Below are 127,502 nucleotides of genomic sequence, written 5' to 3'. Positions count from 1 at the left end.
GAAGAGGAGGGGACTCAGGACTGACCCTTAAGAGTACTCCAATATTTAGAGATCAGGTAGAAGAGGATAAACCTATAAAACAGAAGTTTGAGAAGAAGCAGTCAGTGACAGAAGACAAGGAATATTGTGTTACCAAAGCCAGAAGAAACTTTCAGGAAGAAGGTAGTGAACAGCTGTTTCAAAGGCGGTTGAGAGGCTGAGAAGGTTACTAGTGACCCTGATAATATCAGTTTTAATGGCATGGTGGGTGGAGATGATTGAGTTGAAAACGGTGGTGGGGGGAGACTGTGATGAAGCTAACTCTTTACAAAGGTTTAGCTGAGGGCACCTGGGTGGCTCAATCAGTTAAGCCTCCAGCTCTCAGTTTCTGCTCAGGTCATGATCTAGGGTCGTAAGATCACACCCAGTGTCAGGGTCCACAACCAGAGTCTGCTTAAGACTCTCTCTCCCTCTTCTCCTCCCCCATTCTCTTTGTCCCTCTCTCTATCAAATAAATAAATAAATAAATCTTTTTAAAAAAAGAACATTGTTGTGGATTATATTAATAATCCTTTGCATTATCTGATTATCAGATATTGATCTGATTATCTGATTATCTGATCATCAGATCTGATTATCAGATTATTTGCAATAATCTGTTCTTGCAGAGCAATGAATTGTATTGAATGTTGAGTATATGCTATATATTTTACTTTCATGAGCATGTAGTTGGTGTTAAACAAGTCTGAGTTTAAAGACCTCCCAGCCTCTCCGCCTAATAGCTGTGACTTATTCAAATTAACCTGTCCAGAACTCATTTCCTCATCTGTAAAATAAGGATCATGAGACTTCAGGATTCTTCTAGAATTAAGCTAGGCTACTAGGCAATGGTGTATAGTGTAAAGAGCATGAACTGGGAGTATCAGAAAGACTTATAGGTGAATCCAGTTGTAGTTACTGATGTGATAATCTTAGACACGTTATTTCACTGGTCTGTGCCTCAGTTACCTCATTGGTAAAATAGGGATTATACAATTACAATATCTACCCTGAAGGCTAGGAATATGATTGTTCACCACACAGGGCTCAAAATGGTAGAAGTGGGTCAGGATACTGTATACATACATTTCCTAATATAGAGAGATTATAGCCATTGAATAAAGCATTTGGAACAAAATCTCATATACAGTAGGTGCTTAATAAATATTAGTTCTTTCCCATATTTTGACCCATTCTCCTAGTTGAGTAGCTCTTGACCCTCACTGCACATTAGAATCCTCTGAGGAACTTAAAAAACAAAAACAAAAGATGGGGTGCCTGGGTGTCTCAGTTGGTTGAACGTTGGACTTTTGTTCTTGGAGTGATGAGTTCAAGTCCCACACTGGGCTTCACTGGGAGCCTACTTAAAAAAAAAAAAAAAAAAGAAGGAAAAGGTAAAACAAAAGAAAAGTAGGTCCCAGAAGTTCTGGCTTAATTGTTTTAATGTAGCAGGCCTATAATCTCTGAAAGCTTCTCAAATGATTCTTTTTTTTTTGGTGGTGGGGGGGGTCAGAGATAGAGAGATCACAAGTAGGCAGAGAGGCAGGCAGAGAAAGGTGGGGGGTTAAGCAGGCTCCCCACCGAGCAGAGAGCCCGATGCGGGGCTTGATGCGGGGCTTGATCCCAGGACCCTGAGATCATGACCTGAGCCAAAGGCAGAGGCTTAACCCACTGAGTCACCCAGGTTCCCCTCTTCTCAAGTGATTCTAATTGCAGTCAGGGTTAAGACTCCCTGCTGGGGTGGAGGGAATGGGCACAAGGCATGAAAGGGGGTAGGAGATACAGGCTTCCAGTTATGGAATGAATAAGTCATGGGAATAAAAGGTACAGCATAGGGAATATAGTCAATGATACTGTAACAGTGCTGTATGATGACAGACGGCAGATACTCTTGTGGTGAGCACAGGGTAACACATAAATTTGTGAAATCACTATGTTTTATACCTGAAACTAACATAACATTGTGTGTCAACTATTTTCAAGAAATTTTTTTTAAATCATGAGATGTGAAGAATTTAATATATATATTTATTTATATATGTAACATATATTAAAATATCTAAAGAAATATTAATATATGTAATATAATCGAATACCTTATACATTCATAATTCAATCAAGTAGATAACATCAGGTCTCATTGTGTCTTAAAATACCAGTTCTACTTCTTTTCTCTTTATATCCCCACACTTTATTCTGAACATTTAAAGTAATTGCTATGTATTTGCCGAATTAGTGAATGTGGAGAAATAGGAATTCTCATGCACTGTGTTGAAAATATAGGAATTTGTGTTAAAAACATAAAAATGGGGGCACCTGGGTGGCTCAGTGTGTTAAGCCTCTGCCTTTGGCTCAGGTCATGATCTCACGGTCCTGGGATCGAGCCCCGCATTGGGCTCTTTCAGTGGGGAGGCTGCTTCCCCCCCTCCCCTTGCCTGCCTCTCTGCCTGCTTGTGATCTCTCTCTGTGAAATAAAATAAATAAAATCTTAAGAATAAGAACATAAAAATGATTCAGCCACTGTGAAAAAAAATTTGTTGGTTCCTCCAAACACTAAACATAGAATTACCATATGACCCAGAAATCCTACCCCTAGATACATAGCTAAAGTAACTGAAAACAGGTACTCAAACAGCTACTCAAATATTTACATGTACATGCAAGTTCATAATAGCACTGCTCAAAAAAATTAGTGAATAAATTTACATTTAACGTTTGAAAAAATAATCACTGCTAGAATTATCTTTTTGAAGCCCAAATGGGACCATGTTGTTTCCTTTTATTTTTTAAGATTTTATTTATTTATTTATTTGTTTGTTTGTTTGTTTGAGAGAGAGAGCATGAGTAGGTGGAAGGGCAGAGGGAGAGGGACAAGCAGACTCCCCGCTAAGCAGGAAGCCTGACTCAGGGCTCAATCCCAGGTTACCCTGAGATCATAACCTGAGCCACCCAGGTGCCCCAACCATGTTGTTTCTCCGCTTAAAAACCTCTCATAATTGCCCATTGTCTACTGAATGTAGTCTGTACTCCTGTAACTTGTATGCCAGGCCCTGAGCAATGCTTCTCCATACTCTCAAGAAATAGGACACACTCCCATGAATAATTTCAGCTTGGGTTCAACTCCCTCCCTTCCCCCCCTTTACTTACCAGCCATATGACCTTAGGCAAGTTATCCTCTCTAAGCTTTAACTTCATCTTCTTATTTTGGCATTGCTTCTTCTAACTCAGAACCTTTGTACGTATTTTTCTTTCCTTTTGGAATGTCCTCTCTCCTTTTCCTCCCTGGCAAACTCCTTGTTTTATATCTAAAACAAAACTCAGTTTTATATCTCCTCCCCTCTGTGAAGCTTACCCTGAATGCCTCCTCCTTGACATAGTCTATCTTCTTTCCAGAAGTTCTCATGCTACTTCGTAAATACCTCTATTTTAGCTCTTTTCTTGTTGCTTTGTAATTATGCTTCCACATCTATCCCATACTAGACTTTAAGCTTTTTGGGGGACTGGGCCTGTATCTCAGTTATTCTCATATTGTGTTTGCTTGGCATGCAGCCTGTTTCATAGTAAGTGCCCAATAAATCTTGTTGAGTTAATGAGGTGAAATAAAATAGACAAAGATCCCTGAAATTGCCAGCCTTGCGGATTTACGAGTGGACCTATGTCTTTTGCTTGGTACTTCGTAAAAAATGGGGGTTGAATAAATAAAGTCAAATGGAAATTGTCGGACTTCTATCAATTCTGATCTTGACATGTCCAGGTGACTCATTAAGGGACCATTTCCTCTTGGGAAAAAAACAAAACAAAGCAATTTAGAACCATTGTCAATAAAAGTGGCAAGGAAATTGAATCATATTTTGTATAACTGGAATTTCTCCAAAAACCAGTATGGTCTGACTGGTAGACACACATGGTTTCTCAACTGTAGCAAGTGAGAACACGAAGTCTGGACAGCACTATAGTGGGAGCTACTTGGGATATCTTGTTTTTATGAACAGCGTGATCACATTATGCCTTAAAATTATGTTTTTTAAAATATTTTTTTTTCTTCTCCACTCCCCACCTATCATACCCCAAACTTTGTAGTTGTTGTTTTCAGTGTGCTTGGCATGGACAAGGGCTTAGGGATACACCGAAGGACTGGACACAGTCCTTGTTCTCCTCCAGTAGCTTCAAGTCTGCTAAGGGTAGAGAGCTCTTTTCAGACAAAGCAAGAAGATTCTATAGGTACAGTAGTGTAAGTTATAGCAGGTAAGGGAGTAGCCTCTCTGTGGTGGCAGGATGGGACGGGCTTTCTGGAAAGTTAGGAAAGGTTTATAGAGGAGATAAAGTTGGCCTACCCTTAGACAAGACAGGTCAAGTTATTTTAAGTAAGGGGAACAGAAGCAACAAATATAAAGAGGTATGAAAAAAAAAAAAGCCTGTTGTGTTTGGGGATCTGCTAGTGGTTCAACAAAGTCAGAAGTGAATAACAACAGAGAACAAACTCGTGGTTGCCAGAGGGGAGGTGGGTTCAGGGACGGGTGAATAGGAGGACTATACTATCATAATGAGCATTGAGTAACAAATAAAGTTGTTGAATCATTATATCGTATACCTGAAACTAACATAACACCATATGTTAATTATACTGGAATAAAAAAAATAGAAGCTTAGTGCAGAGATCTAGTGGTTTGTCAAACAGAAGAAAGTGATCAGCCTCTTACTTTCTAATACTCCTCCTCCCATGAACCTCAAGTGTAGGGCTATCCTAGAAGTCATTTCATTCTTTACATTCTTCACAGAAATTTCACAGTTGGGACCAAAATAAAACAAACAACAAATCTTTTTGTTATCAATATAAAATATATTAAATTGCCCTACTTCTGGATGGAAAGACACATGACATAAGTCACTTATTGACATGAGGTTATAAATTCTAATAATGAAGACGTTCATATGAATAATTTGCATGCATTTGTATTAATTTAAGTAAAAAAGGTGGAAGCAGATAATGCAGCAAAAGATGGAGTTGGATGGTGGGTAAGGACTTGGTTCCATACCCATTATAGGATACCAAGGAGTTTTGACTTGATCTTGTAGGCACCGAGCCATTAAAGGATGTTAAGCAAGTGATATAAATGATTTTTAATTTTACAAGATCACTCTAGTAGCAGCATGGAAGGGAGGCAAGTCTGAAGTCAGAGACCAGAATATTATTGCTATAGTTAGTCTAGTGAAGGGCTAAGGCAGTAGCAAAAGGGAAAAGGTTAAAGGGGCAGAACTAAGGGACAATAAGGTGGTAACATTGATAGGAATCTCTTAGTGACTGGATGTAGGAAGATGGGTAGAGGGAGAAACCTAAGATAACTCCCATGTCTCAAACTTCTCTGACTGAGTGAAGATGGTTCTGTTTGTGGAAATGTAGAATATTGGAGGGCTAGGTTTGTGTAAGGACGATATAATCAGTTTAATTTTGAGTAGGCTGAGTTTGAGACTTTTGTGGGATACCTGAGGGGAGTTTCTAAAGTTCATGTGGAAATGGGAATTATTTCTTTGCAAAGGGAACTAGAGACTTCGAAATCACAGCTTCAGGGTCTTAATAAAAACATAAGTTGGGGTGGGGGGAGAAAAAAATAAAATAAAAGTTAGGGAGATGGTGATTGGACAAAGATAACAAATCAGCAGCCACTCACACTTAGATGAAAATCTCACTTTCCCTGGAGCTAAATTTTCAATGTCCAGTTCTCAAGATTCAACAATACTATAGCAGGTTAGAGATCCAAATTAAGGGGGTACCTGGCTGGTTCACTTGGTAGAGCCAAGTGATCTTGATCACCTCTTGATCTCAGGGTTGTGTGTTCAAGCCCCAAGCTGGGACTGAAGCCTAGTTGAAAGGAAGGGAGGAAAGAAGGAAAGAAGGAAGGGAGAAAAGAAGGGAGGGAGGGAGAGAAGGAGGGAGGAAGAGGAAGGAAGGTAGGAAATCCAAATCAAGTACTGTGAGAAATCCAAATTTTTACACTTTTTGTACTTTTTTTTGGCCATCAAGGGTTAACAGAGTGACTTTTCAGGCTTTAATGCAAGTATAATGCGATGTAAATGCAACCACTCAAATATTCTTGTAAGCAGGACAGAATTCAAGTAAATATCACCAGGACCAAAGCTGACCTCACGGTGGCACTCCAGACTTATCAGAATAAAGGCCTCTGGAATCACGTCACTAACCTGTAAATGGATGGTCTCCATTGAAGTCAAGAGTTGGCATAAACACTAGGTCCATAGACTCCACAGTCAAACTTCCTGGGGAGAATTTACAGGACAGGATATGCTTTTCTGATTTTAAGATTTTATTTATTTGAGAAAAAGAGAGTAATTAAAAGAGAGAGAGAGAGAGCAAAGGAGAAGCAGACTCCCCACTGAGCAGAGAGCCCCACCCCAGGACCATGTGCTCATGACCTGAGCCGAAGGCAGACTGCGCCACCCAGGCACCCCTGCTTTTCTGGTTTTAAATCAGCTCTGACCTGAGGTTGGATCAATAATATAGCTGTATAATGTAGCAGAAGGTAGCCGTCAAAAACAGAAATTCCATCAGGCCTTATGACAGAGCAAAATAATATCCACATTATCCTTTTTTAATAGCTACCATTGATTGGTGCCTATTGTAGGCTGCACACAGTTCTGGTACTTTTCATATTAGAAGAGCTCACTGAAGCCTCACAACAACCCTATGAGATTAATAATTATTCTTGTTTTTCCGAAGAAGAAACTGAGGCTTGAAGATGTTAAATAGCTGCATCTGAAATTTTATAGATAGTATGCAGCCATACTATATGTATCTACAGATCTGAACCCAATCTGTGTGATTCCAAAACCTGAGTTCTTTTTTTAAAATTTTTATTTTTTAATTTTTAAATAAACATATAATGTGTTTTTATCCCTAGGGGTACAGGTCTGTGACTCGCCAAAAACCTGAGCTCTTTAAGCAAGTCTGCATTCCTTCATCTTAGTGATGCCAAGATAAGAGCAATAACAAATGAAATGTGGTTTTCTTTGGGTATAGATGTTTGGCATGAAGTGATTTCAGGAATACCCTATTTAAGGGGGTCTGGTGAGGACCCCTGTTGTGAATCTGAAGCCTCTTCGTGAAATTCTTCCCCACATATGAGAAACATACAAGGATATTTAGAGTCACACGTGTGTCCCACAAGGTACTTATTAATTACAAAGAGAAAAACAATAAATTTACCGTGGAGAATCCTTGTGGACACTATGTCAACAAAACCATAAAAGTATAAATGATTCAGCAAATGTGGTAAAATACCAATATCTGTGCCATAGAGAAATTCTTTTCCTTTTATAGTGGAAAGAAAGAGAGGGGACAAGGGAGGATTTGTTGACATCAGTCAGCAGCAGAGCAGAGGACTAATTTCTATCTTTGATCTTCATCTGTGAAAGCTCAGATCCCACAAAGGTTTCCAAATGAAACATTTACCTTTTTAAGGGGTAGAGAATTATTGGGGAATCCTAGACTCTATATAAAGGAAGACTCCCAAAAGAAAGACATAAATAATAAAACTCCAGAATAGTGGTTTTATACTGACTATAGACTACAGAGGTGGGAGTTGGTTGCCCTGATTTCTACAGTGCTTAATCAAGAGTATCGAATCATATTTATAAAGCATTTTTAAAATGCCTTACAGACTTCAAAGCCGTAAAGCTTCTCTGCAGCTCTAAGCATTTATGTCCACATTTTGTATATTCTCAGTCTAAGATAATTACCAATCTGCCTACTTTTGAAAGAACTATTCTTCTAGTGAGAAGGAAATGGTGTCTGGAGAGCTTTTTGTTCGAAATGTCGGTGTTTGCATGATTTACAGTGTAATTAGCCAGCCTTGCAGCACCAGCAAACTGGCTCCCCTCACGATTCATCATGTTCCCAGTGCCTTCAGATCATCAGCTCTGCTGGGAGGAAACCCCTCCTCCTTAGTGATGTAAAAATATTATGTCACCCCCATCGACAGAATGTGATCTATCCTTATATACCTATTGTTTTTCAGATCTAAGGGATTTTTTCCTTGATTATTTTTGACACTACTCTTTGTGCTAAAAATCTAATTAAATACACACATACAAAATCTAATAATACTTAAGAAAAATGTTGTCATTCATTTGCTTATAATCACCAGAACACATTAGTTAAGATATAAATGCGCAGCATAAAAGGCATAAAAGTCTAGTAGCCCAGAATCTAACACAAGAATATCTATATGGATAAGTACATAATGAATATTATCACAAAAATGACTTTAAATCTCTACATTAAAAACTTATTAGCTATCTAAAAACTTCAAAAAAGTTTACTTTTTAAAAGTAAAAAAGTGTTTGCTTTTGTCCTAGTAATCCTACTTCTAAGAATTCACCCTAAATTTATACCTCCAGCAATATGGAAATACATGGGCACAAGGTCAATTACTGCTATATTGTTTGTATTTGCAAAATATTGGGGACCATCTAAATGCCCATGTAGAAGAGAGTGGTTGAGTCAACTTTGGTACAAGCACATAGCAGAGCACCTATGTGAGAAAGAATGAGATACATGTCTGCAAACTGATATGGAATGATTTCCAGGGATATATGTTTAATGAAAAAAAGCAAAGAACAGAAGAATATAGTATGCTACCTTTTCTGTAAGGAAAAAAAAGGTGGGGGGGAGCGGAAAGGAAGTGAGAAAGTAGGCATGAGCTTGCTTTTTGACCAAAAAGGAAAACCGGAGGGATAAACCAGAGATGAGATTGGTTATTTACAGGAGGTGGGTGGGAATGTGGCTGAAAGGGTGAAGGGAGTGGATACTGCGCAGAAGTTGGAAAGTGATGTTTTTCCTGCATATTACTTTTTGTACAGTTCTATCTCTTAGAGCCGTGTTAATGATGCATATATTTAAAAAACACATATACACGCACAACTAGGGGAAAATCCTAATAATAGAATATGAACAAATCAACCTAAGTTTTGAATGAATAATATAATCACACTGAAATGCAGGTGTAGTGGGAGGGAAGGGGAACTAACTCAAGCCAAATTACTTAAGAATATAATTTTTTAAAACTATATACTCTCAGACTAAAGAAAAAAAAGAACTATAAAACCAACAATGGTTGTTTTCTGTCTTTGTTTTTGGTAGCAATTCTAAAACTACTTTCTGTGTATTCTGGGGTTCAGTAAATAAGTAAAAATACTATATACAATGGGATTCAAACTTCTCACTGAAAGAAAAGAGGTACAAATAGGGAGAGAGAGAAGAGTGGAATATATCCTATAGTACTGGATTGGAATTGGACAAGACAGTATGAACTCATGGTTTTTTTTTTTTTTAAGATTTTATTTATTTATTTGACATGCAGATATCACAAGTAGGCAGAGAGGCAGGCATAGAGAGAGGGGGAAGCAGGCTCTCGGCTGAGCAGAAAGCCCGATGTGGGACTTGATCCTAAGACCCTGAGATCATGACCCAAGTCGAAGGCAGAGGCCCTAACCCACTGAGCCACCCAGGCGCCCTGGCTTTTTTTTTTTTTTTAAAGATTTTATTTGTTTATTTGACAGAGAGAGAGAGATCACAAGTAGGCAGAGAGGCAGGCAGAGGGACAGGGGGAGGCAGGCTCCTCGCTGAGCAGAGAGCCCAATGTGGGGCTCGATCTCAGGACCCTGGGATCATGACCTGAGCTGAAGGCAGAGGTTTTAACCCACTGAGCCACCCAGGGGCCCCTGAACTCATGGCTTTTAATATAGATAGATATGGGTGTGTGCATATATGCATATAATTTTTAGCTCTGTCTACTGAAAAAGTGCAGAAGCAATGATACCCCAGGAGCAATAAGCACACCTAGCACCCGAACATGGTTTCTAAATTCCATTTGTTCTTTGGCGAATTGACTGGTTCCAGAGCTAGAGGTTGGAAAGAATAAGTTTAATGTCATATTATGCCTCATATTAAGCTACTAAGTTAGCAAATGCTAGAAGAATGGTGGGACATCTCCAGATGATAAAGAGTCATACTGAGGGTCTCCTGGGTGGCTCAGTGGGTTAAAGCCTCTGCCTTTGGCTCAGATCATGCTCCCAGGGTCCTGTGATCAAGCTCGGCATTAGGCTCTCTGCTCAGCAGGGAGCCTGCTTCCCCCTCCCTCCCGCCTACTTGTGATTTCTGTCTATCAAATAAATAAATAAAATCTTTAAAAAAAAGAGTCATACTGAAAGTCTCTTACCAGCCAAATCTGGGACAATTAAGCATAAAAATAAAAACGATAGTAATGCATTATAATCCATGGAATAAAATAAAAATATATAAACAAATAAATAAGAAATGTGTGAGAAGGGAAAGTAAGCCTTTACAGTAGAATGTCAGCTAATATATGTGTTGCCAAAGTGAGCACTAGAATGTCAGCTAATAAATGTCTAAGGAATGATGGAATTAGAAAATCACTATTTGGCAGAGTGCCTCGGTGGCTCAGTTGTTAAGCTTGTGCCTTAAGCTAAGGTCATGATCCTAGGGGCCTCGGATTGAGCCCTGTATCATGCTCCCTGCTTGGCAGGAAGTCTGCTTCTCCCACTCCCATTCCCCTGCTTGTGTTCCCTTCCTCGCTGTGTCTCTCACTCTCTGTCAAATAAATAAAATATTTTTTAAAAAAGAAAATCATGATTTGGCAGCTATCATTGTAATAATTGAATCATTACTGGACGATTTTTAGCTTTACCAAGCTAGTGGGTGAAATTTGGATGAGAAACAGGATATATACATAGTCACAAAGTATGTTCTCACAAGATATTTATTAATTACAAAGAGAAAAGTAGTAAATTATATAGTGGTAAAATATGAATGGGAAATCTTGGTGAGAGGTGAACAAGAATACTTTTGTGCTTTTTTTTTTTACAATTTTTAGTAAGTTTGAGATTATATAAAATTTATAAAAATTAAAAATTTAAAAGAAGTGGTATTTAAGGAGTTTCCTAAGCTACAGCAAGACAAAACGTGATCGATGTATAGTGAGTTGATTCTGCCTGCCTCCTTAGCAGAATAGCTTATGAAAAGCCATCATTTCAGGGGAAGGGAGTAGCATGAGGTCAAAAACCCTATTAGGTGTTTCCTGAACAAAATTAAAATTTTTTTTTCTTTTTGTAAAAGTTTTAACTATATATTTAAAGTAGCCTCTACCTACACCTAACATGGGGCTTGAAATTACAACCCCAAGATCAAGAGTTGCATGGTCCACTGACTGAGCCAGCCAGTCGTCCTTAAAAATATTTTGTTTTTAAAAAGATGCAAGTCTGTTGGAAGAGAGTTTTTGATAGCAATTTTTAAAACTCCCTGTTATGTACCAGGCACAAATTTTTTTCTAGTTGTTAAAAAAAAAAACAAAAACCAGTTGGATGAAGATTTCAATCCCAGGAAACCTAAAAATCAAAGATATCAACAGTAAAGGAATGGAGTCATTTCTGTTCTCCTCCAAGATGGTAAATTTAAATAGAAATATATGGTTATTATGGCCGTTATAAAGTCTTCATGTGACTGATGCATAGATATACTCCAAAAATGTTTTTTTTCTATTACACATGAGTCTATTACATATTAGTAAATATAAGATCATTAAAAAGAACTGTCCTGGGACAGAGGACCCTGAGGGCCTGAGGAGCCAACTGCACTTCCAAATGGTTTGAACTTTGAGCCTCTTGTAGTCCTGAGGAACAATTTCACTTTTCTCAGGTTTATGACACTCGAAACTTCAACAGTTGGAGGTTTATGCACTTTGGGACCAGTCAACACTGTGCAGAGTTCAAAGTGCTAGGAGACAAGAGATCCAAATGGCTTCCAGAGGAAAGACAGAGACAGGCAAATTAAAGGAGAATTTAGAAAAATGGTTGGAGAGCAATTACAAGATTTGGCGGAAATGCAGAGAGGAACTTGATACAGATGACTATGAAGAAACCAAAAAGGAAACTGCAGCAACTAAGTGAATTTAATGATTTACTGAAGAAAATTATGCCTGGAAATATGACTTTGGGAGATGAGCCAAGTTGAATGCAACTGGCTAACCAGGCCTCTATCAGCCAGGCCTCTTAAACCCCAGAGGTCATCAGATTACTTGAAAGAAACAAACAGGTCAGCTTCAGACAAGATTAGCAGAGATGGATCAAGATCTCGTGGTGGGAAAGCTGGAAAGAGGCCTCTACTCTCAACAGAAAGGGGAGATACTAACAGCTCTCAGGACACGTGGAGGGAAGCTAATGACGAGGCCTTCTTGTCAGCGAATGCAGGTGCTCTACTCGGCCAGTTTGAGAAAGTCTCTCCAGACCTTGGCTCTGGAGACAAGGTTCTTGCGTTGGCAAGCTCTGAGGTTGAAAAAACAAAAAAGGGACATAGTGTGGAAACTTGGCACATGGAGCACATTTTTGCTGCAAATGGCCATTTGTCTTCTAGGGATTTCGAATCATTGCAAGGAAAACAGGAGATTCTTGAAATGCAATGATACCCTAAGAAAAGGTGACAGAAAAATATACTCGTGGCTTCTGTTCATACCCTTCATCATTGTGCTTTGTGTAGGGCTGCCTGTCTGAGTGATCCTAGACTTGTTGAGATGAGGGACCCATTAGGCCTGATTCCTTATGTCTTGGGGGTTTGAGAAAGAACAGAAAATATTTTCTCTGCTTATGTTTATTAAGCCTCCTTGTTGGTTTTTGTTTTGTTTTAAGCCTCCTTGGTTTTTGTTCTTAAGATTTTATTTATTTGAGAAAGAGAGAGTGAGAGAGCACAAGCAGGTGGAGGGGCAGAGGGAGAGGGAGAAGCAGACTCCCCACTGAGCAGAGAGTCTGATGTGGGGCTTGATCCCAGGACCCTGGGATCGTGACCTGAGCCGAAGGCAGACACTTAACCAACTGAGTCACTCAGGTGCCTCAATCCTCCTTGTTTTAAATGCTGATAATAGATGAAAAGATGTGAACTTAAAAAAAACAAAAAAAAAAAAAAGAAAGAAAGAAAGAAAGAAAAGAAAAAGAGAACCATCTTGGTAACTTGGTAATGAGGTACTAATACTACTGTGACAACTTGCTAGATATTCTTCTTTTTTCTTTTTTTAAAGATTTTATTTTATTTTATTTTGGGGGGGGGTGCCTGGGTGGCTCAGTCATTAAGCGTCTGCCTTTGGCTCAGGTCATGATCCCAGTCTCCTGGGATTGAGCCCCGCATCGAGCTCCCTGATTGGCAGGAAACCTGCTTCTCCCTCTCCCACTCCCCCTGCTTCTGTTCCCTCTTTCTCTGTGTCTCTGTCAAATAAATAAGTAAAATCTTAAAAAAAAAAAAAAAGATTTTATTTTTTTTTAAGTAATCTCTATATCCAATGTGGGGTTTGAATTGACAACCCTGAGATCAAGAGCTGCATGCTCTATCAACTACGGCAGCCTGGCATCCTCACCAGATACTATTCTAAATTCTATAGTCTATTCTATATTCTAAATTCTAGTTGTGATTTGCGTATATTAATCCATTTAATCTCACTGTGACCCTGTGTGGTACATACTGTTATTAGACTCCATTTACAGTTGAGAAAATCAAGGTTCTCAAACTTTCCTGATTCACTGTGGTCTTAGTGTCTCAGCAATTTTTTCAAGGTAATTGACACCAAAAGAAATACTTAATAATTTCATTCATACGTTGTTAGATCCGAATAACTTTTTTTTTTGAGAGAGAGAGCATGTGCTGGAGGAAGGGATAGTAAGAGAAGGAGAGAGAGAATCTCAAGCAGGCTCCACGCTCAGCGAGGAGCCCGTCACAGGGCTTGACCTCAGAACCCTGAGATCATGACCTGAGCTGAAATCAAGAGTTGGTTGTTCAACCAACTGAGTCACCCAGGTGCCCTGTTAGATCCAAATATCTTAACATATATTTATGATTTCACAATTTAGTAGCCATTAAAAATACAAACTAAAAGAGCAAATAGTATTTCATTTTTAAATCATCAAATTACTTGCTAATGGGATATGTGAGCCTGCTGCACACAGCTTCAGAACTCAGATTAGACAGTGCTGCTTTCATTTCCTGCTCTGTCCTGATATGCATGCAGTTCTTGATTTCATCAGAGCAACTGCAGGGAACCCAGCTTTGCAAAGATATGACACCAAAACCATGATCCACCTTATACTAGAAGGTGACATAATTTCTTTTTTTTTTTTAAAGATTTTGTTTTTAAGTAATCTCTATCCCCAATGTGGGGCTTGAATTTACAACCCCAAGATCAGGAGTCATATGCTCTACTGACTAAGCCATGTGGGCACCCCCTTTTTTTAACTCTTTTTTTTTGAAAGATGTTCACATAATTTTAAAAAAAGATTTATTTATTGGGGTGCCTGGGTGGCTCAGTCAATTAAGCATCTGCCTTCAGCTCTGGTCATGATCCCAGGGTCCTGGGATCGAGCCCCACATTGGGCTCCCTGCTCAGTGGGGAGCCTGCTTCTCCCTCTGCCTCTGCCTGCCACCTCCCTGCTTGTGCACGTGCTCTCTCTCTCTCTCTCTCTCTCTCTGTTTCTTTCAAATGAATAAAATCTTAAAAAGAAAGATTTATTTATTTGAGAGAGAGAGAGAGAGAGAGTGGGGGCCAGGAACAGAGGAGAGAGAGTCTTAGGCAGACTCTATGCTGGGAAAGAGCCCAACATGGGGCACAATCTCACAACCTCAAGATCAGGAACTGAGCCAAAGCCAAGAGTTGGACCTCTAACTGACTGTAAGACCCAGGCATCCCACCCCAGAAGTTCACATAATTTCTAACAGATGTTGAGTTTCACTGTGATGCCCTTAAAATTTTAAAATATTCTATGTTTCTAATAAAGGCCATCTATGAAAAACCCCAATAAATATCACACTCAATGGGGAAACACCCAAGAGCTTTCCCTCAAAGAACAGGAACAAGACAAGGATGTCCACTCTCACCACTGTTATTCAGAATATACTAGAAGTCCTAGCCACAGCAATCAGATGACAAAAAGAAATAAAAGGCATCCAAACAAGTAAGGAAGAAGTAAAACTTTCACTATTTGCAGATGACATGATACTATACATAGGAAACCCCAGAATACTCCACCAAAAAGCTACTGGAACTGATAAATGAATTCAGTAAAGTCATAGGATATAAAATCAATGTACATAGATCAATGGAACAGAATAGGGAGCCCAGAAATAGACCCTCAACTCCATGGTCAACTAGTTTTTGACAAAGTAGGAAATAATGTCCAATGGAAAAAAGACAGCCTCTTCAACAAATGTTGTTGGGAAAATTGGACAACCACATGCAGAAAAATGAAATTGGACCATTTCCTTATACCACACATGAAAATAGACTCAAAATGGATGAAGGACCTCACTGTGAGAAAGGAATCCATCAAAATCCCGGAGGAGGGGCACCTGGGTGGCTCAGTGGGTTAAGCCACTGCCTTTGGCTCAGGTCATGATCTCAGGATCCTAGGATCGAGTCTCGCATCGGGCTTTCTGCTCAGTGGCGAGCCTGCTTCCCTCTCTCTCTCTCTCTGCCTGCCTCTCTATCTACTTGTGGTCTCTCTCTGTCAAATAAATAAATAAAATCTTTAAAAAAAAAATCCTAGAGGAGAACACAGGCACCAACCTCTTCGATCCCAGCCACAGCAACTTCTTATTAGGAACATCACCAAAGGCAAGGGAAGCAAGGGCAAAAATGAACTATTAGGACTTCATCAAGAACAAAACTTTTGCTCAGCAAAGGAAACAGTTAACAAAATCAAAAGACAACTGGCAGAATGGGAGAAGATATTTGCAAACGACATACCAGATAAAGGGCTAGTATCCAAAATCTATAAAGAGCTTAGCAAACTCAACACCCAAAGAACAAATAATCCAATCAAGAAGTGGGCAGAGGACATGAACAGACATTTCTGCAAAGACATCCAGATGGCAAAGAGACACATGAAAAAGAGCTCCACATCACTCAGCATGAGGGAAATACAAATCAAAACCACAATGAGATACCACCTCACACCAATCAGAATGGCTAAAATTAACAAGTCAGGAAATGACAGATGCTGGCAAGGATGCGGAGAAAGGGGAACCCTCCTACACTGTTGGTGGGAATGCAAGCTGGTGGAACCACTATGGAAAACAGCATGGAGGTTCCTCAAAAAGTTGAAAATAGAGCTACCCTATGACCTAGCAATTGTACTACTGGGTATTTACCCTAAAGATACAAATGTAGTGATCCGAAGGGGCACCTGTGCTGAATGTTTATAGCAGCAATGTCCGCAATAGCCAAACTATGGAAAGAACCTAGATGTCCATCAACAGATGAATGGATAAAGAAGAGGTGGTATATATACACAATGGAATACTATGCAGCCATCAAAAGAAATGAAATCTTGCCATTTTTGACAACGTGGATGGAACTAGAGGGTATTATGCTTAGCGAAATAAGTCAATCAGAGAAATACAACTATCATATGATCTCCCTGATATGAGGAAGCTGAGATACAACATGGGGGGGTTTGGAGGGTAGGAAAAGAATAAATGAAACAAGATGGGATCAGGAGGGAGACAAACCATAAGAGACTCTTAATTTCACAAAACAAACTGAGGGTTGCTGGGGGGAGAGGGGGAGGGAGAGGGTGGTGGGGTTATGGACATTGGGGAGGGTATGTGCTATGGTGAGTGCTGTGAAGTGTATAAACCTGGCGATTCACAGACCTGTACCCCTGGGGCTAATAATACATTATATGTTTATTAAAAAAATTTTAAAATTATAAAAAAATAAAACCAATGTACAGAAATCTGTTGCATATTCTATACACTAATAATGAAGCAGCAGAAAGAGAAATTAAGAAAACAATCCCATTTACACTTGCACCAAAAATAATAAGATACCTAGGAATACACCTAACCGAAGAGGTGAAAGACCTGTATTCTGAAACCTATAAAACATTGGTGAAAAAAACCTGAAGATGACACAAAGAAATGGAAAGCTATTCCATGCTTATGGACTGGAAGAACACGTATTGTTAAAATGTTTATACTACCCACGGCAATCTACAGATTTAATGTAATCCCTATCAAAACACCAACACATTTTCCACAGAACTACTAACAATCTTAAAATTTGTGTGGAACCACAAAAGACCGACCCTGAATAGCCAAAGCAGTTTAAAAAAAAAAGCAAAGCCAGAGGTATCACAATTCTAGATGTCCAAGTTATATTACAAAGTTGTAGTAATCAGTACAGTATGGTAGTGGCACAAAAATGGACACATAGATCAATGGAATAGAAATCCCAGAAATAAACCTACAATTATATGATCAATTAATCTTTGACAAAGCAGGAAAGAATATCCAATGGGAAAAGATAGTCTCTTCAAAAATGGTGTTGGGAAAACTGATCAGCAGCATGCAAAAGAATGGAACTAGACCACTTTCTTACACCATGCACAAAAATAAACTCAAAATGGATTAAAGATTTACATGTGAGACCTGAAACCATAAAAATCCTAGAAGAGTGCACAGGCAGTAATGTCTCTGATATTGGTTGTAGCAACATTTTTCTAGATACGTCTCCTGAGGCAAATGACATATCCGATAAAAGATTAGTATCTAAAATATATAAAGAACTTATACAACTCAAAAACTTATACAACTGAAAAAGAATCCAAATAAGAAATGGGCAGAAGACATGAACAGACATTTCTCCAAAGAAGACATCCATATGGCCAACAGACACATGAAAAGATGTTCAATGTCACTCATCATCGGGGAAATGCAAATCAAAACCATAGTGAGATATCATCTCACACCTGTCAGAATGACTAAAATCAAAATCAAAACAAGAGTTGGTGAGGATGTGGAGAAAAAAAGAACCTTCTTGCACTGTTGGTGGGAAGGCAAACTGGCACAGTCACTCTGGAAAATAGTATGGGGGTTCCTCAAAAAATTAAAATAGAATTACCTACCCTAAAATCCTGTAATCACACTACTGAGTATTTACCCCCCAAATACAAAAACATTAATTCAAAGAGATACATACACCTCTATGATTATAGGAGCATTATTTACAACAGCCAAACAATGGGAGCAGCTCAGCTGTCCATCGATAGATGAATGGATAAAGATGCTGGGATGGTTACAAATACAATGGAATATTATGCACCTATGAAAAAGAGTGAAATCTTGACTTTTGCAACAACATGGATGGAACTACAGAATACAATGCTAAGTGAAATAAGTCTGTAAGAGAAAGTCAAATACCATATGATTTCACTCATATGTGGAATTTAAGAAACAAAACAAATGAGCAAAACGAAACAGACTCTTAACTATAGAGAACAAACTGATGATTACCAGAGGGAAAGTGGGTAGGGGAATGGGTCAAATAGGTGATGGGAATCAAGGAGTGCACTTGTCGTGATGAGCACTGGCTTATCTATGGAATTATTGAATTGCTATATTGTACATCTGAAACAAATATAACACTGTATGTTAATTATATTATTTTTAAAAAATAAAAATAAATAAAATATTCTATTTTCCTCCATAGGCTTGCTGCTATGGTACCCTGTGGTGCCTTGGGACACAGTTTGAAAACTATGGATCTAACACAGAATTATTTTCAGGGACAATTATTTTGAGGGACAAAACTCTTGAGGAAAAATAAAACCCGGTTCTCATATTTTATATTACTTAGTGTGAATGTTAACAAATTGTATCTGAAGTTAATATTTTTATTTATTCACTTATTTATATTTTTAAAAAAGATTTTATTTATTTATTTATTTAAGAGAGTGCACCTGCGCATGAGCAGGGGGAGGGGGAGAGGGAGAGGAAGAAGCAGACTCCCTGCTGAGCCTGACAGGCGGGGCTGGGGGGGGTGCACTGGGGAGGGGGGGTGGGCGGGGCACGGCTTCATTCTGGGACCCAGGATCATGACCTGAGCTGAAGGCAGACACTTAACCAACTGAGTCACCGAGGTGCCCTGACATTCCTTGGTGCATTTAAAGTCTGATGTGGTTCCCTGAACTTAAGATGTATTCTAAACTTTTTTGAACACATTATTATAGAAAATATCTTGTTTGCATTGCATTTGAGTTTCGTCTTGAGGACGATAGGAAGCAAACATTCATCTCCTAATTGTGTACAAAAAAGAGAAAATGAGACACAGAGAGGAAGAGTTTAGCATCATGCAGTAAAAATTAGAAGGCATCACCTACTCATCTGTGCTATAAAAAATCGTGTATAGCATTTTAGTCTCTAACCATCATAGTTCTTTTCACAATAAGGTGATGATATGAAACAATCAATAAAATTTTAAATGCCCATTTTTACAATGATTTTTCTATTAAACTCAGTATGTGTGGTTTCTTTGCTCAATAATTTAACTCTTGATTCCGACTATGCTGACATAGTCAAAATAACACCAGCCTTGGGTATCCCATGAACGATGTGACTGACATATGCTTAATGACAGAGGAGGGAAATGCTCACAGTCAGATCACTCCTAGAGCCATGATAATGGGTTTACTTTGATTAGTGTGACGTCAGAGTTATTAATAGCATGAAGAACCAAGGAAGTTTCGCTTCACTGGGCCATCATCATTTTGATGGCAGATTGACCCAACAAGCCTGGGGTTCCAGAGCACTGAGTAAAAGAACTCAGAAGCATCTTTGCGAAGCTATTCTGCAGCCCAGACTGAGATCTTCCTTGGGGCCTCCTTTATTCTAATTATGGAGAAACTACAGAACCTTGCCTTCGATGGCCACTTAGCTCCATGTCGCCCCTTTCTTTTCACTGTTCAGACTGAGTACCTGGGATTCTTTAGGATAGAAAGAAAGGCATTTCCCTGGGTCCTTGGGGGAAAGCAGGGAAGTCTAAGATAATCTCAATGGAAAAGTGGTCTTTTATAGATTCGAAGGCTAGACCTTTGAATCTATAAAAGACCACAATTGTTCGGGTGTCTTGAACAATTGTCTCAGGACTGAGCCATAGTTCCCCATCCAAAGTTTCATTTAAATGTCATGATGAATTGCTTGCAAAAAGAGGATGGAGAGGAATGTGAAAGGGTTAGTAAAACAAAGAACCGTAAATCATCTCTGGTGCAGTGAGCCCCTATCATTCAGCCTGTGGGCTTCTTGTCAGAGGAGCTACAGGGAGAAAGAGAAGAGGGATAGGGTCTTCCCACTGTGGGGCGGCAGCATTCCCCAAACTGGGAGAGCCACTTGCTCCCAACCAAATCCTTCCTGAGATTATTCATTTATTCACTTAGGGAATGAATGATAGGGACAAGGACATCTCCATTGTGTAGTACGTACTATAGTCCGAGCACCCATGCTAGATGCTATTGGGGTGGGAGGCGGCAGGGAGGGGGCACGTAGGACCGAGATGGATAAGATACAGGACCTGTCTTCGTATTTATTACACATGTCTATGGCAAGGACTCTGTCCAGCCCTTAGCATAAACACTGGTCCACGATGAGAGTGTGCCTCCCTTTGTATACCAGATGGATTTCTGAGCTCTACCTCATTAAAGTCAGTTTCCATCCAGCGATTCTCCTCTACATTCTCCACAAAGCCGTCCGTGTTCCTTTCAGTTGGAATTTGTTTCCTCCTCCCTCACATTCCTGTCATCCTCTCTTTGCGTACATACCGTATCTCCGTCAGCAGGCCTTTTGGAGGTCACCGTCCTAGGGCGGAAAGTAGAAAGAGCCTGGGCTTGGAGCCAAACAGGCTCAAAATAGAATCCCGGCTCCACGACTTATCAGCCGCGTGCAATCTGGGTTAGTTTCTCAACCTCTCTAAGACTCACTTACCTCCTCTGTAAAATGGGAATAAAACTAGTTCCTATGTTTAGAACTTTGTGACGATGAAACAAGATATGGTGTGTCGCTATTTAGAAAAGTGCCTGGAATATAATAAGAAGCATTTGGGAGTAGTTCGTCATTACTGTTAGGTGCTTCACAGGTGAGGAAACCAAAGCTCACGAAGCTTCGATGAACTTAGCGGCATTATAACGGGGAGGAAGTATGGCGCTGCTCTCTCACATTCCTTTCCCGCCAATACGATGTAGACAACCCTGAGGCAAATCATTTGCTTTTTCTTAGCCTTCATTTCTTTGTTTGTGCAGTGAAGACAATGGTAATTTCGAACATCCGTCCCACTGCTTATATTATGAAGATTAAAGGAGATGATGGATGTGAAGAGCTTGGCACATGGGATGCTCTCAGAAAATTGAAAGCCACTATTTTTTACCAAAAGTCACCCAGATGACAAGTGACAGGACCTGGATTTAAATGCAAGGAGTCGGGGGCACCTGGGTGGCTCAGTGGGTTAAAGCCTCTGCCTTCGGCTCAGGTCATGATCCCAGGGTCCTGGGATCGAGCCCCGCGTCGGGCTCTCTGCTTAGCTGGGAGCCTGCTTCCTCCCCTCTCTCTCTCTCTCTCTGCCTCTCTGCCTACTTGTAATCTCTATCTGTCAAATAAATAAATCTTTAGAAAAAAAAATAAATGCAAGGAGTCGGACTCCCCCAACCTTGGGCTTTTCTAATAAACTCATCACCAGCTCCCTCGCTGTCTGAGCTAGAATTCTAAAGAATTAGCAGATGCAATGAACATTTAGAAGAATTTTCTCAAGTGCAATAAAATGGGTTTATATTCCTTTTTTGATGAGTGCTTTACCTTATTTCACAAATAGGTATTCACACACCCATAATCTTGAACTAGGCTTTCCTGTCCTAATCAACTATATGTATGTCATATCTATATATACGCATATACACATAAATTTTATATATGTGTGTGTGTATATGTATATATATATACATATATATATATAATATATAGTTTTTTTCCCCCAAACTCATAGAATAGCCAGCATCTCAAAGGAACATACTGCTGACTTCCCAACTCACAGAAACCTTCAAAACACTTGCCTTTAAAAGAAACCATCATCCCAGGGAAAGCATTACAGGGATTCTCTTGTGAGGAGGACTAGGATTAAAACTCAAGCATGTGAAGGCACCTGGGTGGCTCAGTGGGTTAAACCTCTGCTTTTGGCTTGGGTCATGATCCCAGGGTCCTGGGATCGAGTCCCGTGTCGGGCTCTCTGCTCGGCAGGGGCCTGCTTCTCTGTCTCTCTCTGCCTGCTTGTGATCTCTGTCTGTCAAATAAATAAATAAATTCTTTAACAAAACAAAAAACCTCAAGCATGTGGAATGAAATCCAAACAAAAAGGAAAAGTAAGGACTTGCCTTCTTCTTCCCAGCAAGCCCTGCCTTGCAATACTGCCCCTCCCTGTCCCCAGGAGGGGCGAGAGCCCAGCCAAGGGTCAAGGAGTGGTGACCAGGTTAGCAACAAGGGCAACAGAGGGAGGAAACAAAGGACCAACTAGTGGAAACGGCTGGCTGAATGCCTGAGCATGTTTCTTTGCTGAAAGAGAATGGCCCGACAACCGTTCAAACCGGGAGAGAGGAGGGCAGAGGGGAAGAGGACAGCTAATGGATGGGGTGGCCCAGCAGGGGTCAGAGGTCATGAGGGCAGTGAGCGAACTAATTGGCCACTCTGTGCATATTCACTTTCTGCTTCTAGCCTACAGCTGGGCCTTGAGAGAAAGCCCTGGGGCTGAAGCGGGCTTTATTCATCGGCCAAGATTTGAAGCTGACTGGAGAAAAGCAATGAAACTGAAAAGTGAGATCAGGACCCTCTTTTTTTTTTCTCTCCAGGATCAGCTGACCAGGAAAAGCCTTCTGCAAAGGAAAATGCTAGATTCTACTCCATCTGCCCACTCATTCATTCATTCACACATCCCTTCCTCCTCACCTCCATATGTTAACTAGACATTAGTTAACTAGAGTGTGTCTCAGGACACGCTCCCGAAGGGAAAGAACTGTAGACACCTCCAGTTTAGAACACAGATTATCAGAGTGAGGCCTGGCTTTCAGGGTCATCTAACTCTGAAACACTCTCATGTTTCATACTGAAGGAACAGGGGAGTGCAGTTTGCTCAGGCTCACAGAGAGGTAGCAGAAGGGGGAGCAGAGCCCCAGCCTTCTCACGCTGTTCAGCGATTTTTCTATCATACTCTTTTCAGAAACACATTAACTTTGAAAACTTGTACCAACGGGTATAGCTAACAGCCCGGCCTCTGGCCAGACAGCGGGGGGCTAGAACGCTGGCAACCAGCTCTGGGGCCTTCAGAGGGTGACTTAACATTTCAAAGCATTAGTTGGCCCATCTGGAAAAAGAGGGTTGTTCTATGGGTTAAATGAGGCAAATGCATGTAAAGCAAGCACGTGCTTCAATAAATATTAACTATTACTATTACTACTGCCATGACTTGAGAGCCCAGGATAGACTGGGCTTACGATGACAAGCATGAAGCCATTGCACACCCATCTGTCTTCCCCTGTAGTCTCCACGGCAACCTGTTCCAACGTGGAACTCTTCATTCCCCTTCGGGAAGTTAAGAGACTTCATGAGGATCAGAGGGAAACTGGGGAGCCCCGTCTGAACTTTCTGCAGACAGGTCTGTCCAAATTTGGATCGAGCGGACTTGCGGTGAGTCAATACATGCAAAGGGCTGAGAAGAGCGCCAGGCACATGGAGATGACTCACTCAAGTTAGCTCGTGGTCACTACTGGTGTTATTACCGGGGAGGTGGGTAGCTCTTTGTCACTGCAGAGGTTCAAGCGTGAAGACTGGCTTACCCGTGGTCAGGAACGTTGTCAGGGAGCTTCACAGATGGGAAGGAAGTTTGGCCAAGATTTTTGCCTACCTCTTCCCAGAGCTCTGAAGCAGACCATCACTCTGATACCATTACACGTGGATTCCGGAGCAGGTTAAAAGATGAAAATACAGAAGAGATGTGGACCTTCTATAAACAATGGGCTCTCCAACCCCACCTGGGACTTTACATTAGGAACATCTGGAGTCACGGAGTGGAGACCATGAGCTTCAACTCCAAATTTACTTATTTTTTTCCTTTTTAAAAAATTTAAATTTAAATTTTTAAATTTTTATTTATTTTTTAATTTTTTTCCTTTTAAAAAAATTTAAATTGCATTAATTAACATACAATGTATTACTGATTTCAGAGATGGAGGTCAGTGATTCACCAATCCTATGTAATACCCAGTGCTCATTACATCACGTGGCCTCCTTAATGTCCATCACCCAGCTACCCCATCCCCCCAGTCCCCTCCCCTGCAACAAAACTGAGTTTTTTTCCTATGATTAAGAGTCTCTTACGGTTTGTCTCCCTCTCTGGTTTTGTCTAGTTTTATTTTCCTCTCTTCCCCGATGATCCTCTGCTTTGTTTCTAAAATTCCACATATGAGTGAGATCCTATGATAATTGTCTTTCTCTGATAGACTTATTTCGCTGAGTGTGATACCCTCTAGTTCCATTCATGTCGTTGCAAATGGAAAACTTCCATTTTTTTCTTTCTTTCTTGTTTTTTTGAAATATGGAACACTTCGCAAATTTGTATGTCATCCTTGTGCAGGGGTCATGCTGATCTTTTCTATATCGCTCCAATTTTAGTATACGTGCTGCCAAAGCGAGCACCAAGCTTTCATTTTTTGATGGCTGACTGGTATTCCATTGGTTCAACCCAAAATTTAACTTTGAAGCTCCCTTTGGTCACCCGTTTTTCCCACGTCATTCATTCATTCATCATTGAAGTACAACTTACAGACAATAATATGACAGATCTCGAGTATTCAGCTCAGTGTGTTTTGATAATTACATATACTCATGTAACTTTCACTTATAGCAAGGTATAGAATGGTCTATCACTCTCTTTGTCTTTTCCAGTCAATCCCTTAATCCTTCTCTTTTCCTTAGGCAACTCCTTCTTCTATCACCCTTGATTCATTTTGCCTGTTATTGGATTCCACACGCTTTTGTATCTGGCTCCTTTTCTTAAACATATTTTTGATATTCATTCACATTGTTCATGACTTAGCTGTTCACTCCTTTTTATTGAATAATACTCCATCGTATGAATATACCACAACTTATCTATTTTCCTGGAATGGACATTTAGTTTATTTCCAGTTTTTGGCTGCTATGATTATTCTTTTTTTTTTTTAAATATTTTTTTTATTTATTTGACAGAGATCACAAGCAGGCAGAGAGGCAGGCAGAGAGAGAAGAGGAAACAGGCTCCCTGCTGAGCAGACAGCCTGATGCGGGGTTCGATCCCAGGACCCTGAGATCATGACCTGAGCCGAAGGCAGAGGCTTTAACCCAATGAGCCACACAGGTATCCCCTTTTTTTTTTTTTTTTTTGCTATGATTATTCTTCTATATTTTCCTGAGACTCATTGCATTTATATTTTAATTATGAAACAGATACAGAACAGTTTAGAGATATTACAGCTACTCATGTTTACTTCCCATATTTAATAAAAGTTAACATTTTGCCATAGCAGTTCTTTTTTGAAGGAAGTTTATAGATTTAGTTGAAACCCACTCTGTATCCCTCCCCACTCCTCTCACCCTCTCATACTTCACCAGTATCCACTGTTCTGAAGTTGGTTTGAATTCATTGTGTGGTTTTATGTATTTAAGAATATGTATGTAGGGATCAATCTGTTTTCATCGAATGTGGTGGCCATTTGGTGGGCCCTTTTCACCAGAGGGCCAGGTCTTACTTCTGGGACATTTTTCTTGGATTATTTATCTGAGCGTTTCCTCTCTTCTGGTTTCTTGGCTCTCTCTGGAACTCCTATAATTTAGATATTGGGCCTCCTGCATTGGTCTTATTTTCTCTCCTACGTGTTTTTTTTTTTTTTTTCCTCTTTGCCTTTAATTCAACCTTCTGGGAATTTTCTCGGCTTTGTTTTCCAATCCATTTATTAAGTTTTCCATTGAAATTGTCATATATTTTTAAATTTTTTTTTAATTTTAAATTTCTAACCTTTTTTTTTAATTCCTCAAATGTTCTTTAACGTTTCCCCCATCTTGTTGTATGGATGTAGTAATATCCACTCTTACCCCTCTAAGAATAGTAATTATAGTCCTTTTATTATTTGTTTCGATTTTTTTTGTTTGTTCTTAGTTTTATTTTTCTGCTTAGAATCTGTTTTCTCCAGGTTGCTTTTTCCTGTTTCTTTTCGTCTTTATTGTCTTTGTTAGAGGTCTTTCCTTAGGAGTCTGGTGATGCTAAATGCGCACTAATATTTAAACATGGGGCACTAAAAAACTGAAAGTTCTGAGTTTGAGATTATGGTGCTCACTTACCTGGCTGGGCCATGTTCGTGGAGGAACCCTGATGTCAGAAGTACTAAGATTTTCCCCTTGGACTAGTCAGAATCCCTTAGAAGCATTTCCCAATCTCCTTCCCAGAGGGTACAGGCTCCCTTCACTTTATCAGGATTTACTATATAAACATTCACTTAATTCTCTTGTTCTGTATAATAACTTGCTCTCACATTTGTCTGCTTTTTTCTTTTCCACAGATTCTTTGTTTTAATCTCTTAAAAGCTTTGGCTGCATGAAGCAAGAAAGGAAATCTGGGAACCTATTGGCTTTTTGAAGATTTCTACCCAGTCTTATTTATCACTCCGTCTTCATCCTCATTGCCCGAGGTATCTGGTAGACCAAACTGGGTTACTTCCCAGTTCTCTCCACTTATAGATTGAGATTCAGCTTTCTTTGGTTTTCTGAGTCAGTTATCTCCCATTTGTTTGCTTTCTGGCTTCCAAAGTTTTAGTGCTATAGCCTTCTCTCCCATTCTCCTTATCCTTGTGAGTTTATGCCTTTTTTAAAAAATATTTTATTTATTTGACAGAGAGAAATCACAACTAGGCAGAGAGGCAGGCAGAGAGAGAGGAGGAAGCAGGCTCCCTGCGGAGCAGAGAGCCCAATGTGGGGCTCGATCCCAGGACGCTGGGATCATGACCTGAGCTGAAGGCAGAGGCCTTAACCCACTGAGCCACCCAGGCGCCCCAGAGTTTATGCCTTTTATAAAAAGAATCTGCTGCCATCATTGTGAGGTTTTTGGAGGAAATGGCAGAATGCTCAGTATGCCACGTCTTTACTGGAAAGTCATTCTTATTGTGATTTTAAGTTACATTTCTCAAAATACTGGTGAGGTCAAGTAACTTTGCATTTGTTTCTTGCCTATTGTGCTTCTTTTTCTGTGACCTGCTTGTTCATATTCTTTGTGTATTTTTTCTCTTAGATTGTGGGTCCTTTTTAAAAAATGGATTTGTTAGACTGTCTATGTAACCTGGAACTCGCCCTTTGTTAGTAGTATTCTTTGAAAAGATTTTCTCCCACTTTGGAGCTTGGCTTTTCACTTTGTTGTGTGGTTGTTGTTTTTTTTTTTTCTATTTCAATATAATATAGGGCACCTGGGTGGCTCAGTTGGTGAAGCATCTGCCTTCATGTCAGGTCATGATCTCAGGGTCCTGGGATTGAGCCCACCTTTGGGCTCCCTGCTCAGTGGGGAGTCTGCTTTTCCCTCTTCCTCTGTCCCTGCCCCCACTCATTTGTGCTCATGCTGTCTTTCTCAAATAAATAAAATCTTTAAAAATATATATATAATTAATATATATATTATTATAAATATATTAATATATAATTAATATATTAAGCACATTTAGTATATTAAATCTCTATTTTAATATAGTCAAGTGTATTCTTTATAGTATTGTGCTTTTAGGGTCTTACCTAAGAAATCCTGCCCTACTCCAAGGCCACAGAACTATCCTCTGATATTTTATTCTAACAGTTTAAAAATTACGCTTTTTCACATCAAAGCCTTTAAGTTACTCCTTATATACAGTGTAAGATAAGAAGGTAATTTTATTTTTATTTTTACATATTGATAATCAATTGTTCTAGCATCACTTATTGACTATCCATCATTTTCCCAGTCATCTGTGATGCCATTGCTGTTATTCTTAAATGCATCGGTCTATTTCTGAGCTCTCTATTCCATTTCATTGCAGTTACTTTTCTCTTTCTGTGTCAGAATCACACTATTTTAATTACTATAGCCTTCTTAAAAATTTTCACTTGTGGTAAAGCAAATGCCTCATCCTTCTTCAAAACTGTCTTTACTATTCTTGGCTCTTTTCTGTCATATTTTAAGATTAGCTTGAAAAGTTTCCTATACACAGATATGGCCAGGTTGAGATTGTTATTGGAACTCTATTGAATTTATGGGGGTAATTTGGGATTAAAAAATAATATTGGGTATTCCATCCATGAACATGGTATATTGCTCTATTCATTTAGACCTTCTGACCGTCAATGAGGTTTTATAATTTCTCCATTTGAATCAACACTTCTTTTATTAGATCCATTACTAGTACCTATATACCTTTAGTTTTTGTGACTATGGTGACAGGAACTCTTAAAGATTACACTTTCTAATCAGTTTTTGCAGGTATATAAGAATGCTTTTGATTTTTTGATATGCTGAGATTAAATTCAGCAATCTCTCATAATTCTTGTGATAGTTACCATAATTGGTATATAAATTTCCTTGGATTTTCTATGAAGACAATCTTACTGTTAACAAATAGCAACTTTATTTTTTCCTTTCCAATCATTATACCTTTGATTTCTTTTCTTGCCTTGTGGCATTGCCTGGGATAGCCAGTAGAATATGGATGAAAGTGGTGCAAGTTGATAGATGTTAGTTAAAGGAACATGTCACCTTTACTATGATATGTCACTAGAGCTGCTGGCTCTGGAAGTATGTTGTGCCTGGTGGGTCTGTACCAGCAAAAGGTATATGTCTTTGGTATCTGAGAATAGGCATTTTTATTCTCACTTAATAGACAAAGAAACAGAAACTCAAAGAGGTAAATAACTTGCTTAAGACCACATAGCTAATAAGTGGAAGATTCAAACCAAAATCTTCTGATTCACAGTCAAACGCTATTTCCATGATTCCAAACTTCCTTCTGGCTCCCTATCTGTGCTAATGTGTCACCTTTCTCAGACAACACACTGCATCATAAAAGACATTATTTCAGAACAAACAATGCTTTTACCCAGTTAGATGCCTCTAATAGTGGGAGTGTTAGGCAGATACTGTTTTGCCTAAACAGAAGACTTGTCCTACTTATAACTTAACAAAAAAATAAAACCTCACAGACTCTTAGAGTTGAATGGCTTCTTATCTTTTCCAACCTCCTATTTAATGTAGTTATCCCTATACCCCACTGCTGAGATCACCCTCCAGCCTTTACCTACTGCTAGGGTAGGTTTGCTTCCTTGACAAACAGTTGAATAATGATCGTGTGGATCCACACTCTCCCCCACAATATGGTCCAGAGAGCAATCCATTTTCTCTTCTACATTATACCTCTTCAAGTATTTGTTGTCCTTACATCTTCCCTGTGAGACAACCCATCTCTAGAATGTTTGCTATTGTCTACATGAGATTATTTCCAGACTTTTCACTATTCTCCTCTCAGTGCTTTCCAGTTGGTCACTGTCCCTCTTGAAACTGATGCCCAGACTTTAAAGTGGAGTCTGATTGCAAACAAGTGGGGCTCTTTTGTCACACGATCTGGACACAGTCACTTCTATTGATGCACTCTAGATTTTTGTCTTCTTAGAAACTGTGGCACATTGCTGACTTAAGTTTAGGGTTCACTCTTTGACTTTTTTCCCATTCCATCCCCTGTATCCTTTCCTGCAGCACTTCAGAGCTCTCTAGGTCAGGACAAGGTCTGTGGGAAGGCAGCTAGGACAGAAATCTACTCTGTGACAGGGACAAAAGGGGAAGGATCTGCAGCTTAGAGGCTGCCAACAGGTAACCCAGAAACACCTGATTAGTCAGGAATAGGTGAATTCATTTGGGGCTGCTGTCCTGGGACAGACTAAAAGTCAAATTTCAGAGCATCAGTACTTTGAGATTTTTGCTATAGAGTTTAAATTTCTTACTAGAAACCAGAAATCTCATGATTTTTTAAAAAACCTTCTTAAGAGGGGCACCTGAGTGGCTCAGTGGGTTAAGCCTCTGTCCTCGGCTTGGGTCATGATCTCAGGGTCCTGAGATGGAGCCTCACATTGGGCTTTCTGCTCAGCAGGGAGGCTGCTTCCCCCTCTCTCTCTGCCTGCCTCTCTGCCTACTTGTGATGTCTCTCTCTGTCAAATAAATAAATAAAATCTTTAAAAAAATGAAACCTTCTTAAGAGATGATAGAAGAACCCCAGGAGGGGAAGGGACAGCAGGAATCAGAGTTCTCTGCTCAGCTTTATTGACAGGCCAGAAGGTTTAAATAAATAGAGCAATATACCATGTTCATGGATGCAATACCCAACATTGGTTTAACACAAATGAATTTCAGAAACATGCCTTTGAGATGGAAATCCTAGCTGCCCAAATCTCCCTTGCTCCTGTCTTGTTTACAAACCCATACTTACAAATCAATAAGCCTCCCCCTACCCCAACCTATGTTCCTCGTCTCCACCAAATAGTTGTAATTTTGCCTGGACAGTATTTACAAGGACAGCATCGTGTGACTCCAGTGTTGACAATACAATAGTGAAAACTGCAAACATGAGATGGCAGGAAGTCTAAGTGATTGTGGCTGAATTTGACGCATTTGTGCTGGTAACAGCCTATGTACCTAATGCAGGCCAAGGTCTGTTACGCTTGGGGTACTGGCAGCACTGGGATGAAGGCTTTCGCAAGTTCCTGAAGGGTTTGGCTTCCCAGAAGCCCCTTGTGCCATATGGGGACCTCAATGTGGCTCATGAAGAAATCAACCTTCGCAACCCCAAGGGAAACAAAAAGAATGCTGGCTTCACTCCATAAGAGCGTCAAGGCTTTGGGGCATTACTACAGGCTGTGCCACTGGCTGACAGTTTCCGGCACCTCTACCCCAACACAGCCTATGCCTACACCTTTTGGACCTACATGATGAAGGCTCGATTCAAAAATGTCAGTTGGCACCTTGATTACTTTTTGTTGTCTCACTCTCTGTTACCTGCATTGTGTGACAGCAAGATCCATTCCAAGGCCCTGAGCAGTGACCACTGTCCTATCACCCTACACTTAGCACTGTGACACCACCCCCAAATTACTTTAAACCTGGGAAATGAGCCCCAAGCTAGCTTTAAAACTTAACCTCCCCAAACTTCTTTAAAAACAGATATAGATATCTGCACTGTATTTCCCTTCTAAAAATATAAATCCTTCAACCAGGCTCCTACTGATGCTTTTCTTTAAACCCCCAATTTTTTCTTTTTCCTTTTTTTTTTTTTTTTGCCTTAAACGAAAGCTACTGCTGACTTCCTTTGAACACATGAAAACAAAAAAAAGGTACCTGTCATCCATTTTCTAAGAGCTAAGTACTTGATGTATCTTAACTCTTTTTGTCTTGGCAACAGTCCTTTGCGGTAGACACTATTATCATTGTTTTACAGGTAAGGAAACTGAGGCACGGGGATTAAGTGTCATGCCCAAGGTCATGCAGCTGAAAGCTATGTGTGGGATTGGACTCTGGCCGCCCCTTTGTGGTGTCTGGGCTCTGAACCACCATAGGTGCTGTGTCTTTAGATGGGGAAGGGACCTGCTGTGGATGCCCATGGACCTGCAGCCCCAGACCTGAGTTCCCACCCCAGCTGGTTCCTTCACCAAATAATTTCCTCTAGTCATAATCACCAGCGACATTCCTTTCCAAGGATAGGATCTTCAAGTAAGCTTCAGCCCCTTTATAGATGAAGAAATGTGAGATCTAAGTGTTAAATCATGTCCTCGGGGTCATGCAGGCTATAAATGACAGAATTAGGATGTGAACCCAGCTCTGGGTGACTCGAGTGTCCCCTCAACTTCCCTTACACTGCAGTGCGTCTACTGTGGGGCCATCTCTTCAGAAAAAGCCTAGACACTCTCAGTATCCTCTTCCATAGGGGATGGAGAATGTGGGGGTGGGGGCATTCTTCAGGGAAAAAATCATCACCGTCATCATTATTACCAAAAGTCATCTTTGTCATTATTATTACCATCTTGTTAAAGGTCTACCAGTATGCTGGATGCTACAGTCTGGGAAGACTTTTCATGCCTCTTTGAGGATCCCTGAAAACATGAGTGTTTCATCATTGACCTGGCAGAAGGAAGTTAAAGGGTAAGTAAGGCTTCAGCAAGTCCTAAGATGGGTTTCTCCATTCCTTGTGCTGATTGGCTGGATTAATTTACTGTTTCTCATATACCATTCTCTGGTCTTGCATTCAGATCAAGCATAAACGTTTGCTTTCAGAATGTGAGTCAAGGGCGTGATTCCGAGAAAACCACAGGCCGGTGTCTGGGATCACTGGGCTATGCACATTCCCGAGCACACATACGTGTAGGGACACACGTATACACGGCATGGACAAGCACACACACACACACACACACACTATACCACCACGTTCGTGGCGAGCAATTCCTGGAACCAAGGGCTGCCTTCAAGTGAGCAGCTAGTGCATGGGGCTGCAGTTTCCATTCCTGGGGACAATTTTATGGCCAGTTCCACCAGCCTGTGGTGGGGTGGAGCCTGCCCTCTCAGACCGATTCCTGGCTGGGACAGTCCTTCCAGAGGTGTATCCAGGGGCCTTTCAGGCCTTCTCAACACATCCCCTGTCTGGGACTTGCAGGGCAGGCAGCTACAGTGCTCACTTCTCAGCCCCCATGGAAGGGTCCCATGCTCTCTGCTGCCCCCTCTGGCCAGCCGTCCTCTTGCAACAATGGAGGGATGCCTTCTTAGGTCAAAAGGGAAAGCAATATTGCTGCTCTGTGGCCAGGCAAACAAGCCGCTGGCTTTGAAGTCCCAGGGGGGATGTGCTCAGGCTGGAGTGGTGAGTCTGAAGGAGCTGCCTCCCCCAAGCCTGGCTGTTTGTTAACTCCACCCTCCCACCCAGGTCTGCTGCATTTGATGTTTCAGTGGGGAAGCTGGAGGAGGGAGGCCTGCTCCCGGGGTCCTCAGAGGGCTGTTTTCAAGCCTTGCTGAGTCTGCGGTCCTACTTGGGAGCTGAATGCAGACTCGGGGCTGAGTCCAGAGGAGGCCTGCCAGGGAAGTCCCTGCCCTTCGAGGTAGTCAGCTGGGGTGTGGCCAGGGGCAAACTGCAGAATGTGCTACTTCCCTTGGGCCATGTTTTTATTCAGGTGGCATCAGGTAAGAATGAACAGCAGGAGAAGACTGGAGGGAGAAAGAGGCACCTAAAGGCAGCATTGGGGCCTTCAGTGGCCACGGGCCCGCCATTGCCACTTACAGAGTCTCCTTCTTCCCTTCTCCCCTTGACCACCGAAGCAGCACAAGGCGGCCATTTTGCCTTTCCCCATTCTGCTGTGCCTCTGCCTCAGAAGCTCCAGGTATGACCAGAAACCCTACCCCCCTGGCCCCTCCCCCAAGCAATAAAATGCACTGAGTGAGGACCTCTGGGGGTGGGGAGAAACTTCTGGAGAGTAGAAACCTGGGTAAGACAGTGCTCCCCCTGGGCTGGCTCTCTGGGCTTGCCTCAGGATTTCACTGTGTTCCAAAGCAGGTTGACGGCCTTTCAGGCCTGAACCACAGGGAACAAGACAAGGGATCAAGCATTATTATTAACCGGTTCAATATCCTATATGAATATTGGCCATGAACAGCTTCCCCCGCCCCTGCCTCTCTCCTCACTCTTCCTGCTCTCCCTCCCCTCTGAACTCCTCTATTTGCTACATCCAGATGTGCACACTTCTGCCAGATTCTCCCCTCCCCACAATGCCCCTCTCTAGTCTGTCCCTGCCTTCCTGCCCCCCCTACTCCCCCCAATATTACGATTGAGAAAGAGCTTGTTGATAAGACCTGGAAATCTGGAGTTATAAATCCTCTTAGCACAGCTGCCCTGTCTCCATGCTGATGCTTGTGGTGCATCAGAAAGGAGGCTCACCTCCTTGTGACCCATCCCCTTCCTCCCCTGCGTTCTCCAATTGTCCTCTGCAAACATGGGCCAATGGGCCAATGGGAGGTAACTGTCTCAACAGGTGTGAGTCTGGTCTCACTTTCCTACAGGGTAATGGGGAGGTCACCCTCCAGCCCACCCGCTCTGGGCATTCCTGTGATTGTGGAAGGACAGCCAACGCCACTCTCCTTTTGGTTCCCCCCTGATTGCAGCTGTGGGAGGCCAAGCCCACCTCAATGGCTTTAGAGGTTTCTAGGTTAGCTGCTGGGCGCTCTGGCTACAGCACAGGAAGCGCTTGTACTGTCTGGGAGGGTAGCTTTCCCTGCTAAGCCACAAGCCCCTTGAGGAAAGAGAGTGTTTCTTATTTGTCATTGAATCTGTATGCCCAGCAGACTGCGCAGAACACAATTACTTGGTAAACGACTCAGAACTATCTGGTAAATTGCTGTCATACTCATCACCAGGAAATATTTCCTGGGGGAGTCTCATGGGCAAAGACCCTGCTAAGCAGGAGGCGGCACAAAGATTAATTAGACATCATTCCCACTTTCAGGGGCTTGCCCGGAGTCCGGGAGACCTAGAGGAGTTCCCTTGCCAGGAGGTCACAGGAGGGAGCTGGAACTGGGGGCCCCAGGGAATCTGCTTTGGTAACCAAAGTTTGACGAAGAGTAAACTTAAGCAGATAACCCCAGACCCAGACCCGGTTCACTGGGGATCTCTGCGTATTCAGAGTAGAGATATTAACTCACTGTCTAGCTTTTTCCTGTGTCATGTCAGTGTCCTCGTCTCAAAAAGGTGAATAAAAGTAAAAAAAAAAAAAAAAAGTAGTGTCTCTATTTGGAATGAATTCCTTAAGCTGGTAGTCTGGGCACAGAGGAAGTAAAACTTGCCCCCACCGCATGTTAGGTGGGTCTTGCGGTTAGGTTTGGGCTCCCCATGGATCAGCAGCCAGAGCTGCCACTGCCCTCAGGAGGAAGGAAGGAGGAGGTGCAGGTGTCTGTCTGGAGTTCAGCTCATCCTAACCCACCTTAACGGAGTGGCTTATCCGTGCTGGCCTCGGGAAAGAGAGGAAATGATAATGGGAGTGGAACTCCTCTTCTAGGACAGGCCATGGATGTCTCTGAGAACCTGGGAGAAGAAGGACAGCAAGCTGATCTCTCAGAATCCGAGGGTCAGCCCAGACGATGGGAGAGGCTGTTGCTGTAGCAATGCCATTGTCTCATCAAGGTCACCCGCTCTGCTTGGAGTGGGGGTCTAGCATCATGCATGGATGGTGGGGGTATCATCAATGGGTGGCATTTTCTGCACAGCTCTTTTAGGGGGGTGCTTCTGAAACTGTTTCTACTGAAGCCCCATTAATGGCAGAAAAGAGTGAATTCGTGCTTCGCAAGCGATGTAGGGTTTCAGATCACTGCAAACAGATTTCTTTGAAGCCCCGTATTTTATCTCAAAAATGTGTACAAATTTTGCACCATGATCATGCATTTGCTTTTATATTTAAAAAAAGATGCAGTTAAAATTACTTATTTCTGAATAAAATTGATGCCCAGAGAAGATGAGCTATTTTTCCTACGACTTTTGTGCTCTCTGTGGCTCACTGCCCTATGTCCCAGTTTGTGAAGCATGACTTTTAGGACGTCAGACCCATAAACACACACACCACATTCAGGGGTACCATCCTGAAGTGGGTCCCTGACCTACTTCCATGGCCATGCCCTTGATACCAAAACACTCCTCTGAGTTTGTCCTATGCTGCCCTGGCCACACACTCCTCCGGGCTGACCCACAGGACCATCCCTTCCCTTCTGGTCTTATCCTGGTTCTTCTTGCAGGACCTGGAGGTCAGGTGGCCTGTAACACTCTTCCCCAAATGTCTAGGGACAGTGACTCTAAACCTTTTTGCAGAACCAGGAATGGGCAGGGCAGGCAGTAGCAGCGTGAGCCCTAAGGGGCTTGAAAACAACTCCTAAAGGGGATACTTCAGGACCTAATTACCTAACAGGCTAGGAATTGCCCTTGTGCCCTTGGTGGGCTTTACTCTGTATCCCACCTTGCTTTCCCTGATATAACTGTTCCATCAGTAAAAGGAAACCAAGAATCAAGGCTGCTGTTTATCTGACAAGGTAGAAGCTCAGTGATCCGAAGTCCACTGTACGTTGTTATGGATTCAGGATATCAGTGGTTTTCAAATTTTAAAAAAATGCAACCCATTGATTTATTCATACCTGCATTTACACACGTGTTTATTCACTCTTGTGAAATAGTGGAGCTAGAACAGTGACCAAGAGGGACATGGTCTGGACCTCTTTAGGGCGACATGGCCACCCTTAGACCTCTGGGGAAGCCCAAGCTTGTTAAAAAGAGGACCAAGCCATTTGTCTGGCACCAGACAGACCAATATGTCAAAATTAAGTTCAACTGGTGAAAATCCAGCGGCATTGACAACAGGGTGCACAGAAGATTCAGCGACCAGATCTTGATGCCCAGCGATGGTAATGGGAGCAACAGGAAAACAAAGCACATACTGCCCAGTGGCTTCTGAAGTTCCTACTCCACAATGTCACGTGGAACAAATCTTACTGTGCAGAGATTGCTCACAACGTCTCCTCCAAGAACCGCAAAGCCACCGTGGAAAGAGCAGCCCAGCTGGCCATCAGAGTCACCAATCCCAATGCCAGGCTATGCAGGCAAGTAAATGAATAGACAGCTTATATGCATGTCATATTTATGTTAATAAAAGCCATAAAGCTACAAAAAAAGAGGAACTTACAAATGGCAGACAGAATTAAACAAATAATCTCCAAGGAAGTGAAAGAACCTCAGAGAGGGCCGGCCCAGGGCCTTCTGCAGCCTGCTAGCTGCTCCTGCCCCGGAATGTTCTGTTGGGAAGAATAAGTACACGAACAGCAGGTTCTGGACTAAGTCAGAGGCAACGGCGGATTTACCATCTGCATCTTCTCCTATGAAGGTAAGAAAACATAATACAGGATTCTCCTCTAAGTCTGCCCACCTGCCCAACTGTGCCAGAAAAATGCACCAAACCCTGGGTGTGCAAACACACTTGAGGGCAAGGAAATTCAGGATCTCACTGGATCCTCGCTTTGGAGCTGCAACACTTAGTAGCAAAGGAAGTCCCCCATTTCACAGATATATAAACTGAGGCCTCAGAGAAGGGAAGCAGTTCCTTCGTGCCCACCTACCCAGACCGAGATGGGGTCACCAAGGGGGTGGGTAGGAGTAGGCCGAGGAGGGTGTGACCCTTGATTCTAATGAGCAGTGCTGGGTTGGATGCTTCCAGCAACTTGCCAGACAGACCCCCACGGTTCTGGAGACACGGCCACTGCCCCTTATCTTCCCTCCCCGTAACAGGTGCAGATCTGATGGCTCCTGTGCAGAAAAGCTCTGGGCTCCGAACCTCAGCTCTGAGCTCGTGGGACAATGGACACATGGGCTTTGGAATGTATGCAAACAACCCATAGCCCTGTCCCCCTCCTCCCCAAAGACTGACCAATGACCCCTCTGCCAGCACCTGGATTGTTCCTAAGACACCCAGTGTAGCTTTGGCGACTGCCTGACAAAAGAGTGTCACACTTTTCTACCCTTCAGTCCTTCAGTACCTTCATCTGAACCTGTGCTACCACTGACAGGGGAATTCAACCAAATCTGGACTCAAGTTTGGCTGTCTAGCTAATCGTGTTTAGGGTCATCTACCTATGACATTAGGGCCTCTGCCAGAGTCCCTGCAAAGTCTGTGAGGTCTGCTAATTCCACCGCGAGTGAGGAATGTGTTTATTCCTCCATGGGGCAAAGATCCCCCCACTCGAAGTGACGCTGCCACATTGTGTAACCAGGAACATGGGCTGTTGCTGATGTAAACACATGGCCAGGGCCAGACTTGCCAGGAGCCCAGTCTCCTTTTCCCAGAGGTGTTTCTTATGAATGGTTGTGCCCAGTGAAGCAATTTCCTGCCTTGTAAACTTCTGCCCAGCAAACCACATCTCCTATCTACCACTGCCCGGCTCTGGGTCATAAAGCAATTCCCCAGAGACCAATCTGAGCCCGATCAAGAGTCCTTGAGTAACGAGAAAATTACCCTCCACCTGCAGACGTAATGACACTTTGCAAGCTAGTGGCTTTGCAGTTTCTGAACGTAAACATCACATGCCTTACCCCATGCCTTCCCTGTGCTCATCTGAGATGTGGGGTCCGCATATTTGATTTACAGACTCTGGTCCACTCCTTGGAGGTACTGGCTGGCTAGTGACCCATTACCTTGACCTGAGGACCTTGCAGCCTGGAGAACATATTTCACAGTGTCAGATCATCATTTACAGAACCAGGGCAAGAGAAGTTCAGGCAGGTGTCCCAGGCATGCAGAAGACAGAAGGTCTGGGCTCAGACAACAGTGGGAACTCATTGATTTGGACACTCATTTTGCATGTTGTGGTCCCTCGATGTGGAAAGTCTCCCCCATTCCCCCTCCATCTGGTGAACTGGCACTCATTCTTTATGACGTAGTTCAAGTGTCTTTCAAAGAAACTTCTCTGATTTCTATCTAAACAGAATTGCTTCCATTGTCCTACCACTCTGCCTTCTCACACCTACACACGACAGTTCAATCACCACTAATTTGTCTGTCTCCCCAGCCATGTTGAGAACACCCTCGGGGCGTCTTGGAACCCCTGATACCCACCGCAGTAAACCAGCTCAAAGTCAATGTGGAAGAGGTGTGTTAAATGAATGAGCGAATGGGAATCTATTACACGTCTCTCCACCATATTTAGATGCTTTGGGTAATGAAAACATACAAAGAATACAGTTAGAGGAATAAAGACCTGGGCTGGGCTTGTGAAGAAAGGTATAGCCTAGGAGTTCCATGCTTGAGAAGGTTGCAATCTGGTCATTTTCCCGTGGATGACAAGAATATTTGCAGATGAGGTATAGAGATTGGGCCCATGGAAAGATAGTAGTGATTTGTTGTTGGTTCTCCTTCTTGAGTGCCGTGGTCAGGAGCCAAAAGGGGTTCCAAGCTGGCCAAACTAGCCCTACTTAACTATTACACTAGCCATGAGACATTACCTAGGACCTCCATTTTTAATCTATTTCCTCCCTTATCCCCATTTATAGAAGTAATAACTGTGAGGAACATCTGGGTGGCTCAGTTGGTTGGGTGTCTTGACTCTTAGTTTTGACTCAGGTCGTGATCTCAGGGTCCTGGGATTGAGCCCTACATCGGGCTCCTCACCCAGTAGGAAGTCTGCTGGAGATTCTCTCTCTCTCCCTCTCTCTCAAATAAATAAATAATATCTTAAAAAGATAGTAAAAATGACTTGATCCTTCCTTTGAAGTCTGAGGAGTTTGAGATTGTGGTAGTGGTAGGTGGACATGGGTCATTTTCCAGACATCTGACTAGTAAACTCCATGACATACATGCACACATTCATTCATTCAGACATTTACTGAGCACCTAATAGGTGCCAGGTGCTGAAGGATGGGGTCCAAAAGGTGAACAAAACACCACATCTCAGGCGCGTGGGTGGCTCAGTGGATTAAGGCCTCTGCCTTTGGCTCAGGTCATGATCCCAGGGTCCTGGGATTGAGCCCCACATCGGGCTTCCTGCTCAGTGGGGACCCTGCTTCCTCCTCTCTCTCTGCCTGTCTCTCTGCCTACGTGTGATCTCTGTCAAATAAATAAATAAAATCTTAAAAAAAAAAAAAAGCAAAAAACACCAAGTCTCTGTTCCCATAGAACTTAGACCCTAGTCGGGGGGAGACAGGGACAGTGGGGTTAAGGCCCAGACTGGAGGTTAATAATGAACACTTATTTCATTTTCTCTATACTTTCTCTATACCAGGGAAAGGACTTGAGGCACCCTGCATCTCCTTTCATCCTCATGACAACCTTATTTGCAGATATGGAAACAGAGAGCCTAAGTGGACGTCCCAAGATCACACATCTAGTAAGTGGCAGAGCCAAGATTTGAACCTAGATTTTTACTGCCCACCAGCCTGAGCTCTCCACCACAACTTTATACAGCAGCAGCAAATGTTTATTAGATGAACAAAGAGGTGGGTGAATGGTTAACCCTAACTACAGTGGTAGCCTGTTGCTTTGCTTCCGTGATACAAACGTGAGTGTAAGTTTTTCATTTACTTATTAAGTCAAGCTTCTCCCAAGTATGGCTCCTGCCGAAAGCAGATTTCCTGAAGATTGAGAAACAAGCACCTTTCTCCTGACCATTCATGTTTCCTGGGCAAGGCGATCTGTTTTAGGGATATGACTTTTTTTCTTTTGGTTTTATTGAAAAATAATTGACATATAAAACTGTATAAGCTTAAGGCATGTAGCATGGTAATTTGATTTATACGTATTGAGAAGTAATTACGAATTTTAAAAAAACATTTATTTGTTCGCAAGACAGAGAGAGAGCAACCAAGGGCGGGCGTAGGGGGAGGGGCAGAGGGAAAGGGAGAAGCAGACTCCCCACTGTACAAGGAGCCTGGCGGGACTCGATCCCAGGACCCAGGACACGCTGGGATCATGACCTGAGCCAAAGGCAGACGCTTAACTGACTGAGCCACCCATTCCATTAAAATCATGAATTTTAATTGAGAAAGTTGTACAAAAGCAACTATCACCTTAAGTTCTCTTCTGGGTTTGCGGCAGAGTCTCTGGCTATAGGATGATGCCCAAATATAGCAGGTCTTAATTCCTGGAAGGTGTAAATGTTACCTTAAAAGGAAAAAAAGAGTCTGTGCAGATGTGATTTAAGGAGACTTAGATAATCCAGTGGGCCCTGAATGTGCTCACAGGTATCCTTATGAGAAGGGGAAGGGGGAGATTGGACGCTGCAGAGAAGGGGACAGGACCTCGGCAGCGGGGGCTGGGGATGCTTCCACCAGAAGCTAGAAGAGGCAGGCAACAGAGCCTCCCCTACAAGCTCCAGAGGGTGCATGACCTGCCAACATCTTGGTTTTGGCCCAGTGGTACTGCTTTTGGACTTCTGGCCTCCAGAGCTGCGAGAGAAGAGATTTCTGGTATTTTGTGACAGCAGCCACAGGAGACAAATATAGTCTCTCACAGGGATCCCCTGATCAATGACTCCTCCTCCTTCCCCACCCCCTTTCTTGGATATTTGTTTCGTCCTAGTACCCATCCACACCTGGCATAGTATACGTCTGTGTATCATCTTTGGCTCCTCCCAGTTGAACATCCATAGGAAAAGGGACTTTTTTTTTTTTTTAAAGAGAGAGAGAGCAAGTGGGGAGGGGCAGAGGGAGAATCTCAAACAGGAACCACACTCAGTGCAGAGCCTGATGAGGGGCTCAACCTCAGGACCCTGAGATCTTCATTTGAGCCGAAATCAAGAGTTGGACACCCAACTGACTGAGCCACCCAGATGCCCTGAAAGTGACCCTTTTTTTCATGGTTTTCCTCCCCTATGCCTAGAAGAGCATGCAGCACATAGTAAGTACTCAATGAACATCAGTAGGATGAATGCCTGAATGTCGTGTTATTGCCCCTGGAGAGCTCCGACATCGCATCAGGGTCAGATGATAGCAGGCACAACCCCACAACCTGCTACCAAGTTGCTTCCTAAACGCCACTTTAAAGAATATCTGAGGTATGGGGTGCCTGGGTGGCTCAGTGGGTTAAAGCCTCTGCCTTCGGCTCAGGTCATGATCCCAGGGTCCTGGGATTGAGCCCCAAATCGGGCTCTCTGCTCAGTGAGGAGCCTGCTTCCCTTCCTCTCTCTCTCTGCCTGCCTCTCTGCCTACTTGTGATCTCTGTCAAATAAATAAATAAAATCTTAAAAAAATATATAAAGAATATCTGAGGTAGAGTCTATGGTCTGGCAACCCTGTCTCATATTCTATATCAGTCGATATTTCCTCCTTTGTTCAGCCCCCAAACCTAGCAACCACCTTCTGCGCCTCTTTCTCACACTCCACATGCAAACCACCAGGAAATCTTAGTGCCTGCAAATCCTCTCCCTTCAAGAGGACATCCATCTGTTCACCTGCACCACCACCCCGGCTCTCAGGCTGACGACAGCAACAGCTTCTGGTTTTCTGCTGTCACTCTTGGCCTCTCCCTACAACTCAGCGGCCAGAGGGATCCTCTGAAAACAGACGTTCTATCTTGTCCCTGCTCTGTTCATAATGGGCAGCTTTCAGCTCCCTCAGGGTAAAAGCCGGGTCCTCATGGCAACTTACAGCAGTCCCTTCAGGTGGCGACTTACAGCAGTCCCTTCAGGTGGCGACAAGGTCCTTGTCACTTGTCATGCCTCACACCTGCTCTCTTCCCTGACCCACAGTTCTGTCACGCAGCTCCAGCTCCTCTACCCTCCCTGTTGGATCTTTCCTAGTTTTTGTCATCACACACCATTCGGTTACTACTTGTCTCCCCCACCAGAATGAACTTCAGGAGGAGGAGAACTTTTTTTAAGTAATCTCTATGCCCCAAGCAAGGCTTGAACTCACCATGCTGAGATCAAGAAGTCACACGCTCCATCAACTGAGCCAGCCAGCCCTAAGGGGGGAAGGATTTTTATGTATTTGATTCACCAATGTATCTTCAGGGTCCAGAACAACGGCGCTCGGCACACAAGGGTATCAGTAAATATTTCTTGAATAAATAAACGAGAGACGTTATTTTGGACTAGATGATGTTTCCAAAAGCAAAGAGATACGCGGAAGATCTTACAGTAGCTCAGGAAATCAGGCACGTTTTCTTATACTGGAATCTGTCTTTAAAAAAAATTATCTTTCTCGGGGCGCCTGGGTGGCTCAGTGGATTAAGCCGCTGCCTTCGGCTCAGGTCATGGTCTCAGGGTCCTGGGATCGAGCCCCGCATCGGGCTCTCTGCTCCGCAGGGAGCCTGCTTCCTCCTCTCTCTCTCTCTCTCTGCCTGCCTCTCTGCCTACTTGTGATCTCTCTCTCTGTCAAGTGGATAAATAAAAAATCTTTAAAAAAAAAAATTATCTTTCTCTTTTAATCCCTTTTGTAACTGAGAATAATTGAATATAATTGGCTTATTAAGGTTGTCTGCATAATAGGGCATAGAAGAGAAACCTGCCTTTTGGGAATGCAACAGTATTAAGAAAATTAATAGGTGAAGACTGTAAAGAAATATCTCGTTTGTGTTGTGGATCTGTTGGCGTAAACATACACGTGTGGACTGTGGGAAAACCACTGTGATGATTCCTGCTTTTGTTGTTAACCGCCCCCCCCCCCCCACCTTCTGCACTTTCCCTTAGAATGTGTTTCCTCTCTCTCTGTGCCCACAGCACTGTAAACACACCCAGGAAAAAATGGTCATTCAGGTGTGTGTGAAGTCCTGCATACCCCAAAGATTCATTTAAAAAATACGGTCATGTTATAAATCTTGGCTGACAATCTAGTATTTGCCTAGTAAGAATGACCTCTGCACCATAACTGGGGGCAGGGAGAGGGGGGAAGAGAGGGACAGGGAGGGAGAGGGAGAGGGAGGGGAGGGAGTGGAGAGGGGGAGGGGAAGGAGGGAGAGCTGGAGTGGGAGGGGCAGGCTTTATACAATTTGCTTCAGCAGATTACAGCTTCTCATGAATATTCAGCCAACATGAATAGCAAATGAATATTCAACACCCAATTGTTTGAGGCAATTGGGGTGTGTTTGAAGTATTAAAACATGGCCACGTCTTATGGCACTGCACTGGCCATCTTATATTTGGGAGGTTTCCATGGTGTAATGGGTTTGAATGAATTCCTAATTCAAAGGGGACACATCAGCCCTGAGCTTCCTTGGGAAGGCGTCTGCTCCTGTTTCCTCCTGACCCACGCCATTCCTTGCTCTGGGCAGTCCTCCTCCACGGCCCCCACCTACTTTGGTCTGCCCCCCACCCCCACACTTCCTGCAAAGTCACTGCGTTTTACCTTCTTCTTTCCCTCAGGAGACAAAGACTCCCGTCAGCCAAGCCTTCACCCTTTCCTCAGACCTCCCTCCCGGACTCATCCTTGGTTCTCTGCTGGAATTGCTCCTTTTCCGCAGAAAGGAACAGCATCAGTTTCCCGGGAATTTGGTGGTTTTCTTGACCAAGCATCAAATTTGTGATGAGAAATATCTAGAAATAGTTGGGGCGCCTGGGTGGCTCAGTGGATTAAGCCGCTGCCTTCGGCTCAGGTCATGATCTCAGGGTCCTGGGATCGAGCCCCGCATTCGCTCTCTGCCCTGCAGGGAGCCTGCTTCCTCCTCTCTCTCTGCCTGCCTCTCTGCCTACTTGTGATCTCTCTCTCTGTTAAATAAATAAAATCTTAAAAAAAAAAAAAGAAATATCTAGAAATAGCAACAAAGGCCAGAAGCCTGCAGGAGAAGTCACGTGGGATGACAGGACACTAACATAATGTAGCAGGCACACGGGCCTCCAAGGGCTTGGCAGGTATCCACTCATTTACTCCTCAAACAACCTTATACAGGAGGAACTATTATCATCACTCAATTTTATGCAGGAGGACAATGAAGACGGGGCTAAGGGCAGGTGTTAAGAGATTCTAATCAAGGCATTCTGTCTCCAAAAGGAGTATCAAAGACTTGCCCCCCCACCAGCTGGGGGCCAAGAGCTGAGATTCCCTGGTTGTCAGCATTGTGTTCTTATCCACCTGAATCTAGCAGCTACCCTCCCCCCCCCATTATCTCTGCCTTTTTTGGGGGGAATACTCCCCTGTCCGGCATGGAATAGGTTAAGGCAGGTCTTCAATACTGATTTCATTCCTTGTCCATGGGTGTTAAAATGGTATCTGCTTCCCCATGGCTCACCCTAGAAAATGACAATGGTCATGGAAAAAACAGGTCCATCGGTCTGTTAGTCTAGGCTCCAGGTGTAAGGAGAGAGCCTGGAAATGCCAGTGGAATTGGATGGATGGAATGGAGGAAGAATGGGGGTTTTCAGTTGCAAGTGAATGTTCGGCATGGAGAATTCCACATGAAGCCTATGTGGTGACCCCCGTGCCCCGCTTGGAGCCAGTGGAGGAGGTCCACTTTATTCAGAAGGAAGGTGTCAACCTTGCCAGCATTGTTTCCTGTGCGTCTTGGTTTCTTTAGGGTTTGGTAAGGAAAAGTCCCCGGAGACTTGCCCCATCCATCCATCCTTGCTCCTCCCAGCCTCCAGCTCTGCCCCCATAATCTCTTGGATGAATAAGGCCTTCTCGGGGGGGGGGGGGGGGGGGGGGAGGGGGGGTCCTCAGGGTCATTGCAACAATGCAAGATCGGAATCTGTCAAATGCAGATACTTGCATGAAAGAAACATGAGTCCAGATACAGGGTTCCAGCTGAGGCTGGGGCTTGAGGCCTGCAATCCATTCTTCTTCGAACTCCCAGGAGACATCTAATAGGACATCCCAGCTAGTGACAGGGGATCTTGGCCTCTCTTGGCCTGTGATGCTTGGCCTTGGCCCCCACTCCTCTCTACCCAACCTTGAGTTTTCTCTTGACCCCTTCGGCTCCAATTACATTGCCTAGAGGAGCCAGGAACCAGAGGAGGTTGGCATTTCCCTATCCAGCTGTCCCTGTCCTGGGTACCCAGCAGAGTAGGTTCTCCTTAAATCTGCACAGCTCCCTGTGAAAAGCGTCTTCCCCTGCTCTGGGATTTTGAAAAACCTGTTTCTTGGGGCTTGCTCAGCAGAATTCCCTGGCCCACACCTTGCCTGGGAAACACTCAGAAGAGAAACAAGAAACCACACGCGGGTAGGGTCTACGCTGTACAAGAGGACACAGCAAAGTTGGATGGATACATCCTCTTTCTTCCTGGAGTCAACACTGGATTATTTGTAGCAAAGTTCCTGTAGGTGAAGAGTCCAGGCCTTTGGCTTTTCTCCTTCCGGACTCTTTGTGCTCATTAGCATCCTTGCCAGAGGGGGAAACCAGGCAGGAGGCAACACTCACAGGATCCCGTTCTAGTGACTAACGGCTCTACAGAAGGAAGGAAAGCCTAGGGTTAATGCTTAGGAGGTGGCAGAAAAAGTTACCCACAGGGTTTCCATTCTTCCTGCTTTTTATCAGTTCCTATGACCAAGAGTCACCAAGAGCTGGCTCTGTTCCTTCACTATGACCTTCACCTAGGACTTCACCTTCACCTATGACCAAGGTGTTGCCTCCCGCTGGGCCAGAGCCCCTCGGAGTGGCTTGTCGAGCCTGGTTGGGGGAATCAATGCTTACCTTAGCGGTACAGCCCGCACGGAGACACTGGGACACGCGGCCACGAACCCAGTGGAATACATGGAAAATTAGCCCAGTGCAATACATGGAAAATTCCAAGGGGAGCTGGGGCCGGGGGTTCTTGCTGGAACCTTGGCAGAGGAAGCATCAGAGACAGAGATATGAGACCCTGGGCAGTGATAAAATAAATGGTTTTAATGGGAGGCTTTCGGAGAGGGTGACGCTTTCCTGTGCTATCAAGCAGCCAGTTTTCCTGCCTTGCAGTGTCTCGGTGGTGGGCTGGCAGAACCCCCGGGCCCCACCGGAAGCTAGGATATTAGTCTGACGCCATGTTCAGCCCCTCCAGGATCCAGAGTTGTGTCTCCACAACAGGAGATTGGAGTCAGCTGGTGGTCAGTCCCACACAAACATCCTGGTGTCTGTCCAGGCCTGAAGGAAAGGGGCAGGAGCTTTCACTTCCGACTCGGGCTGTTCCTCCATGGGGGGAGGGGGTGGGGGGATAGGGGGCCAATCACTTGGAAAATTCAACTCCAACCTTTACAAAGAGAACTAATAGACACTTCAGTATTATATACAGGGCTGGGGGGGCGGAGGGAGCGGAGGGGAAATTGCACTTAATTACAGTAGGTTATAGTTTACACCCATTGGAGAAATTTACTTCTTCAAAAGAAATCTCAAGATCAGCTGGGATGGGGTTGGGGGGTGCGGGAGGCTGCTGATATTTACAGTGTGTTTGGCTCAGTTCAATAGCACGTGTCCTCCTCATTTCAGTAACAGATTCAAGTTTTTTTTTCGCATCGGTTTGTTCGATGAAAGAGCACGACGTAGGCACGACAGCTTTCTCTCTTCCTCCTCCGTGGTTTCTCGCCTCCCACCCTTGGGCCGGATGGGAGTACCTGCCGTCTTGGGAGAGGCATGGCGACAATACTGCATAGAAGGGGAGGGAAGTTGCACTCTGGGCTGCGCCTCCCAGCGGGCTGTCTTTGTCCGAGGTGCCAGCAGGATGGCAGGTAGGCAGGGACCTCTCTCGAAGGTGCTTGTCAGGCCACTGGCCTTTTCCGTGACAGCTGCCCAGAGGGGGACGGTGTAGAAAACAGGGTCCTTGTTGCTGTGCACAAAGTAAGTGATGGGTGGGCATCACCAGGCTTGGAGGGGACACTGCAGAGAGAGGAGAGAGAGCTCAGCGGTGTGCATTCAGCAGGGACACCACTCTTTTGGCTTCTCCAGGGGAGCCGAGACCCTGCTCGGCCAGCTGTGGGCTGAGGACTCAGTGGCCGCTTGGTGCCCCAGCGTTGGTCCTAAAGCACGCTCCCTTTAGGGAAACTCCCGAGCCAGGTTTCCCAGCCCCTTCAGAAGGCAGCAGCAAACTGTTGCGGACCTTGAAATAGTCATAACTCGCTGACCTTTGTCCTCAAGTCAAGCTCCTCTTTCTGGGAGTGTGTGGTTGCAACAGCAGCTGGATGGAAGCTCTTGGCTCTCGTGGAAGTAAGGGTCCTCTTCCTAACACCTCTATGGGCAGGGGTCACCTACACCACTGATCCCCACACTTTAACGGCCCTATGAATGCTGGAGAGCCTGTGAAAAGGTGGATACCGATTGAGTGGGCTTGAGGTGGGCGGAAGCACCTGCATTTCTAATCAGCTCCCAGACTGGGCCAGAGCTGCCGATCTACTTAAGCACATGAGAATATCGCCATTTGCTCAAACGACCCATCAGGGAAGGCATTTGGGAAGCTGCAAAGTGCTTTCTGCAGGCTTGTTCCTATTAAGACAAGAACTCTGGCTGATGGCTTCTGATGCCAGACTTCCAGGTGGGCAGGGAGGCGGGGCAGGAGACTCCGGAATGGATGGAGAAACCCTCCAAGAGGAGCCACACGGCCCCTTCCTGGGGCAGCCTCATGCAGCCTCAGCTGTCATGGAACATCATTCCCGTCCTTTTCTCTCCTTTCTTGCTTCCATCTATCTCTTCCTTCCCTTTCACTTGTTTTGGCATCTAAAGGGAAAGTCTTCTCTGTCTTTGGCTTAATGGCTCCTTCTCTAAAAAGACTGTTCCTTCGGGGCGCCTGGGTGGCTCAGTGGGTTAAGCCTCTGCCTTCAGCTCAGGTCATGATCTCAGGGTCCTGAGATGGAACCCCGCATCGGGCTCTCTGCTCAGTGGGGAGCCTGCTTCCCCCTCTCTCTCTCTGCCTGCCTCTCTGCCTACTTGTGATCTATCTCTCTCTCTCTCTCTCTCTGTGTCAAATAAATAAATAAATAAATAATCTTAAAAAAAAAGAAAAAGATCGTTCCTTCAACACTCAGGAGCTTACATGTGCATAAATGCACACACACACACGTGGGCATGCGCACACACCCCTATCATTACTACTAAAGGCCTATTTTCACATTATTATCCCATTAACCAGTGCTCCCAGCCATACTCCTGTACAAGGTTGCCATTACGCCCATTTTACAGATTAAGAAGACAAACTCCAAGAGCGAATCATCCACAGTTTCAGAACCAGGACAGTGTAGAGACAGATTCAAACTCGTTCTGGGTGCCCTTGGGCACGTGTTCCTTCTAGTGTGCTCAGAGATTAAAAGTCTTCTCCTAGCTTCGTGTTCTTAGTCGTGGCACTCTCTCTGTGCCTCAGTTTTCTCACTGGTGAAATGGAGGCTGTTGGGGAGTCAGGCGAGCCAATACACGGGACGTGCTCAGAATTAACACTGGGCTGCGCAGGGCGCCCCGGCCCGTGAGCCCTCTGTCACCGAGCTGTGCATTCACTGGAGAGGACATGTTCTGGCCCTTTTAAATTCTTGAGGCCCTGGTCAGGGTCCTCTGATACCCTTTGCCTCCTCTTCCTCCCGCCACCCACCCCCACTTTTGAGTCTCTTTACTTCCCACTATCAGCCTTTTTCCAATTTTCAGATTTCAGGTGAGGAGAGAGAAAATGGCTTGTGACCTTGCAGGTTTCAATAGAAGAGCAAACAAGAAGGGCAGATAAGGAGACGCCAGCGAGATTCTATGACCTGTCATTAGGGATGGGCTTCCCAGCTATCAAATGTTTGCTCACATAATAAAATGGTGGCAGAGCCCTAAGTGTTGTCAAAGGCACTAGAGTTATTTGTCCCCTTCAGAGTCTAAACATAAACAGCTGATAAGGGGTGCACTGGGGTCCCTCAGAACCAAGGCCTGGCACAGCCAGCCCCGCTGGGGCCCTGGACAGAGGATCTCTGAGGGGACCCTCTCTCTGAAAGGGGTGGTGGTAGCTAGGGTGACAGTTAAGGATGTTCTCACTCTACGGGGGCTGATTGCCTATGTCAAGAGCTAACGCTTACTGAGGTCCTACTGTGTGCTGGGCTCTGCGCTAAGTGGGGGCTTTATATGCATCCTTGTACGGATCAATCAATCCTTTGAAGGTAATTATCATTCATTCACTGAACACTTTTCTGAATGCTTCCTATATAAAGAAGCTCAGCGCTTCTTTAGGCATGGACCCCTCAGCCATGAGCAAAGACCCTGTCCGTATATTCTAGAGTTGTAAACAAATAAGTAAATGAATATGTATGTGTGTGTATATACATATGTATCTATATTGTACATACATATGTAAAACAAAATTCCAGGTGGAGATGAACGCTCTGTAGAAAAAATACACGAGGGGAGCCTGGGTGGCTCAGTTGTTAAGTGTCTGCCTTCAGCTCAGGTCATGATCCTGTGGTCCTGGGATCAAGCCCTGCATCGGGCTCCCTGCTCGGCGGGAAGCCTGCTTCTCCTTCTCCCACTCCCCCTGCTTGTGTTCCCTCTCTCACTGAATCTCTCTCTCTGTCAAATAAATAAATAAAATCTTAAAAAAAAATACACATGATAACAGGTTAGGTTGATTAGAAGGAAAAGGGAATAATTTACACAGGGCAATCAGGAGGGGCTGAATGAGGTGAGGGAGCAAGCATGCAAAGATGCGTATTATGGAGTGTTCAGGGCAGAAGAGACCACAAATCAGAAGGCCTGAAGTGGGATCACTTCAATCCTGGCTCAGCTGAAGCTGACTGGAAGAAGGAGGAGGGGAGGGAGGTGAGAAGGATAGCGTCAGCCAGGGGCTGATCACATTGGGCCTAGGAGGCCTCCATTTCAGCTTGGTTGCAATGGGAAGCTACTGAAAAGTTTTGACGGGGCAGGGGTGACACGACTGGTTTTCCCCTTTAAGAGAGAATTCTGGCTGCTGCGTAGTGAGCAGATCATAACCACCATCGTGGGGCAGGAGTAGGAGTGGGAGGTTGGGGGCACTGGAGGGAATCAGTGAGGGAAGGGGCTGGACTGGTGGGGTGATGAGAAGCGCTCAGATGTGGGACGCCTTCTGCAGGATTCTAGCAGAACTTATCCGGGGACTGGTTGTGGGGTGTGAAGAGACGAATCAAGGGGATTCTCAGGATTCTCCCCTGAACAACTGGTACCATTTTTGGAAATGGGGAAGTCCAAGGAAGAAGCAGTTTGAGTAGGGAGAAATAGAGGCAAAATGAAGAGCTCCTATTTTAGCGAGGCTTGTCATGCCAACGATGTGGCAGATTTGTGAATGGGCACTCAAGGCAGAGGTCTGTACTGGAGACGGAACTACAGGATCTGTCAGTGTGGACATCTGATCCAGAGCCATGGGACTGGAAACCACCCAGGAGTGAACACAGCAGAGAATGAGCACGAGGGCCCTCCAACAACTCAATGTTGGGAAGACAAGCTGCCAGCTATGGAAATGACGAGTGCCACAGTGGGGAGGACCAAGAACGGGAATCGTCCTAAAATCCAAGTGACAAAAGGTGGGCGTGATCAGCTATGTCAGAGGCAGAGATGGAAAGTTACCCATTGGTTTGACAACACGGCGGTACTAAGTGAGCTGGACAGGAGATGCTCCAATGCTGTGTGAGGACTGATGACTGTCAGGAATAGCCTCAAGACAGAACTGGGGCTGAGCAGGTAGAAACAGTGGACACAGATAACTCACTGCTCTTCTTATGAGATTAGATTAATTATGGTTCTATTAATTAAAAGTAATGATGAGGCACCTGGGTGGCTCAGTCAGTTAAGCGTCGGACTCTTGATTCTGGCTCAAGTCATGACCTCAGGCTCATGAGATCAAGCCCCGTGTCAGGCTCTACGCTAGGTATGGAGCCTGCTTAAACTTCTCTCTCCCTCTCCACTGCCCTTCCCCTGCCTTTCTCTCCCTCTCAAATAAATAAATGTATGTATGTATGTATGTATGTATGTATGTATGTAATCATTATGCTTCCAGTTTTACCGATGAGGGAACTGAGGCCTAGAGAGACTGTAGGTAACTTGCCCAGAATCTCACAAGAGAAAAGTTCTGTGCTCTTCAACACAAGGAAGATGACTTCCTTCTACCTTCTGAGTATGGCCACTGGAAAATAAATGCCCTTTGCCATTTACAGTCTTCCTTCCAAAGCTTGAGAGACACTCAGGGTTGCCAGCAAGGGGAGGTCAAGTTTGCCCCAGCTGCCATAGGTGGGGGGTTTCGAGCCAAGCACTGAGCTAGGTATCTTACAAGACATACTGTGTTTAGTCTTTTTAATGATCCCATGAAAGAGGAACCATCATTTTCGTATTACAAGCGAGGAACCTGACGCTCAGAGAGGTTAGGACTTTTCCCTGAGGTCACACAGGCAGAAAGTGGTAGGATCTTAGAACTGCCAAGTTGGTGCTCTGAATCATCACACAGTTCCTGCCTGACCACCAGTGGAGAAGGCTGGAATGTGGGAAGCTGCCCAGGATTTACAAGAGGCTGTCTGCCTCCTCCTTAGCAGCGCCCCCCCCAACCGCACCAGCTGGAGGGGGGAGGGGAAGGGGTCCTCTCCTGACCTCTCCGTAAACTAGGAAGTGGAGCAGTGGGTATAGAGGCTGTGGAAACAGGACTCGGCGGGCAGCCAGCCCACACTTGTTCTAACCCGTGTCAGTGCTTGCTGCGGTCCTGTTCCAGACTGGCAGGGCCCTGTCTTACAGGAGCTCGGGCACAGCCCCACTCAGATGGTAGCTCGCCAGTACGCAGGGTTGAGAAGGAGGGGGAGGCACACAGAGCCACAGGAGCTGCAGGAGGTTCCTGAAATGTGAGCCACATGGCCCCAGGGCATGTCTGTACTGACAATGAAAACACTGCAATCCGATACAAGTTCAAATCCTGGCTTGAGCCTGAAGCCTGCATAAACTTGGGTCACTTTTCTGAGTGCTGAAAAAGGGATAGGAGAAGGTGAGTGTGGTGGAATGGATTTGGAGAGAGAAGACCGAAGTCTGGGAGTCCAGCTCCAGATTTTTATCATCTGTGTGAGTTTGGCTGGATCCCTCCCCACCTCTGAGCCTCAGTGTTTTGCTCTGTAGGTTGGGCATAAAAAATATCTACCTTGCAGAATGGGTCGGAGGTTAGCCGGGAGGTAAGAATGATGAAGCACTTGTTGCTATGCAAATGAGAGGCACTCAAAAAAACGCTAGCTCTGAATTCATTCATTCATTCATTCATTCATCCATTTATATTTTCTGAACATCTACTATAGTCCAGGCATTTGGCTAAGCACAAAGGGCTCTGGTGCTTTGAGAGGTCCTTTCACGATTTGCTTTTTTCCTGGGAGTCTGGGAGTCTAGGGATGAGAGCACATCTGTGAGTCAGCTTAAAAATAGGAAGCATGTAGACCAAGCAATGAGTTAAATTTTGAAGGAGTCAATAGAAGGCATTTCCTAAAGGATCACAGATGGAAAGCAGCAAGAGGGAAGGATGTAGCACGCGGAGTACTTGACCATGTACCAGCCATTCTTCTAGGCATGCGAATATCCTGTGAGACGGGGGTAGGATTTTCCCCAGAAGAGATGCAGAAATGGTCCCGCAGGATGAATTAACTGCCCAAGGTCCTGTGGCAGGGCAGGGAAGGGACTGGGGTGAATGCAAGGCTGCTGGCTTTTCCCAGCATTCTGTGATGCTTCTCAAGAAGGGCTGCCCAGGATGCGTCCCTTGGCCTGGAGCATCTGTGCACCCTAATGGCCCCATTTCATGCACACAGCAGCCTATGAAAGATTTGGAGAAGCCTCGCCTGTGGTGTTAAGCTATTGAACCCAACCGTTCCCCCAACATATGGGACCAAGGAATCCTCCTGTCCTTACACCACGCCCAGTTCCCAGCAACGTTCTTGAAACTTGTTTTGTTAAATAATACTTTAGGACAAAGAGAAAACAACATTGTACCACATCTCTTTCAGCATTCATTCTGACCCTTTGCCTGGGGAACAGATCTGGTACAAAATTTTCTTTACCTTGGTTCTTTCTGTCTGACTGTACCTTTACCCCACTTCCCCATTCCTCTTCTCCTTCAGTTTGGAGGAAGAGAGTTGACTGACCGGGACACCTACAGGGGCTGAATTTCATGCTTGTTCCTGACTGTTAAGACTACAACAGCAGCAAATGCTTGGGTGTTTTTGAGACGGAGATCGCAAGGCCAGTATTGCTTAAATGGAAGGAGTCCAAGATTTAGAGTCAAAGCCCAGAGTCTGAAGGTCCAGCTCTAGAACTGACCAGCTCTGAGACCTTGGGCAGGTCACTCTGCCTCTCTGAGCCTCAGTTCATTCCTTTGTACCAAGGAAGTTGCAACAGAAAGATAATGATGAGATCATGTTCACGAGAAGTATAAACCTACAGGGCTCCGTGCATAGTTTGATCCTACATGTGAACATCCTTCTCATCACCCCAGAGATGAGGCTACCACCAGACTCCTGAACCACCCAGGGACTTAGGGACAACTTCCCGGTGGTTCTGGAGGGCTGCTCATGCAGCTTCAAGGTCGGCTGGCCACTCTGTCCAGCGGAGGGGAGAAGCCATTTGCCAGCCAGTGCCGCGTCTCAGAGAGTGTCTCGGAGAATTTTGATTAAGAGACCATTTCCTGAATTCAGAGGGCTTGTTTCAACAAGCAAGCATCAAAGTCAACTTGGGAAAGACAGGAATAATTAATCAGAGCCCTGTCTAGGGCTGACCAAGTGGCAGATGGATTGATAAACCTTTCAAAGGGGAAGGTATTCCCAAGCAGGGCTGCTGCGCCTGGCTGGTTCCCTGATTGAGATTTGTGAGCACAGATAAATGTTTTCCCTGCTCACTACAAAGAGTGGGAAATCGCACGGGAGTCGAAGGGCAGGGCCATGGGGGGGGTGTCCTTTCATCTTCCATTGGGTGAGAGAAGAGTGGCAGAGCAGGTCCCACACACCTCCTCCCTCTCCCAACTCCAGAGCCCAGATGCCTAGGCCATGTGTGCACCGTAAATCCACACGATCTCATCGAATCCCTAGGACAAGTCCATGTTATGACTCTCATTTTAAAGGTGAAGAAATGAGGGCTCACAGAGGTCAAGGTGGGCAAACCCAGGAACAGAACCCACCTGCTCTACCATACTGTGGGACCAAGAGGAGATGTGGGCAAAGGGAAGAGCAGAGAACCCAAGCCCATGAAAGCACATGCTTGGCAGCAGATGGCATGGAGGAGGTTTGAGTCCCAGGGCTCAGAAAAAAGACCATCAACAAGACCAAACCCTGCTGAGCGCCTCTGACACGAAGTTCAAGGCTGTCCCCTACTTATCTAGTAATCAATAGAGGCCAAACAGTTCCCACGCTGCACAGACCCCAGCTCCTAAAAGGTCCTATTGTATTATATTGGAACTGTCATGTGTGTTCAGACACCCTGTCCTGTTTCCTTCCTCTCCGTGTCCCGTGGCAGGGACAAGACACAGGGATAAGCCCTGCCGCTGGTTGGGTTTACTGCTCCATCAGCTGTCCCTGGAGGTGGGAACCAGCCACCCACTGAAAGACTGATGAAGCCTCTGGATTCCCCACTTTTAGTACACTGCGAAGTAAATTCTAAGTTTCTTGATAAAACACCTGGGCCCCTGGAAGGCCCGACTGTGCACTGGGGAATCTCCATGGGTTGGGAGTTTACAGTGTTCCAGGTCCAGCATGGGTCCTGGATGGGGTAATCGGCCTTACTACTCCCTTTTTCCATTGATTAATTTGTGGAAAACCCTCAGGCATCCCTCTTGCAAAGCATGAAATGCTACAGAGGGCATGACTGTCTTGAGTCGCCCTTGGAAACACCTTTTCCATGGACCACCGATCAATCCATGGGAAATACTCAGTCTCAATACCTAAAGGCTCTGTGTAATCCAGTCTCCAGCAGATTATCAAGCTGGGGAAGCAGAGGGAACAGAAGGTCCTGTTAGCAGGTGGCCCATCTTCTTTGCCTCTGACTTCAGGGACTCCTTTAGCAAGTAACCAGGAGCCTGGGAAGAACCAGGCTCAGGCCCCACGTGCCACCCTCTCTGCACATCACTAGCCTGGGTCGCGGCCCCCACTGGACTTCCTTTGGGCTTTTACCTGTTTACTGGAGGACATGTTGGTAAGCGTACTGATGCTGCTCGTATCTGTGACCACCATCGCAGACGGAAACCGGGAGGTGTGGGAATACTGGGGGGGTTCCTGCTTGTGAGTGTACACTGGAGAAACAGAAGGAAGACAAAGTCAAGACCACTTTGGTATGACCAGACAGGTATGTACAGAGCTACAGACCTACAGACCCCACCCCCGTCCCACACCATAAGCTTTTATGTCCCGAGGCAGAGAAAAGGAGGCAGGTGCTGGTGATGTTTCAGAAGGCAGCCTGATGTAGTCAAAAGAATGGCCATGTGTTTCAATTCTGGCTCCTCAATTAAGTCACGTTACCTCAATTTCCTCATCTGTAAAATGGGAATGATAGCTGTTGTAGATTGGAAAACATCACGTGGAAATGTACCAAAGACACAAACAGCTTTGCACAGCGTCTTGTTGACGGTAGTGGACGGCACTTCTGTTCTCCTGACTTTTCAGTTAAATGTTAGATGCTTAACATCAACAAATGGGCCTTAGGCATATGTGGTGCATCAGAGATTTTAAGGCAGAAAAAGTTCTAAGTAGCCAGCAAACATAAACGAGTTGGCCAGCACAAGCTTATCCTATCTGCCATGACTCAAGAGCCAGGTCTTATGCAAAGCAATTCCAAACTGATTAATAATTAGAATTAGACATGGGTGTAATTCATTGTATAATTCTGGGTTGTTCCAATTTGCGCTAAAATGACATCACAGGTCATATTATGATGTCACAGAAAGATGAAGGATGACAGACAAGGGGAGATTAGATGCAAATAAAACCTTTAGGAGCAGGTGACTCATTTTTCAGTTTTTCCAGTACTTGTTTCACCAAGTCTAGAACTTTTTGACTCGTGTGATTTATCCATTAGATTCATATAAATTCCAAGTCACATGACCAGCTAACAGAAGCATGGGGCTGTTTGGCCATGAGGGAGGGAACAGACTATTCTATCCACCACAGCATCTTCTAGAGGGGGACGGGGTAAAGGTCACTGCCTGCCACTCCAGCCGGTCCTTCCTGTGGAGGGAGGCTGGCTGCTGCCTGGTCCTGGGGCCCCCAATTGGGCCTCTGCAGTTCACAGGTCACTAGGGACCACTCTCTGACAGTCCCACCTGGACCTGGCAGGGGGCAGCGACAAGCAGGGGCATATTATCAGGTCCCGAACAGAAAGGAAAGTGGGTATGTGCTGTCCCAGACTCTGCTACAGGTTATGGCAGATTTTTCCAAAAACCACATAAAAAAAAAAATGTGATTGGAATGTGAGATGGTGCTTGGAAACCAGCTCTGCAGGCCTGAGGAGGGGAGAGTGCCCTAAGGATAGAAGAAGGGTGAGCTGTGCAGCCAGGGGAGAAACAAAAACCCTCTTCCCCATTCCTGCCTCCTATTAAAAAGTCCCTTAATAAATCATCACCTGCATTTCTGTAACTCTTGTGTTTACCAGATACAGTTCATACCTAGTCTTATTTCATCTCCATAATCACTCTCCATAATCACTCCACATTATTTATCTCATCTCCATAACCTCTCTACATTCCATTTTATGGATGAGGAAATTGAGGCTCAGAATGGCTAAGAAACTCTACCAACGGCTACACAGCTGGTAAGCCTCAGAGGCAGGATTTAAATCCTGTGTTTGTCTGACTTCAAGATGATCACTCTATTCCAGAGACTTCTCAGGTATTCCTCTGGGACCCTGCCAAACTTATAGGCCAGGGGCCGTATCCTGATCTGGCCAGAGGGCTGGCTGTGGGTCTGGGGCTCAGGACAGAGGGCAGGGATACAGTGGCTGGAGTGGGTGGGAACTATCTGGTTGAAAGACAGGATATGAGAAACAGTCTGGGCACTGGGGGTGGGAGGGGAGGCGGGTAATGGCAGAAGGCACTACTATTCTTTATCCAAGATGGCGAGGAGGTGGTATTGTCCACCTATGTCCATGGTTCTTGATTAGAGATGCCTGGGGTATGTCAATGGGACAGCACGGGGATTCTAGAAGATTCTTCATTTTCAGAGAACACAAATTGCATGCCTACTCTTGTCATTTGGTAACGACTACCTGGAATTTTAGATTGAAAGGGCTCATGGGGAAAAGGCTCTGCAGTTGCCTAGTGAAATCATCCATGGGTGCCAACTCGGCTCTCTATCTCCAGCTTCCCTTTGCACGTAGGCTCAACTGTCTTCTTCAAACCTCCTCCAGGAGTCATGGAGGTAGAGAGTAGGTCTAGGAAAGGCACAGACCACACAAGGGTCATGCTGAGGAATTGTCTGGGTTGACAACAGGTAGGGAAAAGTGGCCAAGATCAATTCACTTCCAAGCAAGTACAGATCCAGAGAGGGCAGAGGTGGGCTGTGTAGGGCCCTTGGTGGTGCCCGCCCCACTCTCCCAGCTCCCCCCAACTCCGCCCCATGTCCTTACTGTGGGAGTTCTGCAGCTGCGTGACGGCCGCCATGAAGGGCTGTTGGGTCATGTGGCTGCCGGGGCTCTGCTGCATGAGGGGCTGCTGGTGAGGGCTGTGCAGCTGCTGGGAGAACTGGACAGGCTGCAGGGCCGCCAGGCTACCGGCCACACTGTTGATGACAGGGACGCTCTGTGCTTGGGAGGTGTTGAGGCCTGTGGGAACAAGAGGGAAAGATCAGAGGTGGCTTCAGGGATGCGGAGAGGCGAGTGCCCCGGCATGGTCACCAACAGAGTCCTGCCATGTGCCCGGCACAGCTGGGCCTCGTTTGAGAGATTGCCTGGGAAATGGTTTACAGATCCATTCTGCAGACAAAGAAACTGAGGCTTGGAGAGACTGACTTGCTCACTCACATTCCCCAGTGAGCTGTGGATGGAACTGGGCTTACACAGATCTGAGGCCTGAGAGTCATCCTCCCAAACTTGGCTCCCTTGAGGTTGCCAGAACCCTGGGAAGGCAGCCTCTAACTGGCCCGCTCCCTCCAGACCTGACTCTGAGAGAGGCCTACCTGGGTGCCCTGAGGGCAGCTTAGTGCAGCCAGTTCAAGGCACAGGTTACTGCCCAGACTTGTCTGCCCAGCAGAGGGCAGGAGTGTTCAGGAACTCACATTTTGATTAAAAAACCAAAACCAAAACCGAAAAACCACCACCACCACCAACAACCTGCACCGTCCTAGGAGTACAGAGCCAGAAGACCGTCATTTAGCGAACCGGTGCGAAGACCCCGGCAGAGGTCAGATGCTCCTTCTCTTGACTGTAGCAGTGAGGGGGGAAACACCAGACCTCAGCCCGTCTATGAAGTGGACAGATTTCATCCGGAAGCACAGAGCTCGTGGCATCAAAAGGTCCAGGTAGTGGGAGGAGGAAGTCGGAAGTTAAAGGCTGGCAGTTTATAGGGGCTCTTGCCATCTTTCTGACATGGAGGTGTCAGGCCTCTGCGGTCCTGTTCTGTGTCTATATCCTCTTCAGATCCGGGGCCAGTGCTGCAGAGACTGGATCCCTGGTCCCGCCCCCCTCCCAACTCCACGTGCTCCCTGGGCGGGAATCTGGCGGAGAGAGCCAAGCCAGGGTGGGAGTGGGGATGAGAGGATCGGGGCAAGACACCTTGACTTCTTTCCCGGGGCTGCCAATGTTCCTTTGAGCTTGCTTTCTGTGAAACGGGGCGGGGGGGGGCAGGATGGGATGAAGAAGAAAATCCAGAAAAAAGGTCTCTTTCAGGCAAGTGTGGAAGCGACATCTAGAGGGCCTTTCCTGAAATGGAGAGGGTTCCAGAAGCGGGTTTGTGGGAAGTCCTCCGTGGAGATAGCAGGAAGACCTCAGCTGGTGCTTACTCAGGGCTTTAGCTGATACTGTTATCAGAAACCTGAAAGGTGAGGACCCCTGAGCAGAAGTGAAGGGAGAATAAGCCCCCTCCTGGGTCTTCTGGGGAGGGGGGCTGGGGCCGGGTCCTCTGATCCCACACAGACTAGCACTATCTCCCATTACCTAGGGGCTCAGGTCCCCAAGCCCCAGTCTCACCTGATATCCTGATATCCTGTTTCCCTCTCCTCCCTTCCCCTGGGGTCTCCTGGCAGGCCCCACGGACTTGCTGTCCTTCCAGGCTTATTACTGCCCCTCTTTTGGGAAATCTCTGCCCAGAAATCCAATTACCCTGTCGGGAGTGGATGACATTTGAGGGCCCAGTTCTGAAACCTGCCTGTGCTTTAGAATCATCTGGGGGAGCTCTTTAAGAAATATACATTCCTCCGCCTCACCCAGGACTTAATGAGTCAGAGCCTTCAGAGGTGAGGCCGGGGAATCTTATTTTCAACCCAGTCTGTGATCCTGCTGTGTGCCTCAATTCCAGGATCGAGAGCCACTGATGTCATTCTAGCTCCCACGGAGTGTGACTCTTGGCCTTTTCACCTGTTTTCTGGGCACTGGTTTCTGCCTGAGAAGCATGTTGTCCATCCCCTGGATGAATAGAGAATGGGGGGTTGGCAATGGCAACCAAGCACTTTGTTACCACTTCTGCCTGGGGCAGGACCCTCAGACTTGATGGGACAAGAGCTGGCCACGGGAGGACACCTGCAAGCAAGTCTTCAGCCTGCCACTCCACTGGTTAGGACCACGAGTTTCAGCCAAGTTTTCTGGGGATCCTCACCATTCTTCATACTCCCCCCAACTCCAAGCACACACCTGCACACGCACCATGAACAACACCCTTCCAAGGCCAATGTATACTCTGCAGATTAAGGATACACCAAGATGACAGAGAAGTCTGGGTGGAAGAAATCAGGAGGAACAAAGTTGAAAAAATATGGAATAGCTTCTGGAAAAATTTTAGTGCAGAGAGTGCCTAAGAAAATATTAAGGACTGTATGTCAGGCAAAGCTTGATGTGGGAGGAAAGAAGGTAAGTGGGATGGTTTGTGTATCTTTTCGGTTATGGAAATAAAGAGGTCATAAAAAGAGCTTAGCCATGGGTCTTTTAACCAAATCTGGTTTTAGGTAACCAAAGCTGGTTTTAGGTATCCTAGCTCACTCTCAAACCCTGCTGTTAGTGTGGTTATCACATTCCTGTGAAAAGGCAGTGAGTTTAAAACATTTTTTATGAGTCCTCTAAAAGTTTCTCTAGTCCCATTTCTCTCTGCAAAAACAAAAAACAAAAACAAAACAACTGCATTTGCCATTTCAATTCCTGAGCAGCTGAGGACATGCTCAGTAAAGCTGGGTGCCTGCCGTGGGTCTAGGCCAGTTCTACCCTCCAAAAGCACATGAGCCACTCTCCGCAGAAGTGATCTGAGTAGCCACCTCAGCTAGAGCTGACTTAGAGAGAGGAGGAAAAGGCAGGAACAAAATAAGGAGGTGTGGGTACACGATACAGGGAAGCCACAAGGACAAGGGGGTGAAATCAGCGGAGAGAAGGAGAGCAATGCACCATCCTCTGATCTCTCCAGAGACTTCTAGGAAAGACTTCCCAGGGTCAGGGTGATGACTTGGCCCATGCCGCCATGATGGAAGCTGGAAACACACTCACTACTCATCAGCATTAGAATTCTGAGAGCGGCATGCGGCCCCCCTCAGCCTTCCCATGCCCTGATCTGGCCCATCCATGAGGGGCCAGAGGTTCCTTGTAGAACAAGAGCCTCCTAGAGCTGGAAGGACCAGATCCATGCCCCATCTTCCGGCATGTTTCTCCTTGAAGGCTCAGAGATGCTCCTACAGTTTCCCTTGGGAGTTTTCACTGTATTTTCACCACTGGCCAAAGAGGTGTCCCATGACCACACCAAATTCCCTGTTTAGAAGGAAGCCCATCATTGCTCCATCTTCGCCAGCACAAAGAAACATCAGCATCACTTCCTGGAACATCTACCACATCCTTACAGGTAGAAAAGAACACGAGACAAAAGTACAAGCTCTGATATTACATACTCACACTTTGCAGATTTACAAGCATGTCTCTATGCACTGTTACTGGATCACCTCAGCAACCCATTTTACAGGTGAGGAAACTGAGCCCCATTAAGGTTAATGATTTGCCCCAGGATGCACGGCTGGTGAGCCGTGACCCAGATTCAGTGTGACTCCATTGTTCCTCTTTCTTTAGGCTAAACAGTCCAAATATTGTTGAGGAGAGAGATAACGAACTAAACATAAGCAGAATCAAAATTGACAAGCAATGGGTGAGTTTGAAGGGGGCTTTTTATAAACCTTTTTTAAAAATCAGGTTGATTTACTTCCCACCCTTCTTCTCCCTGCCCCCTAGGTTATGTGACCAAGAACGGAGCTTACTTTGTGCAATGGCCATGACTCCGGAGAGGGGGGTCATGATGAGGTTTTGAGATTGCTGGGGATTATGGTGGGACAGGCTGTGGATATTCGTCAAGGTGCTGACAGGGGGCAAACCACCTCCGGAGACGGAGATCTGCTGGAGAGAAGAAACAAGATCAATGTGAGTGGGACTGGGACTGCAAAGACCAGTGTCCAAGATGACAAGGCTCAGAGAGTCCTTGGGACAGCTAATTCACTTACTCATTCATTCATTCATTCATTCGTTCACTCACTCACTCATTCATTCACCCACACTCTCATTCATTCAGTCATTCACTCACTCACACACATTCATTCATTCATTCATTCACTCACTCATTCATCCGCACTCCTATTCATTCACTCATTCACTCACTCACACACACTCATTCATTCAACAATTATGAAGCATCCTCTGAGGCGCAGGCACAATTCTAGGTGCTAAAGACCAAGAAGCAAAACGCACAACGCGACCCTTATGGTGCTTCCGTCCGTCAACTACTTTGAGTTACCTGCCTGCCTTAGGGATTCTTCTGCTCCCAAGTATTGTGGGACTCAATCTGCTCAATTTGGAAGTATCCTCTGTTCTGCTCCATGCCACCGCCTCTCCTACTGGTGCTAAAAACATGTGATTGCTGAAAGTAACAACTGAAATCTGCCCTGCCTGATTGAGAGCAGATTAGGGACTAGGCAGGAGTGCAGGAAAGCTCTCACCATTACAGACTCCACTAAGCACCTCTCCTACGTTAACAGACAAACCTCACTGTGGTTCCGTGAGGCAGAAACTTCACGGTAGATCTGTATCAGGTAGACATGGTATCAGGTAGATATTTCACTGTTTCACAGAGGAGATACGTAGGTTGCCTAAGATCCAATAACCCAGCAAGTGGTATTCAAACCCAGGTCTGCCGGACTCTGGAAGTCAAGTTCTAACCTTTTACAGAGGATCTTTCCTTATCCCGTTCCTGCCATTACTACGAAGGGTTGGGGGAGATCAGTCATCATTGCGCTTCTCTGCCTTTTCTGAATCTCCACTATCCATGAACAATTTTTATTTTTTAGGTCAAGGAGCTGTTATCTTAATGACAAAGCTACTAAATGATAAGCCTTGAGCCCCAGGGGTCCCCATTCTGTGGCAGCATTATATTTTAATGACAGATGAACAAGAGAAAGCTACTAATTTTAATATGTTTACTATGCACATGGCCACTTTGCAACCTTTCACTGGGGATCAAATACTTTTATTTATTCCTAATAGTGTCTTTTCCTTATTGATTTTCCTCACTTATAAAGTCTCTTCCTTGCTAGTACTAATATGTGTACAGGTCTTATTGCATTGTCTAAACAGTATTAAACAACTGTCATAAATGTGCTTGTTTTGATTCTGATGTTTTCTGAAATGCTTCCAGTGGTTCCCCACTAATTATAAGAATTTATCAATTTTACACACACACACACACATACACACACCCCTGCAGATGCACACAAGCACAGTGTTTTTTTTTTTTTTAGTGACAAAGTAGTTTACTACTTATACTTTTAATAATTTCTAAAATTATTTTTAAGAAAGGATGTCTCGGGGCACCTGGCTGGCTCAGTCGGTAGAGCATGTGACTCTTGATCTCGGGGTTGTAAGTTCAAACCCCACACTGGGTATAGAGATTTCTTAAAAATAAAGTCTTAGAAAGAAAGAAAGAAAAGAGAGGGGGGAGGGGAGAAGGGAGAGAGATGTCTCCAGTCATTCTGAACTACTCTAGACATTCTTGATGGTGTCAGGACAACTTGGAGATACTTTAGGGTTAGAATATATACATTCATGTCTGAGTAGTCCTGTTGCCCTTCTGGAGCTTGTCAAATGATAGTTCTCACACCAGCACCTGGGTAAGACACTATCTCCTGCCCTGACCTTCTGGTCAACCCCATAGCTTCCAAGGTTAATTTGAAAAAGAAAGAAAGAAAAAACCCAAACGGGTTTGTTTGTGTTTTTTTAAAACGGGCATCAAGAAGTCAGTTGGGGTTGAGGTGGGGGGAGGTGTCACGTGACCAAGAAGGCATTCTGACCACATCAAACAAGAGAGAACCAGCCTGTTCACTGGGCTTGTTTTTCAAAATGTCAGAGTCATTAAAAAAAAAAAAAAGAAAGAAAGAAAAGAAAAGAAATCAGTAACCTGCCTTCAGACTTCCTTTGGGTAATGTAGTCCTTTGGAGAGAGTCAATGAAGTGACAGTAATCTCTGCCGTTTCAATGTTTAATGGTGAAAGAGATACACAGATGCCAACCATGGCTTTAGAGTTTGTCAGGGGCTTGCACTGATTGTCCTCAACATATAATGACCCAAGTAGGGAGGGCATTCTCACCACTGCCCCTACGTTACCAATTAAGAGACTGATCCTCCCAACAGTGGACAGACCAGCTCTGCATCACTTGACTAGTCAGTGAGGAAGCCAGAATTCACACTCAGTTTTGCTGGAGTTCAAATCCCTTCCACTTACTATTTTTGGGTAACCTTGGTCAAGTTCCTTCCCACTCTAAAATGCAACTAGTATTTTCTACTTGCCTCCAGAACTGAAGGAAGCCAGGGGCTGCCTTCATGATTCTTATATGATAATTAGCTGTGTCTGAATTACATGAATGCTGCCATTTGCAGTTTGCCTACACTAAGTGCTTTACTGTGTACAACCTACAAGGTTGGTGTTATTACCCCCACATTGCAGACATGGAAACGGAGGTTGAGAGAAGTTCAGAAATGTGCTCAAGTCGTGTTGGTGTTGAAAGCAGGCCATCTGCCTCTAACGCCTGAGCTTTGATACTGGGAAAGTATCCAGTATGTGTGTTTTAATTTTTATAATAATAATTATTATTATTAATTAAACTCCATGCCCAATGTGGGGCTCGAACTCATGACCCCAAGATCAAGAACACATGTTCTACTGACTGAGCCAGCCAGGAGCCTCAGTATGTTCTTGTTTGTTTGTTTAAGATTTTTATGTATTTATTTGAGAAAGAGAGAGCATGAGTCAGGGGAGAAGTGGAGGGCGAGGGATAAACAGACTATGCGTGAGTACAGAGCCCGACACAGGGCTTGATCCCACGACCCCAAGATTATAACTTGAGCTGAAACCAAGAACTGGACACTCAACCAACTGAGCCCCCAGATGCCCCCCAGTAGGTGCTTTTTAAAAAAAAAAAATAACACCACAATGTTCAACACACACAAACTGCAACCCTAAATCTGGCAGCTTTTTGCTTACACCCTTGGGTGCGGGAGAGGGAACAGACAGTGCAAAGGAAAGCTCACATGGATCAGCAATATTTCCAAAACTGATCCCCAGGGGAAGATTTTGAATTCACATCCTAGTGAACGTCCGTACACAAGAGATTGCCACTCCTCACCTGGGGCTTACCCAAAGAACCGCTGCACTATAAGCCATCCTCACACCAATCCCATGATGCAGGCATGATTACCCCCCATGTTACAGATGAGGAAGCGGAAGTTAAGCAACTTCCATCCTATCACTGATAAACAACCGAGCCCAGGATGTGGACACACAGGTTCCCTTGCCTGCGTTATTTTTAACCATATTCCACTCCTGCCTTGGTGGACCACATTCTGGGATGGACCTGTTATATATTAACAGAAAACATATTCTTGCATTTGGGCATCCAGTAATAGTGACATAACATGTAAGCCAGGGTGTTGGAGACTAGTAAAAAGCCGGTCCCCGCAAACAAGCTTCCAGGTGTTTGCTAACGTTGAGGTGTGCTCTCTTGGTCAATCATCAATCCAGTAATACGCTGCCCATTAGGGCACTGCTGAGCAGAACAGGAAGTAAAAAGCCTGTCTGCAGCAGCCCTGGCTTGGGGTGAGGCCACTTGCCTCTGAGGAGAAAGAGCCGGAGGGTCCAAAGGGAAACCCCAAGGACCTTCAAGTGAGAGGAGCAGAGACTTAGAGGGTTTCATGGGCTATGTCTCCCATAAGCCCCCCTTCTCCAGAGCAGCTTGGGCGATCCTTACCCCTAACCTGTTTGGGTCTCCAAGTGACTCATAGAAACTTCCCTGTGCCTCTCTCATTTGCACAGATTGCTACCAGAGGAGAGCAGGCCGTCTGCACAGCCCACGACCCAGGCTAGCCCTCCCCTTGGAAACTACACGCTGTTTTTTCCTCCAGGGAGCTGGGGACTCAGTCACCTGTGACTCACCATTCCTGTGTTGCCTACACAGTGCACACACGTCAAGGTCTGAATTGGCATCTGCTCCCTGTCCCCGTCCCCTCTTCCCTCACCCCCACCACTCCAGCCCCCACCTGCCTCTGGGTCAGACACCTTGAGGGAATGTGTGCAGCTCCACCTCGAGCGTGGAAGCCGGGAACCTGCAGCTCCTCCCCCACTGAAACACAGAGCATGACCCAAAGAATAAAGTTTTCCATTTCCTGCCCTTACCGGTGTCGTAATGCCTGTCTCTCTCACCAGCCGCACTCCCCTGCCCTTGTGTGGCTAGAGAGTGAGAGCCTTGCCAATTCAGAGAGTCCATTCCTCACCGAGTGTGCTAAACTTACATCTGGGTGTGGGCTGTGGGTATGGCCACAGAAAGCTTCATTTAGAGAGAGGGACACGGACATCCACATCACACCACCACAGGCATTTCTCGACTCTATGACACGGTGCAGAGTCTGAACTTGTTAGCACACTTGCTCCCCCAGCTACCGTCTTGTTATCACCCCCATTTTATAGCTGAGAAAGAGAGACCTAGAAGAGTTCAGTAAGCTGCCCAAGGCTACTCGCTATTAAGTGCGGGAGCTGGGATTTGAACCCTGGTCCCTGGAACTTCAAAGTTGGTGTTTCTCACTGGGCAAGCATCGCCCCACCCCACCATTCTGTGCTGTGCTCTTCCCTGAGGTACATCAGATGTCCCAGCTCAAGAAGCTTCCCTCCATCCCTACCGCCCTCTAAATCCTGACTCAGTTTCTCTCCTTGCCAGCACCAGGGGGCGGTGAAGAGAAGAGGAGGCTTGTTTCCAAGTGAAGTCCTCTCTGAGGTGAAAAGACTGGCTTTGGAGGCCTTGGTTGGGTGGGGGGGTAAGAATGAACATTTTATCAACGCAAATGTCTTTGGCAGGCCCCAAAACAAACAGGGTCCCACCCGGCTTGCTCCTTTATGAGGCATTCAATCAATAAAATGAGAGCAGAACTCTGTCAGATTTATTGGCTAGGTTCAAACTGAACACCTCTTCCACCCGCCAAAGGCTGGGTCACCGGTCCTACCTTTCCGTTCCAACTCTGGACAGCCCCCATTTTCCCTGAAGGGGCTACAATGGCTCATTGTTTGAGGCAGGCCTTGTGAGAAGTTGTGTTTGTTTTGCCTCTTATCTTATCAGCTCCAGAGCTACAATGGCCCAGGTGTACTCACCATTTTACCATCAGGTGAGAGGAGATTGTGGCCAGGGTCCAGACTGGCGGGAGAGACTTGCTGTAAAACGGACTGGCTGGTCACCATGGCGCTGTTGCCATGGTGGCTGATTGTTGAGGCGGAAGTGACCTCACTGTTCCCCTGCTGGCTGTAGCGGACGCCTGCAAAACAAGACGGACCCCACAACAGCCGTGAGTGCCCCCAGAGCCTTGGGACACAGACTCGGCTCCCCTTGCTGGCAAGGGTGAATTCCAAGAAGGCCAAGTTGCCTTCTCCTCCCCCGTCTGCCCACAAGAAACACTGGCCGTCTTTCTCTATGGTAGAGGTGGTGTGGGCTTGACTTCAAATTCCAGAATGTAAGCTCCATGAGGGCAGGGCATTTTTGTGTTTTGTTTTGTTCGTGGTGGTATCCCTAGTGTCTTGTCACTTGGTAACTACTCAATACATACCTGTCAGAGGAAAGAAGGAAGGAAGGGAGCAAGGGAGGAAGGGAGGAAGGGAGCAAGGGAGGAAGGGAGGGAGGGAGGGAGGAAGGGAGGGAGGAAGAAAGGAACTGGAATGCATGAGAGGATTCCCCTCGTTGTTGCTTTAGCATAGTTGTTTCAGGATTTAGGTGCTGAGATTGGCCTTCTCTTCCTGGTAAGAGTATTTCTTTTACTCTTTGAAATGCCTTCTAGAAATGTTTCCCCAGCACTCATGGCGATGTGGGGCCTGTAAAGTATGAGCAGACCCATTCTACAGAGAGGCACTTGCCCAGGGACCCCTGCATGAGCCATAGCGGAAGGCATCCATCTCTGCACACCATGGTTTTGGCTGAGCCTGAGAGGCCCCCCGGGGGGACACGGGCGGAGCAGGACAGGGATGTGCGACTGCGCCTGGGAATCTTGGGCTCTGTAACTCACATTCCTCTGATGGGGTCCCATCTGGCTGACTTCCAGGGCCCAGAGGAAGGCGCAGCCGCCAGGAGGTGGGGCAGGGAGCACATCCTGGCGGGACGCGGATGATTAGTCTGCAAGGCAGGGGAGAACCAAGCATGCTTATAGCCTCACTGCTCTGACCCTCCCTCTTGCTCAGGAACCAAAACAGAGGTCTGTGCTCAGGAAGGCAAAAATGCTGCGCAGAGGTGGCCTACAGGAGGAAGCAGAAGGGGGGGTGGGGGGCAAAGAACCTGGGCCCAATTTGCAGGGTAAAAGTCTCGCTGGATGTGCCCACGAGACAGCCAAAGACAAAGCTGGGGGTCTCTGGGACATCTCACCTAAGCTCAAAGCTGATGAAGACCATGTTCTTGTTCTTCACTTTGGATTCAACAAAAAGGTTTGAGGGACCCTGGGTCTACCTGCAAGGTAGGAAGATGGAATGCTCTCGGCGTGCCACTTCTTGGAGAGATGGGCCAACTGTCTGGCTGCAATTCTGTTTGCCAGCTTTCCCCATGTCAACTCTCACTGTATCAAGGACACTGGTTCTGTTGGTCTGTCTCCGGCTGCCCTCCTTCCTGCTCCCCCAAGGCCCCACCCTCCCCAGGAGCCTCCAAATCACTAACACGAAGCTTGCCAAAAGGAGACCCAAGCCAGTTTTCCTGGCACCATCCATAGGATGTTACCCAAGGCTGATATGACCTAGAGCCATAGGGGAATGGGAAGAAAACAAATAAATGCTAAGGCAGGCTTCCAACCTTCAAAAGCAATCTGCCTGACTCTGAGTGGCTTACTGTGTGCTCTACGGGATTTTTCTATTGGTGGTTGCCTTATCCTTTGATGCACGGGGCTGCTGGTGGGGGTGGCAGTGGGACAGCATTGGAATTTGGTGGTTATTGGTCTAGGGCACTCCACTTTTGGGGGAACAGGAGCCATGAAGTTAAAAGGAGGAAAGGATTCCCTGCCTCTAAACCAGACCCTGCTGCCCAGTCCTGCCCATGTCCCTCCACAGCCACCTGTAACCCCAAAGTCTCCTATCTATGACTCTCTACTCTGCACCACTGGGTCACATTAGGTTCTTTTTCTCCACTCACATTTGCCACTGGGCTCCTGGCAGGATGTGTCCCAACAGCTCCCAGAGCTGTTACGCAGAAGAAGAAAGATGTGTGCCTTGTGAGCTCAGGGAGCCAGAGCAGATCCAATGGAAAAGAGGTAGGCGGGTTTCACATCAGCAAGAGAAAGAGATTTCTGACAAGGAGGGACAGTGAGAAGACTGTGGGCTCAGGAGCTATAGAAACTCGGGCTCAACTCCCGAATTTGCTTTTTGGAGATGATCTTGGGAAAATGACTTCTCTGTCTGTGTTGTAGCCTTGTCTCATATGACAGAGGAAATACAGCCTTAACACAGTGATCTCGAGATAGGAGAAAATAACTGTAAGTCTCCTAGCCTAATGCTAAAAAGGGGTAACTATAGGTGGGGAGGGGGCTGGTATGGAGAGGGACCCCAAGGTACCTGCCCTAAGACTCTGGAATTCTAGACAACTTGGGGCAGGTTCTAAGCACCCAGTGGAATGACCTGTCCCTGGAGAAGGGCTCCCAAAGGATCCTTCCCTGCGGAAGCCCTGAGGTTTTTGCTCTGGAAGCAACTTGGGAGACAGGCCTGGCCCCTGCCGCTCTCATTCTTTCCTTCTGGAGGGACTGGACTTCACCCTGTTTCCTCCTGCTTTCTCTGACTCCCGGGCCAGCTATTTACCTCCCCAAGATGCTCTGCTCGGGAGAGAGCGGTGATAACGCTGGGAGTCAGGTGTGCGTTCACCTCCCGGCCAGTCCCCATCATCGATTCAGCCTCAAGTCAAACAGACTCTGGTTTTAGCCTATTTAATTTGGCCGGAGAAGAGGGCCAGTCCTCGGATGATCAAATATGGGTCACAGAGAGGCTTCTCCCCTGCTGCAGGCTACATAATTATTTATTTAAAAATAATTAACCAAGGATATCTGCAGGAAACAAAAGCCTCCTTTTAGGAGGGAGCCTGGCAGAAGAGGGTCGAGAGCCGTTTGTTAGAACCCCGGCAACGTAGCCCAAGGCTGCCGTGGTTTTTAAACCTCGTTTTCTCCCCCAGCTGAACTTCATTCTAGGAGAAGTGTCAAGGTGGGGCCGTTGTGTTGAAAGACCGGTGGGTCTAGACCTCTGGCGAAGGGGGAGCATCGGGAGGGAGTAGGGGGATCCCTGTTTGATCCCAGCTCTGCCTTCAGTGTGTTGGGTGAACCCCAGCTTCATCTCTGAGCCCGCTGGGAGAGGGGGCAGCTATCGTCCCCCGAGTGTGGTGGGAGCGAGGCAGGGGACTGCTCGCCCGTTCCAGATTCACCTGTGACCTTTCCGACTGGTGCTCCCTCCCCGGGAGTCTGGGAATCACTCTGGGCCCAGAGAAGGTGGCTCGGGGATCAGGCAACCGCCTGAAAGGGGGCGCGGAGGGGGAAGGTGTATCACAAGGTATCTGCTGGCGATTCACCAGGAATAGTGTTCTCGTTGGAGGAAGGAGAGGCCAGGTCCTTAGGTATTTCACAAACCCAGAAGAGCGCTTCAAAGGAGAAGGAGCACGGGGGAGGCTCTGGAACCTGGCAACCTGGGTTGAAATCCTGGTTCTATCACACGTGCGCTTTGTGACCTTGGGGAAATGACTGAACCTCCCCAAGCTTCAGTTTCTTTGCTGTTTAACAGTCTCTGCCCCTTAGGTCATTGGGAAGAAGACGAAGGACCTTAAGAGATGTGAAAGTCCCCAGAACCTGCCTGGCACATAACAGTTGCTCAAGATACCTCAGCTCTTTCTATCTTGGGACCATCTTTGTCTAAAAGACATTTTCAGGAAGGCTGAGATCACAAAACTTGACTGAGCCCCTATCACGGGCCAGGTACTGCACTAGGGCAGTGGAATGGCCTCTCCCCTTCTTTCTTTACCCCCAAGAGCTCTGAACGGGAATATAACCACCAGGGCTCTGGTTTAATACCGACTGGACAAAGACGCTGTGTCAATAGCCCCAGAGGTCCCCAGAGGAGACAGACAATGCGTGAAGGTGGTCTTCTACCTTGCACTCAGTTCCTGGCTCAAGGCACTCACTGGCCACGTCCCCATTGCTCGTCCTAGGAACCACAGCACATTGTGTCTAGCAGCCAAAGTCCTCCCATCTAGAATCCAGAGCCATCCCCGAGATCCTGGGGAGGAGCTGACCTACTTCACCTGTTCCTAGGCCTCAGGATCATGGGTGTAGGGCTCTTTCTAAATTCCTGACGGCATGTGGGACAGAGACAACGCATCGGTTTCTATGCAATACGACTGGTCAGAAGTATCAAGGCATGAATGGAACTCATGGTTCCAGAAGCCAGCAGCTTCACGCTCAGCTTCCTGCGCCAGCACCCTCCTCCAGGCCACTCTTCACTTTGCTGCAGCCTGGGATTTCTTTCCAAAACAAACTCGTACCATGTCATTGCCCTGTTTGGAAATCCAGCATGGCGCCTCACTGCCTTCTGGAAAAGCCGCAACAGCAAGGACTGGCAGAATCGGGCCTTTGGGACTCCAGCCCCTTGGCTGTAGCCTCTCACACAACACCCTATACAGCGGTATCAGAGCACCTGCAGTCCATCATGTTGGCCTGTTCACCTCCTGCCTCTGTGCCTTTGCTTCTGCTGTTCCCTCTGCTGGGAAAGCTCTTACCTTCTTCTCCGTGTCACATCTTTTTTTTAAGAGGGCTAAATGTCACCACCTCTGTGAAGCTCTCCTTGATTCATCCTAGTAGTTACCTGCTTTGCCCTTTGCATTTTACATGCAGTTGAGACCCTTACAGCAGGAAGTCCGTCCCCTGGCACCGTAATGTTCCTTTGACAGGGTACTTCTCTTTCCCTCTTAAAGGAAGGGATGGCTATTTACTCACTGTGGCATCCTCAGAGCCTCACAGAGGGCCTGGTACTGTGACTATTTACTGAAAGAAGGAATGAGCCCTCAGCTGCTTTGAGCAGGCATGCCCCAGGACAAGGGAGGATCCTTTCTGGCAGAAGGAGAGAATGCAGACAGTCCCTCGGCAATGCTGGTGTTAAAGGCGTGCATCTGTTCCAATTCTATTGATACATTATGGAATAATCTGAATGCAACGTGAATTTCCCATTTGAGGATTCCAGAAACCTGCACCCAGCCGAGCGGAGCCACAGGGGAAAACACTGAACACATTAGTGTGCATGCACACACACGCAGACGCACACCCCCCCCTTCAAGTCTCTACCAGCTATCAGCAGTTCCCTGCATCGGCTATCGGCCACCTCCACCCACATCTGGAGTTAGAACTTTCCCTCTGATTTCTGACAATCCTCCACCCACCACCTCACGCGAACTCACAGGCTGAGGCCCTTGTGACACCTGCTTCCCTATGCAAACTTTAGGGCTCCTTCAAGGTAAAATGCCATATATTGTTGCACTGATACACTTCCTAACCAGTTAACAGGGGTAAAACTCTGCTTATCTTTTTATTAGATTCTTATCCTTTCACAGGGTGTCACTGGAGAAATTTTGAGTAGTGTGCCCTTAACCCCATTTCCCCCAACCCATAAACCCCGTGGTGTATGCGTGACTTTACAGAGCACTGTGGTTTTTCTGATGTCAATGTCAGCTTCTACAGAACTGGCCATGCACCTGTGTTCGAGGCCAGACACAACTGCCTTGCAGCAGGACCCAGGAGAGGATCCGCTCAGGGTGTAATTAACCACAAGGACTTTTCAGAAACCTGTGCTTCAGGGGGCGAGAACTACAGCTCTCTAAGAGCTTCTAAAAATAGCCGGAATGCCACAATTCCAGAAATCAACAGGCCATCAGCATTGAGACACTTGAAACGAATTCTGTCTGTCTCTCTGCCTTGATGATCCTGGGCCAGTCAACTTGGTCATCTCGGCATTCTTATCTACAAGATGGCCATATGGATCGTCCTTCCTCAGAAGCCAGAATAATGAGTGAGTAAAATAAGGTGAGCGAAGCACCGGGTTTTCCGGGGAGAGAAAAAGCTGGGCAAACAGAAGAGCCATGTCAGCCCGGGAAACATGACCAGAATCGCTCTTTCATAGGAAATGGGGGGAAGAGGGAGGCGGGCTTCCTGGGCAATTGTGAAGCTCAGCTTGCCCCCGCGTGGCCTCTGGCACTGAAGCCAGGGGGTCCATTTTCCTGGGGTCTGTGAGTTGTACCCAGAATCTGGTGGGATGCCTTTCACCCTTGACATTTCCAAGCCAATCTCCCATCCCCTGATAATGCAGGAATGTTCCTCCGACCGATGGACCTTTGCCAGCACGAACAAGCGTCCCAGCCACCAACAGAGTAAACATTACTCAACGGGCCAGGGCTCTGTCACACACATTCTTCCCGTGTGTTTCTAACCTCATGCAGAGCACAGCCCAACCCTGTTGGGTCTAGAAACTGGGAACTTAAGCCCAGGCAAGAGGGAGCGTGTGAAGGAGAAAAGGAAACAACCCTGTCCATCAATTATGGGCAGACAGAGCTGTCTTTGCTATGACGCCAGAACTCTGGGCTGGGGAGGGGGCCAGGAGGAATGAGGCCAGTCCTGATGGGGGCCCGGTAACGTGTCCATAGCAATCCACTCCCCCTTTTCCCACAGAGGAGTCACTTTCTTGAGGAAAAGAGGCAGAGACACACATGATTCCGTCTCGGGAACTTCTGAGATGCTCATCTGGGATAAAAGAAGGTTCACCGTTCCCTGGTGTGTGACTGAGAACTCCAGCAATGAGAGCTTTCCACACAGGAGACAGCCCTGCTGCCTCAGTGTCCTCATCGGCGACACGGGACTCCTGCCAGTTCCTAGTCCTATTTCCTCCACTCTGGGCAACAAGATTAATGTTTGCAGAGAGTTTAGGAGATTAAAAATCTGAAAGCCTGAGAGGAAAAAGCTGATGTAAGATGAAAGCAGTTCAAACACTAGGCTGGTTTCAATTCCACATCGCCTTCTGCCTGAGGTGGCTCAGTGAGGAGGCCAGTTCGTAAGGGCAGAAACACAGACAGGCCCGCGGGGACGGTAAACACTCTTGAACTCAAGAAGTAAAAGTGGAGTGATACTTAAGGGAAGCCCACAAACTGGTTCTCTTATAAAAATCAAAGCAGAGGGAACCAAGAAAAGAAAAGGGGGAAAAAAGTCGTCTTCCATTAAAGCATCTTGGCTGAGAACAGACCCTAACATGTACAGAGCGCCTGAGAAAATCACACATGTGGGGAGGTAGAAGGGCAACAGAAACTCTGCCTGTCCTCCCCACAAGGCCCGCCCTGGCCACCCCGCCGGGTCCTTACCCCAGCGCCAGTCTCTGCAGGTAAACATCAGACAACTGGCAATGAGCACTTCAGCCTAGAGTCCGCGGCTACAAGACAAAGCGGCCAGGCTGGCCCTTGAGAGCTCAAGAAGTCTTCACCTCTGTGAGTGTCCTACACACGCTGCTCTCCGTGTGTCACAGATGCCCATTTGACAGAATGGAAAACTGAGGTTCCATGAAGAAGAGGTTATTTTCACTATCTCTGGCTCCTTGTCATCCCTCCGAAGCTGACCCTTCTTCCTCTTCCCCGTAGACCCTGAATCGATTCCAGGTATGCTGGGTTCCATCATGAGCCACCAATGGTTTGAAATGGTTTTGTTTACTTGATGCTTGGCTGTATCTCTTGCTGGAATGTACACCCAATGAGGGCAAGACCTTGCTTGCCTTCTCCACCGTGTCCTCAGCGCCTCACACAGGGCCTAGCCCGCTTATTTTTATTTTCATTTATTTAAAGGTTCCATTTTTATTTGAAAGAAAGAGCATGTGCGCACAAGCAAGGGGAGCGGCAGGGGGAGAAGGGGCAGACTCCCCGCAGAGCAGGGATCCCAGTGTGCGACTCGATCCTGCAGGACTCTGGGATCATGACCTGAGCCAAAGGCAGATGCTAAACTGACTGAGCCACCCAGGCGCTGGGAGCCTAGCCATGTAGGCACTCAGTACATACTGTTGGTACAAGCAGCTGATGAATGAATGACCTACGCTCCAGCCCTGTGCAGGACCCATGCTGTCGGTCTGCTGAACAGAACGGTGGAGAAGTGGGAGTGGGATACATCTCTCCTCTAGATCTCCTGGTTTTGCTGAGGTCAGTGGGAGCCATGCCTCTTAAAGAAGGGAGAAGGGGGAGCGAGAGAGGAGGAGAAAGAGAGTAAAAGATCATCGAGGTAGATAGAGCACAGACACGTTTGGGTGACTTGGAGTTTGAAGGCCCGAGGTTGGTGCACAGCGGCATAAGTATCACGTATGAAGCAGCAGAGATCTCAGGCAGAGCTCTGCCTGGTGTAAAAAAGGGCCAGTGGGGCACCTGTGGGGAGCCTACCCATTCCTGATTTCTTGAGACCTAAGCCTAACCCCCATTTCCTGCCTTAAGGGGGATGGGAATGGGTACTTTCATAAGCACAAGATGACCATTTCTAAATGTCTGGGGCTGTGGGTGGGAAGCCAAATTTAGACTCACCCTGTTAGAACCCAGTTTGGGGCCTCATCGGGTAACTTTGAGGAAGGATTAATTAATGGGAATTTACTGTGGCAACATGAGTCACTTAAATGCCTTTTTCTCCAAAGGAAGTTGGAGTAAAACTGAGAAGGGTTAATGGTGGACATCATTAGGGTAAAGGCAGGGAGGACAGACAGAGCCCGGCTGCAGTCTGGCTCCTGGGGTCTCTTTTCTCAGAGGCAGCCTTTGCAGGGAGGGGTAATGTGGCTGCAACAAAGGCCCCTGCGCTTGGCTGGCGAGGAGAATGATGATGCTTCTAGTGGGTCTGGGCAACGGGGGAAGGCTATAAAGCCATCAGCAGACTGAGCCACTAGGTGTCCACACAAAAGTAAGGTCCTAAAAACAGACATCTGTATTGTGACTGAAGGGCTCATAAAACTGTCTCAGAAAGGAGAGGTTTTCCACTGCGACCTATTCATAAGCGGAGCCCTACTGGGAAGTGACACCCAGGGAGAAGATGCTTTGAGGCCTGGCAAGCGTCGGAACCGCCTCCTTATGGGAGCTCGTCCGGCCAGACCCCAGCCTCTTCATCACCGCGGCCAGCATCATCACCATCGCCATCCTCATGACAGATAGCCACTGGTCACCATCTCAAGGACCCCAGTCCCAGGCAGCACCAGGTGTCATGCACTGAGGTTTCAGAGGTTGGATGGTTACTGGCTTCCACTAACCAGGAGCACTGGCAAAGCACTCAGGATAGCAGAAGCTTATCCCCGAGGACAGCAGCAGCTTAGAGCCATCTTGCCAAATGACTCTGATCTGCACAACGTCCAGTTCCTTTCCTAGACCTCAGCTTGCTCAACAAAACCTCAGGAAGAGCCATACTAGCTCTTTTCTTGCCCAAGGGATGTTGGTAAGAGATCCTAAGAACTAATCTAGCAGAACATTAAGCTAACAGAACTAAATCAAATGAGCAGACTTAACTAAGCTTGTAAACTAAACTAGTAGAAACTAAGTGAGAACATTAAGGGAGAATGAATACTCCTGCTCTTTGAAAACTTCCTGGTAGCATTTAATGTTGGACGGTGTGCGTGTGTGTGCATGTGTGTGCGTGTGTGCGCGCACGCGCGTGCGTGTGTGTGTGTGTGTGTTAGGCTGTATATGCTGGTTAAGCAGCATCGATGCAGACAGGGCTGGATGATACTGTTTCTAGAAAAGGGAACACATGCTTTAAATAACAACATACTATGTTATGTAAAATGAAACAAATACCACAGGCTCAGTTTAAAACCGAGAAACAGATAATAAAAGAGGATTTATGCATTCACCTTTTTGGACGTGAAGCCCTCCCTGACAGACCTCATCAGGGCAAGATACACAGAACCTCGGCCCTGTGCCAGGCACCAGCTGTGGACCAGTGGTGGTGAAAGCCCACTTGGGCTCAGATGCTGGTACAGCCCAGAATTCTACCATTCAGAATACATACACAGTTCTAGAGCCTTCTGGAGCAGCTCTGTTCGCAGACAGAACAGCCTTACTTGGTTTGTTTCTTTCTCTTGGACATGAAGGGATGCAAACCCTCTACGTCACCTACCAGGAGGATTCTCCAGAAGGAGGAGCAGATCCATCTGTTTCCATCTGTAAACTCGAATGTTTCCATTCGTGAAACATCTTGAGATAAATTCAGCAGCTATTTTGTGCCCACTGTGCAAATCAATGTTACACACATGAGAGATGTTATTTAGAGGTTTCCCACCCACACTGAGGAAGAACTCCCTGGGCTTTATCGCCAGTGTGGGCCAACAGGCGCTGGCCAGGAGGCGGCTCCCTGCCGCCCGCAGGGCCAGAAGGCCTGGGCAGGCCGGCTGCCACTCAAAGGCCCTGAAAGTGTTAACCTCCAACAGTGATAGGTGTCTCGTTTCCACCCATTATAAATCTGTTTATTGTGACTGGCCCCACCCAATCTGCTGGTGCTGTAAAGCTCTAATGGTCCCTAATAAAGGTGGAAGGATTGTAACAGCACACAGTTCCTGAAATGGGGAAGGAGCCAGGGAGAGGGACAGATAATGAGCTTAACAATAAGATATCACAATGGCCAACCTTCCTCTGCTGCTGTGTCCCAAGACTCCATAGGATCCCCAATCTCCAAATAATAATCTGTCAGACCCAAGAGGTCCAACACCCTCATCTGCCAGAATCTCTAGGAAGGGAAGGGAAGTGATTGGCCCAAGGTCACTCCTGCTCAATCATGGCTCTGGAGTCTCTGGCCCTACCTTCTGTTGCCTCACCTCTCCTAGCTCAGCAAAGGGCCATCCAGACAACCATCAACCCCTTCATGACCCTCCTGTTCCATCAGGCCTCGTGATATCCAGCCCTGACTACAGACCTCCACATCTCTTCAGGAATTTGTTGAAACTTCCCATGCCGGATGCCCCCCCCCCCCATGCCAGGTTTTGATTTTAAAAGGGAGACAAGGGTGTTTTTAATGAGCTCCCCAGATGCCTTTTATGTGGCCTGGGAAGGAGATGTGAGAAGCCCAGGTCTTGCCAGTACTGCGATTTCATGATTTCTGATGTCTCAAATGAGAAGCAGGGCTCCTGCACAAGGGAAACTTCCAGGGTGAAACTGCCAAGCCACACCCCTGTCAAGAACCCAGGGAAATGCAAAGCTCTTCCTCCCTCTCAAGGCCCGGAGGGCTCCAGAGCCAACAACACCTGGTGGTGGATCATCCTTAAGACGCTCAGCAGCCCTCAGGAGGCAGGTACCATGATCCCTAGTTCACAGATGAAGAAACTGAGGTTCAGAGAGTACAAGTAACCACCAGACAGTGAAAGAACCACAGATCAAGCCTGAGCCTCTCTGGGGCGCTACCCCTGGAGACCGAGGTACACCCTTCTGAGTGTGGTCTGGGAAGGGGCTGCGTGTAGCCAGCTTGCCTCAGGGGGTGTAGACTTCCCTCTGGAAGTCATTAAACACCAAAGAGATCTGCTCCGTGTTCCTCCAACCTGGGAAGGACGTGAGTATGGGTCCTAAGAAAGTTGGTTCTTGGCTTCCTGAAAGCATCAGAGACCAAGCTTCACTGACGACCTGTTTGTCTGGCAGCTGCAGCCAGAGCGGAGGGCAATGGGCAGGGGTCTAGAGCAGAAGCTGGCTCACAGGTGGAGGGAAGGAGCTTCCAGAAAAATCAGCCCTCTGGAGCTTCTGAGGTTTCCCCGCATTTTCCGCTGCTCTTTGTGCCTGCAGTTTGGGGGGGCTTCCCTCCTAAGAACAAAGACCATTAAGTTTCTCAGACCCGGCTTCCACCAAGAAAGGACCACACCCCCTCTAATTGGCAGGTTCCCGGGGCTAATTACTCACAAGCAGGGTGCTCTCGCCTCCCTGGAGGGTCATCTTATGAACCTGACCTCCCACTACATGGTCATGAGCCTCCGCCCCTCCCCACGATCCTTAGCGCTTCCCCACTTTTCTCTCCCTGTTTAGTCTTATTTGCACTACATGCCTATCGTACTGGACATGGCCCTAGAAGTATGCTATGGATGTCATAGAGCAGTCGTCCTTGGAAAAATAAAAAACAGTATTCTACGAGGGAGGCCAGACTTAGCCGGCCTCAAACACCAAGATGAGTATCTCGTTGGAAACAAATTCTCTAAAAGCCAGGGGGCGCCTGAGTGGCTCAATCAGTTAAGTATCTGCCTTTGGCTCAGGTCATGATTCCCGGAGGTCCTGGGATCAAGCCCCACATCTAGGGATCCTCGCTCAGTGGGGAGCCTGCTTCTCCCTCCCCCTGCTTGAGCATGCACCGGCACTCTCTCTGTGTGTCAAATAAAATCTTTTAAAAAAGTTCCCTAAGAATTAGGATTGGAAGACCTCCAAGAGGAATGGAGGGAAAGGAGGGGGGAACCCCAAAACAAGGCTCTGCAAGAAATGGCATTAGCTACCATTTATGAGCACCTGCAGTCTCCAGGGTGTTTCCATACATTATCTCATTCAATCCCTGTGGCATCTGTATGACTTGGTGTCCCCATTGGACAAATTGAGAAACTAGGGCTTAGTGATCGCAAAGATTTGCCCCGGGTCACACAGCTCATGAGTGGCCAGGTTGAAGGTGGAATTCAGGTATTCCCCCATAGCCTGTGATTCTGTTGCTATGCCCACTGGATCATAAAAGCAAGTCCACAGATCATCTTCAGTGTGTATTACACATCTGGGTTACTGATGGTCAGGTGTCTATGGCACAGGCTGGGCACTGGGATTTTTAGAAGCTCCTTAGTTGATTTCTAAGGTGTGACAAAGTTTGGGAACCATCATCCTAGAGTGGGGGTCAGCCAACTGTGGCCCACACTCCAAAGCAGCCAGTTTCTGTAGGACCCATCAGCTCAGTGTGGTTTTTACATTTTCAAATGGTTGGGGGGAAAGTTAAAAGGAGAGCATTTTGTGATGTTTGAAAATCATAGGAAATTCAAACTTCATTCCCATATATCAGGAGTTGCTGGAAGACCCTCACATTCGCTCACCTACATATGGTCCAGAGCTGCTTTTATTCTGCAGAGTCCAGCAATTGTGAAAAGAGACTATAGGGCCTGAAAAGCCTAAAATATTTGCTGTCTAGCTCTTTCCAGGGTAAGTTTGCCAACCCCTACACCAGAGTTCCCATGACCGCTAGGATAACCACAACTGAATGCCTGATTTGACCTTATTGTGGGGTTATGTTTCATTCATATCTACATCTATATATCTTCCCCATTTGTGCTTGTACTTCTCCTTGAAAGTGGGTAGAGGCAAAATGCCAGATCTTGGGCCTTCATATCAAGAAGTTCGCTTCAACCTTCAACAACCAGGGGCTCCAGGGTTGGCTCTGTTAAGCATCTGCCTTGGGCTCAGGTCGTGATCTCAGGGTTCTGGGATCGAGCCCCAGGGCAGTCTGTCTCTTCCTCTGCCCCTGCCCCTCCCTGCTGCTCCTGCCTCTGTGCGGGTGTGCTCTCTCAAAATCTTTAAGAAAAAAAAAGAAAACAAAACTTCAACAGATTCCAAGGGCACTTCTCCAGGAACCTGCTGGCCCGGGCTCTGCCCTTGCCGCAGCTTCCTTCCTCCTTCGAGCTGACTGGAGACAACAAGGAGTCCTTGAATCATCTAAGGGTCCTTCAAGGGGATGATTAGGTATGGCCCACCAGGCTGCCTACTGCGATAGCGCTTCCGTATCTCCAGCCCCTCTGTGCAGTGCCTCCGAGCCCCGCCAGCCCACAGCCAGGTGCCTTTGTATGCAGACCAGGGTCGGGCCACAATTATCACAAGGAGGTTGCCAGCAGAAGCCTCTGAAGGCTGGGCCTCTTAATCTCATTAATATCCTGATTGTCTTCCTCAATCTAGTGGCTGCCCATGGGGTGGTACCACAAGATAAACGACCTTCAAATTTCGCAGATAAAACGGCCGTCAGATAAAGTCCCCACACGAGGAGAAGCGCTCAGCTCCCAGTCTGTACCAAAGCGGTTCCTGAAGTACCAGATGTTTCAAGGCAGGATTTGTTTCTTTTCTGAACTGCAATGATCTGTTACTTAGGGACAATGGGGCTTATTTGCCAGGGGGACTTTTGCCGTGGAGATGAATATTTTTACAGCCGCCCTCATAAACCCCGCCCCTTGTCTGCGGCCCCGGGAGGGGGCGGAGCTCCAGAGGGGAGCTGAGATGCCCAGGCTGTCTCTGGGCCCCATTAAGCTGTTAAGGCATTTAGTGCCCCAGACAGGGCTGACTACAAGGGCAGTTCAAATCCCTACCCAGATGGGGATGGGTTCATGAAATAGGGGGCTTGAATTTCTTGCCGGGGCAGGTGCAGAATCTTCCTTGGTCAGGGGCAACGGGGCGGGGCGGGCAGGCGGGAAGCAGTAAACCAGCCAGACTGGGAGACCCCTCCATTCTTGGCCCAGCTCTCCTAAAGCCTTTTTGTCATTCAGAGGGGAGCAGTAAGAATGTGGGAGAAGAAGGGACTATGGGGGTAGAGAGAGAGAGAGAGAGTGTGTGTGTGTGTGTGTGTGTGTGTGTGTGTGTGTGTAGTGTGTGTTTCCATGCCTGCAAAGTTCTTAGCAGATTGTGTTACAGTTCTAAACTTGTCTACCATTTACTAACTATATGAACTTGGGCAAATTATCTACCTTCTAAACCTCTCCCCTTCCTTGACTGGAAGAATGGGGGTGTGGGGACAGAAGGTTTCTACCCTTACAATGTTGCTGTGAGGCTTAACTGAGATGATGCATATAGGTGCTCGGCCCAGGGCCTGGGACCCAGGAAATATTTAATAAACACTAGATGTTATGATTATTCACAGGCAGCCACAATCCTTCCGTTGGGCACTTTGGAGATTTCCTCCCGTCCTACCGATTTCTGCATCAGGGAAAAACAGCAGCAACCACACAGATATCCTGGCCCAGGGTTCAATTTGTCTAAGACCCAGGCTTAGATTCTGGTGGGTGACTTGGGGAGGACGTGTGAAAGGGGCCAAGTGAGGGGAAGTGGGTAGCAGGATTCAAGGGGTTTCAAGCTCTGATCTGACCACTGGGCCAATCAAGTCCACCTTGGGCTTGGAGAGGGGGCCACAGAGTTCGAAGGGAGGCAAGAGAAAGCGGCCACAGAAATGAAGTCCCCCATGTAAAAAGGCTGTCGGTCAGGGTATCCAAAGATTATTCTGGAAGGGCTCCCTCTCACCTCTGTACCTCACTTTCTTTCTAGGAGGATGAACCTCAATCTCCCCAAAAGATGGTGTAAGAGCAAGGACACGACATGTGGGATGAACGAAGGCTGATGAGGACCTCTGCCCCTCCCTGGCAAGCTGGCCAGGTGAGTCGGCTGCAGACTGGAGCAGAGGCTGCACGGAGCCCCACAGCTCATGCAGCTGGATCCCTAGCCTTGGCCCAAGCCCGGCTTCCCTTCCAGGCCAACTTCCTCCTCCTCCTCCTTGAGCCAATCAATACAAGCACCTGTCTCCAACCAGTCCCTTTCCTTGCCACAGCCCTGCTCTCTGACCTTTTGGGGGCCTTTCTCTTGATTCCGCTCCAGAATGGAGATAGGGGCCATCACTCCGGGCCTCCTCAATGGCCTCAGAATGGGCTGTCATGGGGCCTCTAACCAGGGACAGCTCCTGCTGGCGAGAGCTGGAATGGGGGGGGGGGGGGGGGGATTGCAGATAAAGGCCTTCCAGGCTGAAGATAAATGGCTGCCGGCAGCCCGCTACAGTAACTTCAGGCCCCCAAGAAGAGCAAACAAAGGGTGCCCCTGTGACTCTCCCTGGAAAGATGAAGGCCCATCAGCGGCAGCCAGGCTGGTTCAAAGCCCCAACTTAATTGTCAATTAAGCATGCATAAGGGGGACAAAGCCATGACAACCCTGGGCCGCATGCTGGTGTGTGATTGTAAAGGCGGGAGGGGCAGCCCCCGAAAACAGCTGATTCTGCTGACAGGGTGTTTGTGGGGCACCTTGTAACCAATCAGCTGCTGACAGAGGCAGAGTGCTCCCCCTGCCACTCCTATTGTGCGGGACATTCCAGCCCCCGGGTCACACTGTGGTCACTGTGGGCAAGTGGCATGCAACCCACCGACACTGGCCGCAAGACCAGGGGCTCGTTAGAAACGGGATGCTGTCTTCTCCAGGAAGAAGGGTCAAGGGGAGGATGGGTTTCTCGGGTGCCCCCGGGGGCTCGTGGTTCCCGTGCGGGGGTGGGGGGGAGGGCAGGAGAGCGGAGTAGGGGGACTGGGGCCTTGTCTCCCTGCCCCCCACCCCAGGCTCAGCCTTAGAGAGTACTAGGGCTGATGCTGACTCTGGGTCTTGGTTTCTCCCTGGCCCCCCCAGAGCTCTTTTTGTATTCTGTGTCCAGGTACATTCCGGGCTTGGCCAGAGGCCATACCAATAGGAAGCACATCGCCAGCTCTGCAGACCATACGCAGCCCACCCTGAGCACGGGGCTCCAGCCTGCTGTCTGCCGAGCCTGGGGTGTGTCCCCTAGGAGCCCCGGCCCAGTTCCCGTGCTACCCCAGCAGCCTGAGTGGGGGGGGGGGCAGTCACACCTCCCAGCGTCCTGCACCCCAGACCCCAGGATGGCCTCAGAGAGCATGTCACCGCCTCTTAGGAGACGATGCCCCACCCGGGTGTGAAAGAAGGAAACGGATGGCTGCTGCCTGCCTTTCTTTCTGCGGCTGCTCATCAGAACGGCAGCAATAATGAGCGTCGTGTCACCATTTATTGGGAAAGAGGGTGTTTACACATTCTCTCATTTAATTCTCATGAGGGCCGATGAGGCAGGTCCTCTTTCTTTGTTCTACAGACCGGCAAGTCAGACCTGGAGAAGTGACACGACTGGGTCACCCTGCCGCTGTGGGGATCAGCCTGGCTAGCTAGGGGCTGGATTCAGAACCAAGTCCAGAGAAGCCCCTCTCTGGGGATGGACAAGGACGGCCACGATGAGCCCCGAGTGAAAATTCAGGCAGAGGGGAAGGCGGCCACTGTGAACACACACAGTGTCCCCTCATTATTGCTCTATAAATAGGAGTCTCTCCCTAGAAACACACACGAAGCCCTGGATGACAGCCTTGGGCCCTAGATGGTCCTGTGTATTCCATGCCAGCGCGATGCCTTCCCAAGGAGACGAGAAGCTCCTGTGGGCAGGACGCACATGCACCTGCGGGGTGCCAAGTGGGAATCGGCAGGCCCGAGTTCTAGGCACGTCTGCCACCCTCGCTCTCTTAACTTTGCCAAGTCACTGCTTTGTTTGGGTCTCCATTTCCTTCTTTCAAGCTCCTCCCACTTCTAGCATTCCATGATTTTTGTCAAAGGCCAAGACCTGGTGGGGGGACCCCAGAGAACCCACTCGAGGGGACCATGCGTCCCGGGACCCCAATCAGAGGGTTCTTGGGCTGTATTTGGCATGCACCCTGCTCAGTTTCCAGGACCTGCCCGGCCGCTCTGGCCCCGCTCTGCGTGTCCTCCTGTCAGTATACAGAAGGCCTCCGCCAACGACCCCGTGGTGACCTCACCACAACCCCAGCTTGTCAGAAAGCTGCCCGGCCTTTGTTCGGCTTGCAGGCTCCCTGACTTTGGTGTGGAGATCACAGGTCCCAACACAATAGCCATTGTCTTCTCAATAATGCCCCTTGCCCCAACCACGCCCCCCACCGCTCCAGCCCCTGCTCCGTGGATCACCGCGGGCGGGCAGCAAGTGCCCCAGTCATGCTCCGTGCTGGCCACATGCCGTTTGCTCTGCCCTCTGAACCCTGCTTTGAATTTCCGTTACAGGATGGCCTTACTCTGCCATCAGGCTAGTGCTCTTCGGGGTTGGCGCAGCGGGGGCAGGGGCTTCTTGGCCTTTCAAGAATAACCTGAACCTTCTCCCTGTGGCTGAACCTTTCCCTTCTGCGGGAGTGGGGTCCCAAGAAGGCCCCAGCCCTGGCCCAGGTACCCAGACACCCTGGAAGCAGTCATGCTGTGGGAGCAGCGTGTTGAACAAATGCCTGGCCACTGCCCAGCCAGGGCCCTCCAGCACTGAGGCCAGCCCCGGACCTCAGGCGGCTCCCAGCAGCACAGCAAGCAGCAGGCAGAGTTGCAAATGAGGCCTGGTTCTCCTTTTGCAAACCCTTTCCCAGAGCAGGGGGCAGATCATGCCATCCTCTTTCTATACAGACACCAAGCCAGCCTCAATAAGCACCCTCACGCTGGGCAGCCGGCTTTCCAGGAAGGACTAAGCCCTGGGGAGGGGGGGAGAAGTGCTCTGCCTCAGACCAGGCCTGATGCACCACTCAGCATATAGGGGTGCTTTCCCACAGTGATGATGTAGGCTTTGAGCCCGACAAGCCCACACCCGGTAGCAAAGACGCCTAATGCAGGCCGGGGGCCCGGCACACAGCAGCACACAGTAGGGACTCAACCAGTTTGGGCCATCTCAGCCCTGCAAAGCTATCAGGTGAGATTCTGCACTAACTCTGGCAGAGCACCGAAGCCAGCAAGAGACTGCCAGCAGAGTGGCCCTTCCCACAGGCCTCTGGGCTCCCCCTGCTAGGGCTGGATGGAGCCCCGGCATGGGATCTGGACAGGGTAGAGGGGACCCTGTAGTTCAGATGTGGAGTGCCAACAAGGCAGCCTCTCCGTCTCACCGACAGTCGCCCTGCTTTGCTGAGTCAGCAGCCACCCAGGGAGAAGGAAGGAAACCCAGAGAAGGCTGGGGAAGAGGGGCTCCGCAGAGTCTGAGCAAGGACTCAGAGGAAACCTGAGTGCAGCCACACACTGTTCTCCCAAGAACATTCTGGCCAAGGGAGGGGGCCAGCCCTAGCACCATCCCGCCATTTCCTCCTCAGGGGAAAAACCTTGCGCCAGCCCAGACTGGTGGGGAGAAGCAGGGTGGTTGGGCCTCGGAGGCACGGGGGCCTGGGCCGGGCTTACCTGGCAGCTTGTTTGGAGGAGAGGCGCCGGGCTGGTGGTGGGGAGAGCCATGGGAGAGCAGGGGGTCCAGGCTGTGCGTCTGGCTCGAGCTGTAGGCATCCATGGCCAGCTTCTGCCGGAACGCCTCCTCCTTCCTGCGGTTTGCAAACCAGTTGTAGACACGGACCTCAGTGACCAGGTTGGAGCCCAGGCCGTGGGCTTTGGAGGGGGAGACACCTCGCTGCAAACATTCTGCCCTGAGGATGGACGGGGGAGGGGGAAGCGGGGGAAGAAGGTGAGTGAGAGCAGCCAGAGGGAGGCCTGCTGGTCCTTGGCCCCAGACACAACATCTCAGTGCTCCTGCTCAGGAGCGTGAAGAGGCCAAGGACAGAGGTGGGGCCTGGGAAAAGCCTGTTCTGAGAGACGTCCAGCCCACGGAGGTCTCTGAATGGAGTGGGGCCGAAAACAGGCCGCACGAGCTCTGTGGCCCCGGAATGAGAGGCTTAGGCCTCTGGTGTGGCTCCCAACACAGAGAGAGCAGCCGACGGGCAGGTAATGCAGGGAGAGGGTCCAGACAGGGCCTCTTGATATCTTACGTAGCTACTCTTCCCAACCTGCAAAAAGTGAAATCCTTCTCTAGTTCCATCTGAACCTCTTTGAGGGATTTCTGGTCGTTTAGGGTTCAGATAGCCCCAAAAGGGTGTCAGGGATGTGTGACAGGAATCCTCTTCAAAGGGCAGGCTGGGAGCGGTGAGAGGAGGACACGGTGGCCAGGTGGGAGAGGGACTCTTAGACACTGCTGGGTGCTAGGGGGGCTTCTCATTAGCCCCCCTAGGGACAGAGCACAGCCTGGGGATTCTGTGACATGTCCTTTCCTCGCTTCAGCTCCCTAGCCATATCCTGTTGTCAGAGCCAGCCCAGAGGTGGACAGAGAGCCCGCAGGTCTTGGCCAGAGCAAAGACCAGACTTCTTTTTTCTTTTCATTTCATTTCACTTCATTTCATTTATTGAGGGTGAGTACAAGCTCTCCTACAAGAAAGGGGGGAGGGGCAGAGAGAGAGGGACAGGGAGAACCTCATGCATGCTTCATGCCCCGTGAAGAGCCTGACATGGGCCTAGATCTCACGACCCTAAGATCATGATGACTGGAGCTGAAATCAAGAGTCGGACGGTTAACTGACTGAGCCACCCCGGTGTCCCCCACCTTTTGCAGACCAGACTTTTCAGGAAGTCAAAGTTAATGTTGGAGTCACGGAGGGTGGCAGGAATGAAAAAAAAAATAAAAAAGATATCCCAAGGATTTCTAATCATTTTCTTTAAAATTATATGTGGTTGTTAAGATACAAAAAGAATTCTAAGCAGTGCGGGCAGAGTGCCCGGGACAGATCTAACCAATTCTTTTCTGCCAAGTTTCCTCCTGGACCAGTAAGTTGGTCAAAGCCAGAGCCAGTCTCTGGCTAAGGGACCGTTTTTCCCTGGTCTGCATGGAGGTCAAACACTGGTTCTCATCCTACTGACATCTTATTTTTGGACCAGCAACCTCCAAATTATCTTCCCTACAATAACAGTTCATCGTTTAAGTACCCCTTGCCTCACAATCAACTCAACAAAGCGATGTACATTTCTCGTTTCTCAACTCTAGGCCTTCTCCGGGTCCTTTTAAGGTGAACGTGGGTCACGACTCCCCAGGAGGAAGAATGTACTTGAAGTTTCAAGCTTATTTGTTAATAATGTGAAATCAGGGTTCCATGGACCACACTTTGGGAAACCCTGCCACAGCCACACTTAGCTGGATAACCAGTACTTCAATACCCCAGCACTGTAGGGATGGATCTCAGGTCCATGTGCTTGCCTGCCTGCTCAAGTGAGCTTCTGGTGGTGTTACCTGTTGCACTCCTCCACTAAGGCCTCCCTCTCTTCCTTGCTGGGGTTCTTTTGCCGGTCGTAGGCCTGGTACAAGATTTGCTGGGACGCGGGCCCCCATTTGAACCGGTTGCGACGCATCTTCTTGTTGGCGGGCTCAGAGCAGGCGTCATCGGACTGCCCAGGCCCCTGGCTCTGTTGACTGAACTCTGGAAAGAGAAACAGCAGCTGATCCTGACTGCTTTTGTCTGTCATATTTCCAGAACTCTGGACTGTCTGGTTGAACTCTGAAAAGAGAAAGGAGTAGATTTGATAGGGTCTGTAGCCTTCACTTGGCAGACAGATAGACAGATAGACAGACAGACAAAAACACCTTTATTCCTCTCCCCTAAGCTTTGCCATCTGTCGTTATAACGTGTGGGGCCATGGGGTCCAGAGGGGAAGCCCACAACAGGCCCCTCACTGCCCACCTCGGTTCACTCCACCAAAGCCACCGCTTTCCTTTCTCTGAAGGAGCTCCCATGTGGCCCAGTCACTGAGTGGCAGTGTGTTTTCATCGGCTCACTGGCCCTCAGACATGAAGCAAGCCTCTGAATCCTGAACTCTTATATTTTGGTGTCCAAGAGGATGAGCTCAACCAAGTCTCAGGTCTAGAGGTAAAGGGCTCAAAGATACAATATGCTCTTAGACAAAATATTGATCTTAGACAAAAATATTCAGAAACTAAAAACAGCTCTCCCCAGCGCTCCTCTCTCCTCATGCGTCCTAGGCATCTACCTTATGATGTTATCCCCTTAGAAAAACCCAAAACCTATTCACTGTTACTTGGGAATAAATGTAACTGGAGTTTTCGAATAGAAAGAGAAGTAGCTCTCAGATTTCGGATAATTTCAAAGGCAGTGGGGGGTGTGTGTGTGTGTGTGTGTGTGTGTGTGTGTCTGTGTCTGTGTCTGTGTGTGTGTGTGTGTGTGTGTGTGTCTCCAGGTGTCCATTTATGAGGGAAACAGCCCAAGAAGGAAAGGTCTTATGGATCTGCCTATGCTTTTGACAGACGGCAAATGCAGAAGACTGCCAACACAGGACCTTTCTAGCAACGGCATTTAATGAGTTGGAGAAAGATACATGTAGACAACGCGATGCTCCCCGTCAATTCCCAGGATCTGGGTACACAGTGACCCTCAATACATTTTGTTGTTGAATGAAAGAATGAAAGGTGGTAGCTCACCCACTGGGGACACTCTAGCCCATGTGGTTTAAATGAGATTTACTATTCACCTGTGGGAGAAGAGAACTTTGTTTTTGTCTTCCTCAGAGCTGCACGAACCAGGGTTCAGAGTCATTAGTTCCATTTTACAGATGAACAAACATAGAGGCCAACCACCCTGCTGAGCAAGGACACATGACAGATTCACTTCCTAACTCCCAGTCCCCAGGTTCTGGACCTTGATGTTTTTCTTTCTTGGTTCCTGGAGTCACTCTGCAGGTGTCAGAGGCAACTCTATCCAAAATTCTACAAGGTTCAGAGTCAGGCCACTATTTAATGCTCGAATTCACTCTACGACACCCTGCCACGTGGTCTTCCAGTCTACACCTCTCCAGCGACGGGGAACTTACTACCAGTCTAGAGATCATTTTCCATTTTGGCCCATCCGCAGGAACAGTGGGCCTCTAACCAGCCTGAACTCGGGACTCTGCTACAGGCTGTGCTGGGCTTCGTCTGAACTGGTTGCCGACTGGCCAAGTTCTAAGTAGTGTCTGAACCTGCCCCTGGGGCCTAGGATTTGGGTCCTACGCACGCTGGAGGATTCTCAGGCTTCTTACGGCTCCGTGTTCAGTGATTCCCAACAACTGCTTCAGATACCTCCAGAGAGGTCCTGCCCAAGCTCTGGGCAGGAAGCCACTGCCTCAGTTTTGGCTAATGGAGGGCCCAAGCCAAGTTACCTAACTCTCCCCCTCCAACCCCCACCCTGCCTGCTTCCCTGCCTGTAGGATGGGACTGGGTAAAAACCTAAGGGGGCACTCAACAGTCTTTCAGAACATCTACCGCTAGTCAGGATGATGATGGGGACCCACATTCCTAGGGAGGCCATATTTTTCCAAGTGGCTCCACACCTCTTACATTACTGGGTCTCCATGGCCACCGGCCAGTACAGCCACCTGAGGGACAGCAAGGGGGGGGGGGGAAGAAGTTCCCCACTCAGAGAATGTCTGTCTCAAGGTCTCCTCTCCTCCCTGTGGCGTCACCAAGAGTAAGAGGCAAGGCCAGTAAGGATAATCCCAAGGACCCAGGAGTCACAGGAGGCTCTTCCTGCTCTCCTAACAGAGGTCAATGACAATGAACAATGAATGTATATTGAGCCCCCGGTGTGGTGGGGCACCCAAAAGGTCCATCTAATTCTCACAACATCTCCATGCAAGAAGTCTGGTCTTCTCCGTTTTGTAGCTGAAGAAACTGAGGTTCAGACTGCTTACAGGACTTGCCCAAAGTTGTATGGATGTGAGGCACGGGCCACAGGCCTACAGACACGAAGCCTCCTTAATCAGCAATCTTTGCATAGCTTCTTGGTACACACCAAACCCAAACAACACATCCTCAAAACCATCATGTCTGACTTGGGTGGAGGTAACAGAACTGACTAGTTTTGTCTGTGGTAGGGGTGAGGCTCCCTCACAGCTGCCCAGAGAGTTTGGGGAGGCCTCTGAGGGCTGCCTTCTGGGGAGGCAGTCTCCCTGCACACATGCCCATACTGGCCAGGCTGCCTTGACTGCAGGTGCCTGGAAACATCTGGGCTCTGGCCACCTCAGGGCCCTAGTCTCTGGAGTTTTGAAGAACCAGACTTTGGCCCATCCTCCAGCCACAACCACCTCTCCTCCGCTTCCTTCTAGATCGATGGGGGGAAGCGAGGAGACAGAAAATGTTCTGGTTTCAGCAGCCTCTTTATAGGCTCAGGAGCTGGCTTGGACAAGCAGATTCTCTACATGTGCATGGGCCCATGAATGTTATCACTGATATTATCATTTTTCATTTTTGAAAAAAGTATGTCTTTTTAAATGCTCCCCCCTGGTTTGGGGGGTAGGGGAGAAAACAATGAAACAAGATGGGATTGGGAGTGAGACAAACCATAAGAGACTCTTCATCTCACAAAACAAACTGAGGGTTGCTGGGGGCTGGGAGGGTAGGGAGAGGGTGGTTGGGTTATGGACACTGGGGAGGGTATGTGCTATGGTGAGTGCTGTGAAATGTGTAAGTCTGACATTCACAGACGTGTACCCTTGGGGCAAATAATACATTAAATGTTAATAAAAATAATTTTTAAAAAAATCCTCCCCCCTTTCTCCTTCCGCTAATTTTTATCCCATGCTTGTGTATCTTGTATTCATCCTGCAAGAATTGGGTCCAATGCCACCTCCTCTAGGAAGCCCTCTGGGATATCTCCAGGCAATTTAGCAATTCCTCTGCTGCCCCTTGTGTACACCTTTATAACAGCTCTTAGAAAGCGACAGTCATTATGTACTCAAACATGCCATCTCCATCAGGTTGTAAATCCCAGAAAAATGAGCCCGTGCATCTTACAGCCCAGGACAGTGTTCGGTACCTAATCCATGTTCAAATAATATTTACAGAATGAAGGAATGTTTCTTAAGGTTTAGCTCTCACATGGCTTTAAAACAATAATGATTTTAAAAATCCTTTGAAGGGAAAAAAAAAAAATCCCTTGCAGGAACAGTCTCATCTCAAGCATCTTGAGAAAATTTCTGGGACGTGTGTCCTTTTCATAGCTTCTTTTTTTTTTTTTTAAGATTTTATTTATTTATTTGACAGAGAGAGACCACAAGTAGACAGAGAGGCAGGCAGAGAGAGAGAGAGGGAAGCAGGCTCCCCACTGAGCAGAGAGCCCGATGCGGGACTCGATCCCAGGACCCTGAGATCATGACCTGAGCCGAAGGCAGTGGCTTAACCCACTGAGCCACCCAGGCGCCCCTTTTCATAGCTTCTAACTGGCCTTTCCTGGATCTCTCTGCTTTCTGAGAGATCATCCACTGAACACAGGGAGGCAGCTCAAACTGGAGATGCCGCATGAGGCTTGGACTGGAGTGAGGGCAGTCCCAAGGGTTCTCTGGCCTTCGGAGACTGGGGCTCCTGAGAATGTTCTCAGACTCTCCAGGAATCACAGAGAGTTGCTTCATGTCAGAAACACAAATTCTTAAAAGATCTAGCCACCGTGGGTGGTGAATCAACCCAGAGTTTAAAGGGGGCCCCTTCTCCTATGCAGCAAAGACCTCTGGCTTTGCTTCTTCTCATCTATCCATTTAATGCTTCCAAACAAACAGCCACCCTAGGAGATGGAGGTCTAAAACCTTTCCCTCCTCCAGGAAGCCTTTCCGCCCACAGGCACGGAGACAATAAATACTGAAACAATCACTTCAGAGCACTGTATGGCAGAAAACAAGAAAGATTTTTTAGAAAGTGGACATCCAGTGAGAGGGGAAAAAACCCAACCCAGAAAGTGGTGGAAATTAGTATCCTGATGAAGAGAGAGGAGCCCACGGCCTAGAGGACAGTGGATGGGAAGAGGACAGTGGGATGGGATGGCCCAGAGGACAGTGGATGGGAAGAGTGGAAAGCTCATACAAAATTTTCCTGGGAAAAGGGCCAGATCAAAATAATTAAAGGATAATATAAAAGCATATTCTCCTAAAAATAAAAACAGTTCATCATTCAAATGCAGTTCAAACTTCCCTACGCTTCAAAACAAAAATCTCTTGGTACTACTGAGTGGAAGAAATCTTGGGACAGAAAGGAAATTTGGGGATGGGGAATGACCGTAACGGATTGGTCAGTGTCCCAAATGCAGACACTGCTGCTGTGTCCTGATTTAGCCAGAGTGGCTTCCTCATCAGACAGAGTCATCAGCTGAAGTCTCAAAACTGTGTTGATACTGACCCATGTCAGGAAACATCCTAAATTGCTTTGGGATGAGAGTGCTCCCGCTCCCGGAAACAGGGTTGAGTTCTGACTCTATCTCTATCTACAGCTATCTTCTGTTTTGTACATGCTCTCCAGAGGGGAGGAAAAGAACAGTATTAGTGATCAACAGGTATTGATGGCTACAGGACGTCTTCCTTGGGAACTCCGATCTGCGGCAAGGGGAGCTGTTTGGCTTAGTTTGGGGACAACAGTCCACTGTTACCTACTTGGTTTCAAAGAGAAGGATGCTGGAAGCAGGGACCAGGAAATTCAGTGTACACTGCACACACTAATGGACTCATCAAGGCAGCTGGCTGGGTAGTAAGAGACCATGGAAGAAGAAAATGATGGAAATCAATCCTCTGCATGGTAACTACGAAAACCAAATCCACCTGCCAGCTTCCTTGTATCTGCCAAATGCTCCACAGGCCTTCTGGATGTAGAGGAAACTGAGGCATCCCACAGGGGTCAGAGTTAGGGCAAAGTTCACTCCACGTTGATGTCCAGGGGGGATTAGAGCACTTACGTCGGAGGATCTCTCGTTGTTTTCGGACGTACCAGGTGTAGAGGGCTGCACGCTTCTGGGTCTTCATGGGGGTGCCCTTGTTGAGATGCTGAGAGAGGTGGGACTGGTTGAGACCCGTGACATCGACCACTTCCCTCTGGGGGATGTTGTGTTGCTGCATGTAGCCCTTAATCATTTTGGCAGCCCTCCAGGGGTCCTCGCTAGACAGATAAGCAGATGGTTAGGATTTTGGTGGAAGATGTCTGGGTAAAAATATTCCCTTTTTAGGGCTTTTACCTACACTCTGTGCAAAACCCTGATCTTCACCCACTTCTCCATCTGCCCCAATGACATTCAGGGGCGAGAGGTAAGGCCAAAACAGAGCCTAACGGAAAGGGAGACGAGAGCTCCTATGCAGCATACTCAGTCCCTGTCATCGGAGATCAGGAGGGTAAAGGTGACAAAGACGTCCCATCTTCAGGGATGGGAAGGCACTACCAGCACTCACTTTCTTTAGCAGAAAGAAAAGTGCCTATTTTATTTTGTTTTCCTTCATTTTCCTGGAAAGTGAGGGACGTGAAGGCAAAAGGCCTTCTGGAAAGTGCAGCTGCCATTAACTTGGGCTGGGCTGGCTGATCCTGCAATGACAGGGGGCAGCACTGGTCTGGAACTTCAGACCTTTTCCACCTTATTTCCCTTCTGAGTAGGTGTCTCAGTTTTTTGTCCTAGAAGATTGGAGTGAAACATTTGTGTCCATCTCCTGAGAAGCAAGGAGGACTTCTCAGCCAAATGTTAAATAGTTTTCAGAGTTTCAGAAAAGTTTTTAAGACAGTGATGTTCCTCCCTGAATGAAGAATCACTCCAGGGAGGTAACGCAAGTTTAAAAACCAACCAACCAACCAACCAACCAACCAACCAAACAAACAAAAACCAACCCTCCACAGCCCCACCTCCCAGATGAAACCTAATGCGGATGGATAATTTCAAATCAATTTTTGAATAAGATATTAACCATCCCAAATACCATGGTTTCTCCTGTTCTTACCCTGACCCTATCAGGGAAGAAATATATCTGGAAGGCAATGTTTCTCATCAATTTCAAGCGTGGGAATAAGAACTTGCTTATACTTTTCATTTCTCAGAAACGCAGGTATGCAAAAAGCTTCTCTACAGCAATGTACTAGGGTTTTTGAATTTTATTTAAAGTGCTTTCAAACTTTGCCAATATATTTTCTTGCTTATTGATAGATGACTTAGTGAGAGGTGTCTCTTAAAACAAGAAATTTTAAAAATGAGGCAAATATAGAACAAAATTATTCACACCATATATCCACATATACTATTTGATAGATATATATTTAACTTTAAAAAAAGACCCAGTACCCCTTTACTCTATGCTGACGTGTATAATAGTCTGATAGAACATGAAAAAAAATGAAGAAAAAACCTGAGTTTGAAATGAAACAATAAAAAACGTGTAAAGCAGAGGATAAAACAGAGATACTGTTGCAAATGAAATGGTCATTTCTAAATGGTGCCTATCATATGGCAAATAAAATTTATTTTTGTTTAACAAATTTAAAAATTCGTAAGTAAACATATTTTGTAAGCGTCCGAATAACTGGTTATTTTAACAATCTTTGATATTAAATTCGTGAGATCACAGGCTTTAGCAGAGATGTTTTGAAAGACACACTTTTAAGATTAATTATATATATGTCAATACATTTCTCAAGTATTTATAAAGGTACATCTAAGTGATGAAACATAATGAACTAACAAGGACAAAAAAATGTGAAAACGCAATCCATTTCACACATGGAAAATATCCACGGGAGGCAAATACCTGTGTAAACATCAGCGATCATTTTAAGGCTTGCTTCTGGGGAGTATTTCCATAGATATTTTTAGGGTAGAAAAACACTTTCAACAGATACAAACAATTGCTTTGGAACTTAGAAAACGCCTTTGGATTTTCAAAGTTAATTGCTTTAACAGATTCTTTGACTCTCTTCGTTTTGTTTAAATTTCTTCACCTGTGTTCATTTCGTGTGTCTAGGAAACCTAGCAAAATAGTTTACTGTTCTAAGATGGAAAGGTTCTGTGGAAAGAATAATTAGTTTAGCAACTGGGAAGGTTAAGAAAAACAACAACAACAACAACAACAACAACAGGGAAACCCTACAAACTCGAGCAAACCCTTCAGCCCGCATTTAATGACAAGAGCCAGGGGGAAGATGGCGTAGTTATACCTTTACAGCTCTCTGACCCCAGAATTCACCTGTATTCACCGGGAGGACCCCAGAGAGCTGGTTACGTTTGTCCATTTGAAAATACAGCTTAGATCGAGAGGTTCCAAACCCCGACAAATACACGGATCCCGAGAAACAGGAGCGGCCACTGTGCTCGGAGCGCAGGTGTCAAACGTGCGACCCCGGTGCCGGGAGTGGGCCCAGCACGCTGCTTTTCAAACAGGGACTCTGCTGTCCAGGAGCAGGAAAGCCCTGGATCCCTGCACAGTTCTAAAACCTCGAGCTCCTTCAGAAGTCTCAACTCTGGCTTCCTTCCTTTCCAAACCCCCGGGCTCCCGAGGCCGCTCCAATCCGGAGCGCTGGGCCAAGCGGTGCGCCGTCCCGGACCTTTCCTTCTTGCCTTTCCCTTCTAGGAGTCCTGCGTCCAGGAAAGACACTTCTGTTCTGTTCTTTCCACTTTACCGGAACAGGGTGGGCAAAATAGGGAGTGCTCAGGAGCCGACCGTGCAGTGACCTGGGAACCGCTAGCAATTTCTTGAAAAATTACTTTAATAAAGTCTGAGCACTCCCGAAGGTGGGGGAGGGAAGGCGGCACCCGCCTGGGAAAGGAGGGAAAACCGTGGGTCTGTCCTGCGTCTCTACGTCTCCAGCCGCGTGAGGGTCTAGGCCCCTCGCCTCCCTCCCCGAGCCGCGGGAGCCAGGCTGCGCCGAGGGCACAGGGCTGAGCCCGGGCCTGCAGGTGCGCGCCGCCCGGGGGCGGCTCGGACAGCCCAGGTTAGGCGCCGGGGGGCCTGGCGGGGAGAGACCCGCAGCGCCGAGCGCGTGCACAGGCTGGAGCCCCGCGTCTGCGTTCGGACTTCCTTCCCTCTCTAAGGCGCGTTTACAACTTCACCAATGAATAACCCGCCTCTCTTCTCAACCTAATCACGACTCTTTGTGTATCTTTCTGTTGATGATTTATAGAAATAAATTAATAACACCCTAACTCCACGTGCTGCCGTTTATGTTACATGTCTGCTGCGTCCAGCCCAGCGCGGGGCTGGGTGCGGAGGGGGCCCTGGGTCTCCTCGGGCTTCGCAGAACCTCCCAGAACCCCGCTGGAAGACGCACGCTTGCGGCCAGGTGGATGGGCCTGGGCCCCGCGGGCTTCCCGTGGCAGGCGGCCGGGAGCTCGGTTAGGCTGCTGGGCCCTGCTCGACCTGCAGGCCGCCCTGGAGCCCCAGCGGCTCCTCTTCCGACCCTTCACCTTCCTGCACCCGAACCCCGGTGGTAACGAAACCGCCGCCGCTCGGGGGAACCGCGAGGGAAGAACCTCAAACCTACGAACAGCAAAAAATACTTCGGGGGGAAAAATCTAGAAATCCCCAATTATCTTTGCTAGAGAGTAAGCCGCTGGGTCCCCAGATGGCAAATTCAAATGCAAGGTCACATCCCACCCCCAAACTGCTGCTGCGCCAGGGAGACCGAGGCTGCCTGACTCGGGGCGCGGCGTTGGTTCCGGCCCCTGTCCTGAAATCTCGGCGCTGAAGGGTCCGAGGCCATGCAAGGGACTCGACCCTAAAGCCGAGCGGCCGGGAGCGACGTGCGGTCTAAGCGAACAGCTCGGCTCCTTGGATAATTAGTAACTAGCTGTCAAAGCCCTAGGCCGGTCGCCGAGGCCAAGCAAAAGATCCCAGACCCGCCAGGCGGCCCGAATTCCGCGAGGACGCCGGGATGTCGGCGGTCAGATCTGGAAACGCCCTTCTTTCTCAAAATGCCACCAAATCCGCTGCGAAGGCGGTCTTAGCCGCACTTGCCTCTGGCTTCCTTAGATACGTGATCCTTTTGCCCCGTGCGGGTCCACCCCAGGCTTACAACACGCAAATCTCCCTTTGCAAATCTAACCTGGCCCGGGGGATTCCGGATAACCCTAGGGCCTTGCAGGGGCGCTGCAGATGGGAGTGCCCGCCAGAGAGATCGCCCCCCGATCCCGGCCCCGGGCGCCGCCAGTCCCTCTGCAAAGAACCGCAGGACGCGGTGCCGAATGCCGGCCCCGCGTTTCCCGGGACCGGGAGAGGCGGCGCGCAGGAGAAACGCTCCGCCTGGGACCTGTGCGGGCGGGAGCCTCTGCTCCCGGGAAGTGGCCACTGATTCACTGCACCCACTGGCACCTCCAGTCGCGCAAGCACACCTCCCGCCCAGAGCTCCGCCGCTCGGGCTCTCCCAGGCCCGGAGGGCCCCTCGGGTCCCGGGCGCTGGCCTGAGGAAGGGGAGATGGAGCCTCGGGATTCAGGGCCCTCCGAGTGCGGCACCGGGAGGGGTCCAGGTGTTGGGAGAGAACCGGAGCGCCCCTCCGGGGGACTTCTCTGGTGGGAAACAGGGTCGCGCGCAGCGTCACTCAGGCAAAAGGCCCGGGTTCCAGGGGTCGGGGCGCGAACTCCCCACCTCGGTCCGCGCCTACCTGAGCATCCGGTCCACCTCCGCCCGCTGCTCGGCCGCCTCCTCGGTGTTGAGCGCTTGCAGCTCCTTGAGGATGGGAGGGGTGTCATAGTCGTCCCCGTCTTCGGAACCCTCGTCCCCAGACAAGCGGCCCTTGGCGTGGCCATTCGTGAGCGTATGAAAGACTGGCTTGGTGTCGGGGTCGGTCCCGTTCCCGGGGGACAGGGGCAGCGTCTCCAGCTTCACCCCGAAACTCGGGGACGGCAGCAACTCCTCTAAGGCCTGGACCAGCACCTCCTTGGTGACCCCGGAGCTCAGCAGGGCGCTCAGGAGTTCTTGCTGGAGCGACGTAAGCTTGGACACCATTTTCCAAGGACAGAAAGAGAAGGGGGTGAGGGGGTGGGTGGGTGCAAGAGAGGAGGGTGGAGGGGAGTTTCACAAGCGAACCCCAAGTCCAGGAGCCCCCCCCACCCTTCAGCCTCCAGACACCTGTTAACTCCCCGGGGTCCCAGAGTCTCCTCTGAGAGGAGCCAGAAAACTTCTAACTTGCCATGATCGCCACCATTAGGCCATATAAGATATGCAAATTAGCGGGGAGGGCCCGGCTTTCGGCAAGATGCAAATGATCGTGGGGAGGGGGAAAGGGAGAGAGGGAGAGCATGAGGGGGCAGACGTGGAGAGCTGGAGACCCGGGCCAGGAGCAGGGCTTGCCAGGGTCCATTGTACTCACGCTGGGGGGCTGAAGACCTTCTTGTACTGGTTCTGTTTATCAGCCAAACTTTAGCTGACCTTTGGACTTGGTAAGCAAGCGGCTTGCAGCCTCCGTGTGGGAGGCTCCGGGGCTCTTCCAGACTCCGCGGATCCAGGTTTAGTCTGGAGAGAAGAAACTGCACTTCAGGGGTGCAGGTGAGAGCTGGAGGAAGTTGGGGTGCCCTTGGAAGAAGGAGACGGAGGAGGGTGCGAAGAGTAGAGAGGCCTTCCGACGCATCCCAAACGACGCAGGTGGTGGGCAGGGAGAGCCAGCGAGGCGAGGAGAAACTGCCCCCTAGGGAATGGACGCGGAGACTCGGGGGAAACGCGGGTGGCAGGCGGGGTGAGTGCGGATCGCGGCGACCCCATTTAGTTCTACCCGTACTATTTTGCAGACCCCAGGCCTTCCCCAGACGAGCCTTGGAGGTTTGGATTCACAGAACTGCCGGCCGAGAGCGTAGGTGACAGGGAAGGAGGCCCGGAGAACCCTTGGGAGGAGGCGCCCACTAATTTATGGCCCCGGGAGCAGCCAAAGTTGAGGTCCTCCAACCGCCGAGTCGCCCCAGCACCTAGGCCGGCCAAGCCGCGGGGGAGCTGGCCGCCTGGGCCAAGCTCTCCAGTTTAAACCCAGAATATCAAAGCGCCTCCGCTTTTCCCGCGAAACTAGGATTGCAGGGCCTCCTTTCGAACAGTGAAAGCAAACCTTGGCCTGCAGCTGGCTGGAGGAACAGTGGGAGCCGCGTGTCCCCCGGCCCACTGCCTTCTGGTTTATTTGCAGCTCCGGGACCCAGCGGTTCCCCGGGCCAAGGACGGAGCTCCTCCGACGCGAAGTCTACCAAGGCAGTGGCGGGAGGGAGCCGGAGCCCACGAAGCCGCTGAGGGAGTGAAGATTTTTACCACCTTGGCCTGGGTCAGGAAGGAAGCCCCAACCTTTCAGTTTTATGGGAGTTTCACCTGCATTTCCCCGCGCGGTGTGGGAAGGAAGGAGGCCTGCAAAGCCCCTGGACCTACATACAGGCTGGCCCTGACCTGCAGTAGAACAGGGCAAGGAGCTTTTTAGGATCCACAGTTCGTACACCCGTAACTCCTGGGGCAGAGGAACCCCGACCCTCTTTACGCCTCAGTTTCCTCATCTGTAGAATACTGATGCCAATAGTGCCGGGGGAGGGGCGTTGTATACATTGAATGAGACCACCTGTGAAACCCTTGGTTTAATAATTGGTGTTCACACTTTTCAGTCTGGGAAAGGGAGGAAGCCGGTTCCCGGTAGGAAAAGCTAACCCCTGGGGCCTTAGCTTCTCAGAATCAGGCAGATCCAGAGCTGGGCCGGGAGGGACTGGGAGATCAGGGACAAAAATTCAGAATCAGCAGGGAATTTGCAAAGGAGCTTCTAATCAAATTCTCTTACCATTCCCACCTTTAAAAGACAATTAGGAGGAAGTCGGGGCTAGTTCTGGGAAAGGAGGAATTTCAGCGAGGGGGAAGGAAGGGTTGGCGGCTCTCACCTGCTTGGTTCTGGATGAATCTAGGTGTGTGGGAGCTGAAGGTGGCTGCTGAGGAGTGAGGCTGCCTCTCTTAAAGGGTCTGCTCCTTCCTGGGATGCGTGCTGGGAGCCAGAAGGAAGGGGGCCACTGTGCTCCTGTAGCCTTGAAGAAGGCTGCCACTATCTCAGGCTCTTTCCTTGAGAAAGGAGAAATAAGTTGATGGAAATGAGGACCCTTCATTCTACCCTGTTGTCTTTAGTTTGTTGTGACATACGGCAGGTCCTTGCCCCTCACAGTTCGACCCAGTGGGAGAACATTCTCTGCCTACCAAACTCCCCTCGGCCAGGATAATGAAGTGTTGAGAGTAAATGTCCCTGGAGAACAATCTCTTTTTCTCTGTCTCTCACTTGGCTAACATGATAGAAGCAGTCAAGTGTAATGAAGATCGGTTTCTGTGTTCAGCTGGGAAAACCCATTAAAACACCAGCAGTCACTTCCCTTTCAACAGCAGAGCTTTGATTCGTAGTTCCAAACTACTGAGCGCCAAGTCTGACTCGAGCTTCCTTGTCTCTCAAAATTCAGGTGTTTGCAAACCCATTCTTCCTCCCTCCAGCCCAAGCCAGTGAACATACAGGAAGTTTCACCTTGACAGGGAAATTTCCTACGAGTGTCGGGGTATATCTGTAGTCAGTCTGGCTGCCTGTATCCAGCAACTTCCTGTAATCCTCTGGCTCAGACCTACCTTGAATATGCTACCTGGTGTAATAGGGGGGCTTACTAAGTAGGGGCAATTATAGATCCGCACAAATGCGATACCTACCTCTTCATATGGACACTTAAGAAGAAAAGGGTAAGGGCACCTGGGGGGCTCAGTCGGTTAAGCCTCTGCCTTCAGCTCCGGCTCTGGTTGTGATCTCGAGTCCTAGGATGGAGACTCGCATCAGGCTCTCTCCTCAGCAGGAAGCCTCCTTCCCCCTCTCTCTGCCTGCCTCTCTGCCTACTTGTGATCTCTGTCAAATAAATAAATAAAATCTTTAAAAAAAGAAGAAGTGTAAGTATTTCAGCAGACAGTCCTTCAGGATTTTAGGATGTAGGTCATAAATGCTAATTGAGTTACCTCCTAAAATCCTTTGGTTAAATATCCCCCAAATAGAGGAAACAAGAATATCATTGAAATACTCTGTGTTTATGCTTCACCCAGGACAAAATGGTGGTGAGCTGATACAGTAGCCTCCTTTTAAAGGTGGGAAAATAAAACGTAAGACACTTAGAGGTGTCTGGCAGCTCCTGGAGTAAGCCAAGGGCCTGGACTGGGGCTCAGAACTTGGGAGCAGGGGATTAGGATGGAAGAGGAAAGTCTCCAGCTTTGACCACTTTGGCAGATGGGAAGTTGAAATCGAGGGTTCTACAAGGCAGACAGAAGTGGAGATCCACGGCAGAGAAATACAGAGTGGATGCAGAAATCAAACACACCTAAATGTAGGTCTCAGATCTGGTTAACCAGCGCAGGGACTTGGGCAGGTTACATAATCACCCTGACCCTCAGTTTGGAAAATGATAACAACACACCCTGCTGGGTTTTGTGTGAGGATTAAATGAGTTAGTAACTGTGTGTTCCCTGAGGGTGACCTGACCTGCTCTCCCATGTTCAGGAAGAAGCAGCAGCACATCATGAAAACAGGCAAAGAAGTCGGGCAGCTGATCCCTTTGAGGTCTTTCATTCTCAGCTTTTTTTTTTTTTTTTTTTTAAAGAGTTACTGAATTTGAAGAGATTGTATTCAGTTCTTCTACTCAATGCATCTGGGGGCCTTGTTTTAAGATCATTTTAAAATCCGATTGGCTCATGACTCTCTGAAGGCCTGAGCACCATCTTGGAAATTCTGCAGAATAGTAACTGGTTCCAGGAGACTCATCTCTCCTGTAACTTCATGGTGTAAGTGATGTTCCTTTCCTACTCTTGGGCGCACCATCTTCCCCCCACTTCCCAATGTCTGCTTAGCTTGCAGTAGGGCGTGCCTGGTCCTCTCCACCATCTGCTGCTCCATTCCCCAAGGCTCTCCCGTTGATCTAGCAGCCTCTAGAAGGCCTCGTAGAATCATCTCTAGAGTAAATGAAATTAAATCATCTCTAGAGTAAAACATAAGTGCTGTTCTATCCTGGTCCGAAGGGGTATGGGGGCCTTGCTGTTAGAGAGTACTGTCACAGCCCAGAAAACATTCTAGATTGCAGGGTTAGAGCCTCAGGTCCTAGTTCTGGATACAGTACTCCTTTCTGGAGGACTCTTCCACTTCCCAAGGGCGTTTGGAGAGCACCGCTCTCAGGATTTCTGATTTCTGCTTTTGAGAAATGGCCAGTTAGCACCCTTACCCCATAAGATGTGAAGGGATAGCCGAAACACGACTGGCAAACTTACAATTTCTGAAGATGAATGATGACATCTGTGGGGTCTTACACTTTTCTATTTGTATGTTTCAAATTTCCCATATTTTTTTCCTAAGTTCTCAAAAAGTTCAATGACAGTCTGAGCTTGGAAACATAGCGTTCTCATGATGCCCAGTCATGATGGAATGAAGAAGATTGCTAGCAGACTCCTCTGTGTGGGCTTCATGGCACGCAACCAGGAGGAAATAGAATATTTCCCTCAGGACCCCAATAAATTTTATGCTAAAAGATGGACATCGAGAGGCTACTTAGTTAATTCAAAGAAAATAAAGACCTCCCCCAAGTGAGAAAAATTTCAATAATCTTTAACGAATTCTCTTGTTCATAAAAGCACTTTTGAAAGGAAAAAAAAAAAGCAAGTTAGTCCATACGACCATTTGATTTCCCTAACTCTTCTATGATCTGACATTTCTAAATGGTTCCATAATCCCAAGGTGTCCACTTCCAGGCCTTTGGGCAGGTGGCTAATGACCTCAGGCAGGACCTCTGTGGGACTCTGGAGCAGCCCTTGAAAACCTGCACCACAGACCGGAGGCCCCATGAGGGCGGGGACCATCTCACTTCTCTCTCTCCAGTGCCCAGAGAGGGGCGTGGTACATCACGCATGCTCAGTAAAATACCTGTTGAGTAAATGAACAGGTGATCATCCCTGGGTGATGCCATTAAGAGGGTCTTTGTCCCCTTACAGGCGCAGCTCGATTTTCCAAACTATCAGCCATGAAGTTGTAGTTTAAAATGAAACATCATTCCTGGATGCGAAAGGGTATACACCGTGTGATTCCATCTGTGTGAAGTTAAAAAGAAGAAGTAATCCACGGTGATAGAGGCTAATACGGAGGTTGCTCCGGAGAAAGGGGGGCGGTGCGTTCACAGAGATGGGCTACAAGGGGGCTTTCTGGGGTGCCGGGAAAGTGCTCTATCTTGACATGGGAATGGTGGCTATGTCACCAGACTACACACCTCGGACATGTACATGTTGTCGTAAATTGTAACTTAGTGAAAATTCAATTAAATAATTACAAAGTGTAACATGTGAACAATGACGGTCTCCCAGTTGGAACTGGATGTCTCCCAGCTGCTGTGTGGCCCTGGAGACTCTTCCATTCACTGTGTATCGTTTCTCATATTAAAACCTGTATGTTGGCATATTCCAGGGGCTTGGCCCTTTTTCTCTAGTGGGCCAGACAGGAAGTATGTCAGGCTTCGAGGCCATGTGGTCTCTGTCACAACTACTCACATCGGTTACTACAGCTGAGACATCAATGACTAGGCGTGGCTGTGTTCTGGGCCACTGCATTTGGTCCATGGGCCACAGTTTGTCAATCCTTGGATAAAGCACTTCTGCGGCTAGAAATCCAAAGATCTGGAGAGAACTTGCGGTCATCCCACATCACAGCATTTGTCTGCGGGTTGGCGAAGCAGATTCGGGAAGGAGAAATGACTTTCCCAAGAGATACACAGTGCGTTGCCCTGGAGAAATCCTAGCGTTGGAGCCACAGACCAGGGCTCTCTGGGAGGGTGTGCAGGTATAGCTTTGGGTAAGTCACTTAATTTCTTTGAGTCTTTATATTATCACCATATATAGATGGTAATAATAATGGAATCAATACCTTACAGGGTTAATGGGAGATTTAAATTAGATAACACAGAACACACCTTGCGTGGGGGCTGGCACAAGCAGGGCTTACCTTCAGTCAAGGGCTTCCTCAGAGGACATGGCTCATGGCCTCCCTCCGGGCCTGCCTCCCTGCAACTCCTCTATCTAGAGGCTTCTCTGGCTTCTAGTGTGAGTTCACGGACAAATCCTACCAAGGGCCTGCCACTGTGAAGTCCTCTGGGGAGAGCTGTGAGCTAATAACAAATGATTACGGGGAGATCTCAAATCCCATCAACCCCAGCCCTCCCTGTTCTTTCTAGAAATCTCTCCCAGCTTGTGCTTTTATTTCCCAAACAGGCCGCTATCAGATGATCTTCGCCAGGGTAACTCCTAGGGGTTGAGGAGATTTCTCTCATTTCGATTCAACAACTCACATCCTTCTACAGGGTCATTTTTAGAAATAGGGTGTTCCCAGTAGCCTGTAAAAGATTAAATTAAAAATTAGCAATCTAGTATGATATTAAACTAATAAATACTACACCTAAGCATGGAGAGCCTTTACTACAAAGCGATAATCTATTCCTCCTCCTCCTCCTCCCACAGCCATAAAAAGGGATTGGCCGTGGGCCCGGCACCCGGCAGGTACTCCATAAATGTTTGTGGAAGAAACGATGTGGGCTAGGGTATAGTATTTGGCGGGGGGAGCAATAATCTTCACGAAAATTTCTTGGAATATGTTTTCAGATTAACATTCAAGTAAGTGTTAGTGAGGTGCCCTTGCTCTATTCTCCCCATTACTTCTCAGAAACTATGAGGTAGGCAGTATCATCCCTGCTTTAATGACCGGTGAATGTAAACTCTGAGAGGGAGAGTTTTTGGTGGCCCAGGGACCCACAAATAGTTAAGGGGCAGATGGGACTTGAATGGTGGACCTCCTAATTCCATGTTAGGTGCCTCCTTCCTGGCTCTTTCTGGCAGCAAGTTCCCTACCCACCCATACAGAGGAGGGAGCACATAGAAGCACCTGGAACGGTCTAGTGCACAGAGAGAAATCTTGCGATTGCACGTGCAAGAGAGAGACAGCAGTCTCTCCTGTCCAAGGAGATTCTGGCATGTGAAGATCTGCGACATTTGAACAGGGTTGTTTTATGGTGTGCAAAGAGCTCTCTCCTTTCATTTGATCCTTAAGATCAAACGATCCTCAAGACAGTCCCATTAAAGAAGGCAAGACAGCCAGTACTCTCGGAGATTTACAGATGAGGAAGCTGCGGCTCAAAGAAGAAAAATGACCCTGGAAGTTGCCAGAAGCACCATCTCTTGGCCCAGGTCTTCTGCATATAGGTGCCATGGGGCTGTGTTTGTATAACGACAAGATGAGCACGGAGGGCAGCCCAGGCATGGGTATGAGACAGAAGAGGAAGGCCCGATCCTCCCATTTCCATTCCCAATGTCATGCTTGAGCGATGGAAAAGCTGAAAGCGTTCTGGGAAAGGCCTGGGTGCCGGGAAAAGCCTCGGGGCGGGGCTCTGAGTCAGGAACGGCTACCCGCTTGGTGCTACCCTGTGCCTCCCCACCACTTTTATCTCCCCTCCTCCTGTGGGGGGCCCTGTGCTTGCTCTGGGTCGGGAGTGCTGTCTATAGAGGCACCTGGGGCATGAGGGTGACCACTGGGCCGCACGCTAAGGATGGTACTCTTTAATTCTCTGGTGACTAGACATAGTCCCTGCTCCCAGGCCTGGGGGTAAAGAGCACTGCAGGGTTGCTGAGTCAATGTAGCAAACATTTACTGGGCCCCCGCTATGTGCCAGACTCTGCGGTAGGTGTCTGGCCACGGAGAGGAGCGAGAGTCAATGGGAGTTATTTACATAGTGGGAAACAGAGACGTGGAAAAGCTTCTGTTTCAGTTAGGATGGAGGGGGCTTTATAATAGGCCCGGTGCTGATGGCTTTACATAAGAGCAATGTGTGCTTTTTACTCCTTGTCACAGCCCCAGGAGACGGTATTATCAATTCCTGCTTTTAGTTTTCTCCCTGATGCTCGTAGAGCTTGAGTTGCAGAGGACCTGCTGTTGCTCATGCCAAGTTGAAGGTCAAGAGCAGCACTGCTGGCCTTCTAAGGTCGGTTCAGCTACCCACTGAGAGTCGGATGCCCCAGGGGGATCAGCCAGGGGCCTGGAGTCAGGTGGAGCTGGGTTGGAAATCTGTCTCTGCCACTTCCTAGGTGTGACCTTGGGCAAGTTGCCACTCTGACCTCCATTTCTTCATCTATAAAAAAGAAAACAGCATAGAATTTGGCAGGAAAGGTAAAAGACAAAACCCGTCTGGCACAATTAATCAATAGAAGAAAACAATAATTTGGGGGGAATTTTCGGGGAGCCAGCAAAGTTCGGTGGGGGCTCAGAGCCCTGCGAGGGTAAGTCAGATTTCAACAACAAGGAGTCACAGAGCATTTCAGGCAGAAACAAGTGCAGAGAAAAGGCTTAAAGCCCAAACCAGATTCTGCAACCTTCCTGAAAACTTGATTTAGAATTCACGAGCTGCAGGAGCTTTCCTGATGAGTTCTGCCCCTTCTAGCGATTCCCTGTCCCCCCCCCCCCGCCCCCGCAACCTTCTGGGATCAGCTGAGGGCTCATTCCCTTAGGAAACCCCAGCTAACCCTGGAATGAGTTCAGTGGTTCCTAACTGGAGGCTGGTTTGGGCCCCTTGGGGAGATCTGACCTTGTCTGGCTGGTCTGGCTTCGTGGATATGCTTGGGGTTTAATGCTCTGTAGTCTTAATAATCTCACCTTTGAGTTTCTGTTTTGTAAGTGAAGGCTGCTCTTGGGACAACCAAGCTTGCCCCAGGGGCTTGGAGCCTCAGCTCACATTCATGTCCTGTCGCCTCCCTAACTTTCTGGGATGGAATTTTGGCTCCAGCTTCTGCCCAACCCAGTGTCTTGGCCCTGCTAGGCCTCTCTGTCCCCACTCCCACCCAACAGCCATCGCTGCCTTCTGTGCCTTTCAGGGACCTGACTGTGGGCACGGGGGAAGGGCTGCATTTTCATTTATCTTCATGTGGCCAGGTCCTGAGGCAGTGTCGGCCCGTAGCAGGTTCTTGGTACCCGTTGACTGGACTGGCCAGCAGGGCCTACGAACCTACCTTCTCTCATTTAAACCTGTCATGTTGTGTCTGTTGGAAGCATGAAACCACCTTGAGCTCCTCTGAGGCACTACAGGATTCTGTTTGGGCTCCTCTGAGTGGATGGCCAGTATCTGAAGCTGTGGGACGGGAACTCTCTCCATCTTGCGTGAGAGCAAGTGCAGCCCGCGGCTTGCACCCTCTCAGGCTCTGGCTTACCAACCATCTTCACTCTGTGCCCATTCCGCCTTTCTGCCCACCCGAGGCCCGGCCTATGCTCACTTATTCATTCAACAAACATCTGTCAAGCACTTACAGTGGTGGGGGGAGGGGAACCTTGGGAGTTTAAAGATGTTAAAGAGATAGCTCCCTGCCCTTAAGGAACTGGGTCTGGCCAGGGGGTCAGAGAGTGTTCACAGTGGCAGTGAAATTAGCCTTCGGAAGATCAGTGACCAAAACAGAGAAGAGAGCCAATCCATGAGCCCATTTGTTTGCTCACCCACACCTGCGTGGGGCACGGTTCTCAGTTAGGGGTGCGGCAGTGAAGAAAGCTGGGGAAGGCCCGGCCTCACAAAGCTCTACGTCCACCCACAAAAGGACCAGGGAGCGAGCAGACACACAGATGTGTTGCAGATCTGAGGACGGTTCCTTGTGTGGAGAGGTCAAAGGGCAGCAAAGTGAAAGGGCTCGTGGGAGACACTTGGTAATGAAGGGTCTTCCCAAGGAAGACTTTTCAGGTAAGGAACCTAGTGCTGAAAACGGAGCCGGGCAGCAGCCCCGAGTGTCCAGAAGCCCCCTCCGAGCACAGTCAGAGACGCTGACCGGCAACAGGAATGAGTTGAAGGAAGTGTTAGTTTTTAAGGGGCTTTTCCTTAAAGCGGGCATCATCAATAGGTATCCCCATTATTCCTCTCAGTTCAGCTGAAAAGGTTTGAGCACCTCAATCCTATGATCTGTATTGAGTGACGAATACACTGACTACAGGTGCCACTGTACTAACACTTGATGCGAACAGGAAAGTTAAAAAGGCCACGGAATTAATGCAAACATGAAAGTAAGACCTCGTGTTTTCATCCCGTCGTGGCAACGTACCACGTCGCGTGCTCCGCCCTGGGACCCCTGTTCTGATGCACGCGAGTGCTATGTTTTGTAGCTGAAAACCTGGCTAGAGGCCACCAGATGTCTGCCTCTCAGGAATTTTTCAAGATTTGGAAAAAAGAGGAAATTGACTGGAGGCATAGGATGAGAGAAACGTTCAAAGGAAGAAAAGGAGGTTAATAAGAAAAAGAGAGAAGATTAATATAATTTTAAAGGCAAAGGAGGAAAGATAAGAGGGAGAAAGAAAGAAAGGAAGGAAGGGAGGAAGGAAGGAAGGAGTGGGGGAAGCAGACAGGTAAAGGGTAAAGGGAAAATGTCCCCAAGATGCCACTGGATAGAGGCGGCGTGGATGCTCTCGGGTCGGCCTTTGCCCAGACCTCTCCGCGTTGTAAGAACGTCTCGTCACAGTCCGTAGGCTGGACCTTGGCCTCTTTCCACACATTTGGAATCACCGGCTAATGAAGTGGATATTGTTTTCTGGTCCTTCTCTCTTACCCTATGGCTAGTTCCCTTCCGTGGCCTTCACTTAGCCGCGGTGTCAGAAGTGATGGAGAGGCTGACCTTTTCCCATCATTGTCCCACACACTTCATTAACTCCTGCTTGCAGCTGGAGATGCCCATCATTGGTCAGGCAAGCTGATGGGTTCTTCAGAGAGCAGAGGAGTGCGCAGTTTCCCAGAAAGCTCCTGACCCAGGGCTTCCCTCCTATAGGACATGGGAGACAATCTTCTGGTTGATAGAGCTAGCAGAATGAAGTCATGTTGGAAGGTCATGAAAAGAAAGCCCTGAGCACTTTCTTTCTTTTTAGAATCTTGCTTCAAAGACAAAGGAACAAGACAAGGCACTTCCATGTGGAGCTTGCCAAAGAATTAAAAATACTATATAAAGTTATACAGAATGAAAACTCAAGCAATGCTCATTGAATGCTTATTTTGCTTTTGATCTAGCCCTGGGCCAGGAGGCATGCAATATTTGTTGAATCAATGAATGGTGAATTTTCACAATAATCCTGTGAATTAGGAGCATTTGGGTGGCTCAGTGGGTTAAGTGTCTGCCTTCAGCTCAGGTCATGATCCCCGGGTCCTGGGATTGAGTCCCGCATCAGGCTCCCCGCTCAGTGGGGAGTCTGTTTCTCCCTCTCCCTCTGCTGTTTCCCCCCACTTCTGCTCTCTGATGCTCTCTCTCTCTACCAAATAAATAAATAAAATCTTTTTTAAAAAAGATTTTATTTATTTATTTGACAGACAGAGATCACAAGTAGGCAGAGAGGCAGGCAGAGAGAGAGAGGGAAGCAGGCTCCCTGCTGAGCAGAGAGCCTGATGCCGGGCTTGATCCCAGGATCCTGGGATCATGACCTGAGCTGAGGGCAGAGGCTTTAACTCACTGAGGCACCCAGGTGCCCCAATAAATAAAATCTTCTTTTTAAAAAATCCTGTGAATTATACAAGGTGGTAGTGTCTTCACATAACTGAGGAGACAAAGACCAAGGAAGTTAAGTGCCCAAGTGATAAAGTCCTGTCCTCCATTGTCACAGGGGCCCTGCTTCCATGCAGTCCTTTGTTTACCTCTGGGAAAATCTGTCACTTGCCTAGATGCTCTGGTGAAGCCATTCCTCTAGTCCATGTACATTGTGCATCCACCAGAAGATGGGCGTGGGGTGGGGTGGAGAGCTGCAAAGCTGGCCCCTGCCCTCAGGAATCATGCGGCCCAACAGATGCTCTAGAGCCCAAGATGGCCTCAATGACCTCCAAGCCCACCATCTTTATCCACTATTATCTTCCAGGCCTCATTATTAAACATGTTTTAATCCATGTGAGTGTTCACTTAAAAAAAACAACAACCTTTATTTCTTTAAATTATAAAGCCCATAAACATCACCATAGGATCCAAGAATTCCACCCCAAAGAATTGAAATCAGGGTCCCCAAGAGATACTGGTACACGCATGCTCACAGCGACATGATTCCCAACCGCCGAGAGGGGGAAGCAAGCCAAGCGTCCATCAACGGATGAACGGAGAAGTAAAATGGGTTCCATGGAATATTATTCAGCCTTAGAAAGGAAGGAAGTATGGACACATGCTATAACACGGATGAACCTTGAGGACATTATGGTGAGTGAAATAAACCAGTCCCGAAGACAAATGCTGTATGACTCTACTTCTATGAGATGCTAACTATAGTCAAATTCATAGAGACAGAAAGTAGAATGATGGTTGCCTGGGGGCGGGGCAGGGCGGGGTGAGGGGGTAGGGAATGGGGAGTTAGTGGTTCATGGGTACAGAGTTTCAGTTTTGCAGAGCGAAGAAGTTCTAGAGATGGATGTTAGTGATGGTTGCACGAGAGTGTGAATGTATTTGATACTGCTGAACTGTACCTTTACAAATGATTAAGATGTACACTTTAAAAAACCCAGGCAGGATTTCTGATCCCTTCTTTTCCATTGTGTACTCAGTCCTTGAGGGGGCACCGAGGAGAGCATAATTTAAGTGCATAGGCACTAGGGACTCCTGGCTGGGACTGAATTTCCATTCCACTCTTTGTTGACTGTGACCACAGGCTTGAGACTTTACCTACGTGAATCTCTGTTTCTTCGTGTGAAAATGGGTGCACTATTATTGTCAGGACTTACGGAGAAGAGTGGCAGATGCTTGGCACCTAGGAAACAGACAACAAGGGCTGACTGTGGTTGTCCTTCTCTGGAAGCTTCCCCCATGACCTGTGCTCTGTGAGCAGGCAGGGCTCAAGGAAGTCCACAGCAAGGGAGGGGAGGGCGGACCTTCCGGGAGGTGCTTTGATCACACTTGCCCTGCGTGTATCATCTTTCCATAGAGGGGCTAGCTAAGAACACGTCATTAAGAAGGCATTCTCTTTATCTTTCCAGCCATCAGGAGAAGCAGTTATATACAGATGTCCTTTTCAAAACAGCAGACCCTCAGAGTGAAGACTCATGATGTAAACTTTTAGGAGGCGGTGACAGCAGAATTCAGAAAATACTAAGGACCCAGGTTGTATGGATCGATAACCATAGGGGGCACCTGGGTGGTTCAGTTGGTTAAGCTTCTGCCTTTGGCTCAGGTCATGATCCCTGGGTCCTGGGATTGAACCCTGTGTAGTTACATAGTCCCTGCTCAGCGGGGAGTCTGCTTCTCCCTCTCTCTCTGCCCCTTCCCCTACTCGTGCTCTCTCTCCTCTTCCAAGTAAGTAAATAAAGTCTTAAAAAAAAAAAAAGGTATGGGGGTAATGGAATAAGTGTACCACTTGGCATCAAGAAAACTGAGCCCAGCTTCTATCTCAAGGTTTTGTGTAACCTTGAGTCATGCATACTATAAACTCTTTGACCCTCAGTTTCCTTGCCCCGAAAGTTGGCATCATATTGCGAGTCATATAAGATTAGTATGAGGATTAAGGTAAAGCTGTAGGCAAACGTGCTTTGCAAACCAGAAAGCTCTAAGCAGGTGCAGATGATGATTAGTGATTTTTTGTTACCAACGGATTTGTGCCCATGTCCTGCCATAGGCCAATGCAGTAATGGAATCTTGTTTTGTTTTCCAGGAATGGAAATAACTTGCTTTTGTTGTTGTTGTTGTTCTTTGTAATATATAACCATTCTAAAAAATTAAGGCAAAATAAGAAAGTGCCAGTTTCCTTAATCTCGAGTGCTGTAGATACTTTTTCATTCTTACTCATTGATTTAAAGATATCTCAACATATTAAGTGAAGAAAAGGTTTCAAACGTTTTTATAGTGCGATCCTACTTATGGCTTAGGAAGTACCCATCAAGTATCGGTGATGAGAATAAACATACAAGACACCACATTAAGATCATATGATCTTTTGGGCTTTAATAATTCTGAAATTCTGTCAGTTATTTCTAAAGAGTCTTCCTGTATTTAGACAGGAAGAGGGTTCTAGCGAGGACCTGGGTTCTACATGGGTCAGATGGGGTTAATATAGTGTAAATTCATGGTTTAATAGAGATTAAATTAGATAACACACAATGATGTCACAGAACAAGTCTTCGATAAATGTTAGTTGCTATTATTGTCAATAATAATAATAATACATGAACGTAATTTCATTCTCTGTGTCTCTCAAAGCACTCGCTTCCTGACTACCAGTGGATAGTTGATCTGCTTAACTTGTGATTACCTGAGATAAATAACAGAAGGTTTTAGAAACTAGGATCCCCAATTTACCAGGTGTGCAGGTAGAGCAGAAAAAAGGATGATGAGATGAAGACTCTTTGAAGGTCTGGGATGGCAGATTTCTAACCTTGGAAGGTCAGGAGTGGTCCTGGGACTTCTAACCTGGGGTGACCCACTGTGGCTTCCCTGGTCTAAACTTTAACCACTATCCCTGAAATTTCATGTGACTTTCTCCCCATCTCCCCATCCAAAGCTGCTTGAGGGTTACCCCCAGATTGGCTCATGTGTGAGGAGGGAGTACATTTACCCCCTTCTGCTGATGACAGGAAATTTCTCATGGGAACCGTCTCAGAATTTCAGAGCAAAAAATGTTTGCCCATTTAATCGAATTCTAAAGTCTTTCCTACCACTGTCGGGTAGAGGGATTATTAAATGTTGTACATGCGACATTTGAGACCAAACGAGAGGCATATGTACTGGGTTTTTGAAGTTTAAAAGTTATTTTTTAAAACAGCATTTGCTCCCACAGGGCATTTTTTTCTGTATCAGGGAAAAGCTGTTAAACACACACACACACACACACACACACACACACACACACACACACACCCGCCAAGTTTTCAGCGAATGGTGTACAAAACAACTGGGACTTTAACCACAACAAAAAATGTGTCACCTGCTAGGTGGTCTTTGAGGTTTACTTTCTAAAAACTGTTTCGAGGAGCCGCCCAGTTTTGGTTTTGGTTTTTTCCCTCTGATCACTGCTCACTGACTAAGGACTTGAGGCTGTTTACCCGAGGGAGAGCTTTAGATATGGTTATTTGTGTGGCATTGTATCGGGGCCCTCAAATATTTGCCGGCAGCTTTGGTGGAAAATGTCTAGACCAGTGCAAACACGGCAGGCCCCAGAGAAATCCAAGAGGCTCAAAGGGACCATTCAAGAAGCCCCGCTCTGTCCTGCCGTCACTACCGGGAAGCCTTGGTCATGGAACCTTGGTCAGCCTGCATGAGCCCGCAGGCAAGACTGGAAAGGGTCCACGTCGAGGAAAAGATCCCGATTTCACCCCCACTGCTTCCGTTTTTCCTGACAGGGATGGGGCAAAGCCACAGGAGCCCTGGCTTCCAGGCCTAGCTCCGCTCCTCACCTGCTGGGTCACTTGGAGAAGTCTGCGCCTTCTCTCAGCTCTGGTATTATTCGTTCTCAAAGCAACATGATCTCAAAGGTCCTTTTCTTCGGTCCTATCTGCCTGTTAAGAATCTCCTAGTTCCAAGACTTGAAAAGATTCTGAAACATGCTCAATGTCATATTCATAGCAAGAGACTCCAAACCCCTCTCTCCTTGGTTCCAGAGACCTGTCTCCTTGCACCGTCCCTCCGCCTCCGGGGCTAATGTTTTGCATTTTTCACAGTGCATCTACACAACCTGACTGGGAAGATGACTAGGTCAGAGCACAGCACACTTTCGTGAGGGGCCCCAAATCCCTTGGCTAGAGGGTGGCAAGTGTGCGGCCCAAAATTAGGTGTTCTGACTCAAAAAAACCAGGGCTTTCCCCACCTCACGATATCACTTGTGCATGTGGTGGTGAACCTGTTTTGTCAGAATTTTGGACATCACCACCCCTCAAGGTGGGACAAGCCTGCCACATGTCTCTCCCCATCTTGCTGTGAATACACAGCTTCCTCTTTCCTTTCTCAGCCTTGCTTTTCCTGCAAGCTCTCCCAAGTCCATGAATGGCGATTCCATCTTTCCACCAGCTCGTGCCCCAAACAAGAACTCATCCTTTTCTCTTCTACCTCCGTCTGATCCTTCAGCAAATCCTGCTGGATCTTCCTTCAAAATAAACCCAGAATCTGATGGCTTCTTGGCACCCCCATCAACATCCTCTAGGTCACACGAGAGAACTTTCACCTGTCATTGTCTTCTCTAGTCCTTCTGTTCCTGTCCTTGCTCCCTCCAGTCTGTTCTCTGCTCAGCAGCCAGAGGGATTTTGTCAAATCAAAAGTCAGATCGTGTTCTTTTCTGCTGAGAGATGTCCCAATGGCATCCCTTCTCCCTCAGCGCAAAAGCCCTACATGAAGTACTCGACTCCAGTCACAGGACCTCCTTGCTGTTCCTGGAACATACCAGACACATTCCTGCCTCGGGACCTTTGCACTTGCTGTTTGCTGATACCCGCACAGCTCACTCTTCATCTCCCTCAGGTCTCCACTGAGTTGTCATCTACTCTAGCATCCAGAGCAATGCCTGGCCCTTAGTAGGTCTCAATGATGTTTTTTGAATGAATGAATGAAACTTCTCCGGTCCCTGACAGTATTTGAATTTCAGCCCCGTCAGGGCTCATCTTTTTGTGATCTGCAGAACAGATCATAGTTCCTTCAATCACCCGGCCATTCTTCTGAGTTATGGTTCATTTATAACTGCCTCTTCACCCGAAACCCAGTTCCCTACCTAAAAAGTTCTCCAAAGAGGCTTGGGTGACGTAGTAGTCATGGGGGCTGCTGACCTAACCCCACATTCCGTGCATTTATCAAGGGACATTGACTCCAGTATCATCCTGGACTCTTCCAGAAGACAGTGCCTTCATGTACCACATTCTCATTTTTAGGAACCGCCCAGTCACTGAAGGTCAACCTTCAGCTTATTGAGTATTAATTATATAGATGTGCCTGGGGAAACGCTCAGCCAGTAACAAAATGAGGATAAATCAGGGCAAGGGAGAAATCCTGTTATAATGCCCCTCTTCTCCCCCTCTCTAGAGGTGAGTAAATACCTTTAAAGAGCCCCTGAATTTCTGGGTTGAAGAGAGGGCAGGGGCAAAGGAGGAAAGGCAAGACTGTTCATTTCATAATGTGCAAGGAAAGAAGTTTGAGATATTTAACATATAATTGCCATTCAAAATTTCTTTATGGGTAAAGTTGCGGATTAAAAACAAAGCCAGTGCTCGTACTTTAAAACTGCCGCCCAAGGAAGGTCATGGTTCTCCAAGAACAACAGCAAAACCGACCAACCCCAGCCCTCCTATCAAGGGATAGTTATGTTTGCCTCCATCTACCTGAAGAGTCCCAGACTGTCTCTGGAGACCTACGTCATCACGAAAGCTACCCGCCACTGAGAGGAAGAAGTGAAACTCACCTACTAGTCAAGCCCCAAGTCAACACTGTTGAATCAGGGGTGAGAACAGAGCAGGCAAATCTGGGAACAACCTTAGAAGTGGCATCAACGGCCCAGCTAGAGTGGGCCCCAGAGGTCATCTGGAGAGACCTTGGAGGTCATGTGCACATGGACAAGCTGAGGTGCACAGAGAAGGACGCCAGGTCACATGGAGAGTTGGTGACTGGAAAGGAGCCAGAGCTCTCCCACCGTGAGCCTCCACCAGGGGCTATGTCCAGGGTCCTCAAATGACCTTGTGACCTGTTGCTCGCATCCTCTGATTTTCCAGTTGAGGAAACAGAGACCAGTAAGGCAGAAAGAGCAATGAGGCCGAGGAGGACTTAGGAGGGCAGAGAAAATATTTGGAATGGACCTTTGCCCCTTCAGATTCTCTTGAGTTTATGTAAGTGGGACTTCCAGTTCTTTCTGTCTTCCTTGCCTTCAATGTCACAGTAACTTATACATCAATTTCGTCTAGTCCTGGAGGAAATGGCCTTGTGAACTTGAAAAACAAATGCCTAAATGCACTGAACCAAGTTAGTTTCTTGTACTGTCCCTTCTGTTCCATGCCAGTGTCTCTGTCCAGAAGTGGGGTCAGTTAGGTCGGAGCAGGGGCCCAAGGTACACGGACTCTCCCAGAGCCACATTTTGGCAATGAGAAAAAAGGGACGCCCAGGACATTCTCCTCAGAGCGCATGGTCCCCGTGTTCTGGGCATACAGCAGGTGCTTAGCAAACGGCTGTTGGCTTTCCTCATTAGGGGCTGTGCTGGAAACCCTGTTTCCAGCTGCTGGAAACCACAACTGACCAACGGAAGAGCTTCTCGATGGTCAGCTCCACTCTCCTACGTCCAGAATTATAGTCAGAATTGTGCAATGGTGTTTGGAGTCTTACCCTCAGGGCCTTGAGCCCTCATGGGGAAGTCAGTTCCAACACATGTGACACAAACTGAGCAAAATATAAGACAGTTGGCATGTGAGACCGTGGGACCTCCATAGGATTGTGGGAGCGGACGTCACAGCAATCTTTCTCCATCACTATCCGGTAATAATAATAGCTAATAAATAATAATAATATAAATGTTATTATTATATATTAATATATAATATATAATAATAAATATATATTATATATAATATATATACTAATAATAAATAATAATATATATAATAGCTAATAAATAATAAATAGCTTTCTTTGACCAGTTACTGTACTTACTCCTGAGCATATGCTAAGCATTTGACAGGTAGGGTCTCATTTAATGGGCAAAACAACCCCACCGGATTGGTACTGATATTACTCCCTTGCTCAAGGTCATGTAACTATAGTGTAGAGGCAAAATTTGAACCCAGGTCCGTCTTGCCCATACTTGGCCTTCTGCCCCATGCTAGGCCTCCGTGTGTAAGAGGTTTCTTGAAATATTATGCCTCCAAGACCTCTTAAGTTCCCCTCATCCCAGGCCACCACGTGTGGCCCAGACTAGCAGTTCTCTAACTCACCTAATGGGGTCTAGATGAGTGAGAAAGAAAGGGGAACTGCTGGTAACCTGTGACCCATTTGCTTCCACCCTAGCTGGGAGGGAGTGGCACAAGCAAACCCGGTCACAACATCATCAGTCAGGTTATAAGTTGAGAACCCCTGTTCCTGGTCACCCCCTGTTGCTCTGTTCCCGCTTTGCCCAAGCTCTTCCTGCTTTCCTGTGTTTGACCGCTTTCCTGAAACCTGTCTTAAACGACAGGGACAAAAATCACCTCTAAAGCTTGAGGAGCTAACCCGCCTCGAGGTATCAGGAGTCTCCCGACTTCTGAGTTCTTCAGGGTACTCCTAGTACCTAATGCCTTTATTTTGTCCTAAGCGGGGTTGGGGGGGTGGGGTTCAGACATTGTGGGTGCGCAGTCGCTGCTCCACCTTGTGGTTATTCCTGGGAACTGCAGCCCTCCTTCCTGTTCCCTGGGCGGTAAGGACAACCAGCCTTCTGCCTGTAGGTGCTGGGTTTCCAATCCACCCCTCCACTCCCGCTCTTACACTCAGTCTTCCAGTTTCATGTGGAGGTACATCAAGTCGACAAGGCCATCTGACCTCCTCAAATTATTACCTTGGCTTCCGGGTACACTGAAATTAAGATTACCTTGATATTAACTACCAGCACCAACACTACAGCTACAACCGCAATTACCATCAACCCCCTGCGCCGCTGCTGTTACGAAGACTTGTGGTGTGCTTCACTCAGGGGATATTATTTCAATGATCTCATTTAATTCTCACAACAACCCTTGAAGTAGGAAATATCGCAATCCCTATTTTACAGGCTAAGCCTTGGCGGTTTCCCTGATCGGTCAGAATTCCCACTGCTTAGTAAGAAGCAAGTCAGGACATGAATCCAGATCGTCCGACCCCAGAGCTCATGCCCTTGACCACTCCGCTAAATGGCTGTCCAGTGAAAGGAGGTAATGTTAGCTTTGGAGTCAGGGAGAGCTGGGCAACCAGGCGAGTTAGTCTCATCTGTAAAATGAAGTGTAGGATTCCTTTAGGATCACATGAGTATAGGAAACATGTAACAGAGAAGCTGCCATAATTCACCCGACTCCCAGGGAGCCTAACAGACCTTCCATCTTGTGACTCTCCTCCCATAGCCAACAACAGGTGCTTTGCATATATTTGTAGGATGACCCACTCTCCACTCGGCCATACAAACTCCCTGCTAATCACTTATTTGTTTGTTCACTTGTCTATCACATGATCACGGAGCACCTGCTATATGCCAGGTATCATGCTCGGACCCTGGGGAATTGGAGGGTGAGGAGAGCCCTTGCAAAATGTGCCTGGGTGGCATTTTCCATGTGTAGACTATTGGGTGTGCAAGGAACAGTGTGGACAAGCAAGGCACCTAGCGTCTAGTGAGCTTGCAAAGAAAAGCAAAACAAGGACATCAACAGCTAGGCACAACAAAGATTAACGTCTCAAGAGATGGGAGAATGGATAACCGAAAGGGAGAGAACTCCTATCAGAGAAAGAGAAATCCCACTGGCCGGCCGATCAGGCAGAGCGTAGTAGCAGCATCGATAGGAAGGAAAAGGCAAGAGCCACAGGTAGCTGCTGGAGGGGCATGACAGGCCGTCGTGCCTTGTCCTGGAGGCATCAACCAAGTCTTTTACAGCGCTTTCACTGGAGAAGGGGACATTCAAAGTTCCTCTAGGACCAAGAAGGGACAGATGAGTAACCAAAGGGAAACTACTTCCCCTACATGCCAGGCACTGTGCTAGACCGCACTCTTCATTAGAAGGTAAACCAGCAGTATCTACCGTAGGAGTCAATCAGTTAAAACAAGAGGAGCTCGGCTCAAGGCATATATATGGGAAGCCCTCCGTGCATGTGAGCTACCCAGCATTCTTTCACGAAGAGGGGCCGAGGGCAGTGCTGAGGACACACCAGTGCCCCAAACAGATGCAGCTCTTAGGCTTCCTCTGTTCCCAAGACCTGCTGGGATTCCGGCCACCATCCCCCAAAACTGTAAGTCAAGTGGGTGTTTCATGAGCTTATGAATTTTTATAAGATTCTATTTTTGCGATTTCATGCAATGCTCCAGTACCACCGGACACGTCAGCTCCTGACCTTTCAGTCGGCAGGGCACTTCCCATCAACAGAGCCATAAAAGCCCACCGGTTTTCTCCTTGGCATGTGAATTTGTTTGGTGCTCTCCCTCTGTCCTTCACCATTTGAATAGTGATGTCATATTCCAATAGCCTCTCACCTCTGCTGAAAAAGACTTACTGGTGATTCCCTCCTGGGTGCTCAGCAATCCCCAGGGGGGAAGTTGTGGTTTCCAGCACGGAGCAGGCATCATGAAACCGAGAGAGAGCTGGCGGGTGGGGAGGGGGAACGGGAAAGGGGGAGTCACCCAAAGGTAGAGGAGAGAGAAAAATGGCCTGTGCGCTCATTTAACCTCAAGTCAGTGGCCAAGGCAGGTTTTGTTTTTTTGGTTTTTTTGGTTTTTTTTTTACATTTTTTATTTCTGAGGCCTGTTGTTAAGACATTGGTATAACATTCAAGGAAACAGAGCTAGAATGAAGCCCCCACCCATGCTGGCTCAAAGATTTGTCTCTGGGACTGCTTTCAATTTTTACACATACTTTAATGGAAATTATAATCACACTGCAGGTTTTAATTTGAAGTGCTCCTCTTTTCCCCTTAATGTTGTTTCAGGAAGGCCTTTCCTGCAGGGCTGTATCATCTTCATGCTTCTCATGGGGGCTGTTGCATCTTGGCTCATCCCTGAGCCTCGCTGCTCCAGGGGTCTTGGTCCTAAGCAATCCTAGGGATGAGTAAGACAGTCACAAAGTCTTCGGTTCAAGCCTTGGTTCTGCTGTGTGCTAGTCATGTGACCTGGATTCAGTTCCCGCCTTGTGCTCTGAGCCTCAGTTTCCACCTCGTGCACAGCCGCTGTGAGGTTTAGAAGCATGACGAGACCTGTCAGAGAATTTCTTCAACAAAAGGCAGCTGTCAATAGAGAACTATTGTTGGATAGCTCTAACGCTATGAGGGACATCGGTTACAAACGTCTTCTCCTTTTGACTTCTCTTTTGGGGAAGAGTCCCAGGAGTGGGATTAGTTGTCCCAAGGGTATCAACATTTCTGTGGCTTTTGATGTGCGATGCCCATTGGCCTTCTAAGAATGCTGATCTCAATCCATGTGGTTATTGGCTATGTAACCCGTTTTTGACACAAAGCTAGCAGCCAAGGGAGGTCTGGAGATGAGTAATGTTAGTCCTGTAGTTCAGCAATAATCAGGTTCTTTAAGGAACCCAAATGCAGCAGTTAGTGGAATTTGGATGATGGAAGTCAGGAATTTTCTAGGTGGTACGGAGGTGATGGGACTGAGGCCGGGTCTAGTTACAGACTAACCAAAGGCAGATAGTTGCCATCTGGGTGTTCCTTAAAGCTTGGGCTTCGGGAAAGCTCAAAGTACTTGATATCAAAATGTGACTCTTCCCAAACTTATTTCTAGTTTAAAGAATCACTAAAACGAAATTTCTGCTGAAATCTTGCATTGATGGTTAATGTCGCTAGCTCTTGGGGAGTTTGTTAAATTGTTAAAAACTAGTAGCTCTACTCCTGTCTTCTTGATTTGTATAAAAGCTGTTGCTTTGCTGGTTTTTAGAGTTCACTCAGCCAAACAGTAGACCGTAGTGCTCAAACACTACCTTTCCATGTGGAGGGCGTGCAGTTGGGTGCTGGGATATTTTCATTCACACTTTGTGATCTGTACGGCCCTTCTGCAGCCGGGTGGAGAGCACCCGTGGTGGGGAATTACTTGATCTGGGTCTGGAGCCTGGTTCTCTCATCATCTCACAGTGTCATCTGAGGCAAATCACGTTCCCTTCCCCCAAACTCTGAGGGCTTCGTCCTTGGAGACTTTTTGCTGTGGTGGCTGAGTGTCTGATAAGAATATAGCCCTTGGCCTAGGGTCTCCTTACATGATTTTTCATTCCTAAATGTGAAGATTCTCTGATTTCCCCCATTCAAGGGCATGACTCTGCTCTGTCCATCATCCAGCTGTAGGGTCGTATAGCCCCTGCAGGAATCCACACCCTTAAGCTGAAGCCGTTAAATTAGATAATACTGAAGGTCTCTGTCTACCTCTGAGTTCTAGGAGAGATTTAGTGAATGTTGGAATTGATCCAGGAGACACAGCTGGGCACTGAGAAGTGCTTAAGGGACTATTTCTTTTCTTCCATTTACAAAGATGATAACTGGAAACAAACCGCGTGTCTAGCAGTAGGGGGTAGTGAAGTGAATGGTGGTGTGTCTGCATCACGAAGTGTTTTTGTCACCAGGAAAAATATGAGGATTTGAAATAATGTGGGAAAAAGACTTCTGGGACAATATTCAGTGATAAAGTGTGATGTCACTTAAGTAATGTAGATGTGGTTATGTATAGAGAAAAAAAACTTGAAGGAAACACTCAAACAGCATACAACGCTTTTCTCTAGGTATCCAGAATTTGGGTGATTTTCTCTTTTTCAACTTTTCTATATTTTTCCAAATTTTACATAATTTATTTCTTTTTTTTATAATCTGAAAAAATATTTTCACTTAAGACTTCATAAAAATTTTGAAATTTTATAAAAAATAAGATACTAGGATCCTAGATGCTAGGAATCAAATTACCCCCACATTTAAAACTTTCTTATATTAGGAAGCAATGTAAGAATTGTCAATTATAATAGTCAATAAATGTGTGAAAAAATGGGTAAATATTCCCCTCTTTGACAAATAAAACAGGGTGATACATGGAAGAGTTTTGAATGGGAGCCAGAGAACATGGGTTCAAATCCCAGTAGAATTCTGGCTGAATGATGTTGGGTATAATTACTATTTCTAACTTTCAGTTTTTTATGTTATAAAATGTACCTCTCAGGATTGTTGTGAGGCCTAATGAGATAAGGTCTGTAGAAGTCTTCTGTAAAATGCTAAGCGATATATGGAAGGAGAATAACTAGGGGAAAAAAGGAGCAGGAGCCCTTCTCTGCTTTCTTTTATAAGGAAAATCGTATGTGTTTCAAACCATGGGTCCTGAGCCATTAGTGGGTCATAAAATCAATTTATTGGTTCATGAAGAAAATTTGTGTTTTTTTTATAAAGAATATAAATAAAAATGCCAGACCTTATTGCAAAGTAATGTCATTGTTTTGGGAAATGTACATACCAAATTCTGATGTAAAACATATTTCTCAGTGCCCTAAGAGCCTAAGATGATTGGGAAGGCCTGGAGAGTAGGTCTGTTGCTTCAAGGTCAATAGTCATGGGAAGACCATAATAGCAAAGGCTCCTTTCTCTTGTTCAGTGCACGAAACTCAACATAATTGGTGTCTGGTGGCTTGTGAGTCAGTTTTAGGAGGAAAGGGGAAGTTAAAGAGAGGATGGTCTATTCTACTATATGATATTATAATTTCATATGTATCATGCCCTGCTGTTTGTAAATGTTTTAGGACTCAGGATACATCCCTCCTTCCTTCTTTGCAAAAAATTATTTATTAGGCACCCAGTGTTATGGACTGAATCGTGCATCCCCCAAATTCACATGTTGAGGCCCTAACCCCCATATGACTGTATTTGGAGAGAGGGCTGGTAAATGAGGTCTAAGAATGGGGTCTTAATCCCATAGGAACAGTGTCCTTAAAAGAAGAGGAAGAGGCACCCAGAATATGTGTACACAGAGAACAGGCTGTGTGAAGAACGAGGCTTTCTAAAGCCAAGGAGAGGCCTCAGGAGAAACCAAGCCTGCAGATACATTGACCTTGGGCTTCCAGTCTGCAGAACTGTGAGAAAATTCACAGTGTCCCTTAAGCCACTCAGCCTGTGATATGTTGTTATAGCAACCCTAGCAAATTAACACACCCACTGTATGCCAGGTGTGGTCTCAGGTCTTGGGGGATCCAGAGATGCAAAGATCAGGTCCCTGTGGTCCTGGAGACCAACAGCCAAATAACCGCTTTACAGTGCAATATGTTAATTAGCTCAAGGTCCAAAGGCACGCAGAGGTAGCTCAGAGGTAGAGTCAGGGCCAGCGTCCAGGAGGAGGAAATTCTAAGGCTTTAAGGATAAATTTCATTTGTCCTATCTTCTGATGCCCTTAATAACAGATCAAAGCACAAGTCCCTGATTTGGATACCTTTGTTTCTGATAGCCAACTCCTAATACCCCAGAGCAAAGGGCCCTCCATGCGAGGATACCTGTGATGTCTACACAGAAAGTACAATAGTCTTAAAGGGACACGTTAGGGGAACCACCAGGAGGCCCTAATGGGGACCTTCAGGGCTCATAGAGCTTGTGGACCATGGGGAAGGTGCAGGGCGGAGACAGAGCTCACAGAGGAACCACCCTGATTCTCCATGCACAGGGGAGATTCCCAACACACCGTCCTCTGTAAGCTACATGGGGTTTTTCTTCATGAGTACTAGGTTCCCCCTGGGAGGTTTTTAGCTTTAGATGGCAAAGCCTGGGATCTCTTCCAAAATCCTGCTCCATGTCTTTCTTCTCTACCTGAAGGGTCTGCAAGCTCTCTCTGTAAAGAGCCAGATGGTCAGTATTTTTGGTTTTGAGCACTCGACAGTCTGTCCGACTACGGACTCTGCTGCAAACGCAGCCGTGGTTAATATATAAACACATGAATGCGGCTGTATATCAACAACATTTGATTTATGGACACTGAAATGTGAATTTCAAGGGGTTTTCACCTGTCATGAGATGTCATTTTTCCTTCTTTTTTTTCCCAGTCATTCAAAGAATGTACAAATCACTCTCCACTTATAGGATATACAAAAGAGCAGAGTGTAGTTTGCCCACCCCGACTTGGTTTTTCATGCATTTTTCATGATTGGTACTTTCCCCCCCAGATGAATTCAGGGAATCCTAATAGTACCAGAGAAAGTTAAGGACAGTTGAGTCTGCTTTAGATAGCTCTTGAGTTTTCATAAATTGTTCAGAAGGCATTTTTTTGTTTTATTTTTTAATTTTTATTTTTTAAAGAGTCTATTTATTTATTTGACAGACAGAGATCACAAGTGGGCAGAGAGGCAGGCAGAGAGAGAGGGGGAAGCAGGCTCCCCGCTGAGCAGAGAGCCTAATGCGGGGCTTGATCCCAGGACCCTGGGATCATGACCCGAGCTGAAGGCAGAGGATTTAACCCACTGAGCCACCCAGGTGCCCCCATATTTTTTTGTTTTTAATGATTCTTTTTTTTTTTAAAGATTTTATTTATTTTAAAAAGATATATCTACTTGGGGCGCCCAGGTGGCTTAGTCGGTTAAGTGTCCAACTCTTGATTTTGGCTCAGGTCATGACCTCAGGGTCCTGAGACTGAGCCCCACATGGGGCACTACTCTCAGCAGGGAGGCTGCTTAAGATTCTCTCTCTCTCCCTCTGCCCTTTGCCCTGCCAGCTTTCTCTCCCTCTCAAATAAATCAATTTTATTTATTAAAAATACTTATTTATTTGAGAGAGAGCAAGAGCACAAGGGGGGAGGGACAACGGGAGAAGGAGAGAGAGAGAAGCACACTCCCGCTGAACGGTGAGCCCGGTGAGGGACTCAATCGCACAACCCTGAGATCACGACTTGAGCTGAAATCAAGAGTTGGATGTTCAGCCAACTGAGCCACCCAGGAGCCATGAGAACGTGCCAAGGGATTTAAAAAAAATAATTATTATAATAATATTTCTGTATTATATAATTATATGTAATTATATAATATATATTATATATTAATAATATTTTAATAAATGCACTTAAAATACCCTAGGGGTATTTGTGCAGTGACTTTGGGGCATCCTTTCCTCTAGCGGGGCCTTAGTTTCTCCCTTTGTAAATGAAGGGGCTGATTTCAGAAAGTGCTCAGGTCCTTCTCTCTGAAGTCCCCACCCCCTTCCCGCCGCACCCCACACCCATGCTGAGCATTGCACCACCCCTGCATTCTGCCTCTGACCATGCACTTGAGACCTGTGGAGGCTTTGTGGCACTTCACTCAGTTTAGCTGCTTTCCTCCTGTTAATTTCTAAGAGAGAAAAGCATTAAATATACAGAATTGGAGAGCTGGGCCGTTTGCAGCTTTCTTGGCAATGAAACTGAGGGGCTCCTTCAAGGAATCTCCTGTCTCATCTTTGCCGTCTTTCCTGGCCTATTTGAAGAGCCACTTGGGGAAGCCACTGCTAGAGTTGGCACGCCCATCGCCGTGGGGAACAGCGCGGACACTGGGTCCCCATGCAGCGCTGGGCTGGCTCAGGGGAGCCCCTCTCAGTTTCTCATGCAGGAAGTGACTAGAGCCTGGGGGCCCTCGACACTGTTTATAGGCCACCTTCATTGCCAGTGAAAGAAAAATTCCCCGGGGGTGAGGTAATTAAATGTAGATGAGATTATTACTGGAACAAGTTTTTTCCTCCCCAACCCCCCTTATAAGAAGAAAAAAACAAAACAAAACAAAACGGGTTCATGGAGTCAGAGTAGCAGAATGAAGGGGCTCTCGTTCTAGAACACCATCAGCTAAAGGGATGAATACAAACAGGCAGATGGTTAGCCCTTACCACAATTCCTCCCTCTTCCCACCACCAGCCGAAGAATTCTGGTATCCACAGGTGGTCTGGGACTGTTTCTAAAAAGCAGGTGGGCTCAGAGGAGCCAGAGGGTCCGATGTCTATACCAATGGAACTGGACTGAATGATCCACTCTGGTTCTGGTACTAAAGCCTCAGTGGCCTCTGGGGTGTGTGGGAAGATGGGGTCTGGGCTCATGAGTGAGCATGACAGAGGGAGGCTGCCTTTTGAGTTTCGCTTGAAGACTCTAGAAAAAATATCCTTGGCATTAGTCACCAAAGAGGGAAGTGATTGCCTTGCAAGGAAATAGAATCAAGCTCTTTCTCTGTGGTTCACCCAGGGAAATGACTGGCCCTTCCTTTTCCCGTGCACCTAGGATACCGTGTACACGGACAGAGCCTCACCACGCCCACATGGTGTTTCTTGTCTGTAGTTTCTTTTCTTTTCTTTTCTTTTTTTAAGATTTTATTTATTTATTTGACAGAGAGAGAGATCACAAGTAGGCAGAGAGGCAAGCAGGGAGAGAGAGGGGGAAGCAGGCTCTTCACTGAGCAGAGAGCCTGATGCGGGGCTCGATCCCAGGACCCTGAGATCATGACCTGAGCCGAAGGCAGAGGCTTAACCCACTGAGCCACCCAAGCGCCCCTTGTCTATAGTTTCTTGACTGTAGTTTCTTGTCTGAGCTTTGAGAGTCTGGGTCTTCCCTTTTTCTTTCCTTCTCTTCTCTCCTCTCCTCTCCTCTCCTCTCCTCTCCTCTCCTCTCCTCTCCTCTCCTCTCCTCTCCTCTCCTCTCCTCTCTTCTCTTCTCTTCTCTTCTCTTCTCTTCTCTTCTCTTCTCTTCCCTTCTCTTCCCTTTCCTTCTCCTCTCCTCTCTTTTCCTTCCCTTCCTCTCTCTTTCTTTCTTCCTTCCTTCCTTTCTTTCTTTTTCTTTCTAAGATTTGATTTAGTTGTCAGAGAGAGAGAGAGAGGGCACAAGCAGGGGGAACTGCAGGCAGGGGGGAAGCAAGGACCCAAATGTAGGACTTGATCCTGGGACCCTGGGATCATGACCTGAACCCAAGGCAGATGCTTAACAGACTGAGCCATCGGGGTGGCCCGAATCGCTTCCATTTTGAAGAACAAAAAACCCTAGGCAAATTTTCTGTCCATTGTCACCCAATGTAACTGGGAACAAACCTTAGTTTATGTGCCAAAACATGTGTTTACTGGAGTCAGGGTACCTGATAGACTCTTGTCTATTTCCACAGAGAGATCTGGAAAGATGCACAGAGTACTTGGATTTCTCTCTCTGGTGTTAAACTTCTCCTCTGACTACACTTCAAAGGACAGACTTTTGACCTGAAGCAACCTTGGATATCATTCATTCATTCATTTGTTCATTCACCATAAAGAAATTTCTGGAGACTTCTGGCTAATAAGACAGGCTAACATGGGTTTGTTTCTCTAAAAAGTCACAGGCAATCTGGATTAAGTAGAACAACAAAAAAATATTTCTCCAAATACACTGTTGAGTTTGTAGGAAAGTAATAAAGAGGAAGATTCAAAGTGTGAGGGCCCAGTAAGCACTGAGACCCTGAAGGCTGACAGGGGTCTCAGATTCTGAGACAGGTGTGAAGTGTCGGAAGCAATGTTTTGA

At 47.2% G+C, this 127,502-nt stretch overlaps 1 protein-coding gene, 2 long non-coding RNA genes, 1 other non-coding gene and 2 pseudogenes across 9 annotated transcripts; 4 read left to right on the top strand and 2 right to left on the bottom strand.

The window, feature by feature from the left end:
• The first annotated feature begins 11,844 nt into the window (after nucleotides 1–11,844).
• LOC123930035 lies at nucleotides 11,845–31,066 on the top strand (annotated as a pseudogene).
• Nucleotides 24,486–24,592, bottom strand: LOC123930321. Its single transcript, XR_006816041.1, has one exon. It is a non-coding gene; the product is annotated as a U6 spliceosomal RNA (small nuclear RNA).
• Nucleotides 31,067–36,235: 5,169 nt separating the features above from the next.
• Nucleotides 36,236–36,636, top strand: LOC123928878 (annotated as a pseudogene).
• Nucleotides 36,637–46,291: 9,655 nt separating this feature from the next.
• On the bottom strand, nucleotides 46,292–98,387 carry HNF1B (HNF1 homeobox B). 5 transcript variants are annotated; one of them, XM_045985617.1, is made up of 9 exons: nucleotides 98,019–98,387; nucleotides 93,348–93,547; nucleotides 87,875–88,139; nucleotides 86,011–86,246; nucleotides 67,176–67,336; nucleotides 61,753–61,888; nucleotides 57,941–58,135; nucleotides 55,495–55,613; nucleotides 46,292–47,269 (listed from the first exon to the last, which is right to left on the bottom strand). In XM_045985617.1, the coding sequence occupies exons 1-9, from the start codon at nucleotides 98,360–98,362 to the stop codon at nucleotides 47,249–47,251; spliced, it is 1,677 nt and encodes a 558-aa protein (XP_045841573.1). In that variant the 5' UTR covers nucleotides 98,363–98,387; the 3' UTR covers nucleotides 46,292–47,248. The 5 variants fall into 5 exon arrangements, with proteins under 5 accessions (XP_045841573.1, XP_045841574.1, XP_045841575.1 ...); XM_045985618.1 differs by having other exon boundaries at nucleotides 61,753–61,885; XM_045985619.1 differs by having other exon boundaries at nucleotides 87,875–88,061.
• Nucleotides 59,218–61,842, top strand: LOC123929672. The gene is made up of 3 exons (XR_006815947.1): nucleotides 59,218–61,463; nucleotides 61,568–61,643; nucleotides 61,727–61,842. It is a non-coding gene; the product is annotated as an uncharacterized LOC123929672 (long non-coding RNA).
• Nucleotides 98,388–98,397: 10 nt separating the features above from the next.
• On the top strand, nucleotides 98,398–103,820 carry LOC123929671. Of its 2 annotated transcripts, XR_006815946.1 has the most exons (4): nucleotides 98,398–98,902; nucleotides 99,142–99,656; nucleotides 101,983–102,163; nucleotides 103,361–103,820. It is a non-coding gene; the product is annotated as an uncharacterized LOC123929671 (long non-coding RNA). The 2 variants fall into 2 exon arrangements; XR_006815945.1 differs by lacking the exons at nucleotides 101,983–102,163; nucleotides 103,361–103,820 and having other exon boundaries at nucleotides 99,142–99,203; nucleotides 99,525–101,231.
• Nucleotides 103,821–127,502: the final 23,682 nt, after the last annotated feature.

The sequence above is a fragment of the Meles meles genome, chromosome 18, assembly GCF_922984935.1.
Source record: "Meles meles chromosome 18, mMelMel3.1 paternal haplotype, whole genome shotgun sequence".
NCBI lineage: Eukaryota > Metazoa > Chordata > Mammalia > Carnivora > Mustelidae > Meles > Meles meles.
This window is presented reverse-complemented; position numbering and strand designations above follow the sequence as displayed.

Excerpts from the sequence above, each read along its gene's own strand:
- HNF1B (XM_045985622.1), bottom strand. The coding sequence starts at position 98,362 with ATGGTGTCCAAGCTTACGTCGCTCCAGCAAGAACTCCTGAGCGCCCTG. Across the intron at positions 88,062-93,347 it reads ACAACGAGAGATCCTCCGAC|AGTTCAGTCAACAGAGCCAG; the intron begins GTAAGTGCTCTA and ends TTCTCTTTCCAG. Across the intron at positions 61,886-67,175 it reads TCTCACCTGATGGTAAAATG|ATCTCCGTCTCCGGAGGTGG; the intron begins GTGAGTACACCT and ends TCTCTCCAGCAG.